Consider the following 144,179-nt stretch of genomic DNA (forward strand, 5'->3'; position numbering starts at 1 on the left):
GTCTCTCTATTTCGGTTTCTCAGCCATTAGCTGCCAGCCACTGTCTCATGGTAGTCTACTTCTTCCAGTTTATCAGCTTTGATGCTAATATTGCTCTAATTAATAATGTGATAGATGTATAAAGGGCATTGTCACCGTTCGGTGTCCTGGCGCTAGCTTAACTGATCGGTGCAGAGAGACAGATATCTTAACAGAGACCTGAGTTGCTGAAAAGCCACGTTTTCAACAACCCTCTGAATTCAAGCAGAGAAGTGGCTGATCAGATCGATAACGCAAGCTTATTCCAAATGGCTACAGTTCCTAGATAAAAACTTCTACTGCCCCAATTCGCTCTCTTAAATTTTGGTACCACCATGGTCCTGGAATTAGAGGATCTAAGTGGTCTGCTAGGCGAGTACCATCTAAATTTCTGGCCAAAATACGCAAAGCACAGAGCCTTAAATTGTATCCTTTCCTTTAATGGCAGCCAATGCAGCTGCTTGATGATTTTCCTCACCAAGACATGTTTGGGGGAGCGTGGGAGAGCTCTTGCTGCTGTGTTTTGTAGTACCTGAAGTCTTTTTAGGTGTTGTATCTGAAGATTCAGATATAAACCATTATAAAAGTCTAATCTGGCCACCACCAAGGCCGATATAGCCATCTTTTGGGAATTTGCTAGAATAAATGCTAAGAGCTTTTTAATTTTTCTTAGAATGAAGAATGTGGAGGATGTCAGGGCATTGATCTGATTGGCAAAGGAGAGCTTACTATCTATCTCGACCCAAAGGTTTTTTGCTTTTTCAACCTGCTTGGTAAGTCACCCAAGTTCGATGGCCACCAACTTGGGGGCTAATATGAACGATTGTCTGCCAAAAAGCACCACCTCTGTCTTATTAGAGTTCAACTTTAAGCAGGTAAAGGTCATCCATGAACTTACTGCTGTCATGCAATCATTGAATTGCATACTGATAGAATGAGGATGTTTCGTGACTGCTACGACAATCTGAGTGTCGTCCACATAAGATGTTAGGGCAAAGCCAAAGGATTTTATGACCGAGGCCCAGGCAGCAAGATAAATGTTGTAATAGAAGAGCCCTGTGCTACTCCACATGGGAGCCGAAAAGGATCAGACTTGACCGGATCCAAGGCAACAAATTGCGCCCTCTCTTCCAAGAACGATTTGAGCAGACTGAGTGACATTCCCTGCACTCCAATTAAAACTGGCCTTTCCACCAAGATGGTATGGTGGACAGTGTTAAAGACCACCGACAGGTCTAATAAGATGAGGGCTGCCTTTCCACCATTATACAGAGATTCCCTGATTTTTTCTACCGATTTAATCAGGGCTGACTCTGTGCTATGGCTAGCTCCAAAGCCGTGTTGTGTGAGTTTGAGTTTAAAATATTTGTAGAGCGCGCGTTCACCAAGCGGTTTCATGGCGCTATGGAGTACTGAACCCAAGAGGACAGGAAGATCGGGGGGAAAACAGAGAAGGCAGTTATGAAGAAAAGGCTTGCGAAAAAAGAAACGTTTTTAGCGCCTTACGGGAGAGTGTATATTGGGTGGAAGATCTGAGGTGAGCGGGGAGAGAGTTCCAGAAGGCAGGGGCAAGTGTAGAGAATTTCGTGCCTCCCCACTTTTTGCGTGTAAAACGGGGAACTATCAACAGTTGTTGGGAGGATGAGCGCAGTTCCCTGGCAGGGGCGTAGGCTTTGATTTCCGAAGAGATGAAGGCAGGAGCTGTGCCGGCCCGGGCCTGGAAAGTATTGCAGCCCATCTTGAACTGAGCTCGTTCTCAGATAGGGAGCCAGTGTAAGGACTTGAGAAGAGGAGTGGCGTGGTGGAATTTGGCCAAGTTGTAGACCAGGCGGGCAGCCTGGTTTTGGACCAGCTGTAATCGTCGCATACTATAAGCGGGCATGCCACAATAAAGGGCATTGCCATAGTCTAGGTGAGAGATTACCATCGCCAAGACTATAAGTTTGAGGGCAGAGACAGAAAAAAAACAAGAGACTTTGCGAATAGTGCGGAGTGAGAGGAACGAAGAGGACACCACTAGGCTGACTTGGGAGTGCAGAGTGAGTTGGTAATTCAACTTAACCCCAATAGTTTTTACAGAGGATGATGGAGAGGGGGGGGGACCTAGGGAGGGGGGCCAGAAGAGGGAGGTCCAGGGACTGGAGCAACCACCTGTCAGAACCAGCTTCGTTTTGTCTGGGTTTAACTTCAGGTGGTTGTAGTTCATCCAGTCCCGGATGAAGGTCATAACAGACTGGAAGTTGGACATGGACTCAGGGGATGGGGACAAGGCAAAAATAAGCTGAAGGTCGTCCGCATAGTTATAAACGGCGGCCTCCATTTGTTGAAGGGCAAAAATAAGAGAGGCGACGTACAAATTAAATAAAAGAGGGGAGAGGGAGGAGCCCTGGGGAACCCCGCATTGTACTTCGCGGAAGTCCGCCGAGAAGTCGCCCAAGCGCACGGCCTGGGTGCGGTCCCTCAGGAAGGAGGACATCCAGACCAAGGCCGAACCTCCAATCCCCGCCGCCCTGACATGGGAAAGTAAGATAGAGTGGTCAACCGTGTCAAAGGCGGCGGAGAGATCGAGGAAGACCAAGGCCTGGGGGTGGTTAGTGTCCATGCCCTCTCTGAGTTTGTCGAGGAACGATAGCACCACGGACTCCGTAGAGTGTGCGGGGCGGAAACCAGCCTGGCGGGGGGCTAACACCTTGTTCTTCTCCACAAAGGTACTGAGTGCTCTGGTCACATGACGCTTTAGTACCTTCCCCAGAAAGGGCAGTAATGAGATGGGGCGGTAATTAACAAGAGCGGAAGGGTCAGCGCCAGGTTTTTTAAGAATAAGGACAATGATGGCCGATTTGAGGGGTGGGAAAACAATGCCCTGGGACAGTGAGCTATTGAGAAATTCAAGAGGGGGCTGCACACAAGTCGAGTAGATCTGCTTCAGGATGTAGGCAGGGCAGGGATCCAAATGGGAGCCTGATTTGACCATAGGCAGGAGGGAAAGGAAGGACTCTTCTGTCAGAAGGGGAAAGGAGTTAAGGCGTGCTCCGACTGATGGACACTGGGGGTCGACAAACGAGGAAGGGGGGGGGGGATGTTTGCTTTGATGTTTGCGATGTTGTCCAGAAAAAAGGTGTTGAGGGAATCACATAAGTCCTGGGAAGGGGAGGGTTTGAGGGTAGCTCTGTCAGAATATGCGAGATCGTGCACGATGGAGAAGATTTCTTTAGGCTGATTTTCGGCAGCCAGAATTTTAGAAGAGAAGTGAGCATTCTTGGTCGCCAAGATAGATTTTTTGTACAGAGACAGGAGGGTGGTGTACTGATTTTTAAGATTGGGACAGTAATCTCGCCTCCAGGTCCGATCCGCACGGCGCACGGTGAGTTTTAAGGCCTTAAGTTCCTTATTGAACCAGCGGTTCGCGTCATTCGCGCGCCTGGAGGACACACCCCTGAGGGGGGCGACGGAGTCACAACCTGATCTGAGCCAAGAGTTGATAGAGTCGGCTTGTGCGGAAGACGACAAACCGTGGAGGTCCGGACAGGACGCGGAGAGTGTGACGGACAGAGAGACCACATCCACATGATTCCAGGAGCGTGCCCAGGTGTTTTTAGGAAGAGACGGCTTAGGAAGTAAGCTAAGGTGTAAGGAAAATGATATGAGGAAGTGGTCGGACCAAGTGCAGGGGAGGATAGACAGGGAGGCTACTGGACAATTAAGGGACCAAATCTGATCAAGGATGTGGCCCTGGGTGTGAGTAGGGGAGTGGACGTGTGAATCGAAGTTGAGGGAGCGAATGGTATCAGAGAATTCTTTCGAGGTGGGGCATTCAGCCGTGTCTCGTCTAGCCAGCTATGTTCGGTAACATAATCCGTGAGCTGTTTATTCATTGCCCTTTCTAGGAGTTTAGCAGTAAAAGGAAGGTGCGATATAGGGCGATAATTATTAACATTTTCTGGGTCTAAGCTGGGGCTCTTGAAAATAGGCAGAATTGGTGCAGTTTTCCACATATCAGGAAAACATCCTGTTTTAAAGATTATATTAAAAATGTTGACAGAGTGTCCGCTATAATCTCTTCTGCAAATTTTACCACAGCCACTGAGCAGGGCTCCATCGGTGAACCAGATTTGTTCTTAGTGATACAATCTACAACTAGTCCCTTGTACAGGTCAGCAAACTTATCAAAACTCGGTTCACCTAAAGGTCTACATGAGGCGGGACCATTGTCTTGAGTGGGCTCTACATCCTTAGTTCTGTATCTACCTACTTTAATAAAGATACTTTCAACTTTATGCACAAAGTGCTCAGCATTCTTGCCGCACTGAGATTGAGTTACCAAAGCTTTGGGAGTGTGTGGTGATGTTAGGAACATAACTGCATTAAAATGTTCCTTGGAGGAGTTTTTGGCGCTTTCTTTTTTATGGGAGAAATATTTCGTTTTTTCCATAGTTATCATTTCTTTATATTTGCTAAGACTTTGTTTATATTTTTGCCTCCTACAGGATTGTAGGCCAACCTCCAGAAACGTTCCTGTATTTCACATTCTAATTTGCACTCCTTCAGCCTATGTGAATACCAAGGGGCCATGGGATGACTTTACCTAGAACTTGATGAGGCAATCGGAGCTAGAAGTGAGACATTTGCTTCCAACCAATGGTTAAAATTACTGGTGCTTCTGTCTATATCCGCCACATAAAGGTGTTGGGAGCTAACTAAATGTGCATGCAATTTCTGTTGATTAATCCTGTTACAAGCTCTCCCTGATCTATTCTTGAGCACACCACCTGTTTGAGGGGTGCTACCTAAAAGATTTTTTTTTTTTAATGGCCTAATAATCGGACCAGGTAAGTGGCAGAATATCCTTTACTGAAAGGTGTGGGTTATTCGAAAAAATCCCATTGAGCGTATGGCCTGCCAGATGAATGGGTTCCTTCACCAGTTGTGATAGCCCGAGGCTCTCCATGAGGTCAAGGAGGACTGCTGTTTCGGCATCCAGAATGGCTTCCAGATGGAAGTTAAAGTCCCCCACAACTGTTAAATTGGAGGCGGCTAGACCGTCTTCCAAAAGATTGTTGATATTGTCTATAAAAGGGTCTGTTTGTCCTGGCCGTCGGTAGACTAAAACTGTTTTATGCTTTTAATTGGAAGCTAAAAGATAGAGATTTGCAGACAGGCAACAACGAGGAAGCAAAGGTAAAAGAAAGGGACTCCCGATAGAGTATAGCCAAGCCTCCGCCTTTTCTATCTTTCCTGTCCAGCATGAAAATCCCGTAGCCTGGCAGTGTGGCTTCCACCATGCTGGGACCAGACGCTGCATCAGTTCACTTCTCAGAGATAGATATTAAGTAACAACCTTGACTCTGAATAAATTCTGCACATTCGCAACTGTGTTTAACTAATGATCTGGCATTGAACAAAGCACAGCATAGATCCCTAGTCTCTTTTCTGTCCACTGATGCCTTGACTTTAGGTCCCACTAACTGCTTCACACCTTGTCCTTGAATGTGGGAAGGATGGTCTTACAGACCGGGCAAAAGCAGTTCTGTTTCTTATCTTCCAACCGCATAACTGGGCAAACCTTCACCTGCTTACCTCTGGGATTCAGCACCAGTAATTCCCCTCTCGAATACTGAGTCAGTTGCCCGGGAGTTGGTGAAAAATGGGCAGGACGGCTGGTGCTGTGCGCAGGCTGGGTGCTGACGGGCGCAGACGGTATGCCTTTGGCGTGCTGCTGGTGCGGACACACTGTAGCACTAATGAAATAATCTCCAATGTGGGAGGGGGCATGTCCCCCATCCAAAACGCATTTGGCCAAATCAAAATGGTGCAAGACCATGGGGTGGAGCTACCCCCTATGCGTTCAGCAGGCTACCCTGCTGTCGCTTAGTACTGTAAAAGGACATTTATTTAAAATAAACAGGGAGAAACAAAAAAGCATAAAAGTTTTAAAATACTGAAACAAGTTCAGTATGGCACCCACGTTGCGGGAGCTAGGTACCTCCCGAGTGCACTACGAGTGCAATAGAAGGACACAAAAACAAGGCAGATGTAGTACGTAAAACAACTGAACTACTGAGCCAGGCACTCCTGAGTGCACTACGAGTGCAATACAAGGAAACAAAATGAGGCAGATGCAATAAGTAAAATAGCTGAACTACTGAGACTAATTCAGCATGGTGCCCACATTGCGGGAGCCAGGCCCTTCCCAAAAGCACTACGAGCGCAATACAAGGAAACAAAATGAGGCAGCTATACTAGGTAAGACACCACAGTCTCATCGGGTCAGAAGCTGCGCGGACACGCCATAGGACTAATTAAATAATCTCCCATGTGAGAGGGGGCGTGTCCCCGGTCCAAAACGCTATTGGCCAAATCAAAATGGTGCAAGAAACTGGGGTGTAGCTATCCCCTACGCATTCAGCAGACTCCCCTGCAGTTGTGTAGTACTGTACGCGGAAATTTAATCAAAATAAACAGGGAGAAACAAAAAAACATAAAACTATTCAAATACTGATACCAGTTCAGTATTGCGCCCATGTTGCGGGAGCCAGGCACCTCCCGAGTGCACTACGAATGCAATACAAGGAAACAAAATGAGGGAGATGTAATAAGTAAAACAGCTGAACTACTGAGACTAATTCAGCATGGCGCCCATGTTGTGGGAGCCAGGCACCTCCTGAGTGCACTACGAGTGCAATACAAGGAAATAAAAAAACGAAGCAGATGTAATAGGTTTAACAACTGAACTACTGAAACTAATTCAGCATGGCGCCCACGTTGTGGGAGCCAGGCATCTCCCAAAAGCCCTACGAGTGCAGTATATGGAAACCAAAAGAGGCGAAAATACTAGGTAAGATACCAGAGTCTCCTCCGGTCAAAATGTTAAGACTTGCAGCAGTCTCTACATCTCAGAATCACAATTGGTTGCTCCTGCGTCCATATGCATAAGCACTCATTCATATGAAGGGACAGAAATTTTGAAACGGTTTGATAGGCTGTTTCAAAAGGGGATTTGGGGGGCAGCCGAGCACCGCAAGATCTGCCCCCCGGGCAGATTGTGAGGAGGAGAGGCTGGCCGGGTAGCGGTCATTTTGGGAGACTTTGGGCTACTTTGTGATTAGCCCAATTGGAGCCCAATTATAAATCATTGCCCAAAGGTATATAGGATTTTTTGCACTTTCCCAGCCACCATTTTAGGTTTGGTGACCTGGTGGCTGGGAGTGCTGCGCAGTGAGCTTTTTGTCCTCACCCTCCCTCCCTCGTTTTTCCGGTTTCTTGGGCTGTGTTTTTTATCCTGGTTAGGGTTTTTACAGTAGGCGGTATTGGAACAGGTCCATAGGGGTCTTGATATGTTGTGTATTTGTCACTTGGAACAGGTGCTGGTGGGGTTGTTGAAAATTGGCCAAGATTGGCTGTAGTTTTTAGTTAAGTGTTGTTAGTTTGCGAGGAGGGGCAGGGAAAGGGGTAACCAGGTAGGCTAAGTTTAGATTAGACATTTGTTAGTTACAGTTGCGCAAAGGCAGGTAGGGGTTTGGGTCATTGGAGGTTAGGATATGTAAATGCTATATTGTGTAAGATTGTGTAATATGAGTGTTATGTAATGTTATTTGATATTTGGCAGGGTGGGGGATTTGATGTGCGGATCGCAGGGGTGGGGGGAACAAGGGGTCAGGTAATTTATGTATAGTGAGGTTTTAGTTTTGTAAGGCAGTGGCCAGGGTTAATAAAGTGTTAGGTTTTTGTCCCCACCCTCCCTCCCTCATTTTTCGAGTTTCTTGGTCTGTGTTTTTTTATCCTGGTTAGGGTTTTTTTATCCTAGGACGTATTGGAACAGGTCCATAGCGGTCTTGATATGTTGTATATTTGTCGCTTGGAACAGGTGCTGGTGAGGTTGTTGAAAGTTGGCCAAGATTGGCTGTAGTTTTTAGTTAAGTGTTGGTAGTTTGTGAGGAGGGGCAGGGAAAGGGTAACCAGGTAGGCTAAGTTTAGATTAGAGGTTTGTTAGTTAGAGTTTCACAAAGGCAGGTAGGGCTTTGGGTCATTGGAGGTTAGGATTTGTAAATGCTATATTGTGTAAGATTGTGTAATATGATTGTTATGTAATGTTATTTGGTATTTGGCAGGGTGGGGGATTTTATGTGGGGATCTTAGGGGAGGGGGGAACAAGGGGTCAAGTAATTTATGTATAGTGAGGTTTTAGTTTTCTAAGGCAGTGACCAGGGTTAATAGGGTGTGATATGCACCTCTTTCAATAAAGCAGCCTTTTGCACACACACACAAATTGGTCCAGGTATGGCTTGCCCCACTCCCTCCCAATGGCTGTCGCTTGCAGTGCCCTCGTGGGATGCAGCACACTACAGGCAATCACAAGGGTCCTGTAGAGGTGTCTGGAATACTTCCAGACCCTTACAAAATAAAAAATAAAACAAACAAAACCCAGTATTTGGAGTAAATAAAAAGGTGCATTGGCCCAACAGTTCCTGGCACTGAAGATGATTCATTTTGAAGCTGGTGTCACAGTCCAAAGACCGTCACTCGCATTGAGGGATGTGAATGACTGATGTGGAGTAACTCAAAGTCCCATGCTTAATACTTCAGTTAGTGAAAGCAAAATATTAATGACACTACAACAGACCAATGGATAAAAATGTCTCAGTGAAAGCCTGTGTATGAATCAATTTATATGCATGTATTTTGTTTGGATTTTCTTTTTTTTAACTTAAAGAAAAGCTCTTGACCAAAATACTTCTTCCTTGAAGCTCCTTTTGAGTTGCAGTCTCGCTGGGCCATCCTTTTCAAAATGTGTACTCCTAGCTCATACTTCACAGCCCACTGTAATCTAAATAAAGAAGAATAAAAGCAAGAAGAAGTGATAGCAACAGAAGACAAGAAAAAAGGTGATTTTAGTAGACGGTGAGATGGATTCATGGAAGACGAGTATGCTTAGGCATTTTATAAGATATGGCCATTGAACGTGTCCTCTCCCACCGCATGCAAAAAAGCAACAAAAAAAAGTCGAGAACAAAGAGTCAGCTAGCAACCCAAATTATTCTGCACCTAAGTTTAATTTTATATTTTAGTCAAACTAATTGCAATTTGTAAGTTTAAATTACATCATGAGATCTTTTGGGGGTGCAATTGAAAAAACATAGGTCAATTAGTCATTTAAAAGTTAATTGGCTGAAAGGCATGTTTCTACATGCGGTTTCTAAAATGACACACAATTCACTTTAATGAGAATAATGTAGGCAATTTGCTAAGTAAGAATTTGGAAGTCAAGTTCAGGATTCTTTCAATGATCCGAGCAAAAGCGGAAATTGGATTATCAGAGCCGTTAAGTCACGTTTAATGAAAGAAGAGGTACATTTAAGACGGAAAGGACACACAATTGCACCGTGCCCCAAGGACAGCAGCAGGGTGCTAATGTAATCAGCCCTGCGGCCCTTTCCGAGTAAAAGAGTACTTACGTCACCTTACTGTAAATGCGCCACATTATAAACCGTCTGTCTTTCTTTCAGTTCCGCTATTTCGTGGTGTTAAATTAAGAGAAAACCTGCCTGGAAAACCTCAGACGGCGGAGATGGCTGTTGTGTCGTGGGGCCCTAGGCCCACATGGTGTAAAGGACGGTGACACAGACACCAGTAGTATGCTTGGTTAATGGGCCAAGAGCACGTGCGCTCCGCCCTATTTATTATCTGTGTAACGTGGTTCGTGACATCAGTGGTGGGTGGGTGTTAAGTGTAGCATTACACATTTAACAACTAGACTGTGTCTGCTAGGACACAACATTCCTCCCAAAATTTGATAAAAATTAAGGAAAGACAAAGTCCGACTCTGTGGGAGGAAATACACAAATATACAATAATTACAAATTTACATTGAGTCTCTTCAGCTGCTTGCTTGATGATGACGGTGGAATTTGCTGCTGAAACTTTATTTCTTCTTGGCTAGACGTCTTGGTTCTCGGCGGGCGTGCTCTTCTTTACTTGCGCCGTGGAAGTGTGTTGGTCAGTCCACTGAGATCTTGCTTTTGAGGATGACATCAAACAGGATGACCAGATGTTAGACTTGGATGATGTTGTCTTCTGCTAGTCCATCGGTTTCTTCACTCTAGGCAGCTTGGCTTTACTTTACAAAGGATGGAGTGTTCGAAGGACATTCTTCTCACTAGGACGTCCCTCTCTCGGGTGTTCTCCTGCCACGAGATGTCCCGGAGGCCCTTTTCATCAGGTTTCCACTGGGCCGGGTATTATTCCACAGCGTAGCTCCAACTCCACAGTCTGCGTGTGAATGCAGGAGACGATGGGGGTACTACCTCGCAAAGTCCGTAGCTCCACCTGAAGGGTAGTTGTTGACTCTTGCCTTTGCGCACAAGTTCCTCATCTTCCTGGGACGTGCAGGTTAGACGGCGATGGATTCATCACTCGTGTCGGGACCCTCTGCCACCGGTGTCCCTGAGGCCTTTGCCCCTTGGATCTCCACGGGCTGGTGTGGAATGGTCAGTTCTCCTTATTCAGGCCATCTGAGCTCCCTCCGTTTCCAGACTTCCGCTCGATCCCAAAGGTGGGTGTTACCAATGGTCCGGCCTGTGCTTTCCTGCAGTCCACGGGTCGTCGTGGTCTTGTGGATAGGTACCTGTACTGTTCTTGGTGTTATCAGTGTTATCCTAGACGTGCGGGTCCCTGTACACGATGTTGTGGTGTGTCACCTCTTCTCCTTCTTATAGGTGTGTGGACTTGTTACACCTCTCTTCACCTTTTCCAGATGTTGTTGATGATGGCGTCGTGCCACATGACTTCTTACTTCAGTTCTTTTCTTCATGCCATCGTGCCACTCTTCTCCCTTCTCCTATTCGCGACACAGTGCGGTCACCTTTCTTCCTTTGTCTTGCTGACCAGGCTTCTTCAAGCAGCGTGCACTCCGCCTGTTTCCGTCTGGTCTTGTCCTGTCTTTAGGACACTGCCTTCTCTCCACTCTTCGGTGACTGGACCGGTCATTACGATCTTCTTTCTTGCCTCCTATTACTTCCAGTTATTGTTGGTGTTGCGTCCGTCTCTCCAGGTCTTCTGATCGCTCAGTTCACGGACGTCTTCTGGCAGGACATATTCATCCTGACTTGGCAGAATTTCTTGGGCGCCCCTCTGGCTTGTCGGATCATCCTTTTCTTCTTGGGCGATCTTCTTTGCTACCAGATGGGGTGGACAGCTTCCTCTTCGTGAGTCTTCTCGCTATCCGTGATCATAGCGATCGCCATGTGCTTCTGCTGCAGTGCTTGTTGCATTGGCGCAGTTTCTCCTGCGGTCTTCGTGTGCTCTGCTTTATTTTTTTTTTTCGGAGGGTTAAATTCACCTCTCCATGGACCTTCTCCGGTGGGCGCACTTCACGTGCGCGCTTCCGGTGAGGCTCTTTAGCTTCTTGGGGCGTTGACCGAGCTTGGTTGCTTCGCCTCCTTTTGGCTGCGGGGTAACTTTGCGTTACTCTTCCGTTGCACGTCAGTGTGCATTGCAGTGGCAAGTTCTTGCTTCACTTGGTACCGTCATGATACATCTTCAGTGTAGCTTTGTTCCCTGCGGTTCATTTGATTCTTTGGCGTTGTCGCTCTTCCACTTGCGTGTCGCACTTTTCTTCTTCACACTTGGGTACTTGCCTTGCACGTCTTCTGATGCTTTGGGTGTGGCTTCCTCTCTGTTAGGCGCTGTCCTGTACTGTCCGCGTCCGGGGTACACTTGCGCTCTTTTCAGTCGGTAGCCTGTGAAACTTGCTGCTTGCGGTAGACGTCTTGACTCTCCCTCTTCGTCCAGCGTGAGGTTGTCTTCTTCTGCGATTGCGGTGAGCACCTGTGGCCACAGGCATCACTTCTGCAGTGTTGATGGGTCTCCGTCTTCTGCCGCGTCGCTGCAGGCTTGCTTTACCTCTGTAGGCTTTCCCTTGTTGTGTCTTGTGCTTGTTTTCTTCTTGTGGCTTCTTTTGGGTGCACTGCTCACCAAAGTCCACTAGATGGCAGTGTAGGTTGGGCTTTTCTTCAGCAGCAGCTTTTCTTCACTTGGTGACCTTCTTCCCTGAAATTTTCATTTGCTGCCCCAGCTTGCAGGACCTGCTTCTTGGCCATGCCAGAGGGAGGGGTGCTGGAGCCACTGCTGATCGCCAGGGACAGGACACCGCATGATTTACCGGTAAGTGCCATTTCCTTTCTTTCTGTGAGGCAGGAGGGCACAGTCATATTTTCTCTGTTTGCCTGACGGAAATGTGATTCCCTTTCTGTGCGCGTGTGGAGGGAAAACTTCTTTGCCCCTGCGGGGGTCCAGGCACATTAAAAAATGTGGCAGGGGGCCCTCCAGCAGCCGGTACTGCCGCGCACCACCTTCTGGTTTACTTCGGCGGCGCTGGCCGCTTGTCGGCATTGCAGTACTTATGGTGCGGGGGCTGGGGGTCATATCCGGTCGCTGAGGGCTTCTTGTCTGTTCTTTTCGCTCCCTGCCCGCGGCAGCCTCATTCCCTCCGCGCGCAGATAGGGGAGCTGGGGGCCATGGTCCGCCGTGCGGTGCTGGTGTGTAGGTGAGCTCCGCTTCGCTCCTTTCACTCTCCCCGCCCGCGTTACTTCACACTCGCAGAGCGGCGGGAGAGATGCTGCAGGCAGGCCGCGGGTGGGCTCCGCTGGCCTTGCTGAAATAATTGTTCATGGGGGGTCGCCTCTGGCAGGCCGCGGGTGGGCTCCGCTGGCGCTGCTGTGTTTAAAGTTCATTGTCGGGCACCATGGCCACGCGGGTAGGCTCCGCTGTCGGCCTACAGCGCCTCGCAGCACTTCACACGCTGCGGGCGTTTTTCTTCACCCCGCCGCTGCACTTCTCACACGCTGCGCGGCGGGGACGCAGCAAGCAGGCCGCGGGTGGGCTCCGCGGGTCTGCCTTTATTTAAAGTCTATTTTTCGGCCGCTTCACGCCCGGCGGGGCGCCTGACCATGCGGGTGAGCTCCGCCAACGTTCGATCACAGGGGGGATTGCTCCGGGCATACGCGATCCCCCAGGGGCATTCGCAGTCCCTGAGCTCACCTCCGGCCTACGGGCCTATCTTCTCCTGCGGCCGTGGCGAGTGGGCTCCGCCCGGTCAGCACTCCTCGCAGGTGCACAGTCGCGGCCGGTGCAGGTGGGCTCTGTCCGGTCCGCTTTTCGTCGGTGACTCGGCCCGGGGCACAGCGCTCGCCCCACGGGCCTCTCGGTGGCCGGCGCCGCTTCACCAGGGGGTGCCCTTCACACGGGCAGCATTCTCCCCCCTTTCAGCAGTGGCTGCGTCGCGTGGGTTTAGAACCACTCCTCGTCGCCAAATGTTGTGTTGTGGGGCCCTAGGCCCACATGGTGTAAAGGACGGCGACACAGACACCAGTAGTATGCTTGGTTAATGGGCCAAGAGCACGTGCGCTACGCCCTATTTATTATCTGTGTCACGTGGTTTGTGACATCAGTGGTGGGTGGGTGTTAAGTGTAGCATTACACATTTAACAACTAGACTGTGTCTGCTAGGACACAACAAATGCAGCATAGATAGCGAGGTGAGGCTGGACTTGAATAGTTTCTCCTCCTGAGGGGACCCGCCAGCACACAACAGGGATTCGAAGACTCGTGGTTTTCAGAAGCGAAGATTCACCCCAACATGGTAGGTGGACCCCCACCCACATTTTGTCCTTTTTTCGACACCGAGGTGTACATTCTGCAAATACTGTTTTAAACGCGCTTGGATTTTTTCAGAATACCACCAAGTATTCTATCGTCTGCAGGTGCACCATCCTTATGACAGTTCTGACAGTGGAGGTCTGGAGTACCCCGAATGTACGTTTGGGAACTTTGAGTTGTGTAAAGAAAATTAAATCGCTCAGTGATATCATTTTAACTTTCTTTTTTAATTAGAATAAAGTTTTAACAAGAAACTGGGGCCCACGGTCAATGCTCTACCTTAAAGGAAAGTGTAAGTAACCTATACTTTTTTTTATAATTCACTATGTTCGTACTAAGATGCTTTGCTGTGATTCATGACATTGTGTTTTAACAATAAGTGGCACAATGTCAAACGATGGTTGTGCCCTGTAAAACCAGACAGGAAATCGTTTCATTAACATGCCCTAACATTTAACTGTAAAACAGCCTTTCCGCATGAAGTTGAGACACACGTACTGAAAATGAGGTTTGTGCGTATTTTAGTCGATGGGCGTGTGTTATGTCGTGGGGCCCTAGGCCCACATGGTGGTAAATGACTGGACGCAGGACACTGAGAGTTAGCTGGGTTAGTGAGCAACGAGCACGAGCGCTCGGTTCTTTTTATTAACTGTGTCACGTGATGTCGTGACATCAGTGGTGGGTGGGTGTTGAGTGTAGGCTTACAGTTTTAACCCTAGCCTGTGTCTGCTAGGACACAACATTCCTCCCAAAATTTGATAAAAATTAAGGAAAGACAAAAGTCCGAATCTGTGGGAGGAAGTACATAAATATACACTAATTACAAATTTAAATTGAGTCTCTTCAGCTGCTTGCTTGATGACGACGGTGGAAATTGCTGCTGAAACTTTAGTTCTTCTTGGCTTGACGTCCTGGTTCTCGGTGGGCGTGCTCTTCTTTACTTGCGCCGTGGAAGTGTGTTGGTCAGTCCACTGAGATCTTGCTTTTGAGGGTGACGTCAAACAGGATGACCAGATGTTAGACTTGAAGGATGTTGTCTTCTACGGGTCCGTCGGTTTCTTCACTGTAGGCAGCTTGGCTTTACCTTACAAAGGATGGAGTGTTCGAAGGACATTCTTCTCACTAGGACGCCCCTCTCTCGGGTGTTCTCCTGCCACGAGATGTCCCGAAGGCCCTTTTCATCAGGTTTCCAATGGGCCGCGTATTATTCCACAGCGTTGCTCCAACTCCACAGTCTGCGTATGAATGGAGGAGACGATGGGGGTACTACCTCGCAAAGTCCGTAGCTCCACCTGAAGGGTAGTTGTTGACTCTTGCCTTTGCGCACAAGTTCCTCTTCTTCCTGGGACGTGCAGGTTAGACGGCGATGGATTCATCTCTCGTGTCGGGACCCTCTGCCACCGGGTCTCTGAGGCCTTTGCCCCTTGGATCTCCACTGGCTGGTGTGGAATGGTCAGTTCTCCTTCGGGGTCTTGTGAATAGGTCAATACAAAATTGGGAACCTCAAGTGGACTATATTTAACGGGGTCCAGTGTACATGTCCAGTCAACCATATATCACAAAGGTACAAAGTTCCCCGGGGTAATATAACAATGTGTGTGTCTAAGGGAGGAGAGCAAAGGCAGGGGACAGAAGTTCCCTTATTGGAACTAGAAGACCTCACACATCCAGTTAATTAGATGTCATGCTTCATCATTGGTCTACTGCTCCTCGTCAGACTGGTGCTGCAATGTCCGACGGGCGCCGAAGAGGCGCTCTTTGTTGGAGTTCTTTTGTTCCAGCCAATGGTTGAGTGCATGTGAGGGGTCTGGTGAAAGTGTAGTCGTGAAAGTGGGGTGGTTTAAAATTAGGTGCGTCAGTCCACAAAAACTTTTATTCGCGTGGCTGGCTCCCTAGGTTAAAAGGGTGGGAGGGGAGATAGGGACTGTAAGGGGCACAGTGGGCTACCTCAACCCTCTAAAGTGGTCGACATGTTTCTTGCCTAACTGGCAATTCTTCAGGACCTAAAAGTGCTCGGTACTACACAGTAAATAGAAAAGATAAACAAAGATAAAAAATAAAAAATACAACCTCTCGGGGTCAGTGGGGAGGCAGGCCAGAAGGTCCTGCTCTATCAGGGTAACCCCAGGTGTATCCCTAGTGGGCCCCGCAGTCTGTTCCCGTGGGGCTGCTTAGTGAGGTATGATGCCTCTAGCAGGAGCAGCCCGGGTCTTTAGACCTGCCCACACGTCTAGCACTCCCGCTAGACGTGTGGGCAGGTCTAAAGACCCGGGCTGCTCCTGCTAGAGGCATCATACCTCACTAAGCAGCCCCACGGGAACAGACTGCGGGGCCCACTAGGGATACACCTGGGGTTACCCTGATAGAGCAGGACCTTCGGGCCTGCCTCCCCACTGACCCAGAGAGGTTGTATTTTTATTTTTTATCTTTGTTTATCTTTTCTATTCACCGTGTAGTACCGAGCACTTTTAGGTCCTGAAGAATTGCCAGTTAGGCAAGAAACATGTCGAACACTTTAGAGGGTTGAGGTAGCCCACTGTGCCCCTTACAGTCCCTATCTCCCCTCCCACCCTTTTAACCTAGGGAGCCAGCCACGCGAATAAAAGTATTTGTGGACTGACGCACCTAATTTTAAACCACCCCACTTTCACGACTACACTTTCACCAGACCCCTCACATGCACTCAACCATTGGCTGGAACAAAAGAACTCCAACAAAGAGCGCATCTTCGGCGCCCGTCGGACATTGCAGCGCCAGTCTGACGAGGAGCAGTAGACCAATGATGAAGCATGCTCTTGTGAATAGGTGCCTGTTCTGTTCTTGGTGCTATCAGTGTTCTCCTGGACGTGCGGGTCACTGTACATGATGTTGTGGTGTGTCACCTCTTCTTCTTCTTGTAGGTGTGTGGACTTGTTACACCTCTCTTCACCTTTTCCAGATGTTCCTGATGGCATCGTGCCACATGACTTCAGTTCTTTTCTTCATGGCATCATGCCACACTTCTCCCTTCTCCTTTTCGCGACACGGTGCGGTCACCTTTCTTCCTTTGTCTTGCTGACCAGGCTTCTTCAAGCAGCGTGCACTCCACCTGTTTCCGTCTGGTCTTGTCCTGTCTTTAGGACACTGCCTTCTCTCCACTCTTCGGTGACTGGACTGGTCATTACGATCTTCTCTCTTGCCTCCTATTACTTCTAGTTCTTGTAGGTGTTGCGTCAGTCTCTCCAGGTTTTCTGATCTCTCAGTTTACGGACGTCTTCTGGCAGGACATCTTCATCCTGACTTCTTGGCAGAATTTCTTGGGCGCCCCTCTGGCTTGTCGGATCATCCTTTTCTTCTTGGGCGTTCTTTGCTACCAGATGGAGTGGACAGCTTCCTCTTCGTGAGTCTTCTCGCTATCCGCGATCATTGGGATCGCCATGTGCTTCTGCTGCAGTTCTGTTTGCGTTGGCACAGTTTTGCCTGCGCTCTTTGTGTGCTCTGCTGTTTCCGGAGGGTTAACTTCACCGCTCCATGGACCTTCTCCGGTGGGTGCACTTCCCGTGCGCGCTTCTGGTGAGGCTCTTTAGCTTCTTGGGGCGTTGACCGTGCTTGGTTACTTCGCCTCCTTTTGGCTGCGGGGTAACGTTGCGTTACTCTTCCGTTGCACGTCAGTGTGCATTGCAGTGGGAAGTTCTTGCTTCACTTGGTACCGTCGTGATACATCTTCAGTGTAGCTTTGTTCCTTGCGGTTCATTAGATTCTTTGGCGTCGTCACTCTTCCACGTACGTATCGCACTTTTCTTCTTCACACTTGGGTACTTGCCTCGCACGTCTTCTGGTGCTTTGGGGTGTGGCTTCCTTACTTTCAGGCGCTGTCCTTTACTGTCCGCGTCCGGGATACACTTGTGCTCTTCCATCGGTTGCCTTTGGATCTTTCTGCTTGCGGTAGACGGTTCTGACTCTCCCTCGACGTCCAGCGTGAGGTTGTTGTCTCTCCTGCTTTTGCGGTGAGCACCTGTGGCGCCCAGGCGTCACCTCAGCAGTGATGAGCGATCTAGTTCTTCGTCCGCGTCGCTGCTGGCTTGTTCTCCCTCGTAGGCTTTCCCTTGGCGTGTCTTGTGCTTGTTTGCTGATTTGCAGGTTTTTGCATCTCCCCCTTCACTTGTAGGCTGCAGCAGCTCTTCCTGTGCTCCACTGTGGACTCTCCAGCACACTGCTTCCTGCTAGCACATGTCACTTCTATGGCATGTAAGGTGCTGCCATTGACTTTCATTGTAGGTGCGCAGTAATGTACTTTGGCCAGTAGATGGCATTGTTGAATTCAACTTCAATCCCTCAGCAACCTTCTTTGCCGGTAGTCCTTATGCCGGAGTTTTTTTTCCTTTTGTACATGTGAGCTTCTCCCAGGCTGCACAGGGGGCTGGATCCACCGCTGATCGCCAGGAACAGGACACCACATTATCTACCGGTAAGTGCCTTTTTTTCTTTTGTTTCTGTGAGGCAGGAGGGCACAGTCATTTTTCCCCTGTTTGCCTGACGGAAAGGTGATGCGCTTTCTGTGCGCGTGTGTCTGTGCGCGTGTGGAGGGAATGCTTCTTTGCCCTTGCGGGGGTCCGGGCACATTCAAAAACGTGGCAGGGGGCCCTCCAGCAGCCAGTACTGCCGCGTACCGCCTTCTGGTTCACTTCGGCGCTTTGCAGACATTTCAGTACTTATGGTGCGAGGGGGGGCTGGGGGCCATGTCCGGTCGCTGAGGGCTCATTGTTCGTTCTTTTCGCTCCCTGCCCGCTGCAGCCTCATTCCCTCCGTGCGCGGGCAGGGGGGCTGGGGGCCATGTTCCGACGGGCGAGACAGCGTCTGCAGCGGGTGAGCTCCGCTTATTATGCACAGTCCAGAGGGGAGCTGCGCTGCACTTTTCTTTGCTCTCCCCGCCCGTGGCAGCTCCTCTTCTCTCACGCTGGGCGGGGGACAGGGGACACTCCTTCTGGCAGGCCGCAGGTGCGTTTCGCAGGCTCTGCTTTATGCAGTGTTCATAGGGGGCCATTTCCTCACCCCGCCGCTGCAGCCTCACTACACACACGCTGCGCGGCGGGGGACGCTGCTGGCAGGCCGCAGGTGGGCTCCGCTGGCCCTGCCTCACTGTATGTTCATTACCGGCCGCACTTCGTTCGGCAGAGCGCCATGGCCAATGCGGGTGTGCTCCGCTTATGTGCAGTCATAGGGGGGTCGCTCCTGGCATCCGCGACCCCCCGGGGCCATTCACAGCCCCCTGGCTCACCTCAGGCCTACGGGCCACGCTTCAGCTGCGGCCGTGGCAAGTGGGCTCCGCCCGGCCAGCACTCCGCTCCAGTGGGGTTCGCTGCCACTGCGGCCGACTCGGGTGGGCTCCGATCAGTCCGCTTGGGGCACAGTTGCGGCCGGTGCAGGTGGGCTCTGGCCGGTCGGCTTTTTGTCAACGCTAGGCCCGGGGCAAGGCACACACCCCACGGGCCTCTCGGCGTCCGGCACCACCTCTTCAGGGGGTGCCCTTCACACGGGCAGCATTCTCCCCCTTTGCAGTAGTGGCTGCGTCACGTGGGTTCGAATCCCACCCTCGTCGCCAAATGTTATGTCGTGGGGCCCTAGGCCCACATGGTGGTAAATGACTGGACGCAGGACACAGAGAGTTAGCTGGGTTAGTGAGCAACGAGCACGAGTGCTCGGCTCTTTTTATTAACTGTGTCACGTGATGTCGTGACATCAGTGGTGGGTGGGTGTTGAGTGTTGGCTTACAGTTTTAACCCTTGCCTGTGTCTGCTAGGACACAACAGGCGTGTAAAGGTCAAAGTTGAAATTGAAAACTTTACCGCAGGACTAAGGTAGTTCAATGCAGTTAATCGGAAGTCGTTTATATTTTGGTACATTTATGCATTTAGATGTTTTTATACATAGATATTATGTGTCAGTTGAGTTGTGCGATATGTTCAATAGCTATACCACGGAGCAACGTATTACTAATCCAGAAATAGTTCTTAGGGGAAGTAAATGTCTGCTATTTCTAAATGCCATTTATTGTACTGATGACATGGTGGTCATTTGGTTACACAGTTGTTTTCGTTCCACTTATAATAAACTGCTTATAAGAGATGGCATTATAGTATATGAATCTTTTCAATTTATTATTATGATCCGTGCTGTTTGAGAACGAATCACAAACCTTTTTGATGGTCAAGTAAACTTTCACTGATAACCGTGATTTACGCGTGTTCAACATCGCTGCACATTTTTAACTGTACATTTGTAAACGATGAACCTAAAGGCGTTGTAAAATGTATGTGGGTAGAAAGAAATAGGGGAGGAAACCTCTAAAAGTACACAACAATCATGCGTGGCATGGGACAACCTTTACAACGAGGTAACCACAGAAAATACATTTATCTGAGTGCAACAACTAACAAACATGACACACACATCCTAACTTGAAAACAAAAATAACTGACTCAGGATTAATTGAAGGCAATATAACTTTGGCTTTGCGTTTAAATGCCGCTGTCAATGTTTGAATATTTTTACAAATTGTCACTGTGAAAGACTCGTGGCAAGAGTTCTATAGCAAAGGGTCCGGAGACAGCAAATTAAGTAACACTCTGATTATTAAAGCACAGCCGAACGAGCGTCACTCCCTCCTGCCAGCCAAACACCAACTGTCTTGAATAGAATCCCGCTCCAACCAACCACCCTGACTAGAACCCCACGACTGAAAGGTTCTAGATACAGACTACCTATTGTGCTATTGTCTACAAAAGACACAAAGAAAGTACTACACAACACATCCCCTCCCATTGTATTGCAAACAATAAAACAAATAATAATGATGAAGAAACAAATAATGAACATAAAGAAAACACATAAAAAACAACTGACCAATGATAAAGACTATATTAACATTTGAGACATACCATACAAAAAGGTGATCTAAGAGGAAAACAAAGTAGTAGTTAACAACAATACCAGCAAATCTTGTACTGGAAGAGACTTCACCTACCCTGAACATAGTCTTCCAAGCAACGAGGCGGTCTACGACATCTCTAAATGCATGCCTCAACTTCTTTGTATTCTCTCTATGAATCCATTATTTCCCTCATCACCACTGCCACTTTCACCTCTCACCAACTCACCACAGGAGTTTCCTGAAAGTTCTGCATTCTTCATCAGTATGATACTTCTAAGTCCCTCGTGGTTGTTACACTAGTCCTTACTCCCACCATTTTTCTTATACAATGAAACCTTGCGATTATTCCTTTCCGCTCTGTTTTCTGACTCCACGTACTCCTCATAAACCTTTTTAGGTCTCGTCTACGCAGCGCGCATGCGCTGCTTAGGAAAGAGACCTCTTGAGATCGATTCAGCTTTCCAGGCAAAAACGTGCATGCGTTGCATTGCTTTCAATGCAAGGCATGCATGTTTGGCCATACCCTAGCGGGAGCAAGCGGCACCATATGTTGGCAATTATTGCACTCGCTCCCACAATGGAAACGCTGCCTGCTCTTGGCCGCACTCCCCCCTCCCCCCCGCAGCCCCACTTGCGCGAGGCGCGAGCACGCGCTTGTTACCTTGGTCTTCTGGTTCGCATTCAATTTCTGTCAGCCTACCAGAGGCGCCTCATCCCCACCAAACTCTACAGACCCCCTCCTCATGCCTTGTGCAGTTGCATAAACAATATACAACCAGTAGAGGGTTATAGTATACATAATAGTTCTTCGCAAAGGTTTTTACAACTCTGTATGGACTGCGTTATTGGAAATATAATTCACACATGCTGTTTCTTACTCAGAAGAAAATAGTGAACAGTATGTGGAAAACTTGGAGCCAAATCTGCCTTCTGGTGCAGGATCTGCGGACGGCAATGTAATTGCGAGCCAGTCCCAACCAGATAACTTTAGACATTTTTGCTGGGTGCTTCTGTAATCAGACCCCTTCGTTCGAGGCTACGCTACATGCCACAAATGAAGACTGCAGTGGAGTTGAATCAGACTTGTAAATGATAGATGGTTTGACAACATTATTCGCTGGTGTCCATAGGTGCCCTGCCTGGCATGACAGAAGACACTATAATCTAAGGTGAACAGACTAAAATCATGACCTAGTGAGGTGACTGTTGCAGTTCCCTCTAGTGACCCCTCCCTCGTGTGGTTGCTAGAGGTAATTGTTTTGTGTGTGGAGACAGCCACCAGTGATACATGCCTGCAGGAACAGTTGCTGCCTTTCTTACTTTGGAAGATCACTGTCACAAAGAGATGGGCAGCCACTAGTACTCCCACTATCCTGCTTGGATTTATAAGCGCACCATTCCATGCACACCACTGCTAACCTGTGCCTCTGTGCATTCGGTGGGTCTCAGCTGGAGGAGGAAATTCTGTGAGCTTGAAGTGGCAACCGTTTTAGCCTTCACCTCTTTAAATATGCATCTTAATCATGTGGAACAACAATTCCAGTATTTTTATGTAGGGAAGAACTTCATTTGTTAGAGGCGACTACCACTGCCAGCAGTCTCTTCAAATAAAAAAAAACACACATCAACCACAGAAGATGGCTCCTTGGAGAAGAGTTCTTACCTAGAGCCCGCTGTTTGTTGATGTCCTATTTTTAGAGACAGTTGCTTCAAGTCCTCTCTCGCTACATCTGATCACGCGATTTAGGGTGTGCATGTGCGGAGATGCCCAAAACAACCTCCCTCTGCTTTAAGACTAGCATTATCATTCGTAACATTAGGCATGACGGTCACATCCTTTCATCCCTCAATGACAATAAAACAGTGAAATTCCGCTTTTTGGAAGTGGATTAGAAAAGTGACTTGGCTGATTGCACCAGTACCACCTCATAATATGCTTTTATTTTACGGGAGTGATGGATGCTCGGCCTCTTACTGTGGAAAACCCCTTCCTAAGGCTATGTCTGTCTGAGCATCATTTTGTGAGTAACTAGATGGCCAGGAAATAGTTTACTCACTGAAAATGGAAACAAGCATTGGCATAGCCAATAGGTCTCGCCTTTGGGACTTTTTAAGTGTTTAGCCAAGCAACAGTTGTTGTTGCACCAAGAATATTGTGCTGCATAACTAAATACTTAGCTGGTCCCAAAAGCGAGACCTATTGGCTATGCCAGTGGTTCCCAAACTGTGCGCCGCAGCACCCTGGTGCGCCGTCATGAGCAGCCAGGGGTGCCGCGCTCACGTTGGGAAAATGAAGCTTGTTGAGCTGCAGCGCAAAATCCTTGCCGCCTGCATAATCCGGGAAAATGAATGGCCCAAGAGTGCACGTATGTAAGCGTCGTACGTGCTTTCACAGGCGTAGTAGTCGCCATTACTGGCATACGTAGCTCGCCTCTGACCGTTTGAGGGACGTTATTGCTGCCCGACCGTGGGATCGTCTTCGCAAGTAAGGTAAGGAACTGGCATGGGAGGGATTCCCGTTCAGTAGAACAGGAGTTCGGCAGTGATACGCAAGCCAAGAAGCCCGACTGTAAAAAAGCGGGCGCCACAGAGCTTTTTAAAGCAGCCAGAGAGAAGGCCTCGGCTTGGCTTCTGATGTCTAATTTCTTTAACAAGCTCCGTGGAGCCCGCCTTTTTACATTAAAACTAATGCAGGTGATACGGGTGTAAAACGGAGGTTGGGCAGAAGATCGGCATGGCATTTGATTATCATTAATTATTAATCAAATTACATGACGATCTTCTGCCCAACCTCCGTTTAACACCTGTATCACCTGCATTATTTTTAGTGTAAAAAGGCAGGCTCCACGGAGCTCGTTAAAGACTCAGAACGTGGGCATGATGTTCCCCCCAGATCCAAACAGCTTACAGATGCACATTTGGTTCCCCTAGCATTTATTGGAAATGACCTGGTAGAAGTAGTTTTGGATATTATGGTTGAGCAGCAGGTATTGGTAATATATTACTACGTGACTTAAACAGCACATTCAGGCCTAACATTGGTATTTCTTTAGTATTACCCCTCAGCAAAATAGTTGCAAACCTTTGGTAATGCTGGATGTGATGGATACGGTTTTCTCTCTGCAGACTCTTTATTGCCTTTCCTGACAGGCCTCAATTTAGGTTACTCTGCAAGATCATTTTAGGAACTAGAATAATTAGATTTTTGCTTTGCCTTTTAAACACTCGAAATCCTAGATGGCGGGTGTCGAAAGAGGTAACATGAGACAGAGCTCTGGAAATGCATGTTCTGCGATCCCAAGTTTTTTGACTGGTGAATTTTAAAGGTAAAGGAGTTGCAGATTGGGCAAAGTGTCAATCAGCACCAGTGTTACCAAAAGGATGCAACTATACTACTATGAATCAAATGCCATGCCGATCTTCTGCCCAACCTCCGTTTTTTACTTGAACTAGATTTTAAATACTGACAAGATTGTGTAAAACACGAGTGTAAAATGTAGTTCAAGTAAAAAACAGAGGTTGGGCAGAAGATCGGCATGGCATTTGATTGGGATTGCTTGGTGCCTAACTGCGTATCGCCAGTGGTATGCCTGGAAACTTTCCACCTCCGCAGCTTTGCATGCCCTCTACTTGGAATGTTGGTGAATATGAAATCAGCCTAAAAATACCTTCAGTCGGAGAAGTAAATCTCTGCCCATATTTTTATGTTTCCTTTCATGAATGGGACTCCATGTTTTCTTTCCATCAATAGCAGCCTCTCTACTCGCACTTGGTTTGTACATAGCCGTAGTTTCAAAGCATGTGTGCGCTATTAATCTTGTAATGTTTCTCACTTAACAAGTTTTTATTAAACAACTGTTATATTTTTATATTGTTATAAATATGATTATAATACCTTCATTCTTCGTAGCATCCCAATTAATTTACAGAACACAACAAGAAGGACTCCCGAGGTCGGGCTTACATCCAAATCCCCCCCCCCCACCCCCACCACCTCTGCACCGGTAAAAAAATGGTGGGTAGCCACGGCCAACTGCCAATTAGGTCAAGGGAGCCACAGGTCAAAAAAGTTTGGGAACCACTGGGCTATGCCAATGTCTGTTTGCCTTGAAAGGTCCACAAAACGTTGACAAACCTGCATTCACGCTTCCATGCTTCAACTTTCATCAAATCTCCTACATCAATGACTCGCATGGTTTCCACCCTAGAATTTAATTCCTCCACATTACCATTATGATTTAACCATCACGCAGGTGTCAATTTCGTGCTTGGTTTCCACCCTCTCATGCTTTCAAAATGTGACACCTCAGATGCTCCATGCTCTCTAGTGAGCTGAGCCAGATCATCTTGTTCACCATCTCTTCAACATTGCACTAGGATGTTCACTAAGTGCTATTTCCCAAAGGAATTGAAGTAGGCTTCCATTATTCCTCTTAAAAATGCAATGACCCAAACAATTACAGGTCTATCTCACGTCTACCCTTCCCTGCAATGATTATGGAGAAGGACAAAACTCCAAACTTTCTCTGCTCATAAATAGCAATGGTCAACTAGATGCCATCCAGTTAACCACAGCTTGCTTATCGAATGTCTATTCACTATTGGAATCAGGGCCAACTACCTCAAGCTCCTTAAATCTTTTCTCTTGGATAGAGAGCAGTTTGTCAGACTTGCTGATTTCAAGTCCTCTTCTTTCTCTTCACCTTGTGGGGTCCCTCAGCACTACTCACTGACCTCCACCCTTTTAACTTCTATGTAACCTCATTGACCAACTTGATAAAATCTTTTGGATTTGCAGTAGTGCCATGCGCCAACAACACCCAAATTGTGGTATTTGTATTGGTAACCAGCAACCCGGATGACACTGCTTCTAGATTTTAGAACTGAATGCTCCAAGACGGAAACTGGATGTCAAACAACTGCTAAAACTGAGCTTGGGTAAAACTGAGGTTCTGTTATTTGGCAGAATCTGTGGGTTTATTTTGATAACAAGTTCTCCTTTGAAGGAAACGTAAACTCCATCACCTCCTCCTATTTTTTCATTCTGAACACCCTCAGGACAAAATTCCTGTCATCCCACGTAATCTGCAGAAATCCATTATCTCAACACTCATTCTGTCTAAAATTGCCTACTGTAGCGCACTATTCTCTAATATCCAGAACATATTTTTATAAACAAACTGCAGATCCTCCAGACCGTGGATGCCCTGTTGCTTCTGGCCATTTCCAAACATCAATCACTATCGCATGTTCTCTCCCTGCTACACCGGCTTCCCATAAAAAAACTGATTGATTTTAAGACCCTTTGCATTCCATTTAAAGCAATGCATGACTCTGGACCTGACTACCTCAAACAACATGTTCAACGATATATTCTCAATAGATCCTTGCTTTCTTCCTCTACATCTAATTTTATGATACCCAAGATCAGGAGAGCCAACTGGGGAGGTAGAAATTTTCTATCCATCCAGACTGTGGCTTTCCAGGCAGCCGTATCTTAAGAATAAGTCAGATATGCTTTCATTCTGAAAAGCCCTAAAAACATGGCTTTTCAACCAGTAGTCTTTCTTCAGGACCATACCCCTTCTTCTCTATTTTTTAGGTTCTCCTTTTTCCTTCCAAGCAACAGCGCCTAAAATCCCTAGGGTGGTAGTGCACTATACAAATTTAAATTGAATTTCATCCACCTTGTATAGTCATCAAAATCACACCCTTGACCAAACGATTGGCCTTTCCACAAAACCATTTGCTTGGGGATTATAAAACAGTGTGCAGTCATGTTTAATCCTAAATTGTTCCAAGAGTGAGTTAATCCAAAGCAAAGTGAGTTAGGTACCATTGTCAGTTGTAATTGTCTAAGGAAAACTCTCCTCCATGAACACTCCCTCTACAGCAACAATGGTACTCCTGGTAGTTACATCCCTCATGAATTTGGCCACTAGCCATTCGGAGTGTACATCGACCAACACTATTGCATTTCTATGTTATACTTTTACACCAGACATTGGCCAGGTAAAATCTATACACACTATAGACCAGGGCATACCTGGATCCTCAATGTGCCCACTGGCAGCCTGCACACCTGTCTTAAGTCTCTTTTCACTTTTCGTGCAAGCTTGGCGCTTTTCAACCTGCTCGCTGACATGTTTTTCCATCCCTGGCCACCAGGAATTTTCCTTTACTCTCCTCTTGAGCAGAGTCTGCCGTAGATGTCTCTGATGCACTATTCCAATGATCTTGTTTTTAACACCGCCAGGAGTAACACATTTCTCATTGCGCATGATAATATTCTGGCCACACATCGCCAATTCATCCAGAATCTTTTCAGAGTTCACGGAAGGAGAGACAGTGCTCTCCCTACGCCAACCCTCAACTATCATCCATTCCACAGCCTCCAAGACCCCGTACGTTAGCATACCGTGGCACCATTATCTAGAGGTAAAATATTCTCCTCCACCTCCTGCAACTGTGCTACTGCTCTTTCTTCTTCTTTAGCTAGTACAGCCTGTTTATCAACCACAGCCCAGTCCAACGACAGACGTGAAAGACAGCCAGCCTGAGCATTACACCAACCAGGAATGTATTCAATCTTGTGTCTATATTCTTGTAAACTGAATGCCAACCTGGCTAATCTTGCTAATCCCTTTCCAGCTCCTCCCGGTGACAGTAATTTGATCAAAGGTTTGTGATTAGTATTAAAACAAAAACTCAACCTCCAGAGATAGTCCAGAAGTATTCAACACACCAGGCCACAGCTTTATGACTGAATAGTTGCATTCACTACTAGTAAAGAGGCGCAATGCAAATGCTACAGTCTTCTCTGCTCTGCCATACATTTGGGAAAAGGACTGCCCCCACACCACAAGCACTCGCATCTTCCGTTGAAACAGGAATTAACCAGATATTAAAAGTTCCTAATATACCTTCTTCACACACTTTTTTTCTAATTCCATTGACAGCTTACTATTGTTCTTTGGCTTACACAAACACATACCCTTTCCTCAAATAGATATCTTAATTTTTCAGTTTGTTCAGCAAATATGTCTACAAACTTAGAGTAGTAGTATTCAATGAGATCCAGGAAAGACTGCAATTGGTTCATTTCCTGGGGTATGGCAGATGATTTAATGACTCTCAGTAAAACCTTATTTGGTCCAACCTCCTCACCAGAAATAGTGTGACTCAAGTATTCTACAGCTTCTACTAGAAATTTCCCTTTTCTTTCCTCAAGATGAGCCCTGCATCATGTAACATTTTCAACCCAGAATTCAAAGCACAGTTGTGAGCTTCTGCAGTCTCACCAAACACTAGTATTTCATCCTGAAAGTAGATTTAATTTTTGAGCCCTTTGATCACCTCAGTCATCATTCGTTGGAACACACTTGCAGCTGACAATATCTTGAAGGACATTCTGGTGAACTGAAAAGTGACTTCCATCGTGATGAATGCTGTTAAAACTTTCCATTATTAATGTAGATATGTCTGGTGGTATGTACTCTTTAGATCAAATTTAGAGAAGAGCTTGCCACCCTTGAGCAACAAAATCATCTCATTGATGTTAGGTAGCGGTAAAGTATCTGTGACAAAATTCTGGTTGAGCCGTCTTAAATCTATGCAGAATATCAATCGCCTAACAGTTGTTTTCATTATTACAACCTGAGAAATCCAGTATTTTCTTCACTTCACTCCTAATCACCACAGGCACCCTTCTCAATCTGTGTTTCACTGGAACAGCTGCATCCACTACAATGTTTTTGTTGACATAACCCTTAAGATGACATAATATTTCCCTAAATACTTCACTTGCTTCCCCAATACTTCATCAATACCAATATCATCTACAACCATGATCTGACAGGGAGCAAGAGGAATGATTAGCTTATGTAGATCATATCGGTGCACCCAACCTAGGATTGGTGGCCCATCTTCCGCAGCATAAACCTTGCCATCAATATCTCACAACAAAAATGTAACTGATGCCTGGAAATAGTCAATATGTAAATTTCTCCCTGATATCCTCTGTGATCAATGTCTTTGGCTGTCAATTTAGTAAGTGGCCATTAATTTTCAAACATGCTTTTCGTGATGATGATAGACAAGGATCCTGAATCAACCATCAACTCAACTTCCCTGCCATTGACCCCAAATCTCACCTTAGGTCCTATTTTCCGTCCTTTACCATTTCCTTCCTCATACGTTCTTAGCACCTGGTCTAGTCTGTCTTCTATCACCTCTTCCATGACCGCTACTCCGGACTTGCCACTGTCCTTGCACATGCGGACAAAATGACCCTTATGTCCAAACGTCCTCTATTCATTACTGATTGCATAGCACGACTTGGAAACTCTGAAAGGAAACTTTCTACCACTGTGACAACCTGTCAAGTTCTTTGAATTATTGCTGCCTCCTTTCTAAATGTATCCTTATATCTCTGATTTCACCATATCTCCACTGGAGCAAATCTTGCATTCCTCCAATGCTTTCCAAATTGTGGAACACCCTCCGCACCTCTCTGAGAATTGCTGCAATTCACTCAAAACCATGCTGTTTCAGAAGAACCCCCTGTTGCGCGAAACGTCTTCTCACTAGCAGCGCTTGGCTGGCTATGGCTAGCTATGCATAATACAAGTGCTACATAGAATAGAATAAAATATAATGTTTGTTGCTAGAGACCATCCCTGCTATACTCCCACCTGTCCATCGCAGATATCTCATCACTTCCACTCGCCAAGTCTTTTTCTTTCCATCTCCTTCATGCACAATTCCGACTCCTCCACAATCTTGGCTGTACTGAGTGCATCTTTAAACGAAGGGTTCTTTGCTGCCCATAACCGTGTTTGCATTTTTTTGCTTCTACACTGAACTGTCAGTTGGTAGCAAATTAGTTCTTCTGTCACCTGGCCAAAGCAACACTTGACCAAAGGTTCATGTATACTGGATACAAAGTCATCAATTGACTCCCCCAACTTTTGTGGATATGTGTAGAATTTGTACCCGTATAAAACAATATTCTCCTCTTTTGCAAATCGGTGTTCCAATTTAGCATCCTTGTACACATAACGTACAGGCTGGTCATTAGTATCCCATATCTCTGGAAAAAACTTAAATGTATGATGTCCTTCTTTTCCCAAGGTACATAGCAATAGGGTTTTCTTGTGCTCAAGTCTAAAGTCTTGCCCATCTAGCGCAATTAAATAATTTTTAAATAAATCTACCTAGTCCTCCCACTGCTTAAAAGGTGTACAGTGGTGAGGTAAGAAGGGAGTGGCTGCTACAATTGCTGAGGGCTCCACTTGGTTGTGTAGAGAGACCTGTTAATGTTACTTTTTCCCCGCTAAATCTCCAAAGGAAAAAATGGTAAAATGCTTTTCTCTGCCAAGTGACGTGATGGGGTGACTCAGCACGTACACTCAATCCATGAGAAGGCTTTAAAAGAGAAGCTGATCAGAGATGAAGAAAGCTTTAACACAGGTACTGTCTTGTGTATTAAACTTGAACTTGCAAAGGAGAGCGGGCCATTGCGGTGAATGAGAGGCTACAAACGTTGAGCCAAGTAAGATTACTCAATTTAGGCGCAACGTTGAAGCGCTCGTGCGTTCATGTGTAGAATACAAGGTCTCGGGCATGGATGTATGACGTTACAACGCATACTTTTACCACGCCTACCATTACCACGCATTTTTTACAACGCAGGATCCATGACAACGCATACCATTACCACGCATGTATTTACAACGCATATACCTTTACAACGCATACAATTACAACGTAAGTATTGGTAAGTATATAATATTTTTTAATATTTAATTTAATTAAAATTAATATAATGTAATTTAATTTAATTTAATTAATTTAATTTAATTAATTTAATTTAATTTAATATAATTTAATTTAATTTAATTTAATTTAATCAATTTAATTTAATGTAATTTAAATTTAAACCCAAAACTGACCTTGAACCCAAAAAAATACCCCTTTACCCATAAACCCAAAACTGACCCTGAACCCAAAAAATACCCCTTTTACCCAAAAACCCAAAACTGACCCTGAACCCTAAAAATACCCTTTCACCCAAAAACCCAAAACTGACCCTGAACCCAAAAAATACCCCTTTTACCCAAAAACCCCAAACTGACCCTGAACCCTAAAAATACCCTTTTACCCAAAAACCCAAAACTGACCCTGAACCCTCAAAATACCCCTTTACCCAAAAACCCAAAACTGACCCTGAACCCTAAAAATACCCATTTACCCAAAAACCCAAAACTGACCCTGAACCCTAAAAATACCCCTTTACCCAAAAACTAAAAACTGACCCTGAACCCTAAAAATAACCCTTTACCCAAAAACTGAAAACTGACCCTGAACCCTAAAAATACCCCTTTACTCAAAAACTGAAAACTGACCCTGAACCCTAAAAAATACCCCTTTACCCAAAAACTGAAAACTGACCCTAAACCCTAAAAATACCCCTTTACCCAAAAACTGAAAACTGACGCTGAACCCTAAAAATACCCCTTTACCCAAAAACTGAAAACTGACCCTGAACCCTAAAAATACCCTTTTACCCAAAAACTGAAAACTGACCCTGAACCCTAAAAATACCCCTTTACCCAAAAACTGAAAACTGACCCTAAACCCTAAAAATACCCCTTTACCCAAAAACTGAAAACTGACCCTAAACCCTAAAAATACCCCTTTACCCAAAAACTGAAAACTGACCCTGAACCCTAAAAATACCCCTTTACCCAAAAACCCAAAACTGACCCTGAACCCAAAAAATACCCCTTTACAAAAAAAACCAAATAATATTTTTAATAAAATAATATACTTACCAATACTTACGTTGTAATGGTATGCGTTGTAAAAGTACCTGCGTTGTAAATACATGCGTGGTAATGGTATGCGTTGTCATGGATCCTGCGTTGTAAAAAATCTGTGGTAATGGTAGGTCGTGGTAAAAGTTGCGTTGTAAAGGTTGTATACCCTCGGGCATTGCACACTGCTCGAATTCTATGGGCCGTAGTACAGGCCGGAGTAGTGTTTAGGGGGGGGGGTAATGAGTGAAATGTACTTACAGCCAGAATCCTGGCAGTTGATGGGGAACGGACAGAGTCAGATTTACTCATTGGCAGACGCCTAGAATAAGATTACGATTTTGGCTTCAGTGTCGGTTATCTGCGGGTTCTTCAGAGCAGAATTGTGGGTTCCTCAGCGCAGAATGAGTTAGTCAATCACCTTTCAGGCTATGAGGCTGGCTGGTTGTCGGCAAAAATGTAGTAAGGTCTGGAGGCAGCAAATACAGTAACAATATGTTTAATAATTCACAGCCTGAACGAGCGTGAGTCTATCCTGTCAGCCATAAGCAAACTGTCATGAATACAATCCTGCTCCAATCAACCACCCTGACTAGAACCTCACAACTGTAAGATTCCCCATTGTTCCCACAAGAGACTCAAAGAAATGTCTTCACAAGAAGTTCCTATATGACTACTCCTGGCACCAAGCCCTATATCCGCCAAAAAGGTTATACTACAACCGTTAGCCCCCGCAGTTCCACCCTGCCCGTTTGTCTTCATTTAGACTTTACCTCTCCCCCAATGTCCTTCAGCCACAGTGACCTAAATCTAGTCGTCATGCCGACTGTACCAAAGAGGTTTCTGCTCTGTAATCTCTGAAATGTATTCTTCTATTTGTGTTACCTGCAAAACTCCACCTACAAGCCAGGTCAGTTTTTCCAACCTGGGAACTCGCTTGATACCTCTGTATCATATAAACTAGTTGACATGACAGAAATATTGTAGAAGACCAGCTCTCAATCTAAAAAGTGGCCAACAAATGAAGATTATCAGTGGGGCTTCTGTACTGCCTGCTGTTTTGGAAATGCCTTCTTGGCAGTTAGCAGACCCTATTATCCTGTAGCTTGATAATGCAATTGTGACTCCACTGTCCCCCATAAAAGGAGGGTGTCTGCAGCCCAGATGCACTCTACCTCATTCCCACATTCATGACCCTTGCTCAATCCCCACACTGTGAGGGTATTTTGCAAGGAAGAAGGCAGGCAGATGCTTAGCTCCCAGCCCTTTTTGTGTTCTGAGTCAACAAGTATCATAAACCACTCACAACCCAATCACTTGAGATGAACAAGCACTTGGCTTTGGAGACAATGAGGAAGCCACCATTGTGGCTTGGCTTGATAATGGATTTAACACGTTGCATAGTTTTACAAATTGTAATTGGGGAAAGACCCCTGACTCTTGTTTACCCGATTAGAGAAAGGCTGAGAGAGGTAGAGAATGAGGTAGTGAGAGAAGTCTAGAGAGATGCAAATTAGAAAGACCGTGGGGTGGTAGATAAGGGATCAAAATGAAAATAGAATTACAGAAACACAGGCGAGGGAAAGAGAGCAATGAGGCAAATATGAAGGTAAAGAGAGAGGTTGAAAGGCTGAAGATGTGTAGTGAGAAAGTAAGTGAAGAAGAGAGACAGGTGAGATGAAGAAACAGAGGTGAGATGATACAATGGTAGAGAGAGAGAGGGTGAGTTACATGTAAACGGGTAAGGTAGATTGTACGATAGAGGCAGATGAGGTAGATAGTTCCATAAAGGTAGGTAGGGAGGGAGGGTGAGTTGAAATAGAGAAACGGTACAGAGAGATAAGAGTGACAGAGCGACAGAGAGAGGGGTGGTCAAGATAAAGAATAAGAGGTAGCAATAAAGAAAAAGGTAGCAAAAAAGGAGTAAGGTAATGTTAGCAGTAAAGCAGAAGGCCAGAGCTAGAAAGAGAGAGTGAGGGTGGGTGGGGGATGGTAAAGTGAGGTAGTGAACAAGGAGTCTGGTAACTTGAGAGGATGGGTAGTGAAAGAGATAGGTTCAGTATCTAGAAACAAAGTAGTCGGAGAGATGTGAGGTAGGGTAGGCAATAGAGGAGAGACAGTGGCAAGGAAGGGGCTCCAGAGAGGTGAAGTGTAGTAGGCAGGAGAACAAGAGAGCGATGTGATAAAGAGAAATCCAGTTGAGCACATCAAAATGGATGTAGGATAGATAAAAGGGTAGAGATAAAACAGCAGTAAGGTACAGTTTGAGGAATGATTTTGAGAGAGCTGAGTTATAGCAAGGGCGTAGACAGGAAGGGATGCTGAGCTAGGCGCAAATAATGTCAGAGAGAGAGGTGAGATCATGAGTAATGTCTATAGAAAAGTGGGGTGAAGAGAGCTATATTGAAAGGGTCAGTAGGTAGTCAAAGAAGAGAAAGAGAGATGAGGATAGGTACACAGAGATGTATAGATTATTAGACAGTGAGTGGTAAGTATGCAGATATTTATAACACTGAAAAATAGGTGAGTCACAGAAAAAGAGGCCGAGTGTCATAGGGAGCAGTGGCACAGAGGCAGCCAGAGATTAGGGTTTTTAAAAATGAGATAGCGAGGAGGGCAGGAATTTAGTAATTGGGGAGGTAGAGAGCAATGGGAAGCAACAAGATGGAAAGGTAAGGAGAAATTGAGTAAGAGAAGTGAAGTGGAGTGGAGTAGAGAAACGCGAGGCAGAAAGAGGGAGGAAAAATAGGGAGAAGAAAGGTAGACTGAAGGAGATAAAAGTAAGTCAGTAAGAGGTAGTGAGATAGGCTGCTAGCTAAGGCGGGATGAGCAAGATAGGGTGAGAGATAATGCAGCATGAGATAGGTGTGGTAGTAAAAGAGAGGTGGATTGAAAGGGAGTGTGGTGAGGTGGTAATAGGTAGAGAAAGGGAGAGTCAGAGGTGGAAATAAAAAGTGAGATAGAGAAGTTGAGGTAAAGAAAGTGACCAAACTGAGAGAGAAAGGAAGCGAAAGAGAGTCTGATAACATTCCTTTACCCAGTGGAGCATTGAAAAGTGAGGGCCTTTTACCGTTAACCACTTAGTGCTTAATTTGAGCTGATGATTTCAGGTGCTTAGCACCGGCACTTAATCATCAACACCGGTGCTTTTCTTCAGCACCAGTTAAGCACACATTCATTTATGGTAGGCACGGGGAGATTAAGGGCCAGATGTATGACCATTCTGTTTTTTGGGTCACAAATTGCATTTTTTTTGCTTCTCGCAATTTGCGACTTGCAAAACGGAATGTACTAATGTATCTCAGACACATTTAGCGATTCCCAGTGGTGTCGCAAATGACCTGCCGCATCATTATTCATGAGGCAGGTCGCAATTTATGACCTATTGGGAATAGGGTACAATTACAGGAAAGGTGGCCTGCTTTGGACAGCAGACCACCATGTCTTTGTTTGCTTTTTAAATAAATCAACATTATTTTTGTTTTCCCCAAAGGAAAACGGGATGCGTTTTAAAAAGAAAAATGAAACTTTTCAGTTTTATCTTTTTTAAGAGCAGGCAGTGGTCCTATGGACCACTGCCTGCTCTTAAAAAACACTTGTGCAACCATTCAGAAAGGGGTCCAGTGGGGTCCCCTTCCTGTTTGCGACTGGCTTACCACCATTTTGAAATTGGTGGTAACTGCAACTGTTTTATGACCGCAAATCATACATACTGCTGTGACTTGCTATTAGGAAGGGACGCCCCTTCCTAATAGCAACTCACAAACCCTATTTTGCGAGTCGGCAATAGGTTACCGACTCGCCTAGTAGAGCACAGTAAAACAGCCCAAGGTCTCGGTGCCCCCTCACCCACACCTACATCACTGGACAGCTGGTTTCACATATATAGAACAAGCTTGTCTAGGAAAGCGTGTCACGCTACCCACTTGCTACCTTTACTCTCCTTTATGTCCCTTGCCCCAGCCAAAAATTTGATAATAACTGGGAGTGAAGCAGCTGTACTTTTATAGTTCACCTGGTCAAAAGCACAAGTGTGGAATTTCCCAGGAGGCTCCACAAGATGGCTAGAAAGTCCAAGGCTCCTATTGGTTTAATGCCTTCAACAAACTATGTGTTCCTTTATTGTACATTACTTTAGCGGTCACACATGTTGTTTGAAACAACTAGACGGCCAATGTCCCATCTTCCCGATGCCGTTGTGGGGCTCACCACCTGCCACTATCTTGAATGCTCTGTCTGTTCTGAGGTAATGGTCATCCAAACAATTTTCATCAGAACCACCTTGTACAAACATTTCTTGAAAGCTTCAAAGTAATATGTGGGTGGTGGAGTCACCTCCGTATGACTCAATAGCCCAACTGGAATTTAATTCTTGATTTCACGTATTGTTTTAAATCATCAGCCAGACAAACCCTCCTATCCTTTATAGCCCCATGTGTAGCCCATGCATTTCTACAGCCTTGATCTGTCTTTATTATGGGAATGGAAAATCTTATCCTGACTTTCTCTGCCCAGCATTTCTCCCTCTGTAACCACCCTTGCTGATTTCACATCCACCACATTTAGCTATTGCTAGCTTGCTTACTTTAATAGTTCCAGAGAAAGAAAACAGAAAGTGTGCTTCTGAACAATAAAACCTCAACTAAATCTTAGCCTCACTATGATTCTGTTCAACATTTACATTGTGATACCCTCTCTTCTGGCAACAGCTTTCTCTCTGATTCCGTTTCACTGAGAAAACATCTTCATTAATTTAAATCCATTAGAAGGTATTCTTTTTCTCTCAAATTCGCAAAAAATGGTAGGGTGGCTGGACTTTTGGATCTCGGATCCTTGTTTCACCATTCTTTCCTGCACACATTAGTAAATATTTTACAGCACTGCTAGACAGCCAGTGTGCTGTTCTTCGATTAGTGTGAGATCTCATGAAGCCTTTCACTTTTTGGGGTATATTCACAAGAACATGTGCTAAATATCACCCAAAAAAGCTAACACACCTTTACACATCGCGGGAAAATAACCCTGGGTTAACGTGAAATTCACAATACCGCGGTGGCATGCAATAGTTCACTGAAAATGCTGCCAACATCCGCGATACAACCACCGCGACAGAGATAAAAACTCAAGCCCCAACGTGAAAAAACGTGTGATTAAGCCAGGTATGATGAGGAAAGCAGGGATAAGCACAGCGACGCCCGCGACACACCACAGAAGTGAAAACCACACTGCCCGAAAGGGAGAAGGGCGAGCCAAATCAGAGCCAAAGGGACATCCCACACACAATGCAGCACACGCACATAGGAAGCAGAGCACCCCAACATCGATCACAATGTGGCACAAACATCAACATTTGTACAAATGAGCACAGGACACAAGTGCACCTGCCTGTGGCCGGTAAACGGCCATACGCACCTGGCAAAGCACGAAACAGGGACACGAGAATGCACAAGGAAAAACCCACAGTCCTGATGGGGTAGCAATGCATGTATGGCAGGGAGCCAGACAGTCCGTGACAAACACATTGGCATACAAATCAAGACACAACACAGTCGGAGACAAGTGAAAGTGCGCAAACTTTATAAACAAGAGAGTGCCAGTATGGCCCAAGAAAGTGCCACGATATCCAAACCAATGCAGCAGCATGCCTGAATGAGGAACCTAGCAACCTGCCGTGTCAACCTCGGTGGAGCCCATCACCAACACAAGTCTGTGCCAGGCCGCTTTGGTTGTCCGTGCCGGGATCATGTGTCCAGGACAATGCAGCCATGTTCACTGTCATCTTGGGATACGGAACACGTGCAATGGGTCACATTCAGTCGTGGCTGCAGGTACCTTGTCACTCGTCAATGAACGTGAGTGCACCAGTGTAGGCCAACAGATCCAATGAGCCATTGTCATCCCACACATCGGATATGTCATCAACGTAATCTATCAGCTGACCCGGACAGATGTGCTGACACCAACTACTCGACCCAATGTGCACCAAAGCCGAAATTGGATAGTGGCTCAATGTGCTCACTGCATACAATGACTTGTGCAATCTCCAAGGCCCAGATCCCAGCCTGCATGAGAAACATCCCTTCATGCCATAAACGGGCATCACAGTGACACTCCTCGTGGTGGGCCAACAGGGGGCGCACACACACGTTGAAGTCCAGGTCAGCCACCATTACTTTAGAGAGGCACTTGACCGCTTGAATATGCACAAGCGACAATGCAACACAGGCTGAAAGAAGGTGAAGTCCGCAAGGCTGAAGCTCAACCAGTAACTTATCTGCAGCACTGCCAAGGGCAGTGCCCCCAGGACATGCAACAGACATGCACGGGTCAGCTCCACATGACTGGAGTCGGGCATGTGTCCGGGATGGTCTGCCATTGCGTCAGCGGTTCTGCTGAGGCAGCACTTGGTTGCCCTGCGGCAGACCTGTTGATGGAATGGCACAACTCTGTGCAATTAGCAGTGTCTGCGTGCAACGGTTGCAGGGTTGCAGGTCTGGGGTGGGGTCGGTGTATGTGTGAAGTTCATTTCATGCACGCTAACTGCGACCAAGGACTCCTTCGTGTGGGAAGTGTACACATTGGTCCCACGTCAGGCAGTGAGTAGGGTGGGAGACACAGGTCAATGCAATCGTATCTGTCAGGGGGTGCTGGCCACATGCAAGTTCCTGCTCGGAGCTGCAGATGTGCTTCCGCCTAATAGTGCAGACAAAGAACCTTTCATCCCTACAGTAACTTCACCATTTGCATGCATGCAGGCGATGTACAGAGGCCTGTCGTGGGTGTGTTGGGATGTCTGCGACCCTGGGAATCTTGGATGGTATGCCCAGCACGTGGCACATGAGTGGCCCCACTTTGTGTTACATTGTCACACAGCTGCTCCTCCCTGCCACGAGCCCCTTCACTTGTGTGCGCTGCGCGCCTACATGTCTCCGTCTGTGCGGGCCCTCCCTCCTGGTGCATTCTTCTTTGCAACATCGACTACTGTGGCCCTGGTGGCGACAACACCCCAACACTGAGAAACACTTACGCACCTCTTGCACGAGGCCAGGTCAGAGCCATGGCCTGCTGCCCCTGCCGAATCAGCACACCCCTGCGGTGACCTAACGTATGCCGGACCAGCACATGCTGCTTGTGCATGCAGGGGAGTGCATGAGCCATGTCCATGGCTACTGCCAACGCTGAGGTGACATGGTAACGTCCAATGACGACAGCAAACTTTGACTTTGCAGGACCAGTGCGCATCATGCTGACACAATGACTACACGGGCACACTTGCTCAGATGGGGTAAATGGCTACGTGCACTTGTGCACCGCCACATTTATTAGCAGGCACACATACCGAGTGACACCTGTGTTGGATGTGTGTGGGGTGCACACCGGACGGTTCGGGCTGCCTGGTGCAGTCAGCTATCGACAACAGTGTACATTGTAAAGGTCATAACCATCAGATTGGCCATGCGGCCTGGGCGGGTCCTCATCAATGTCCGAGGTGCATGTGTCAGAGTTTTGCGGGGGACAGTGGAAGGTGTCCTCCAGGGCATGATGCAGAGGGTGGAAGCTATCCAGAAGCAGCAAATGGAGAAATGGATTGCCACTGCATCGTTTTCATCATGGAGTCAGTATCACTGACATGATGGCAACGACAACCCCAAGTCCATTGACTGAGTTGCCCCCAGAGTTCAACAAGAACGTATCGTAGGTCTCAGGAAACAGACCCAGTGGCACCGTGGCTGAAAGGGGATGCAGTCTGCGATGAGGCCTGTACAATGACATCAAGTTTGCCATAAATGAATCAACTAACAGAACAGGGGTGCCAATACTGATAAGAATAATTTTAATCAACCAATGTACATCCAAAACAAGAAAAGGAATTCAAGATTGAGTATTTGCTACTTAATAGCCTTTTATTGGAAACATTTTCTGATATATTTCAAAGTTCAATAGATAGTACAAAATGTGATTTTTTTTAAAAACAAACAGGTGGGACATAGGAATATTCAACGTGCATTCAATCATTCAATCAAAAAGACAGGCATATCACAAACGACCAATTGAGATTCATACACTCGAGAAAATAATTTTTATGAACAGTATTCAATATCAAAAAGCGAAAAAACAACCACGGTCTACATATGATTTCCAATGGCAGTGAAGTGGGCTAATTTATAAGGTACATTCCTATATATCAAACAAGCTGGTTCAAACTCATTATAAATTAGTGCTGAAAGGTAATGTACAAAAAAGAGAGCTCCGGGTTGAACTGATTGAATACCCAGATGCTCACGTAGACCAAATGTGGCGGGGCCTACGCGTTTCGAATCCCACTGGAATTGTTGGGGATTCTCTTCAGGGCCTACTGTAGAAATCTAAAACAATTGGAGACAAAGAGAAAAGAAAAAAGAAGGAAACATGTATGCTAATAGCCAATTGTTTTTTCAAATATTCCATTTTAGTATTGTTTGCCGTTCCGCTTCACGCATTAATTGATTCACTGTTTCCGGTCCCTCAAGTGCTTAAGACTGGTAAATATTTCTTAAACTCGTAACGTTAATTGATACGTTCATGACGCTTCGCGGTCACTTGTATACATAATTGTCCATTTTTTTCCATTTACAGTCAATACTTCACCTCCCTTCCATCTCCACCGTGAGTCCCATCCTTTGCCCCGAGATACAATCAAGTTCTGCTAGGGGTAAGAGATCTCTTAATCATGTTGTTCATCTTTCGGCTGTCGCCTTTCGATGAAACAACAGCCCTAATGAACTCTGTTCACTTCTAGGCAGGTATCGATACCTTAGTGTGGATGCACCCCTACTTCGGCATACAAGCTTCCTTTTCATTAGAACGCACTCCTCGAGTTGCGAATAGGTGAGTATAAATAAATAAATAAAATTCCTCAGAGTGGCGACTCTTGTTAGTGTTTTGTTACACTTAAGAACCCCTTATAAATAATATGGTCGAATTGTCATGCGGTATACTCTCCATCTTACAGGATAAGACCCCCCATGACTAGCCAGTCTTCTTAGCACACGTCTAGGACCCTTCAAAGAAATTGGTAAGCCTCTACAAAGACTGGTTGTAGCATTGCAAAGCTGTACTTCTGGGGTATCCTCAAGTCTACTCGCAAAACTATAAAAACTTTGCTTCACTCATGTTTCCTTCCTTTTTCTTTTCTCTTTGTCTCCAATTGTTTTACATTTCTACAGTAGGCCCTGAAGAGAATCCCCAACAATTCCAGTGGGATTCGAAACGCGTAGGCCCGCCACATTTGGTCTACGTGAGCATCTGGGTATTCAATCAGTTCAACCCGGAGCTCTCTTTTTTGTACATTACCTTTCAGTACTAATTTATAATGAGTTTGAACCAGCTTGTTTGATATATAGGAATGTACCTTATAAATTAGCCCACTTCACTGCCATTGGAAATCGTATGTAGACCGTGGTTGTTTTTGAGTTTTTTTGTTATTGAATACTGTTCATAAAAATTCTTTTCTCGAGTGTATGAATCTCAATTGGTCGTTTGTGATATGCCTGTCTTTTTGATTGAATGATTGAATGCACGTTGAATATTCCTATGTCCCACCTGTTTGTTTTTAAAAAAAAGCACATTTTGTACTATGTATTGAACTTTGAAATATATCAGAAAATGTTTCCAATAAAAAGCTATTAAGTAGCAAATACCCATTCTTGAATTCCTTTTCTTGTTTTGGATGTACATTGTTTGATTAAAATTATTCTTATGAGTATTGGCACCCCTGTTCTGTTAGTTCATTTCCCGGCTCAGCCTTACTGATTAGAGCCAGCCCTTAGTAGTTTTTTCGATAAATGAATCAAGGCTGAATTCAAAAGTGTGAGTGACCTACTCGACTGCAGTGTAGGCCCGAGGCAGCAGTCAGCACGGGCCATTCACCGAGTGTCACAGGCTTAGGTTTGAATGCCCCACCAGCCTGCGTAGTTCTTGTTTAGTGGCACCACGGGACACAGACGTGCGGTGGACAGGGTTGATGGCACCAGGTTATTTGCTGATAGTGTTCGATCACCTCCGTGACTCTGATCCGGCTGTCGTCCGGTCTGAACCGCATCTTCCTCTCGGTGCGTTCACTGGTGTGGACTCTGCCATTTATGATTCGCGAAAGATTGCTGGAAGTGCGACATACTGGTCCAAAGGGTAGGCCTGGGCCCTCAACCACATGTCGTCGGCTTGCGTTGAACAGGGTTAGTGGCATCACGTGTCACTGGCTTGCATTGAAGAGGGTTAGTGGCACCACATGTCACCGGCTTGCATTGAGCAGAGTTAGTGGCACCATGTGTCGTCGGCTTGTGTTGAAAAGGGTTAGTGGCACCACGTGTCGTTGGCTTGCATTGAACAGGGTTAGTTGCACCACATATTACCGGCTATCGTTGAACAGGGTTAGTGGCACCATGTGGAATTATGCCTCACTGATCGAAGGGGGTGTGGTTCTGTGGCCGCTGCCACGGACTTGGGGTCACTGCCATTCAGGACTCAGGACACAGTTCCACATGTGGGGCCTACTGGGCCGAAGAGGATGCCGGTAGTGTATGTAAATGAAAAAGGAGTGCTGTGGGCTAGCGTCGGGGGTCCAGCGATGGTCTGTGGAGGCTGCAGAGGTCGCGGGTCTGGTGCTTGGAGCTTGCACCGGCATGTGGTGGGCCCTGTTTGACACAGTCCGGTGTAGGCAGATGAGCGGAGCCTCGTTGGTGCGCTGGGGCAGGCATGAGGGGCCTGGGGACCAGCGTTCCGGGGTGCAGCAGGCACACAGGGACGCAGGCACCACCGCGCTCGGCACAGGACTCGTGGCGGGCTGGGAGGCGCCACTCTGGCAGATGTTGTCCATTCAAAATGAGAACCATCAAGCAGTGTGAGGGCTTTTTGTTCACACCCCTACACAGGCCTGGCGTACGCAGGTCTAACCCACTACCCATACGCATGCAGAGGGAGACGTACAGTGTGACATTTCCGCTTTCTGCCCCACAGCCTGTGGGGACATGGTAGAGTCCATAAGCCACGGCACTCCATGCACCAACAGTTGCTCACAACGGAATCAAGCATCCGAGGACCGGACCGGTTTCGAGGTAACACCTCTCTTCAGCCCGGCTAGCTTGACTCCAAGTGGTGTGAAGTGCCTGGGACCCACGTCTGGGCATCCCCAGCGCACTTAGGGCGGAAATTGCAAAAACAACAAGTGATGGACTGAATGTGGATCAATGTCACACACTCCCCCAGTCAAAAGATCTGGGCCCAAATCCATCGTTTTTTTGCACTCCACACCACCCTGGGTTAGACAATGGCGATATGCAAATCAGCTCTGACCCTGTTGCCCCATGGGAACAGTCCAGTCCGAACTACAAAAGCCATGTCCTTCCCAGAACGGAATCAAGCATCCGAGGACCGGACCGGTTTCGAGGTAACACCTCTCTTCAGCCCGGCTAGCTTGACTCCAAGTGGTGTGGAGTGCCTGGGACCCACGTCTGGGCATCCCCAGCGCACTTAGGGCGGAAATTGCAAAAACAACAAGTGATGGACTGAATGTGGATCAATGTCACACACTCCCCCAGTCAAAAGATCTGGGCCCAAATCCATCGTTTTTTTGCACTCCACACCACCCTGGGTTAGACAATGGCGATATGCAAATCAGCTCTGACCCTGTTGCCCCATGGGAACAGTCCAGTCCGAACTACAAAAGCCATGTCCTTCCCAGAACGGAATCAAGCATCCGAGGACCGGACCGGTTTCGAGGTAACACCTCTCTTCAGCCCGGCTAGCTTGACTCCAAGTGGTGTGGAGTGCCTGGGACACATTCAGTCCATCACTTGTTGTTTTTGCAATTGCCGCCCTAAGTGCGCTGGGGATGCCCAGACGTGGGTCCCAGGCACTCCACACCACTTGGAGTCAAGCTAGCCGGGCTGAAGAGAGGTGTTACCTCGAAACCGGTCCGGTCCTCGAATGCTTGATTCCGTTCTGGGAAGGACATGGCTTTTGTAGTTCGGACTGGACTGTTCCCATGGGGCAACAGGGTCAGAGCTGATTTGCATATCGCCATTGTCTAACCCAGGGTGGTGTGGAGTGCAAAAAAACGATGGATTTGGGCCCAGATCTTTTGACTGGGCGAGTGTGTGACATTGATCCACATTCAGTCCATCACTTGTTGTTTTTGCAATTGCCGCCCTAAGTGCGCTGGGGATGCCCAGACGTGGGTCCCAGGCACTCCACACCACTTGGAGTCAAGCTAGCCGGGCTGAAGAGAGGTGTTACCTCGAAACCGGTCCGGTCCTCGGATGCTTGATTCCGTTCTGGGAAGGACATGGCTTTTGTAGTTCGGACTGGACTGTTCCCATGGGGCAACAGGGTCAGAGCTGATTTGCATATCGCCATTGTCTAACCCAGGGTGGTGTGGAGTGCAAAAAAACGATGGATTTGGGCCCAGATCTTTTGACTGGGGGAGTGTGTGACATTGATCCACAATCAGTCCATCACTTGTTGTTTTTGCAATTGCCGCCCTAAGTGCGCTGGGGATGCCCAGACGTGGGTCCCAGGCACTCCACACCACTTGGAGTCAAGCTAGCCGGGCTGAAGAGAGGTGTTACCTCGAAACCGGTCCGGTCCTCGGATGCTTGATTCCGTTCTGGGAAGGACATGGCTTTTGTAGTTCGGACTGGACTGTTCCCATGGGGCAACAGGGTCAGAGCTGATTTGCATATCGCCATTGTCTAACCCAGGGTGGTGTGGAGTGCAAAAAAACAATGGATTTGGGCCCAGATCTTTTGACTGGGGGAGTGTGTGACATTGATCCACATTCAGTCCATCACTTGTTGTTTTTGTAAATACTCAAAGGGGCATCTGTACAAGGGGATTACACCACCAGCACGTCACTTTTACTGATGTTCTGGTGGGGAAATGCCAAGCTCCATATTTACAAAGTGGCGTTAAGCCACTTTTTGTGGCTTAACGCCGATTTGCAAATATGGTACTCTTTCACACAGGTATCTGCATGAAAGGGGGATGCAATGGTTATTGCTGGGAGCGTTCCACCACAACACCCATTTCTTTTGACGCTGCCCCAGATTTACAAGGATCTATAAATCTGAGGCAGGGCTAAAACATGCAAAAGCAGGTGTTCGGTTGGTGCAACGAGGATAAATACTTTTATTTGTCCTTGTTTTTTCATTTTCTGTGTGTGCTACATTCCGCAGCACACTTGAAGAAAATCGCCATTATTGATCGTTTATGTGCAGGAAGGAACACCTTCCTACACATAAACAATCATGCCTCCAATGCAGGCACCCTTGTACTATGGCACAAGGGTGTCTCTGTTGACGCTAGCGCTTGGGAAAACACAGGGGTGCACCATAATATTGTAAATACGGAGCATACCTGCTTTTTGGAAATGGCGCGGCGTGGCGCTACAAAATTTGCCGCAGCGCTGCACAATTTCTCTGTACATATGCCCCAAAGTATGTAATGTTGTGCAACCCATTGGCAAATATTTGTCTTAGAAAATGCCTTTCCACTAAAAAACCCAATAATGAGTAGCTTTTCAGGATGAACTGGCAACAAACTTTCGGCTATTTCCTCTGCGCAGTTAAAACACCATTCATGTGGCCACAGTCAAAACAGGATGGGCACTCACCAATCCCCTTCAGCTGTGGTTTTCAAGTGAAAGGCAACTCTGTCAGTCAAACAATCTTTATTTGGCTGTAAAACAGCCATAAAAGAACATAAACACAACAAGAACACATTCCAATAGATATACAGTAAAATGTGGACTATATACAAGACAGAATATAACTAATTCAGTACATTTTAAATCTCTCATTAAAACCCTTATAAGGTTCACAATCCTGATTCATATATTTTTCTAATAATTTTAGTCCTCTTTAAAAAGTTTAAAACAGCAAAACAAATGGCTGGTGTTTCTAATTTCTGGAGACATATCAGTGCAAAACTTATATGATCTGATATCAGTATGGTGGAGAATAGGAATCAGAAATGAATGGCGAGAGGTTGAGTATAGTATGCAAAATAGCATAAAGTGACATGTGGTTAGACTGGAAACACCATCGCAGGGGCAGGGAGGGAGTATTCTAAACAAGCATTTGCAATGCAATCGGTCTCGCCTTTGGGACCTTATATGTATTTAGCTATGCAGCACATTGGCCTGGGTGCTGAAATATCTACTGTTCTTTAACATGGAGGGAAAATAAGTACCAAACTGCGTGACACGGCAGGTATGGGAACACATGGAAATAAACATTGCCTTTCAGCTGGATTTGGTATTAGTCCAAAGCTCTGTTTTTATATAAAATCAGGGCCTTCTGTTGTCATATCACTGAAAATACAAGATTTGAAAAAAATATTACTGTCTACGGGTGCTCATGGAAGTCAATTTCTATGGACTGGAATCTAAAGAACGTTAAAGTGATTCTGATATTTTACTGACCTCTACTGGTTTTTTTCTTGAAGACAGTTAAATAGAGGCAGATTGCAGAAAAATAAAAAAAGCATTTCTGGCATTTTACTGAACTCTACAGGTCGTTTTCTATCAAGACAATTAAATAGAGGCAGTTACACGAGCAGAAAGCAATTCTTGTATTTTACTGACCTCTACTGGTCATTTTCTATCATGACAGTTAAAAAGAGGCAGTTGAACAGAAATAAAAGTCTCTAATCAAAAGCAGACATTTCCTGGGGCCGATCTCCAGAGCCCACAAAGTACATACACATATAAGTATATACTAAAGTATATACAAGAGGTCTCGAATGCGCGACCTTTAAAGGACCCATGAGTAGGGAAAGATGTAATAAAGTGCACTGTGTTCAGACTAACGTGGGTTAAGAGAAAACACTGACTGGGATTCATTCTAAGTGATTAATAAGGTTCTAGCCCTCTGGTGGCTACTTGACAAAGTTGTCACTCATTCCCTCCTTAACTCCATTCGAAATTATAAAAAGCACTATTTAGTTCCTTTGCAACTCATAAACAATCGCCCCAGGGTTATTATGCATTTCTGGCACTACAAGTTGATAAAACATTCTCTTCACATATGTAAAACCTGGAATGTAGTGCACATTATCTATTGCTAAACAATCTGCAAAAAAGGCTCTAACCAAGCCTGCTTCCTGCTTGGCCCATCAGTTTATCCATAAAATCAGCGGGACCAGACTAAGCGCATCTTCCATATTGGTTAGGTCTATTTCATCATGCCAATAATGGATGCAATGCTTGTTGGTACCAACAATAATCTGCAAAGTAAGCTATTTTGTGTGCGTTGAGAGGGTCTAGCTTCGAGTAGCCCCAGATGCCAGCCCAGAATGTCTCCACAGGTATGCACTTGCGCTTGTAAATAGTGATTCATTCTTTAACTGGGCTTTAGTGCAGTTTTTGTGCAAATGTGAACACTGCTTCATTAGTTTACTTGAAATGTTGATTTCTTAATGTTCAGGGAGGAATGAAATAATATTAATAAATAATTAGAAGTCTTAGGGGTCCAATAGGATGTAGGGCAGTTCGCCACCGCCCGCATGGAGGTGGCGATCCGCCCTGCATCCTTCCCTGCCCGACACCCATTTACCCCTGCCATATTAGTATGGTGGGGGATACCGCAGCAGAGGGGAAGACCGTCCGCCACTTTTCTGCCCAGTCAACAAGTCGATCCTGCGGAAAAGGGTTTAATATGGTGGCGGTGTCTGCTAGACACTGCCATCCATATTAGCATGATGGCGGAAACATGCCTTTCAGTGGCAGCAATGCCGCCATGGAAAGGCATGCAGATTTTGCTTTCGGGGGCCCGTTAAGTCCCCCGGGTATTGAGGGGGTGAGGGGTGCCCATGGGGGTACCTATGGTACCCCACAGCATTGTCATGGACATGGTGGCAGGCACCTCGTGGTGCCTGTCACCTTGTGCAGGGCAATGTACGCGGTGCATTCCCAGCATTGCCCGCCACAATGCTGAGAATGGAGGATGCCACAGTCACGGCAGCGGTGACATCCTAATCGCCGGTGCAGGACCGCCTCACCACTGGCGGCTGGTCCCAGCACCGCCGCCCACCATCCTAATGGGCCTCATAATGCTGTGCCACCTTGTCCCATCCAGCCAATAATTCTTAGTTTTTGTTTTAGCTGAGCCACAGGTTATTACAAATGATTTGGTAAAATTAACTTTTAAATCCAAACTTTTCATAAAAAACAAAAAGGAATTTAATAAAATTTGAAGACCATTCATTGTTTCTTGCGTAGAGCAACACATCATTGGTATGTAGTCAAACTGAGCTGAAACGATTTCCCATCCTCAGCATATTAGCGCCAAGAGACCTACCCGGTGATCATGCGCTCTATAAATAACCAATAACATAACATAACAATACCGATTTCATGTAAGTATTTGTTTTTTACAAAGGAAATATCAAGGTGTATAATTATACAGTAGGAGATGATGCAGCTGTCAACCACGGTATAGGACAGAGAAATAATACAATCCCAGGGAACAAAGGCAGTATTGAAAAACATATAGCAACAAGTAGGGCCCTAGGCAATCTGTCTAAGCCATTTCCCCAAAAAATGCCCATGTTTCAAGGGACATCCCTGGGCCTCATAGACAGGGTGCTCGCACTGTGTTCACCAATCCACCCCCACCACCATTGCGAGAGAGTGGGGGGGTAGAGTTCTACCATAGAGTTGCAATTTCTTGCTTGGCCACCATGAGGGCAGTGCCTAAGAATGTGTGATCAGCCCTTGAGCCTCTGAGTCCCACCATTAACCCTAATAGATAACAAAAGGGGAAAGTGCAGCTTCCCAAGTCAAGACTTCAGTCAGGTCAACCGCCACCAGGGTCAAGAACGCCTGCATTTTGGGGCATGAGCACATCATGTGGAAAAAATCAGCTGGGCCGTCCCCACAATGGGGGCGAGTCAGTTCAAGAAAAAGACCTGCTTGGTGCAACCTAGCCAGGGAAAGGTAGGCACAGTGTAAATAGTATGTCTGGATAAACCGCAGCCTCAAGGAAAAGGTAATGGTCCTTAGCCTCACCATCATGTCCCACCAGTCATCATCTCCAAGGGGTCCCAAGCATCCTTCCCAGCGAGACCTTAGATGGTCCAGGGTACCTGGGGCATTGACTATCAGTGAACGGTAGGTTTTGGAGACCCCACCCCCTGCCCAGTGGCCCCATCAGAACCTCGGACTCTTTTGGACTGAATTCTGGGAGAGAGTCAGCTTAAGGTACATAGATGAGGAGTGCATGCCGCAACTGGAAATATTTGTAAAATTGTGTGGAGTCAAGTGCATAAATGCGCAGGAGCACATAAAAGGATTCTAAGTGTGACCCCGACCATACATCACCCAGTTGTAAAATACCAATGAGATCCCACCTCCCAAAGTCTTGTAGCACTACCACTTTACTCAACCAGGTGCCGTGCCAGATGGGAATTTGCTGCATCAGGGTGGTAATCCAATGAGTATGACAGAGTGCATTCCTCGGCAGGAGGACCACACTGGTCACCGGGGGAATGGTGCAAGGGTTTGGGGATCCGTAGAGCAGGGCCAAAGTTTGGGGTAACCCAAAAGTGAGAGTTCCATTCTTTAGACAGGGTCTGACCGGACCCCATTAAACCAGTCGTGTATCACCAGAAGTTGGGAGGCCAGGTAATAAAGATATAAAATTTCCATTCCTAAGCCCCCATCATATGTGCCCCCGGGCAGTAGGCAGTAAGCAAATGTGAGGCAGGATCTGGAACCGTGCAGCAAAAAGGAGGTCATGACACTATCAAGGGCACGTAACCAGGTTAGAGGGATAGATAGCGAGAGATTCTGGAAAATGTAAAGAAACCTTAGCAGTATCATCATTTTATACAATGCAACGTGGCCCATCACGTTCAGCGGGAGGGATTGCCATTGGGCAAGGTCCTCTTTAGCTTTCCACGTCAGGGGTCCAAAGCTGAGGGACCAGGAAAGCTCAGGGTGGAGCATCACTCAGACACCTAGGTATTTAAAACTAAGATGGTGAAGAGGGATATTATCTTGCCAATCAAAGCAATTGTGGGACAGACCATTGGCACCAGCACTGATTTGGATGGATTAACATGGAGATCGCAGGCCTCTCAATAGCACTGAAGGAGATGGAGACAGCAAGGCCCACTGACCATGGGATCTGCAAGATAGAGAAGGACATCGTCCGGTATAGAGGGATATGTGGCCGTGTCCCTTGCCCCAATGCTATCTGTCTATCTGAGCATCACTGAGGAGTAGGCATGCATGTGTTTTAATCACTAGTAGAAAAGGAGAGGAGGCAGGGGGCATCCCTGCCTGCTTCCCCTACGGACGATAAAGACGTTGGATAGCAGGTCGTTGATTACAACCCACTCCGTGGGGTTAGATTTCAGTGCTCAGATGAAGCAGCGGAATCGGGGTTTGAACCTGGCTCGGGTCAGCACCCGCTCCACATAACCCCACTCCACAGTGTCAAAGGCCTTTTTTTTAATGGATGAGTATTAGGCTAGGCTAGAGGGAAGGAAATGACAGTGTGCCAGGGTGGCATGGAGGCATCAAAGGCAGTGTCTCATACTGAGGGTGGGCATAAAGCCCCTTTGATCTGGATGTATAAGGAGATGGAGGACTTGCCTAAGGTAGGTGTCAAAAACCGTGGAGAAGATTTTGGCCAGACCATTATGGGATGTTATGGGATGATAGTTGGCACCAACAATAGAAGGGGGCTGAGTCTTCAGGATCACTGTCCAGTTCTGAGGGGAAGGCACCCCCTGTCCAAATCATGGTAAAGGGCTAGGAGGTGTCATATATTATTCTGCGGGGATGGAGGTCTTCCCGGAGGACACTACAGAGATAGCTGCCCCAACCTCCTTGGCAGTGGAGGGTTCGTCTAGTATGCGAGCCTCAGCATAGGGCAGGCGAGGGAAAGGCATGGCTTCGAGAAACTGGACGACAGAATAGAGGTTCACCTGAGGGGGAACCGTATATATAAACGTTCGTAGTAGTGGGTGAATGAGCGATCTCTGGTAGTGTACGGCGAGTGCTGCCTTTGATATTCATAATTTTGGTTACAATTCTATTAGCCTGTGGATGAGAGGCCATCCAATACAGCAGCTTTCCGTTCTTGTCCCCTCACTTAAGGATCCTGGCTGTTAAAGTGCGCCAAAGGTGCTTGGGAGCCTCTAAAGATCAGAGACGTATCTCTTTATGCAAGAGGCTCAATTGCCGGAGGACCTCGCCATAGGGGTCTGTTGTGAGGCAGCCCTCCAGGTGAAGGGCACAGAGCTTCATTCAGGTGATAGCATGGGAGTGAGCCCATTCTTGTGTTAGATGTGTGCAACCTAATGGTCTCTTTGCTGGTGGGCCAGAGGGTACCGACAGAGTAAACGGAGCCTTCATTGCTTTGAATGTAGGATTGTAGTCTGGTTCTGAGAGCCTGAACATAAAGCTTATCCCAAAGGTACCACACGTAATGGCGCCACAGAGGACGTAGGCCATCTCTGGGGGTGCTGTGGGGAATGAAAAGAGGAGCATGAACCAATATGCCCCGAAAGAGGTTCTGAGAATGTGAGATGGAGAGGCAATCTAGGGCCAGCATGAAAACAAGATCTTTGAGTGAATAGGTATGGTGCGCCACAGATGTATGTGTAAATTGAGTAACCTGGGGGTTCCACACTTCACAGAGCCCAAGACTGGTTGCCCAGTCAGAAAGATGACGGGCCCGGTGCTTCGGGACACAGAAGGGGGACATGTAGCATCATTATCTGGAGCGAAGACTGTGTTGAAGTCACCACCTATGAACATGAGCCCCTGGGGGAGGTAGAGAAGTGTCTCAGACAGGTCCCGAAGGAAGACATCCAGAGTTGCTGGTGGAGCGTACATGCATATCAGGTTAATGGTTTGACCTTTAACTGCACCAGTACATTTGATGAAATAGCCTTGAGATCTCTGATATGGTTGTCGATAACTATTGTCGAAAGTACGATCTAAGCTCTAGAATCCCATTGTATTGCTCCTAGCTACTTTGATACTATTGAATAAAATTTGTTTACAAAAAAATGAAATAGCATTGGGAGATCACGTCGGGAGTGAGAGTAATGGGGAAGGAGTGACGATACAAGATTGCCAACCCCCAGGATCCTCAAGTAAAGCCAGAGTGAAAAACTCTGTCATAGCCTTTATGCGCCAGGAAGGGACAGCAGTTACGCAGCAGGTGAGTCTACTGGAGCATAAGGACCTCACAGAAGCATCTGTTGCCCTGAAAAGAAGAAAGAAAGAGAAAGCACAAAACAGCTTGAAAGTGGGAACAGAGTAGCTCACCCTCCATAATGGAGGATAAGCCATGAAATATGATGTTAAAATTCAAAGAGTAGGTACCTTGGTAGATCAGGACAAAGAGAGAGTACAAAGTCACAATGCAGGACTGTGCGATAAGTCCGTGTCTGCTGTTGTAACAGCGGGAGATGGGGGAGCTGCAACCAGAGGGCCGCATAGGCCAGCTTGTTCTCTGTCACATCGAACTGGAGGGAGTGCGTGGGTGATGGAGATTGGTCTCATGTCAGGGGAGATGGCAAGAAAGATTTGGATCATTGAGTGTTACGCCTCTTGCAAGAACAATTGTGATAGCACCGTGGTTTGGGCGCTGCAGTAATCTGGGCTAGTCCCATGGGCCCGGTCTCCTGGGGGAGACCCCGCCGGGCCTGTGGAGTGGCCACTCCTCTGTAAGCCATGTCCATGCAGATTCTGGATTGTTGAAAAAGTGAGACTTATTTACGTGGACCACTCGGAGTCCGGCAGGGAAGAGAAGGTGGTATTGAAGGCCAAGTGACCTGAGCTTCTGCTTGACCACCAAGCAAGAACAATGTTTTTGGGTGTAATCAGTGAAGAGGAGAACCTTGGCATCACCACAGCAGTTCAGGACAGGAGCGGATCTCTCTTAAGGGTGCTTCTTCATCTCTAAAGTTAAGGTTTTAGGTGATCAACGGCCTCAGGGATGCTCCCAGAGGTGTCTTAGCAATCAGCTATGCGCATGTTATTGCATGGGGAACAGTTCTCAGCATCTTCAGCACGATGATGGAGCTCCACTGTGTGTGTGAGAAGGATGATGACATGGGATTTGAGAGTAGTAACATTGTCTTCCACTATGAATAGGCAGGACTCAGCTTTGGTAATTATGGCTGTAGCGTTGGGCAGGTCCTGACGCAGCAGAGCAACATCCACCCGCATGCCACTGATTTTGGTTTCCACAGCAGCTAGGGAGGATTGAATAGAATCATGGCAAGATCACTCTCCGATCAGGACACTTTCTAAGTGCTAACACCTCCGTTCTGGCCTGCCCCAGGTCCTGTTGTGAATTGCTTCTTGCAAGTCTGGGACCTCATCAGATGGGTGGGTTTTTCTTTGCCAATATCTGGAGGAGAGTAGGGGGTCACACGATATTTCCAGACAAGTAACCCTTACCAGCATGAGGAGCTGGGATCCAGGAAACAATGCAACACCTCCTGACCTTGAAGAACGAAGCACCAATGTAGTAGAAGGCCAGTGGCCCTGCAAGAAGCGCAGGGTCCGTGCCAAGGCAAGGAAGGTACAGGTGGGTACAACACAGGCTGGGCCGTGTGGCTTCAGGGAGAGTGAGGACCCTGCTCAAGGAGAGGGGAAAACAGCTGATCGCCTAGACAAGATAGTGTGGTGGTGCACCAGAGGGGTACAGTCCATGCAGGGTGGATCAGTGAGTGCACCGATTAATTAAGTCCCACTCAAAGAGTCACACTCCGGTGCATGCCCCATAAAGTCCTGCAGGTTTTACAGTCAAACAGTGCAAGATCAGGCCAGCCCAGGCCGTTCAGCGCCACCAGCAAGGGGATGGGGGCACTGGCCTGGTGTAGTGGGGAAAACTCTAATCATCTACCTCACCAATGGGAAACAGTACACAGAAGAGGGGCAGAACTTCAGTGTAGGGAAACAGGAATGGCTGAATATGTCTTTACCACCTGTTTATATTGACCGAGTTGAGGGCCACAGGAAACACACACCTGCCCTCATGGTTAAATTGTCATAACGGGCACAACAAAAGAAGGACCAGGCAAATGTACGGTGCCACCATCAGAGGGTGGGGGGGCAGTGAGCAGTTATATAGGCCCCAAAAGCAGCAGAGCCCCCACAACAGCCCGGTCCATAAAGCCAGTGTCATCATACAGGGCCCAGTTCCAGGCGCGTTGGGCACTGCTGGAAAGGAGGGGAGCATCCATTGAGTCAGGAGGCTGCAGCAAAGGGGGATGGCAGAGCCTCTAGCGGTGGCAATGCTGCGCTCCAGGCGCGACACCCCAGGCTTCCCCATGGTCCGTGGCCTGAGTTCTCTGGTAGTCCAGCTGCATGGGCACTACCATGATGAGGAAGGCCGTCCGCAGGAAAATGTCATTTTCTCAGGGGTCCAGGGTCATCCAAGCACATCGAAATAGTCCATGGGAGTTGCAGGTTTTCAGGATGAGAGGAGAAGTCTCTGTTGGTGCGAAGACTCTTAGAGTGTGGCGGCAATATTAACGCTCCATGCCATGCTTCGTCAAGTAAGTATTTGTTAACCTTGTTTATATATAACAGAAAGAGCAAGGGTGCCATGGTACATCCTTGGCGGACATCTATATGTGTCCTTACGGATGAGATTAACTCGTCTGTGACTTCATATTGGATTGAAACTGATATTTCAGCATGCAGGCATCTTATTAATATTAAAAAAATATTCTATACCCAGTTTTTCCATTTGTGTCCCATAGCTTTTTTAAATTTACCAAATCTAATGATTTGAGTGATCCATGAATGCTAAATGGAGTGCCTTCTTCTTTGCAAACACATATTTGCCCTTCCACATGATACACATTTAGACACTGTTCGATAGTGCAAATCGCATGAAGGAAATCAAACTGAGCTTTGGATAAGATCTTATGTTCTCCTGCCAAGTTTCAAGTCATGACAAAATGACTTGGCCAAGGATCTTAGCTCTTGAATCTATTAAAGAGATTGGGCAATAGGGGGTAGGCAAACATGTATCTCCCCTCCTGAAGATTGGTCTGATGATAGCTTTATTCCAAGAATCAGGGAGCAGACCAATTATTGTGGCTTTGAATACATTTCTTAGAAGTGGACTTCAAAGCGATGTATGAGATTTATAAATATCATGAGGACTGGGGGCCTTCTCAGCAATACTCCTCGATAGAGCCTTGGCCTCTCCGCCACACTTATTGTATTACTAAGGGCTTGAAGGTCTGTCCCTAAAAGTAGTCCCCCATCCTTTGGATCAGGCTCTTTTTCTTTCATATAAATAAAACATTGGTATGGTGCAGCACCCAGGTATTAGGGACTCAAAGTCAAAGTCAAAATAACCTTTATTCGGATATTACATTATCCATAAAAGTGTGCTCGTAATTACATACATGGTCAAATGCAAGGATCACCATTAAACAAACAACAATATATACATAGGACATATATTTAGCAGCATATGTTAAACATGTATTTTCTGAAAAACATAGAGCGTACATCCTAGTTATTGAAATGTCTAGATATAGAGCATGGTCTAATAATAACCAGGGATCAGAGGGTGGATTATTATCTATGTCTCCATATTTCCTACAATGCTAACGCATGAAGAATGGTTCACATATTTACAAATAACAGCATAGGTTTTAAAGTGCCGATGTGCAAAAATGCAAAAATTCTAAATTGCCAGTGTGCAAAAACACAAAGAAACCTCCTTCCAGTCTTATTAAAATGGCATGGCAATGTATACATAAAGCTTATCTAGCAGCATTATATTGAACACCAATTTCCTAAAGTGCATAAGGCATACATCCTAGTTGTAGGACTATCTTAATAAAGTGCATGGTGTAGTAGCAGCCAGGGATCAAGAAATACATTATTATCTATATCTCCATATTACTACAGTACTGGCAAGAAAAAGGGTTTCATATATTTACAAATAGCAGCATCGGTTTATAATGTGCAAATATGCGAATGTGCAAGAAACATCCTTCCAATTTAGTATTAGGAGTATAAGGGACTCCAAAAAGGGGTACCAGAGTCTACGAAAAATCAACAATTCCCTACCTCCCAGAACATCATAGGGCCCCTCACCCTTCCTGCTTCTGATAGATCCTTCCAAGCTTTCTGTCTTATCTTGGTTTTATGCTTCTCCAATACATCTTTATAAATGTGACTGGATTGCTTAATCTCACATCTGGGATTAGAGTAAGGGGCAGACTTTAACTGTTTGTGTGCAGCTAAACAGGGTGGCATCAAACCACCTAAAAGGTTTAATCTCTGATCTAATTGGTTTCGATGTTAACAAATCCAAGGCAGAAGTACAGATTTTATTAAAACCTTGATGAATACTGTGTGTGTCTTGCCTGGCCGTCCGATGCACCAGTGCTCATGCTGGCACCAGAGGGATTTCTTTGGGCACTAAGCAGCCTCGGGAGCTGGCTTCCCAGCTCCTGAGGTTGTTCTGCTGGTTTGAGGAAAATGACGATCAGCGTGCTCGTCACGCTGACATAATTTCTCTGAAACCAAAACTGAAATGAGCCAATAGGCTCATTTCAGTTTCACTTTCTACGTGCTCAAGGGGCTATCTAAGCCCCCTGAGCAAGAGGAAAATATGTTTGTTTTACAAAGTTTGAGATTTGCAAGGGATTCTGGTAAATGAACCCGGTGAGAGCCACACAAGTCACCCTATCCTGGATTTTCCTGGATGTCTAGTTTTTAAAAAAGTATACATTTTCTAGGTTTTCCTAGGTGCCAGCGGAGCTAGGGTTCAAAATCGACAGCTAGGGGCTTTGCAAAAAAAGGTTCTGTTTTCACTGTGAAAATGTGGTTTGTCCATGTTGCGTTTTGGCCCATTTCCCATCGCAGGCACTTGGCCTACCCATACAAGTCAGGTAAAAATTTTATTGGGAGACTTTGGGGAATGCAGTTGGATAGAATTTTGTGGATCGACACTGATTCCAGAACGTTCCATCACAGAAATGTGAGGAAAATATGTTTTTGTTTTACAAAGTTTGAGGTTTGCAAGGGATTCTGGATAACAGATCCTGGTGAGAGTTATACACGTCACCCCATCCTGGATTCCCCTTGGTGTCTAACTTACAAAAATGGATACGTTTGCTAAGTTTCCGTAGGTGCCGTTAGAGGTAGGGTTCAAAATCCACAATTAGGCACTTTGCAAAAAATGGGTCCGTTTTCACGGTAAAAACGTGGTATGTACACTTTGCGTTTTGGCCCATTTCCTGTTGTGTGCACTAGGCCTACCCAAACAAGTGAGTTGCCATTTTTATTGGGAGACTTTGAGGAATGAGGGGTGAGTGGAAATGTGTGGATCCATGCAGATTCCAGTACTTTCCATCACACGAACGTGAGGAAAATCTGTTTTATTGACAAAGTTTGAAATCTGCTAGGGATTCTGGGTAACAGCACCTGCTGAGAGCCACATAAGTCTCCCCATCCTGGATTTCCCTGTGTGTCTAGTTTTCAAAAATGTATAGGTTTACTAGCTTTCTCTAGGAGACTTTGGGGAATGCAGGCTGGGTGGAATTTTGTGGATCAATGCTGATTCTGGACCTTTCAATCACAGAAATGTGAAGAAAATACTTTTTTTTGCAAAGCTTGAGATTTGCAAGGGATTCTGGGTAGCATAACCTGGTGAGAGCCACAGAAGTCATGCCATCCTGGATTTCCCCGGGTGTATAGTTTTCAAAAATGTATAGGGTTGCTAGGTGTCCCTAGATGCCAGCAGAGGTATTGCTCAAAATCGACAGCAAAGCACTTTGCAAAAAAGGGTCAATTTTCACTATAAAAATGTGTGTGTCCACGTTGCGTTTTGACCCATTTCCTCTAGTAGGCATTAGGACTACCCACACAAGTGAGTTACCATATTTATTGAAAGACTATGGGGAATGTGGGGTGGGTGGACATTTGTGGATCCACGCAAATTCCAGAACTCTCCATCACAGAAATGTGAGGAAAATGTGCTTTTTGGAAAAAGTTTGAGATTTGCAACAGATTCTGGGTAACAGAACCTACTGAGAGCCAGACAAGTCACACCCTCCTGAGTTTCCATGGGTGTCCAGTTTTAAAAAATTTATAGGTTTGCTAGGTTTCCCTGGGTGCCGGATGAGCAAGGGTTCAAAATCCACAGATAAGCACATTGCAGAAAAAGGGTCCGTTTTCACTGGAAGAATGTGATGTGTCCACGTTGCTTTTTGGGTCATTTCTTGTCAGACACTAGGTATAACAACACAACTGAGGTAGCATTTTTATTTGGAGACTTAGGGGAACACAAAATAGTAGAGTAAGTGTTATTAACAACTGAATTTTAAAATGTAAGACACTTTATAAAAAAGAAGTAATTTTGAAAAAATGGCCTCTAATTCACATGCTTGTACGGGTACCCACAATTGTGGAAATGTGCAAAAAAACACTGCTTATAAACTCTACATTTTGTTTCCATTTCGGAAATATATTGGTTTCCTTGGTACCTATTTTTCACTCTTTATATTTTATCAAATTGCTATATACCTTGTACACAATGGAAAACCATTGCAAGACGCAACTCAACAAGGTATTGGCTCTGGGGTCCTCGGTGTCTTGGTGAACCAACAAGTCCTATATATCTCCACAAACTGAAGGGTCCAGCGGATGTAACAGTATATTGCTTTAAAAAATCTGTCAGGTGAAAATGTTGGCGCAACTTGCTATTTTTTTCAACTCAATTTTAATATTTTATATTTTCAACTGTTAATTTCTAAAAATAAAAACCTTGAAGGATCTACAGAATGACCCCTTGCTAAATTCAGACTTATGTTTATGTCTCATAAATGTATAGCTTTCTGGGATCAATTATTTTTTTCAGACCCATTTCTTCCATTAACTGAAAGGAGGTTTAAAGCACAAAAAATAGGAAAAATAAGTTATATCCCAGTAAAATGTCAAAACTGTGTAGAAAATGATGTTTTTCTGACAAAAGTCTGCCTGTCCCTGAAAGGTAAAAAGACAGTGATTTCAGCACAGCAATCCCCTTGTTGATGCCATTTGCAGGTAAAAAAACGCTTTCTTCTTCAGCAATTTGTTCTCATTTAAAAAAAAAAATATATATAGCTGTGTTTTGGCTCATTTCTGGGTTCCCTCCAGGGGAATCCACAAACCCTGGGTACCTCAGGGTGTTGGAAAAAAGGGCGGAAATTTGACATGGATACCTTATGTGGACAAAAAGTACAGGGGCCTAAGCGTGAACTGCCCCAAATAGCCAAAAAAAAGGCTTAGCACTAACCCTGGGCTAAACACTGCTCTACGCTCGCGGAGTGTGCGTAGTTTGCGCAACTACACAAATTGCATATAGGATAGTGCAAAAACACGTAGCGTGTATTTTATGCTCGCTCGCGGTCCTCAATGTCAAGTTGGCGACCGCGAGCGAGCAAAACAACAACCCGGTGCAACTGTTTCCTCATTCGTGGTCAGCAACATCAAGTTGCTGATCGCAAGTGTGGAAAATAAACCTCCCAGCGAAATTCTTAATGCGGGGAGGTCAGGTTTCTCATTGCGAGTGGTCGCATGTGCTTGTGACCGCTTGCGATGAGAAACTACCTGTCCGCGTTAAGAAACCTGCCGCTCAAGTACAAATCTACTCGAGCGGCAGAGACCGACTGCTTGCACTGTGCAAGACGCCGTTTGCTATGATTGCACAGTGCGGACAAGCATCCAGCACTGTGCAATCAGTGCAAACAGCAGTTTCCCTACCACACCACGCAGTTTGCCTAGCTGGCGTAGTGCAAAGTGCACTTCGCGTAGCTATGCGCAGCGCTACTACGTGAACTATGCCCAGGGTTACTTAGCATGGGGGGAATAAGGCCTAGAGGCGAAAGGGTTAAAAAGCCTGCCTTATTTGTATTGCTCCTAGTTATATTCAAGGAGGTAGTGAGAGCGTTATAATTGCTACAACATTTAATTAAGATTTAAGATTCCTTAAAATGTGTTATAATTCAGGTGACACCATTATAAATGCAACTCAATAGCCCTCCTATTGGACTCTTGTGAATGTGGTGCATCTTTGCAATGTTGTAGTTTTTCTGAGAAGCAAAGCTTGATAAATATTTATTTCCTCCTATACTTCATTTTTCTAGCCACAGACACGTGTTTCACTCTTCACAAGGTCTTCGGTGGAACACACCACAGTCATAGCATGTATGCAACATCAAAAAAACCTTCTTGTCTAGGTAATGGTTTTCTGAATTCACCTCCCCATAAAGCATCAAATGGTACATCACTCCGAATTTGCCACTCTCTTTTTTCTGTATCAGACACAAAGAAAAGACCCTGATATTTAAACTGGTGGCGATGTAAACAACGTCCATCAGCTCGCATTCTTTCGTAATGTGATTTCAACAGCATACTGAGCATTTCCATGGCAAATTTAATATTGACTAATAGTATTCCCTAGGACTACCAAACAAAAGACAAAATACCTCAGTTAAGACATTATTTAAGGAACTGGCTCCTCCCACTTTGAAATCATACCAAAAGGCTCCACTCAGAGTTATAATTACCACCAGACCTTTGAATCCACTCAGTTGCCATGAGGCTATATAATTGTATGCATATATTGATAGTAGTTAAGGGGCACAAACTCAAAGTAGCGCCCTATTGCAGTAATGGGCCCCATTGAGAGATACAATCGTTCATATATGAATCTAGATATGGAAATGTTATATCATAACTTACTCAACCTGTTGTCTTTTTATGTACTACTGTCATGGACCTGGGCCCAAGGTATCTCCTGATTTAGACCTTTTTTTAAAGTGTCCAGGGTAAAAATCCAGTATACTACCCGTTTTTTTCTAATAAGTTCACTGCTTTGGTTGTGCTTCGCTACAATAGGTTCCAAGATAAACCATTTTATGTCATCTTCAGTATGGTTCAGTGCGACATAATGTTGTACCATAGGTGCGGGCATCTTTTAAGTTCGAATTGCAGAGCGATGCGCTGTGAGTCGTGTGTTAAAGTTATGCGATGTTTCACCAATATACCCTAATCCATACGGGCAGAGCAAAAGGTGTATAACATTTTTGGTTTTACAATTGGTCATGTGCTTAGCTTCAACAGTTTGGTCATTAATCTGTATACTATTTTGCTCAATTGCCAATGTAATATATACCTTGTGGTTAGCTTGTTGTCTTACCCAAACTGATAGTGTCCCATGCTAGTCCCATGCAGCCCAATGTTTCAGTTTTGCCTTAAGAGTTTTGTTAGCAGCTTTCGAGTGCCAAGTTTGTGTAAGTAGCAAATAGTCAACGGCCTAAAACTGTCTTAGCTGACCTTATGGCAGCCAGCAGTCCTGGAAGGGCCAGGACACTCTTTCACAAGGGCAAGCTTCTCCTTACGAAACTGCTGTTGAACAAAGTATGAAACACAAACTGTGATTTAGTGCCTGGCCTTTGAAAGTCGTGTTGTGGGTGTCAGCTGCTTTGAAGTGCTCTCTCCTCTGCACTGCCCTCTGTCCATGGGACAATCTACTACAACAGCACTGTCTCCAATTCTGAGTGACCCACAACAGAAGCCTCCAATGAAATATGCCTCAGAAAAGTTTAAAGACTAAGGGCTTGATTACGGTCTTTGACCACTAGACTCACGTTGGTGGTCCTGCGGCCGCCGTATTACAAGGCGGCCAATCAGACCACCACTGATGCGCAGGGCACCACCGTTCCCTGGCAGTGAAGCAGTAGACATGGGTATACAATATGCAAGGCAGGACCGCCGCGGTCCGCCAAGCATATTACCAGGTTTTCCACCTCCAGCCTTTTCATGGCGGTGAGCCTGCCATGAAAAGGCTGGCCGCGGGGAAACAAAAAGACATAAGAAAAGATGTAACACTTTGTTCAGCACATAGATCTTCACCACTGTTGCCAGATTGTTACAGCAATGGTACAGCCGACATGTGTTTCGTCGCTATTTGCGACTTTTTCAAGGCTTCAATATCTGTATCAAAAGGTTTTTCATAAAACCATGATCTTCCTATGTTCAAAAAACCAAAGCAGATATAGATGACAATCGTCCAGGTCCCTGTCACGATGTCAAATTGCAGCAAGTTATTTATAGTATTGAGAACGTCCAAAGTAGGATTGATTGAAGTAAAACGGCTGGGTTACACGCGGTCGGTATCAACAGTGGTGAAGATCTGTGTGCTGAGCAAAGTGTCACATCTTTTCTAATGTTCTGTATATTAAATCACTTTTTTGACTGCAATTAGTCAATTGTATACTTGCTTTAGCTGTGCTCTGTCATTGTTTTGTATAGTTGTATATATATATGGAGGATTCTGTATATAGTTTCTAGCACTGAGGATGGCACGGTGCAAAGGCATAGAGCATGCTTGAACTAGAACAAAATTTCCATATTTTTTGACACGGTAAAAAAATGTTTATGTGATATTAACTAGAACAGTTTTTGTTTTCTTCGTTGCATGCTATGAAATCAGCAACTACAATATGAAGTAGGACTGCCACAGTTTTGGCTCCATTGCGAAGTTTGTTCTATTTGGGCCCTTCCCCATATTTGTTTTCCAACGGACATTTAGTTTAATTTAACATCTGTTTTTCTTATTTTCAGATGGAAGAAGATATGATACAGAAAATGAAGAGGAGTTTTACAAGTTTGACTTGGCTGACTGGACAAACTATATTAAAAGTATGACAGTCAATATCACATTTACATAGTTTTATAACGCATGCTAATTTTCACTCTGGTCTCTTTCTAAATTAAATGTCAGTATTACGAAAGCAGCCATCATCAAAGGCACAATCTCATGTAAGTTCTTTTTTATCAGGTTGCTAGCTGCAGATGTGTAAACGAAGAGCCATGACGAGGGCTTTTCTTTTTTTGTCACAAAAGCGTATAATTATAAATAATAACTCCCTCATTTTCTCGACACATAACAAGCAAATAATGAGCTCCTTTTCTCTCTTTTAAAGCCAAGGATTCAATTCATAAAATCAAACACAATTTAGGCGGCATTATTGACTACTGAGTTACTAGGGCACTCTGTTGGTGACACTGTGTGTGGATGGGGGCAGGAGATTTGGGAGTGAATGCACATGCCAAGATTTGTGAGTAAGGATTACCTTCTTCATACATCAAGCATTCCACATATCGCGATAGCATGATATTAATATATCAGTCTATTTTTAATATTAATAACATCCCTTGTTGTCTTAATGTTACAGAAATAGGAGCCAATGGAGTAGGGAGACGTCAGTTTCAAACATACTTTGAAAGTTTAGGAACTTAGGGGGTCATTATGAGGGCGCAAGGATCACCATCTCCGGGCAGGCGGTGGCGGTCCTTCCGCCATCACATAGCGATTTACCCACAGCCAAATTGGGATGGCAGTGGGTACCGCGGCGGATGCAAATTTCGTCCGCTGCTTCACCGATTGCCTGGCGGACGGAGCAGGGACACTAATATGGTGAGGGTGCCTAGCAGGCACCGTCCACCACTTTAGGATGTGGGTCCAAAAAGGCGATGCCACCAAGGAAAGGCTGGCGGGAATTGGTTTTGGGTGCCTGTTGTGGCCTTCCTTGTGTGAAAGGGTATTGATGCACTTGTGGGTACCCATGGTACCTCCCTCATTTCCATGCACCAAGTGGCAGGCACCGTGTGGTGCCTGCCTCGTAGTGCAGGGAAATGCTGTGCACGCACTTTTGACACTGCATGCGGTACTGCAGCCAGCAGCACCGCCCGCAATGTGAAAAGCACGCACTTTTGACACTGCATGCGGTACTGCAGCCAGCAGCACCGCCCGCAATGTGAAAAGCCGTGGTGGGACGGCTGCATGTCTGGCAGGCGGTCCCAAACACCGCTACCATGGTGGGCAAATAACCCCCTAAGCTCCAACCCCTCAAGACTTACACTGGGGACGATGGGTGCTAAATTTATTAACTTCTCAACGTTGTAGCCTGTAGGCAAGCTTGTTTATTGTATACAGGTTTGACGAGTAAGAGTCGCTGGGGGTGGGGCATTAACATATATGTATACGAAATTAGCTCCTAAATCGAACATCAATCATTAATGTTCGTTTTAGTCAAGCGTCCGGATTGTTTCAGATGACTGTGTCATCAAACCTTTTGAATTATATAATCACATTCAACTTGGACCCTAATAATTCATTTTCATATTGTTTTCATTATTATTATGTAGGATCATGTCCAATCGCAAGAACAGAAATCATAATACTGTTCAATACATCAAAACGTACAAGTGTGCATTTTTTGAGTTGGAAATGTTCTATTGTCATTACCATTAAGCGTTGTAGGTGCTGACCATCTAAAGTCTTGAGGAATGCTATTTCATGCATCTAAACATCCCCTGTGGGTCTAGAGATCCGTAAATAATTTAAGCACTCCTCAGTCTTGCTGACGTGGTGGGCGCTTCGAAGCACCACAGCGATCCCACTGTGGCTGAAACTAGCCCGGTATCCACATCCGCTACTTAGGGGCACAGGCATCTCTACTCATCTCATGACGAACGAGGAGACCTGCTTGAGGAGCAGTGCAGGAGCCCAGGCCCTCCAGAGTGGGGGAGCCTGCTCCCAGCTACCAGAGGGTCTAATCATGGTGAAAGCTAGACTGCAGTGATAGACTGCAGACAGCCTGATGTATTGGGTGTAATGGCCCTGAATACTATGGGTGGAATAGTTACAGGGGTTGACATCTGATTAGCATTGTGAGAAAAGAACCAGGGAGGGACACAGCAGGAAGAATGCCAGAAATGCCACGGTGGACACAGTCAGAGTCCTAAATGCACAATGCCACACAAGCAGCAGAGCTACAGAGGCCCGAATCCTGGTGAGCAGCATATGGTGGGAAGAAGCACTGGGGTGAATTGGATGAGGAGCAAAGAGCTTCTAAGCCAGCATGCAGGTTCTGGGAACACTCTGGCCCTACAACAGAAGCTTGGGGGAGTATCGCTGACCCCGACACATCAGTGAAATCCCATTGGTCCGTGAAGTGGACTATATGTCATAAACCTGCAGGAATACAGTGCACAACTAGGCTGGTGTCAGCAGTCGATGCATAGGTGATAAAGAGATTAACGAGGGTAAGGGCAGCAGTATCTGGTCCTGCAGAAGGAGGCACTTGTACATCTGTCATGGTAGGTGACAGAACCAGAAGGGACCCCTCAGTCAAAGGAATGTGGGACAATCCTAGAGCACAAAAATGAACACAAGGAATGGAAGCGTACACTCGGCTGGACTGACGAGAGCACACAGCATAGTCCAGTATGGCCATGTCACACAGAGACACTTGGTTACATTTATGTCTCATATTATGACGTTAGTGGGCTTGATCAGGTCGGATCTCATGCCCACAAGAACTTGATGGGGAAGTTCCAGAACTCAAAGGTAGGTGGATGATGTTGAAAGTAGGTGGATGATCTTGAAGGTAGGTGGATGATCTTTAAGGTATGGCTGATGACAAGTCAGAAGAGCAACTGAAGCTAGGGGCGACAATGCAGACTTGGGAGGAATATAAGATTGAGTTGCTAAGTGAGTAGGAGCACCTTCAAAATCCCTCTCAGTGCAGAGAAGTACCAAAGGGTATGGGGAGAATGCATGAAGGAATATGTGATGGATCTGTTTCCCCCCTCCATGCCCCTCAAATTAGATTAGACTAAACCCATCGAGCGAATTACAGGGAACCTGAGGAGACAAACCACTGGACAGCATGATGGGATTTCACTTTTTCGAGGATTAGGTGGTAATTATGAAACAAATGTAACTCTGGGTTCATGGGCAACACATGCCAGATCTACCAAATACCTGTTGATGGTAACTTTGAGGAAATGCAGGAACTTCCACCTGATTGCAGCCATCCAACCAGCATAGCCAATGACAGATGGGGCTCCTGTTTAAGCTGCAATGTATACGGAAGGGAAAGGAAAGGTCCCTTGTTAGACCTGTCAGCGTTAGGATGGTTCTTCCCCCAAATATTTTGCCTTCTCCCCTCCTGTTTACTGAAATTAGTTTTTGTTGTTCATAAGACTGTGTGCATTTTACAGCTGATAACCAGTCCTAAAGTGCATCTGCTCCCTTCCCTAAACATGGTAAAATTGGCTTACACCCAATTGTCACAGTTAATTAATTTTAAGTCCCTAGTAGAGTAGTACTACATGTACCCATTGCCTGCAAATTAAATGCTACCATTGAGCCTGCATCTCTTATTGTGCCACACACTTACGTCTCCCTTCAAAACATTTTTCAGGCCTGCCGTTGCAGTCTGTGTGCAGGTTTAAACTGCCAATTCAATATGGAATAATAACCCTTTTGCTAGGCCTAAATCTTATTTTTAATACATATAAGTCACCACTAAGATAGGCCCTAGACCGCCCCTAGAGCATTGTGCAGTGTATTTAAAAATTGTGACATGAATTTTAAAGTTTTACATGTCCCGGTTTCCGGTTACGTTATTACATTTAATAAATGATAAAGGTTTTTGGGGAAAAGATACAAATGCTATGTTTGGTTTCAAAAGAATAGTAATTTAAAATCCTCTTAAATGGTAAAGTCAAATAATAAATCACAGTTCTTGCCCTTACCATTTGGTGCCTGTAGCCTGTGTCCTGGGTCACATGACTCTGATTAGAATGGCAGGTTGCCTATGTGTATTCCTCCTAGACAGCGTGGCAATCGGGGACTAGATGTTGGCAGGATGGTCTGTCTTGTCAGGATGGGAGGGGGGCGCTGATCCCTGCCACACCTGCATTTCAATGGAGCTGCGTCAGCACACACAAAAAGAACTTCACACCAGTCTTTGTCACTCTAGATACCTTGGAGCCTGGACAGGAAGGAAGTAAAATCCAGCACCCTTTGTGGTGGAATAACTCCTGAAGTTTCTACTTCAAAGCTTGCACCAAGTATGAAAATAGGACCCTGGCCCCAAACCCACTCTTCAGTTCACTCTGGGACCTGTGAGGACCCCCAGAAGTATTGCCTTGTACTTCAGGGGACTGCGATGCTACTTGCGGCCTGCTTTAACTTTAAAAACTGGCCTGATGCTACCAGAGGACTACCCTGTTGCATGAAGCCTGCCTTGTACCCTCAGAGGATTGCCCTTCTGATTGAGACCTGCATTGCTGTGTGATCCCAGGACTACCAAAGTGACTTAAAAGGCTGATTAGCTGGTCTCCTGTTCTGATCTACAAGGACATAAAAAGCTCCAACAACTTGAACCCTGCACCTGGACGCTGCATGAAGTCAGGCCTAACTTCCAAGGGATGCCCACCCAGTCCTGGACTCTTGGAAGTGCTGCTAAAGGTGCCCAAACAACCACAATTCAACACTTGGGATGTAAAAAAAAAATCAGCAAAAAATGCTCTGAGAATTGACAGGAGACTGGGACCTACCTGCTCGCAGATCTGCCCAGGGTGCATAGCCAGTCAGCCTGACTTTGCGGTAGCTCACACTACATTCTTCTCCACATCAGCAAACCCTGTTTAGCAGCACTCTTCCCTAAGCAAAAAAGGTGTCACGCTAGTGTGATATTAATCATATCTGTTGTACAGACTTGCAGTTTTAAGGTTGTTCAACACAAAACCGGTAATTTATCAATGTTGACCATAGTTATTGAAAACCGAACCTAAGTGATATGAGTAAATCCCTGGTTATTGGTTAATGTTTACCTCTATACCATTGCAATTGAGCAAAAAGCCAGGAGGTAAACTTATTTTTAGATGCATTGAAATAGGCGTAACCAACTTTATATCAATGCCCTATGGCTACATTTTTGAGATATTAACATAAATCTCCCAATTGACCCTTTGGCTAATGAGTCCAGCATTTGTAAAATTGTTACTATGGCATTCCTGATCAAGATCTGTTTACCCAAAGAAAGTAATCCCTTAATTCTATGTCAGGACCGGAGGCTTCAGATTATGCTTTTTACCTTCTTTGCTGATTTATTCACAAACTCACAGCAGCCAAAAAGCAATAACATCAGCCCTACACCTCAGAACAAAGGGTATGGGCGAAACAAAAATTATACGTGTCTATCAACTACAACTCCCATGAACAACATCAGGCAGTCCATAACGTAGTCCTTTCTTAGTGTCTACTGCAGCTAGGTAAGGCCTCCCTCTCATGACCACTACCTCTTTCTTCGCTGCTTCGCAGCCAGTTAAGTGGTTTTACCTCTCTCCTCAATTTCGTTAGTGGTTGGGGGATTTTGAGGTTAATTGTTGGTTTTTGATGTATGGTTACAAATGTGGGGGTTTATTTGGTGCTCCGTTTTTCTTTCAGAGCCCCATACACGCCGCGGGGACATTCTTTGCCCCTACGCGACTTTGCCCTGTGTGTCGGCCGCCTCCGGCCACTAGGGGAGCACGCGCGTCTCGTTCTCCTCGGCGGGGTTTTTCGTCAGGAGACCGCGCTGAGGAGAAAGTTTGTGCCAGTGCTTGCCCAGTCACCTCACCGAGAAGCTCAGCCTGTGAGTCTGTACCGGCCCCCACTTACCAGCAAACGAACGCCCCAGCTGGGGTCTGTACTGCGGCTTGACCGCGTTGCCGCCTGCGGGCATATAAGGACACTTTACTATACTTTTGGCTTCCTGCTAACACGTGTGTCTGGCATGCAGGGAGGTGACAGAGGCCCGGTCTGTTTAAGAGGGCCTGCACGCTAGTGGGTTGAGTGCCCCCCATTAACCCCGGTGCTACCGGGCATCAATTGTTGGCAGCCTCGCTCTGCTCCCTCAATTCTGTACAGGCTATAGCCTGCTACCCTGCTCCTTAAGCGATCCCTCTGGTTCTTTCCCCAGTTAGTGGTGCTGTGCTTGCCGCTAGATCTCCTGTAGCGATGGGGGGTGACTATTATGAAGAGGAAGAGTCGCAAGGCTACCTGAATGACGACGAGTTCTATCAGGCTGTAGATAGCTCTATTTATCGGTGTGTAACAGAGATTGTAGGGCCTATGGAGGAACGTCTCTCTGCGCGCATTATACAGGAGTGCGAGAGAGTGACTCAGGCACACCTGGGGGCTTCTGAGGTACCTACGGGCCCAGCTCCTAAGAGACCTTGCAAAGATGGGGTGTCGAGCGGAACGCATGGTGTGGACAAGGACGCCTTTGAGAGGTTACGCGACGCGTTCCTGGCTAAGGTGACCGATCCCGCCCCTGTGCCCTCACCGATCCCGGGCCCCTCGGGATCCACAGGGACAGCCCCTTTGTCTTCTGGTCCGGCCACCCCAGCGGACACCGATGATGAGGATGAGTCGGTGCGTTCTTGGCGGCCTTCGGGCTCCGCCGCCGAACTGCCACAGGATAGTTCGGGCATGCTCGACCCAGATGAAATCATGCATCCTCGGTCAGCGGCCTGGACCCCTGGGGAGCAGGTGACGAAGTTCGTCACTAGCCGCCTCCGCAAGCCCTTGGAGAAGGAGGCGAGGAGTTGTTTACGTGGGGAATGCCCCAGGCCTACGTTAGAGGGAAAGGTTGCCCTGACCCCAGAATTGGACCCCAAGATGGCCACTTTTTTAGCGAAGTTCGTTAAAGATCCTCGCAAGGGCATTGACCGCTCCTGGCGGTCTTGCCAGGATAAGCTCTTGGACGCCATAGGCCCGATAACGAAAATCCTGGACATGGCGGAAGAAGCGAAAGTGTCCGGGGCGGCCATTTCCCCTGAGGTCCTTTCCAACTGGGCGCAGAGAGTGGTCGTTTTCCTGGGGAACGCGAACTACGCTCTGTCTACAGAACGCAGAAGGTCCCTCTTGATCAAGTTAGACCCCAAGCTGGGGGATCTGGCCTCTTCTGAAGCTGGGGCAGTAGCCCAGGGTGGTCTCTTTGGAGATCCTTTCATAAAGGAATTGGGGAAATTTGTCAATACTTTCACGTCTTTAGATAGAGCCCAGTCAAGTATTAAAAAGGTCTTCCAGCTGCGTTTTTCCAGGGGGGCCGGTCGCGGAGGGGGCCGCGCGACCGGCCGTGGTGGTCAACAAGCGACCAACAGAAATCAAGGCTCCGGATGAGGGCAGTATAACTCCTCCCAGAATTACAACACCTTCTATCCTACCAGAGGACAACGCTTCCGTGGCCGTGGTGGATTCAAGAATGCTGCTGGGAACACCTCCAAGGGTGAGTGTTATCTTGGCGGACCAGGTCCGCGTGGTGGGGTGCTTGGCCTTATTCCCAGAAGCCTTGGCCGCGATCACGGCGGATGCCTGGGTCTTGCAAACTATACGTGGTTTCCACGTGGAGTTTTACGACCAGCCCCGCCAGGACAGGCCTCCTCCTCCTATCGTTTTATCTTGCGCGGACGCGCGACTGGTCGACGAAGAAGTTTCAAACTTGCTTCGCAAGGGCGCCATTTGTCATTCGACTCGACACCCGGCAGGGTTTTTGAGCAATCTGTCCCTGGTGGACAAAGCAGATGGTGGGAAGCGTCCGGTAATCAACCTAAAAGAGTTCAATGGTTGGTTGGTTTATCGGCACTTCAAGATGGAGGAGATCCATCTTTTGAGAGATGTGTTGCTTCCCAGCAATTGGATGGTCCGCCTAAATGTAAATGTAAATGTATTTGAGCTTGTAAAGCGCACTGCTACCCATCCGTAGGTTTCCTGGCGCTGTATAACTCTGGGGAACCCGTTCTGGCTTTCCCTGTGGGATGGTCCCTGCTGGGAGTACCCAAGGTGGAGCCAGGCATCCCCAGAATTGATGGGGCCGTTGTGGAGATTAGGCAAGCTAATGTTCAGAGTTGCCGAGTGGAATCCCTGATTAGAGTAAGCACCGAAGCGAGAATTATCGAGTCCGCTGACCCAAGTCCACGACCCTGCCGCGTCGGGAATTGAACCCTGGTCCCGGGCCGACTTCTGCTCCCGGGTCTGCCGCCTCTAACCAGTGAGCCACACTACTCCACAACCTAGACCTCAAGGATGCGTACTTGGTGGTTCCCATTCACCCTCCGCACCGGCATTTTCTGCAGTTCCGGTGGGGAGGTCAGGTGTTCAAGTTTACCGCCCTTCCATTCGGGCTTTCTTCAGCCCCTTGGTGTTTCACCAAGCTCCTCCACCCAGCGGTGGAATTTTTGCGGAGCCAGGGAATCCGGATGATAGTCTATTTGGACGATATCCTGTTACTGGCACAGTGCCCCGTGCAGTTGGACCTTCAGCTTCGGCAGACAGTTTCCTTGCTCCAGGGGCTGGGGTTTGTGATCAACCACGAAAAGTCAATTCTTGTTACGTCTCAGTCGGTGGTGTTCCTCGGTTTTACCGTGAACTCGGTGTAGTGCACCCTGAGCCTTCCCTCCAGGAAACTAGGGAAGATCCGCCACACCCTCCGTCAGACGATCTCACGATCCCACACTTCTCTCCGTCAGATCGCCCGGGTGGTAGGTCTACTGTCTTCCTCCATCCAGGCGATCTTCCCGGGACCCCTGCATTACCGGGCCCTTCAGCGCCTCAAGGCGCACCATCTCCGTCGGGGTTTGACATACGATCAGGTGGTTCCCCTCTCGGACGAGGTGAAGGAGGAAATTGCCTGGTGGCTTGCACATATGGAGGCCTGGAATGGCCGAGCAATTTTCGGTCCAGTCCCAGACTTGGTGATTGAGTCCGATGCCAGCCGCGCTGGCTGGGGCGCCCGCTGTGGGGAGTTTTCCACAGGCGGCGCCTGGTTGTCCGGGGAGCAGGAGCTCCACATCAATTGTCTGGAACTGTTGGCCGGGTCCTTCGCGGTTCGCTGCTGGACCAGGGACACAGTTCGCTCTTGCGTCTTGCTTCGCATGGACAATATCTCCGCTGTGCGCTATGTAAACCATTTGGGTGGCCCTCACTCCAAGGCTCTTTCAGACTTGGCGAAGGATTTTTGGAACTACTGCCAGGCGCACCATGTGTCGGTGACAGCGGAATACTTGCCGGGTCAGGACAACCAGGTAGCGGATTGGCATTCCCGGCATCTGCGGGACTCCAGTCAGTGGAAGCTGGACCCGCAAGTTTTCAGGTGGCTGAACAACCTCTGGGGCCCGTTCTCGGTGGACCTTTTTGCATCCCGTCTGGATTATCAGCTCCCGCGTTTCTTCAGCTGGAGGCCGGACCCCCTTGCGGAGGCCACGGACGCCTTCCTCCAGGACTGGAGCCGGGAGAAGTCTTATGCCTTTCCCCCATTTTCGATGGTGCTGAGGACGGCGGCCCATCTTCGCCGCCAACGGGCGGACGTGGTCATGGTGACCCCCTGGTGGAGATCTGAAGTTTGGTTTCCGGTTCTTCTGGTACTTTCTTGGGATTCTCCAATCCTACTCCCCCGGTTACCATGTCTTCTTCTCAGCGCGGACGGGGAACCCCATCACCTGATCACTCAGAGCTCTCTTCACCTCATGGCGTGGAGGCTTTCGGGCGACGTTGGTCGCTCCCGAGACTTTCGAGACCGGCTGAGAGTTTCCTCTCAAAGGCCTGGGCTAGCAGCACAACTAAGCGTTATCGCTCTGCCTGGAATAAGTGGTCCCGTTGGTGTCTTCGATGGAACCTGGATCCCTTGGTCACAGGCGTCGTTCCGATGTTGAATTACTTGGCAGAATCAGCTTCGGCTGGCTTGGCCTATCGTACTATCAATGCGATGCGATCAGCGATCTCGGCGGGCCACTAGCCGGTGGCAGGGGTGCTGATAGGAGAGCATCCTTTTGTTTGTCGGCTCCTGCGTGGAATTGGACTCTCTTTGCCTCCGGAACCGCGTTACTCGGTTCTTTGGGATGTTAACCTGGTCCTTAACCTCTATTTGTCATGGCAGCCAAACAAGTATCTGTCCTTGAAGGAACTTTCGGCGAAGTTGGCAATGCTTTTGTGTCTGATTTCATGCAGACGAGTGTCGGATGTACGCGCCTTGGATGTCTCGGCGAGGGTTTTTTTCCCCAGATGGGGTGGTCTTCACGTTGGGGCGTCGCACGAAGTGTGCTTCAAGGACGATTTCTTATCCATACTTCGTGGACGCCCCCAAGCTATACGTGGTTCAATGTTTGAAGGCTTATGAGGACTTAACCTTGGAACTTCGCCCTCCGGGCAAACGACAGCTTCTAATCGTACTGCGAAAGCCGCACAAGGCTGTCTCATCTCCCACCATCGCCAGATGGGTACGGTGGATCATGCAGGAAGCAGATATTGACACAAAACAGTTCGGTGCTCATTCAGCCCAAGGGGCCATGGCCTCCAAAGCATTTTCTTTAGGTGCTCGGTTGGATGATTTGATGCGTGCTGCGGGCTGGTCCTCTGATTCCACCTTTAAGCGGTTTTACTTCAAACCGGTGGTTGATATTGTGCATTTGATGGTGAGTAAGCTTTAAACTAGCATAATCTGAAGCCTCCGGTCCTGACATAGAATTGAAATTTGCCTAGCATTGTAACGGTAAGTTTCAATTCTATTAAGGACACGGAGGCGAGGATTATCCCTCCCTGGCTTCCTGAGGAGACGACCCGCCCGTAATACTGTAAGTACTCAGGTTTTCCAGTCCTATGGTTATGAAACTTGAACGTCATGCATTGTATGATCCTTGTGCACTGGTAGGTTTTCCCTTTCACTGCTGACGCTGTGGTATTTTTCTTATAGAAAATGATGGCGTCAAGCAAGATCAGTAACAGAATAGCGTGCCTCGCGCGAAGAAAGAGGAAGTGGTCGTGAGAGGGAGGCCTTACCTAGCTGCAGTAGACACTAAGAAAGGACTACGTTATGGACTGCCTGATGTTGTTCATGGGAGTTGTAGTTGATGGACACGTATAATTTTTGTTTCGCCCATACCCTTTGTTCTGAGGTGTAGGGCTGATGTTATTGCTTTTGGCTGCTGTGAGTTTGTGAATAAATCAGCGAAGAAGGTAAAAAGCATAATCCTCGCCTCCGTGTCCTTAATAGAATTGATACTTACCGTTACAATGCTAGGCAAATTTCGATTAATCGCTATAATCCATCCTTCGCACATTTATTACTCATGCATTGATTGATAAGTTTATTAAAGATAGCCCAGTATAATTTTCACGATTTGTTACTGGCAGATGGGAGTTGCTCGACTGTTCATTTCTTCGTTAGCAACATTTTGGATGTATAACAAAGGTTTAATATTTTAAAAATCCGCGAAAGTGATCACTTGCCCCAGAGATTCATAATTAATTAATACAAATATTACGCTCCATCCAGTTGTCACAGATGGGCAAATGACATAGTTTGCTCAATGTAGCAAATTCAATGGGGAAAGCTAACATTACAATACTTTGTCTGTATGTTTTCAAATACAAATCGAATTCGTAGTTGCAATATCACTCAAGAAACAGTTTCCATGAACATTTGAGAAGACGTGAAATAGCCTATTGACATTTCACTGCTAAAAAGAAACAATTTCCTCAACGATTTTTACTCTTTCTTCTAACAATTCATTCACAAAAGCCGTTGAGGAAAGAAAGAATGCCTTAACTTTAAAAAAAATTACTAGTCAGAAAAAGTTTGCTTAAGCAAGAGTATTAGCAAGTGGTATGGTCTGCTAAGTGATTCCAACAAGACAAAGATAAACCTTGAGTTGTATGCTGTTTAACTCAGTAAAGATCCAAGCAAATGTTAATATATTATTAATTAATTCATTCATTCAATAACTTTATTTTGGCCACTAAGGCCATAGAAAGTTCAGAATTAATAATCACAGCAACAGTGAAACACATGAAAAGAGTGAGCACTTGCAATTATAAATTCCATATATCAAAATTGCCTTCTTCAGACGGGATTCTCCCGCTACTACAAAGATGTTGCAATTAATAAACAAGCGCCCTCATATATTTTTACAATCCAATAAAAACACCCATGTGATAAAAACCCAAGTTGAAATATTTACAGGGTTAAGAGAATAAAAAAAGACAAAAGGGAGAAAAAAAATATTATCTATATATTTATATATATATATGTACATATATATATTTATATATATAACCTGAGACAGAGAGCCCTGATCGTATTTGCTCTGATGTGGACATTTGCAGTTCCTACACATAGATCTACCCAGGCTGATTCTTAATCAAACCCCGCCGTATGTGCCACATATGGTTTAAGAAACGTGACACAGCAAACACAATTGGAGGGTGCATGTCATATTTTCGAACTCTGTATGACTCTATGTAGCGCACGGAGCCTACATTTCTGCATATTAGGACTAAGCAGCGTTTGCGAGGCAATCGATATGCAGAGCAGAAAAACAGTACATGTACTTCAGACTCTAGCTTGTAGTTACAAGCAGGACACTCAGCAGTATTCTCTTTGGCCCATTTGCTTGTGTGTGCGAATAATGGAAGATTCCCTAGTCTAAACTGCACGTTCAGTTTCCTGGCCAGTGGGAGATAGATCACATCCAGGAAGGGTTTCTTTTACTTGTAGGAACTCTATTGTCATCTGACCGCAAGTGGGACTTTCCTGTATGGACAGTATGTTAGAATGCCTATAAAGCTGCACTAGTTCGAGCCTAGATATTGTTAGGCATGATGTCTCAGGGGTTTTACAGAGGTCCAACCTGCCCAACCTTACGGAGAGATCCTTTATGTGGCAAAGCTCACTCAAAGTGCTCTGCTAATGTAACACCCAAATACTCAGAAATCCTCACCCTTTCCAAAAGTGTACCTTTTAGGGAGGGATTTGGGCGGGTCGTCCTGGCGGGAGGTTGAAGACTATGGGCCCGATTCAGATGCGGTTAGGAAAGCAATCCCAACTAGGGCCTGATTCTGATGCGGTTAGGAAGGCCTCCGAACAGCATTTGCTCCTTCTAAATCGGATCGGGAACCTGTCTTCCCGACCGAGGGCCCAATTATGATGCTGTTAGGAACATATGTTCCCATTGAAGTCAATGGGAGTTCAACCAAATTGTATCGGGAAGCATCCGATGAATCGTACTCCATCGGTTGGACTCTCCAAATCCGATTGGGTTGGAAACCATTTCCAAACTGAACAAGTCGAGAAGCTTTCCAACCCGCATCAGAATCGGGCCCTATATGTTTGGTCTTTGTTAAGTTGATCTCCAAATCCCTTATATTACAGAAGTTCGCAAAACCATCAAAGATGCGCTGAATACCCGTTAGCGATTTTTACAGTAAGAGGGTATCATCTGTGAACATCAATGCAGGTACCTTCTGGGGGTAGGCGTCAAATTCCATTCCACTCGCGGAAATTGCAATAATTTGACATTTTCGTGAAATGCCAAAATTTCCACGATCCGCAGCGTACCGGAATTTTTTTCATGCTAGCGCTGTAAGAATACATTCTCGCGTGCGCGCTCGCCTTACCTGGATCCCCGCTTTTGCTTACAAGTTTTCCAGATCCGGTCGCGTGCTCCACGAGATGTTGCCATGTTGGTAGCCATTTGCTACGTCATTCGTCTCGCGGTCATGCACTGCGAGAGAATGAGATCTCGAACACGTCATTCTCCACCGCGAGCGAGTGCAAGAGCGTGAGGACGCGAAAACTTCATATTGAACGAGACAAGGAGAGAGAGAACCCAAACACGTCATTATCCACCATGAGCGAAAGCGTGAGGACGCGAACACTTCATATCCAACGCGACAGGGAGCGAGAGAACGCAAACACGTCATTTTGGACGCGCCATCGACATCCGGCGGAAGTAATGTGAAGCTTGAGAACTTTAACATGTAAAAAATTTCCATTTGGAGAAGAATATCAGCTCTAGCAGCATAACACCTTCTGCAAATGATGATTTGGATGAAAACAACTCCTCAGATTGACATTTGGCTTTCCTTTCTTGTGCACGGAGTCCTTTTTTTAAAATGGAGGGAGAGGGAGGAAGTGCCACAGCATCTCCAACTTCCTGTTCCTGTCCAGCAGGCTCCTCGAAGTGCTTTTTCCATCTCCTGCTCATTCTGCCTTTGGATTTTGAGCTGGAAAGATCACTCTTTTTGTCTGCTGCATCACTGCAATTGGATTTGAGGATTTTTGAATTGGATATTTCACAAGTAATTGGTTGTTGTGTCTGTTTGATTGGGGGCATTGCAGTTGTTGCAACTACAATTTAATTTTGGTAACTATCATTTTTTTTTTTTTTTATGTTGTGGGTAGTAGTAGTCAGTAGTAGGCCCACAGCTAATCATGGCCTTGTGGGTGTGCGCATGATGAAGCAACTGTTTTTTTAATGTATTTCATTTTCAAGCATCATTTAGGGCCTGGATGGCATTGGATTCTGTTTTTGGGCCTGGCCTTGTGGCTGGTGGCTTGTGGCCATGTAGATTTTAGAAGCCTAGGCCTTTGAGCTTGTCTGGCCTTGTCTGCCAACAGGCCTGCTTTCATCCAGTAGGCTTAGAGCAGGTAGCCACAGCTGCATTAAACAAGTGTTTCTGTGTTGTCTGTTGAATTTAGGCATCATTTAGGGCATGGATGGCATTGGATTGAGTTGGGAAATGTGTTTTTTGGGATGGGCTTTCTGATGTTGGGCCTGAACATGTGGCTGGTGGCCATTTTGAAGCCTAGGCCTGCAAGCTTGTCTGGCCTTATCTGCCAACAGGCCTGCTTTCACCCAGTAGGCTCAGAGCAGGTAGCCACATCTTTATTAACTAAGTGTGTATGTGAGGTTTGTTGAATTTAGGCATCATTTAAGGCATGGATGGCATTGGATTGAGTTGGGAAATGTGTTTTTTGGGTGGGCTTTCTGATGTTGGGCCTGGCCATGTGGCTGGTGGCCATTTTGAAGCCTAGGCCTGCAAACTTGTCTGGCCTTGTCTGCCAACAGGCCTGCTTTCATCCAGTAGGCTCAGAGGAGGTAGCCACAGCTTTATTAATCAAGTGTTTCTGTGTGGTGTGTTTAATTTAGCCATCATTTAGGGCATGTATGGCATTGGATTGAGTTGGGAAGTGTGTTTTTTTGGGTTGGGCTTTCTGATGTTGGGCCTGGCCATTTCTGAAGCCTAGGCCTGCAAGCTTGTCTGCCAACAGGCCTGCTTTCATCCAGTAGGCCCAGAGGAGGTAGCCATAGCTTTATTAATCAAGTGTTTCTGTGTGGTCTGTTGAATTTAGACATCATTTAGGGCTTGGATGGCATTGGATTGAGTTGGAAAGTGTTTTTTTTTGGGCTGGGCGCTCTGATATTGGGCCTGGCCATGTGGCTCAAGGCCATTTTGAAGCCTAGGCCTGCAAGCTTGTATGGCCTTGTCTGCCAACAGGCCTGCTTTCATCCAGTAGGCTCAGAGCAGGTAGCCACAGCTTTATTAATCAAGTGTTTCTGTGTGGTTTGTTGAATGTAGACATCATTTAGGGCATGGATGGCATTGGATTGAGTTGGGAAATGTGTTTTTTGGGGTGGGCTTCCTGATGTTGGGCCTGGCCATGTGGCTGGTGGCCATTTTGAACTTGGCCTAGAGCTGCACGCTTGTCTGGCCTTGTCTGCCAAAGGGCCTGCTTTCATCCAGTAGGCATAGAGCAGGTAGCCACAGCTTTATTAATCAAGTGTTTCTCTGTGGTCTGTTGAATTCAGGCATCATTTAGGGCATGGGTGGCATTGAATTGAGTTGGCAAAAGTGTTTTTTTGGGGTGGACTTTCTGATGTTGGGCCTGGCCATGTGGCTGGTGGCCATTTTGAAGCCTAGGCCTGCAAGCTTGTCTGGCCTTGTATGCCAACAGGCCTGCTTTCCTCCAGTAGGCTCAGAGCAGGTAGCCACAGCTTTATTAATCAATTATTTATGTGTGATCTGTTGAATTTAGGCATCATTTAGGGCATGGATGGCTATGGATTGAGTTGGGAAATGTGTTTTTTGGGGTGGGCTTTCTGATGTTGGGCCTGGCCATGTGGCTGGTGGCCATTTTGATGCCTAGGCCTGCAAGCTTGTCTGGCCTTGTCTGCCAATACGCCTGCTTTCAGCCAGCAGGCTCAGAGCAGGTAGCCACAGCTTTATTAATCAAGTGTTTCTGTGTGGTCTGTTGAATTTAGGCATCATTTAGTGCATGGATGGCATTGGATTGAGTTGAGAAATGTGTTTTTTGGGGTGGGCTTTCTGACGTTGGGCCTGGCCATGTGGCAGGTGGCCATTTTGAAGCCTAGGCCTGCAAGCTTGTCTGGCCATGTCTGCCAACAGGCCTGCTTTCATCCAGTAGGCTCAGAGCAGGTAGCCACAGATTTATTAATCAAGTGTTTATGTGTGGTATGTTGAATTTAGGCATCATTTAGAGCATGAATGGCATTGGATTGAGTTGGGAAATGTGTTTCTTTGGGGTGGGCTTTCTGATGTTGGACCTGGCCATGTGGCTGGTGGTCATTTTGAAGCCTAGGCCTGCAAGCTTGTCTGGCCTGGTCTGCCAACAGGCCTGCTTTCATCCAGTAGGCTCAGAGCAGGTAGCCACAGCTTTATTAATCAAGTGTTTCTGTGTGATCTGTTGAATTTAGGCATCATTTAGGGCATGGATGGCATTGGATTGAGTTGGGAAATGTGTTTTTTTGGGGTGGGCTTTCTGATGTTCGGCCTGGCCATGTGGCTGGTGGCCATTTTGAAGCCTAGGCCTGCAAGCTTGTCTGGTCTTGTCTGCCAACAGGCCTGCTTTCATCCAGTAGGCTCAGAGCAGGTAGCCACAGCTTTATTAATCAAGTGTTTATGTGTGGTCTGTTGAATTTAGGCATCATTTATGGCATGGATGGCATTGGAGTGAGTTGGGAAATGTGTTTCTTTGGGGTGGGCTTTCTGATGTTGGACCTGGCTATTTGGCTGGTGGCCATTTTGAAGCCTAGGCCTGCAAGCTTGCCTGGCCTTGTCTGCCAACAGGCCTGCTTTCATCCAGTAGGCTCAGAGCAGGTAGCCACAGCTTTATTAATCAAGTGTTTCTGTGTGGTCTGTTGAATGTAGACATCATTTAGGGCATGGATGGCATTGGATTGAGTTGGGAAATGTTTTTTTTTTGGGGTGGGCTTTCTGGTTTTGGGCCTGGCCACGTGACTGGTGGCCATTTTGAAGCCTAGGCCTGCAAGCTTGTCTGGTCTTGTCTGCCAATAGCCCTGCTTTCATCCAGTAGGCTTAGAGCAGGTAGCCACAGCTTTATTATTCAAGTGTTTCTGTATGGCCTGTTGAATTTAGCCATCATTTAGGGCATGGTTGGCATTGGATTGAGTTGGGAAGTGTGTTTTCTTGGGGTGGGCTTTCTGATATTGGGCCTGGCCATGTGGCATTTTGAAGCCTAGGCCTGCAAGCTTGTCTGGACTTGTCTGACAACAGGCCTGCTTTCATCCAGTAGGCTCAGAGCAGGTAGCCACAGCTTTATTAATCAAGTGTTTCTGTGTGGTCTGTTGAATTTAGCCTGTTTGGTCTGTTGAATTTAGGCATCATTTAGGGCATGGATGGCATTGGATTGAGTTGGGAAATGTGTTTTTTTGGGGTGGGCTTTCTGATGTTGGGCCTGGCCATGTGGCTGGTGGCCATTTTGAAGCCTAGCCCTACAAGCTTGTCTGGCCTTGTCTGACAACAGGCCTGCTTTCATCCAGTAGGCTCAGAGCAGGCAGCCACAGCTTTATTAATCAAGTGTTTCTGTGTGGTTTGTTGAATTTAGCCATCATTTAGGGCATGGATGACATTGGATTTAGTTGGGAAGTGTGTTTCTTTGGGGTGGGCTTTCTGATGTTGGGCCTGGCCATGTGGCTGGTGGCCATTTTGAAATCTAGGCCTTCATTCTTGTCTGGCCTTGTCTGCCAACAGGCTTGCTTTCATCTCGTAGGCTCAGAGCAGGTAGCCACAGCTTTATTAATCATGTGTTTCTGTGTGGTCTGTTGAATGTATACATCATTTAGGGCATGGATGGCATTGGATTGAGTTGGGAAATGTGTTGTTTTGGGGTGAGCTTTCTGATGTTGGGCCTGGCCATGTGGCTGGTGGCCATTTTGAAGCCTAGGCATGTAAGCTTGTCTGGCCTTGTCTGCCAACAGGCCTGCTTTCATCCATTAGGCTCAGAGCAGGTAGCAACAGCTTTATTAATCAAGTGTTTCTCTGTGGTCTGTTGAATTTAGACATAATTTAGGGCATGGATGGCATTGGATTGAGTTGGGAAGTGTGTTTTCTTGGGGTGGGCTTTCTGATATTGGGCCTGGCCATGTGGCATTTTGAAGCCTAGGCCTGCAAGCTTGTCTGGCCTTGTCTGACAACAGGCCTGCTTTCATCCAGTAGGCTCAGAGCAGGTAGCCACAGCTTTATTAATCAAGTGTTTCTGTGTGGTCTGTTGAATTTAGCCTGTTTGGTCTGTTGAATTTAGGCATTATTTAGGGCATGGATGGCATTGGATTGAGTTGGGAAATGTGTTTTTTTGGGGTGGGCTTTCTGATGTTGGGCCTGGCCATGTGGCTGGTGGCCATTTTGAAGCCTAGCCCTACAAGCTTGTCTGGCCTTGTCTGACAACAGGCCTGCTTTCATCCAGTAGGCTCAGAGCAGGCAGCCACAGCTTTATTAATCAACTGTGTCTGTGTGGTTTGTTGAATTTAGCCATCATTTAGGGCATGGATGACATTGGATTTAGTTGGGAAGTGTGTTTCTTTGGGGTGGGCCTTCTGATGTTGGGCCTGGCCATGTGGCTGGTGGCCATTTTGAAACCTAGGCCTTCATTCTTGTCTGGCCTTGTCTGCCAACAGGCTTGCTTTCATCTAGTAGGCTCAGAGCAGGTAGCCACAGCTTTATTAATCATGTGTTTCTGTGTGGTCTGTTGAATGTATACATCATTTAGGGCATGGATGGCATTGGATTGAGTTGGGAAATGTGTTGTTTTGGGGTGAGCTTTCTGATGTTGGGCCTGGCCATGTGGCTGGTGGCCATTTTGAAGCCTAGGCATGTAAGCTTGTCTGGCCTTGTCTGCCAACAGGCCTGCTTTCATCCATTAGGCTCAGAGCAGGTAGCAACAACTTTATTAATCAAGTGTTTCTCTGTGGTCTGTTGAATTTAGACATAGTTTAGGGCATGGATGGCATTGGATTGAGTTGGGAAATGTATTTTGTTGGGGTGGGCTTTCTGATGTTTGGCGTCTTAAAGACATGCCTTTGTTGTGTGTGTCTAGTGTGTGTTGGTGTGTAATGCATGCACCCTGCAAACCTTTTTGGGGCCTGTGAATTTTCGTATTTGCATTTTGTTGCATTAAAAAGGCAGAGCAGTGTGCTTTAGCATGCATCATTTGCCTGGCTTTTAAAGACCTTTTGTCAGCTCCTGGTGTTTCCCTGGCCCCTTGCTTGTTGCTTGTGATTTGTGAGTGTCCATGTGGCTGGTGGCCTTTTTTTGTGGTGGGAGTTATTAGTGTCCTGCTTTTGCCATATAGGCCTGCATGGTTTTCCTATTGGCTTACTTCTTCCATCCATCCACCCCCTTTGCCAGCAGCAGCAGCTCCATGAATGATGTGATGCTCAAATAATTTATTGGCAAATAGGGTCCACCCCACTTCCATTACATTTTTATTTTGGTGGTTCGTATTCTCTTATCTATCCTTCCTGAGAGTGTAGTGTGTGTACACAGTAGTATAACATAGCCATTGTTGACAAAGCCTCAGAAATGGCTAGACTATATCTTTTGTTTGCACTAGTACAGTAGTACCTGAACCACAACAACAAATGCAACATTTTACTGATGTTCTTCTCCTGGCTTATTTGCCTTTCGGTGCACAGAAAGCCAGAGGAGGAGGTGTCATCATCATCACCCGTTGTACTGCCAGCCAGCCAGAAGTCCTGCTGGGCATCACATCCACATATGACCACACCTTGTGGTGCATCTGCGTCCTGCCTGACATCTGAAGAAGATGGCCCCAAAGAAAGGTACCAGGTCCAGAACCAAGAAAGTTACCGGTGAAAGAAGGAACAGAAAAAGGAAGTGCCATTAACCACGACTGGTGTGCCGGCCAATGTGTTTTTTTGGGACCAAAAAAGTTACGCCTGCAGCAGCGTTGTCTGGGAACCAAGCTCTGATCAGCACCACCGCACCAGCGGTCCTTCCAACCCCACCAACCTAGGCCCAAGCCCTTGAGTGTCGCAGAGGTAGCCAGTCTACTAACGAGCAGCAATGTTGAAATGTCATTATCGGAAAGTAGTACACAATCAACGCAGGCGGAAACTTAGCAGATAAGCAAGAACAGCAGCAGCCACAAGAGCAGCAGCAGCCACAAGAACAGCCCACAACAGTAGTTGTTGCTCCTGAAGTAGAGGCATTTCAGGAAATCGAGCTTCCTGCAGACAAAGTGGAGCAAACCACTGTATCGGAAGATCTATTATCTTCCAGGCCACCAGCAAGGAAAAGGAGGCTTAATCCATCATCTTCTTCTTCAAGCGCCCCACTTCGGATGATCGTGATGCCACTTGGCAGCCACCAGCTCAGTCTGAGAGTGATGCACGCCACAAGACAATGCTTCTGAAAAGGAAGGTTCCAGAAAAAGGTAGAGTTATGGAGGTAGATGTAGAAGAGGGGGTGATGTTGATGAAGACGAGCCAGTCATCACGCACATCACTCCTGCCCCAAAGGGGATGGAGACAAACATTCTTACCCTATCCAGAAAGGCTGCTACTGAGTGGGATGTAGCACGGATACCACCAACACAGGTTACACCACCACGACCTTCAGCTGCCATATTTTCAAAGGCCCGGCAGAGACCTACATCCAGCTCAACCATCTCAATAGTTAGTGGTAGGAAAAGTCACAGTGTAGCTGCACAGAGCCACATTCCAAGCACACCCTCCAGTTCATCTGGTATTGAAAGTGGCACATCCAGCAGTGCCAGAAAGTTCTCATCCCCAGTTTGGGACTTCTTTTCTGTTAGCACCAAGGAGGATAACGTTGCTATATGCTCAATTTGTCGACAAGGTGTTCGGCAGGGTAAGCTTGGTACAAACTATGGTACCCGAGGCCAAGCAAGTCATATCAGAATACACTACACTATTGTGTGGGAGAATCACCTACTTCACTTAAAAAAAAGTAAAAAAACTCAACCCATTGAAGTTGGGCATGAAGAATCAGCGGACGATATTATTGTGGTCGAAGGTGAAGAAGAGGGAGGCATTTCTAGCGCTGTCCCCAGTGGTTTAGTGGTACCGCCCACATCCTCCTCAGTAAAATCTGAGTGGCTCCGCAGTAAGAGTCATACTCAGGGTCAGGCTGAGACACCAAGGCGACCGAGTACTGCAATGAGACAAACTGCGTCGTTGAGCCTAAGTGGATTAATGAAAACAAAAGCACCACAAAGGAAAGTAATCCAGCCTACCATTGAGAGCATGCTTAGGTTGGAGAGACAGTTCCAACGCAACCACCCAACGGCATGGTTGTACAATGCGAAGCTGGCTAAAATGTTAGCACTGGACCTTCTCCCTTTTTCATTTGTGGAAGGGGTGGGTTTCCTTGAATTTGTGTCAGCCATCTGCCCTAAGTGGAAGGTTCCCAGCCGGTCCTATTTCACAAGAATGGCTGTTCCGGCACTACATCATGATGTGCTGGAATTGGTTGGACACTGTTCACAATATCCTCCTCACAACAGACATGTGGACCAGTTGCCAAGCCACAATTTACATGTGCATCACTGCACACTGGGTCTCTTTTGTGGGGGTTAAAGATAAGCTATCTGAACAAGGTGCTGTTGACACAGCTGAGATTTTTAAAGCTACTCGGAAACATGCAACTGTAGCCATGTTCGCCATGGAGAAATCTCATACTGCTGTAAACATTTTGGAAGAGTTTCGCAGCAAGGTTTTTGAATGGCTGCGCCCAAGGGGGTTTAGTACTGGTTTTGTTGCCACAGATAATGGCAGTAATGTACTTAAGGCCATGGAGCTTGGTTCCTATTTCAGGGTTCCGTGTTTGGCACACTACATACACATTATAGTTCAAGACTTTCTGAAAAAAGAACCCATAGTCAGCAACTTACTGACCATCTGCTGAAGAATTTGCACTCATTTCAGCCATCCTTTTAAAGCTCGGAAGCAACTGAGGATCCTTTAACGTGAATATAGCATCCCAGTCAAAGCACTCATCCAGGAGGTGTCAACACGTTGGAGCTCAATGTATTACATGCTTGATCATCTGTTTGAGCAGTACAGGCCACTCAATGAATATGTCATGCAAAGACTGGATGCTACTGTGAAAGGCATGACCCTTCAGATGGACCAATGGTGCCTAAATAAATGCCTGACTGACATGCTTCCTCCTTTTGAGGACTTCAAGTCAGCAAGGAGGACTGTACAATGGGCCAAGCTATCCCATTATTGCAAATGCTAGAGCATCAGCTGAAGAAGATGTCTGAATCATACAAAGGTGTAGAGGAAAAAAAAGAAGCCTATGACTGGGTGGAGAGCTTAGCCCGTCGCTTAGCTGAAAATACGAGGGTGCAAAATAAGAATTTGTCAAAAGAACATTACATTTCTGCCACAATTCTGGATCCACAGGCAAAATTGCCACTGAAGACTTTAATTCCTTTTTCAGAGATGGATGTTGCCCTCTACAAAACTTGGATAGCTGAGGCAGCAAGTAAGTTGGAAAATGAACGGCTGCTAATTAAAAGCCCGCTAGATCAACCCACAAGAAGTACTGCAGCAGGGCATGCGGCATCAAGTGCAACTTTAGAGGCTGAGGGCACAGAGAAAAGAGCCCGAACAAAGGTTAGCAGCAGCACCCCTGAACATTGAGCGGATGGTCCAGGCCTATCTGGACGGCCCAGACCCAACAGAGGTGTACATTGATCAAAACCCATTGCAGAATTGGTATAGGAAAGGACTGAATGGCCACTGCTCAGCAGGGTGGCATAAGCTATCTGGCTTGCCCACTCACAAGTGTCTCTTCCGAACGTGCTTTCAGTGCTGCTAGTTCCATTGTAACAGTGAGAAGGACCAGTCTCTTGCCAAAAAATGTGGAGAGGTTATCAATGATCAAAATGATCAAAATGAATCAACACTTCATACCACTGAATTAGACAATACATGAAGCAAGGGAGGAAGATAAGGACAGCGGCTCGGGTGACGGAAGTAGTGTGTCACATGATTACCTAGTACTGGCTGAACCCCCAGAGTTTGAAGACGAGCTATACTTCCCTGACAATTAGGTTTGCACTTACTGTCTTCCTCCATTATTTTCCTTTATTTTTGTGTCTGTCTTCCCGGTTACAAACTTTGAATCACAACATATCCATCCCCACCATCTTCTACTCTTCTTATTTCAATATACAAGTTTCAGGTGTCTGCATTTTACAGTACAGTCCTCCGAATCCAGCTCCTCCACTCCATCCTCCTGAATCTCCCTAAATCCTTTGCCCTCAGGACAGATGATGATTGGATGATGCAAAATTGAAGAAAAAATGAAATCTTTCCTAGTCCCGCCAAAAGAAGTGGAACATGATGACTAATATAGCTCTCCTCCTTTCAGAGCCGAGAGAGACTGCCCATTAACCGAAAATGAGATGGAATAGGTAATGAAAGATTGATGCCATGCCTTGGACGCAGATTGAGTGATTTTGTTGTTGTTTGTTGTGCATGAAGTTATTTCATTGTGCACTAATCATCTTTCTACAGTACACACTTAATGTAACGCAAAGCAATTTCCCCCTTCTTGCAACTATTTTTAATAAGAAATTTTTACTTCTACTGCATCTTGATACATTGCTTTTGATTGAATACAGGAAGGGGACTCAATTTGCACACTGAGTATGACAACAGCACCGTCCATGCTGATGATGGCGAAAAAGACAGGCCGTTAACTTAAGATGAGAAGGAACAGGTAATGAAAATGAATGTCATGCATTGGACACCTGACTCTGAGCGATTGGTGTTTGTGTTTTTGTTGTTTGTTTGATGTGCATGAAGTAAAGTCAAAGTGTACTAGTAGTTTTACTGTACACACTAAAGAGTGACTCAAGTCAACAATATTTCTACTCTTGTTGTGTAACAACAAAATTGTACTTCTACTGCAGGCCGATCTTCACAGTCAGTACAAGTATCGGAGATGATTGATGGAATAATAACAAGTCAGGAGGATGTTTCATAAGTGGCATAAATGGTAAACACGTCAACAACAACAACAGCAGACCTAAATGTTTGTGTAGAAGAGGAGTCGAGTGTAGCAGTGGGATGACTGGGGTTCATTGATTTACTCACTTAAAATTGTAAAATGTTATGTTACTGGATATGTGCTTTGTCCAACTCTTTAAAAAGAGTACTCTAAAAATGGAGGATGTGCTAAGCAACGTACCGTCACTGTGGTCCTGCTCTGTCCTGTTGTTGTTGAAGGTCAATGCTGGAAACAGACTAGAGTAGAGATGATGCATACATGCCGCCTCGGAAAGTGTTCTTGTTGCACTACACCATAACTTGTGCATTTCTTTCAACTTTGTTTCTCTATATCCCTTTTGTTTTTCCATCTACAAATACAGGCCAGGCCTTACCCTGTGTGCTATACTTAGGAAACCAATCCACACTTACCTTACCAATAAATCTACATCTGCCAGGCAGGAAGTGGTGACACCCAAGATTGATGGACGAGAGGACCAAGAGGAATGCCGAGATGCAACTCCACATTTTTGACCAGGAAAACACAGTAACAGTATCAACTTTCATCATCTTTTAAATAATTTGATTAATTGTTTTGTCTACAGTGTTTACAACAGTGTGTTCTTCTTGTTGTTATTATTATCGTCATTAGGTTTGCTCTCTGTTTATGATTCATCCCTACAGGTATTTAAAAAATGTCTTTGCTATATGTAAAAGTAAGCCCTGAATAACTGAACACAAACTGTATGTAATCCGGGTCTCCTTATCAATTATCATCTTGCATGCATTTCCTTTTTCTCCCTTAACATATTGATATGGGTATGGTAGTCCACAGAGTTTGTTGTTTGGTGTTTGTCCATGCGTACTGTCTGTTTTTTATTTTCAAACCTTTGTCCAAACCCCCCCTTCCCATCCATTTAACAAACCTTAACCCTCTTCCCCCGGCCTGTGTGACTTATTGAAGTGTGACTAAATTAAATGTACACCAATAATTAATCACACACTTGCTGGGGCGGATGTGGCAAAAGCAACAGTACTTCAATTTCAAGGCAGAGCGATGATCTTCTTCTGTTTCCCACCCATGAGCAGTATATTTTTGAGGTGATTTTTAATTGACAAAGGAACATATACCTCCGCATTAATTGCCGGCATTGATTGGATTTGTTGTCATCCTCATACACAGCACTAACTGTTTCGCTGTAGGCCTAGTCAAGTGACTCGACACAACAATAGTTTGTAACTCTGTCTAGTAGGCTATCCCCACCACAGTTATGTTTTGTTGTAAAATATTGTTGCATATTATTGTTGCTCGGTAAGTTCTGTACTGTACTTCTTTCTACTACTCCTCGAACAGTCTGTCAAAGGCGACTGACTGTCTCATTTTCTTCTTTTGCAAATGCTGCTGCCCTGCCAGTGTCTACTACTACTACTACCACCACCACCACAATCATGGCATGTTGCAAAAAGGAAACCATCATCACCATGCAGCCATCGCTGTGCCTAAGTTAAACATCCAGCAAAGGTAAGAGAAGTTTGGGGGAGGCATAATTAATAATGGACATGTTTTCAATCAATTCACGCACCCCTTTGAGTCCAGTTAAAGAATGCATAGACTAGAAGAGAGAGACTGACAGTACTAGAAGGACAACTCAATCAATGAGGGTGTCGCATCTATCTGTTTGTGTCTTATACAGTCAGCCAATTATTTAAATGAAACACTGGCTATGGGCGCACCTGCACCAGCAAGGAAACAGTGTGATGTGAAACAGTAACCCCACCTACAAAACATTAACAACATTGAATGTAAAGTAGAACTATAGATTTAATATAACTCTAACAAAAATAAACTATGTAAAAAAAAACACAAAACCTGACCCACCCCTCTCCCTAACCCCAACCAATGTCCGTAACGAGAAAGTCCAAACAAATGTCCAAAACCCCAACGCCCAATTCCCACCCACCAAAACAAGAATTAAAAAAGGGGCAATAGACAGGGACTCTATGTCCGGTCGGATTGTCTATAGAGGACACATACTGCCTTCTCTAGTAGGGCGACGCGGTGCTTTAGAGCGCGGCAGTTGCAACCACAGTGGGGGGGGCACCAGAGAAGGAAATGCGGCGGTGGGCGGGTGCCAGACGGTGGTGCCGTATGGCTGGAGGGCGGTGGCTGTGGCCCGGGGCACTGGAGGAGGCTTCAGCTGCTGCCGCCTCCTCCTCCTCCTCTTCCAAGACCACTAGCCGCCGATATTCTAGTAGGATTGCCTCCAGCTTGCGGCGCCGTGCCTTGGCGGCCAACTCCTTCTGATCTGGTTTGGCAGGAGTAGCTGTATATCAAAAAGAAAAAACAAGACACTTGTAAAATATACTCTTAGAAAAACAGTAAGGCAAGTTAATTATACACATAGTGGCATGGTAGCACTATAAAGCACAGTACATAATCATTGTGGTATGTATCTATCCTCCCACATTCTTGGGCTTTAACATTTGCTAGATTATTTCAGGCATTCATCCAACCATGCATCAGTTTCTTTACTATCAGCCACCTTTGCAATTTGCATGCTTGCATCACACGTATCCTTCTCTCTGTCAGTCATAAATATTAAATCTCGCCCGTCCTTCTTCCTTCCACCTGTCTTTCTCTTTTTAGTTCAACACCAGGTGATCTGATCTGACTTTTAGTCTTCTACATAAAACTTTCAAAGTGGAGTTGAAATCACAGATAGATGAGGCCATTGGTTACTCAATACTCCCGCCCCTAATGCCTTTACTAATGCCAATTAAAGGGTGTCTTCACTCTTCAAATGTTCACAAAAAGGGACCGCACGCTTTAAGGGTGGGGGTCCCGTGGGAGCAATTAGGATGCGCCCGCCCGCATCCTGTATTTTTAACATTGCTGAAAGCACCGCCCGCCGCAATGCTAAAAATATATGTTGTGCTTTTCCAAGCACAACGCGACAGGCATCACACAGTGCCTGCCACATTGTGCTTTGAAAGGCATAGGTACCCCAAGCATACTCCGCATGCCTTTTCATGGCAGTAATGCAGCCACAGAAAGGCATTACAAAATGCACATTATATGGCTGGCGGTGTGTTTCAGACACCGCCACCATATTGATCCTTTTTCCGCCCGGTCAACATGTCGACCATGCAAAAATCGGCGGACGGTCTTTCCATCCGCCGCGGACCCCCAGCCATTTTAATATGGCGGGGGGTCTTTTCTACAGGGATGGCAGGCGGTTTGCCCCTGCCGGGCCGGCGGTGACTACTGCAGGCCCGGCGGGGGCAATCCGCCCGCCATCCTAATGGGGCCCTAAGTCTCAACAGTACAGTATACATACAGAACACCCTTGCAGTGAGTGTAATGTCAATAGTTAAGGATTATGAATGTAACTTACCACCGCTCGTCACTGGTGCTGGCTCACCCCCTACTGCTTCATCAGCAATTGCCGCATCCTCTCCATCCGCGTCACCTTCGCCGCTGGCCACGGCAATGGTGGTCGGTAGTGCGCCTAGAAAACATTACACATTTTTAGGCGTCATATACACCTCCCCCTATTGGTCAGTAGCAAGATTGAAAAATGAGTAAATAGTATACAACATACATCACTAGTATAAATCAGGTAGTAGTAGAATAGACACTAGTAGTTATATATGGTCCCTAGGGCCATTCTAGCTTTATAGCCTTTTAGCCTTTGCTTAGTTAGCCCGAGCCATGCAACTATTTTATTTTTGCACATGTGACGTTACCATGCAGCTTGTTGTATAAGACACCTTTGATCCCACATGACATCATACTGCTACTGTCTAAGTGCTGCGTACAAGGTCAACCAAAACATTAACAAACCACTTTTTTATGAAGTTCTGGTGTACTGTTAGTCCATATTCCTTATCCATAAATGCTACACTTTTTGGCACGGCTGAGAAATGCTTGCAATATACTAACGCGCACCATTTTTCTCATTCCAGCGGAAGGTTCCCTTCTACGAACCAGAGCTTTGCAGAGCTTATGATGCAACAACTACCAGTACTAGGTTCTTCTAAGGTGAGGGGTCCCCAGAATTCACGCAGAGATCTTCATTTATAAATTTATATAAACTATATTCTAACTTAGGGGATGGTGCTGCTTTTCACCACTGTTCAGTTATCATGATTTATTTCCCAACTGTAAGTAAGTGTAACAATATTTATTGTTTTATTATTATTGATTTTCTTGTTGGTGCTGCATTATAGAACAACGTACAGAGCTTATCAATTCAAAATAAAAATTTTGAACTTACACAGACTTGGTGGTATTTGGTGTGGACTTACACAAGTGAGCGAGCGAAAGGAAGGGTGTGCATGTGCATTGCTTCCACGACTGAGAGGTTGGGTGTGTTCTGTTCTGGGTTGTCTACTTGTTGGGTATTTTGGGAGGAGGGTTCGGAGAGCTAATAGTTATGACAAGACACTACTATAACTAGTTGGGCAGGGGATTGTGGTGGATTCTGAACTTCTGATTGAGGTGTGTGAGGAAGGTCCAACCTCCCATCACCAACATCCTATTTTCTTGTGCAAAGTTCTCTATGTTCAAAATCCCTACAACAGTAGTAGTATGTCCTATCCTATCAAAATAGTAACAAATCTAGTTGGGCATTTGTTGGTGGGAATGGTCGAAAAGCCTCAAGACTAACAAAGACTCAAGATCAATAAGACTAGAAGTAGTACAAGAGGACGACCCAAAGGACTGGACTCAATGGCTAGAGCTACTGGTAAATCTGAGTTTTATTGACAACCTTTTAAATAAAGAGTGGCCAACTGGTCAAGCTTAGCTACTACAGTACAGACAGACTAATAGTAGTAGTACAGAGAGTCTTCATAGCAGAGGCAGGGATAACAAGATTTTCAAAACAGTACAGATCGAAGAATAATTGCTGGTAAAAAATAGCATTAGGAAACGGAAACAATAGTTTGGGAAAAATATGGTGCAGTAAAAGGTATGGAATAAGAATTATTATTAAAAACAAGAAGACTTACTAGGGCCACCAGAAGAGCTTGTTTTGGTGTCCTCCTGTTGCTGGTGTTCTCCAGCTGACTGCGCCCCTGTCTGTATGCCCCTGGATGCTGAACAGGAAAGATATAAGAAAGAGACAAACATTGATGAATGGTGTCAAAAAAATAAAATATTTTTAAAGAACGGTCAAAAACACTTATGTAAATAACAATTGCATTAACTAAATTGACCGATCTCATCTGGTCAACAAGTATTATCGGAGGATTCGCGGATCGACTACTTACTATCTTACTTACTTATTTATCAACACTAATCCAGTCTTCCATTCTGATTCCAGAATGCTAACTAAGCCTAAGTATGACATACCACCTGACCTAGCCCACCTATTCCAGGCATGCCAATTGTACATTAAGTATGCATTTCCACTTCTTTTAGTCCTCAACAATGCATATGGTCAAATGGAGGACACGTGACTACATTTTTGTATACACCAAATTTTTGGTTGATTGATTGATGCTGATGTTCTGCTAGTGCTAAGCCTATTACCACTCATTGAACAAACTAGAAAAGGTTCTAATAAAGACTGGGGTAGTAGCAGCACATGACGTAACAGAAGGGGCATCACGCATACCACTAAAAAACTACAAACTCATACTAAGTAACTAAACCTAAGTATCAATCCGCCCCTATCTCTTAGTGACAGGACAAAGTAAGGACTAGAGTCACTATAGCATTACGTAACTTCATTTCTCTAAAATAAACTCTTACATATTCATGCTAAGCGAGCGCAAACGCAAAGTTGCAAGCAAGTAAGATTAATAGCACAGAAGAGCACCTGTGTCACAACAATCACAGTAGACTTGTAAACATAATTTACCTGTAATGTAAGCAGCAGCAATATAGCTGGTTGGAAAAAAAAAGATATTCGCAATATATAACACAGAGCAGAAGAACAGACACAAAGTAGTAATAATTAAGTAGTTACTCACCAAGACCCGGGACCTCCACTCCTAACAGGTCCAGTAGGTCCTGCTCCCGGTCCAGGATATCGGACCACCGGTACGCCAACTGTTTCTGGATGCGTCGGACCCCAGAGCAGCAAAACACTGTTGGCGCACCTTTTCCCACCACTGCCAACGCTCCCGGAGCCCGTACCTGGACCCAGGCCTGCCACCTGCTACCAGAGTTAAGTGGAGGTGGCGCTGCACAAAGAAAACGAGTGCAGCCAACTCCACCTTCCCAAATAAGACCCGTGCCTGCACCCCTTGTGGGGGTAGTGGCTCTGGCTCCTGCAGCAAGCCCTACCCTTCAACATGGTTCTGGGGTAGCGAGTGAAACGGGGCGGGAAAGAAAAGGTAATAAAATTAAAAAATTAAGTAAAAGAAATAAAAAGAGAAGGCAATGGAAAAAGAGTGAAAAGTAGCTAAAACACACAAAAAGTAAGCAAAAACCAAAAATATAGAAGCAGGAAAATAGTCAGAGAGATAATAAATAAAAGAGATCAAAAAAAGTGTCTTGAAACAACGGATTGGAAAGATAGAGGGAGGATTGAAAAGCAGGCCCCAGAACCATATCAATAGAGTGAAAAACAAGATGGCCGCGCCCATTGCGACCACGTGCGCAAGTTTTTGCGATATTTTCCCCCCCGAGCACGCAAAAAGCACCGGGAACACGTAAAAGCGTTCCCGAACAGGAAATACATACCACGAACAGGCGCGAGCATGCATTGCATGACCCGGAACAGGAAGTAAGCATCGTGAGCGGGCGGGACAAGTGAAAACAAGATGGCCGTGCCCATAAGCGACCGCATGGGTAACTTGGCGAGACATTTTCAATGCGATCACGCAGAAAATATCGCCAACGGACGGGAAAAAAATTCCGCATCTTCGCGATTTTTTTTACATTTTCGCGACAGTTTGCGAAAGTGAGTTTTGCAAATTCCACCCACCCCTAGTTCCTTCCCTGATAGTTGCTTGGGGCATCATTATCCTGGATGTATTTTGAGATGGTTGATAAGTACATTGATGCAAAGACAGAATAGAGTAGGAGCGAGAACACATCCCTGGCGTACCCCCTTTTGATGGGGAAACATGAGGAAAGTTCCCCGTGTTTTCCACAACTAACTTGGGCATAGTTTTTTGTGTGGAGCCTTACTATCACATTGAGGAGATATGGTAGAATCCCAAGATCATTGAGGACTTTCCAGAGTTTCTCCATGGATACAAGTTCGAAGGCCGACTACAGATCAACACATATTAGGTAGAGGCTGCCACCCTCTATGGTCACCGTTTTTCAGAAGATTTAATATTTAAAAAATCTGTGAAAGTGATCACTTGCCCCAGAGATCAATAATTAATTAATACAAATATTACGCTTCCTCCAGTTGTCACAGATGGGCAAATGACATCGTTTGCTAAATGTAAGCAAATTCAATGGGGAAAGCTAACAGTACAATACATTTTCATGTATGTTTTCAAATAAAAATTGAATTCGTAGTTGCAATAGCACTCAGGAAACAGTTTCCATGAACATTTGAGAAGACCTTGTGAAATAGCTTATTGAAATTTCACTGCTAAAATAAACCAATTTCTTCAACGATTTTTACTCTTTCTTTTAACAATTGATTCACAAAAGCCCTTGAGGAGAGAAAGAATGCGTGTACTTTAAAAAAATATTACTAGTCAGAAAAAGTTTGCTTAAGCAAGAGTATTAGCATGTGGTATGGTCTGCTAAGTGAGTCTAACAAGACAAAGATAAACCTTGAGTTCTATGCAGTTTGACTCAGTAAAGATCCAAGGAAATTGTAATATATTGTTAATAGTCTAGCTGACAGTTATGACCCACTTAGGGCTAATGGCATAACTCATTGGAATTGGGAATTGCACATTAGCGTGAGAGTTCGACCAGCAACCAAATTACATCAATGACATTACTGCCTGAATATAGTCACAATACGGCAACAGATTTTGATATGAAATCTATCTTGAACATAATGTAGAAGTGTTGAATAGATGCTTCTCATGGCCTAGCTCCTTCTGCTATGCATTTAAAGAATATCCCGGAGATTTGGGTGAGTATTTAGCACCCATTATGCTTGCACAAGGGAGTTTTTCGTGAGTCATGCAAGACTCAATGGTTTGCCCCCCACAAAACCTTCCACTTCGGAACCTACTAAATTAATTGCACTACTAGATATGGCGTTGACCAAGCCCTGATCTCTTTCCTGGCAGACATCCACATGGAAAAATCTGCCTCTATTAGATTCAGGGAGGATGTCACCTGCACCAGAAGATTCCCCATCACCAAACTGCTCGACAGGGTTGCACTTTGAACCCCTTTCTTTTCACCATTTATATCAATGGCCTAAAGGCTGCAATATTGGAAGCACAAGGAGACCCCCCTTGGGTGGGTTCTCAGGCATTACCAGTCCTCTTATAGGCAGATGATGCCATCCTTATGTCAAGGACGTCACAAGGCCTTTAACTGCTTATTGATTCTTACGCTGAGTTTTTTGGAGGGTTTGGACCTGTTCGTGAACACTTCAAAATGTTTTGTGATAGCTGCTGGGGTTAAGCCACACCAAAACTAAGAGTCATTTCTGATCACTCAAGTCCGTTCCTTCACCTTTCTGGTAATTTTGTTTGATGACAAGACTTCTTGGGGCCTTTCTTCTCAATCGAAATCGCTCGCTTTAGCCGGATTATGCAGTGAGGTCTTGGATTTCAGTTTAAGAGTGGGCAGGAAACCTGAAAAAGCATTTTTTCATATTTATATAGCCAAGTGTGTCTCTTCAGCCTGCTAAAGAGTGATATTTGGGGGTACCATGATTGCATCCCCTTTCAGTTAAAGGAAAAAACGCTTTTCAGGCAGGTATTGGGGTGCCACAAAGTTCACCAACATTTGCTGTGCATGAGGAACTTGGCATTAGATACATTTTAGACATTGTTAAACTTAGTCCTTTGCTAAGCTGGTTCTCAATTTGTTATAAGAGTGAGCCAATCCTTAATAGGCTGATAATCAGTGAGTGTCATTTCTTGGACAACTCTAAAGCAATTTCCTGGCTGAGCTACATCAAGTCTTAAATGACACCTCTGGGCTGCGCCAGCCTTTATCTGCAGCCTGAAGAAATTGTTAAGGCCCATTATCTGTGTGTCAAACTGAATTTTATTTTACACCTCTGCTCTCTAGAAGCACCACGAAATGTGTAAACCAGTTCTTCGGGCTTACTGTGTGACAAAAACAGTTGGTTCCATCGAACAGTACCTGACCTCTGTTAATAACATTTACCATTGCCAGCTGTTATCCAGGTTCAGGCTGAATTCTTTTCTCCCACTAACCAGTTTCCCTAAAGGCTGGCTGCAGGCGGGACTTTAGTCCAATGTGAGTATGATAAAACCTCAGCTCAGTCTATTTTGTAGTTTATACACTTTTCCTAGGAACACGTTTTTGGTTACCTTTTTGAGAGTGGCTCAGTTTCAACAAGTAAGGTCAGCAATGTTATAACTCTTTATGTTGGGAGAAATTCGTACATGTTCAAACAAGGGCCATTAATAAAAAAAATAGTATTGTTAAGATCCAAGAGGCTTGGCATTAAACATCGGCTATTTTATTGTCTGCCTTGAAACGATTAGCTCACTGAATCCATTTTATAACTGTATATGTAGCAAGTGCACATGCTTCACTATTTATGAATCAAGTATTGTGTACCATGTATTTTAACTGTAATGTGAATAGATTTGAATATATTCTGTGTTTTTACTTGTTTTTCTATATCTTTTATGGTTACTTACTTAACCAAATGAAGAGATAATCCACCTATCTATCTACTAGATATAGAAGCTAAATTGTTTTTGGGTATCCTTTTAAAAGAATTGAAGCATGGGCCTTAGAGAACAACTTTATCTCTTTAACCAAACTAGTCTTCATTGGAATGCAAGTGATGGTGACAGTAACTTAGCTCTATTGCTTTTAATGACAGGGGCAATTTCCAACAAAACGTACATTTACTCTTGTTTTATGGACTTCCCTTCAGCCTTTGATATAGTTGATAGAGGCTTATTCTGGTCAAAGCTCCTTGCCTGGGGGATCCCAGTAAATGTGCTAAGTGCAATACAACTCTTAAATCTAAATATTTGAGAAAACATAAACTTGGATCCCAGCTCTTATGTGTCACAAAAAAATTCCATCAACAAACTGTGTAAAACAGGGCCATGTTAATCCGTTTTTCCATGGCACAACCTCCCAACATCTAAAGCTCACCAATTCAAAATCTTCTCTGTAATATCCAGATGGTGTTGTACTGTTACTGTTAAGTAAAATGGGGGTAGCTTGCTAACAGCTTTAGCCAATTTCTGTGACACAAACAAAATGATAATTAATTTAGAGAAATCCTTTGGCAAGAGTACTCTTTTGTTAGGGAACTGGATTTTAAAATTGAAAAGGTGGCAAGAGTATTAAGTTATAAGTAGTTTGGTATTACATGAAAGCAATGAGGCAGGTGTCAGCCTCATCTAAGCTAAAAAGCGAAAGCCCACTTGCATGTTTTTGCAATGTGCATTCTGGCTCACAAGATGACCTTTTCATCTTTAAAATCATTATTGTCGGTTGTAAAAGTCAGATAATACTTTGCTGGCCAATGAATCAGAAACCTTCATGGGCAAGCTATCAAGTTCTTAAGCACAGACCAATCAAATGTTTACAGTGCAGTATTTACTTTAGCTAGAATGGTATCACCATATCACATAGGATTTGAAGTTAAACTGCTAAACCAGAGTGATGGAAGCCTCCTCCTCAAATATTGTTTTTATTTAAAAAATATCCAAATATGGCTTTGAAATCATTAGTTATAAAAGATGCCTTGGAGGAAAACAGTTGTTGAAGTAACCCCTGGAGGTCCTACATAGATTCAACACTTGAATTCCATGAAAACAGTTGTATCTGACCATCTTCCATTTCCACTTGGCCATAAAATATCGATGTAAGGCGATTTCTTTCTGGGAACATTTGGAAGCATTTAGTAACACCTATCACAGTTGGTTAGCCATTACAATATTTAGGACAAATCTGGCTCAGCTATATTTCAATGCTCCTTTTCTGACATATTTAAAATTTAGGTTTCTCAGCTTCATTTTGATTTTCTTCAAATGTGGTATTTAAGTCTTAAACGGAAAGCCTATCTATAAAAGTCAAAATACAGATTTTGTAAATATAGAAACTGAATCATTGGCTTAACTTAACCTTGCAGGATTTTTCTCAATATGTCTTATTTAAATGTATAACCATATACCAGTTTTCCACAAGATTTATTAAGAACAAGGGTTCTGGAGCAACTGAATACTCCAAATGTTATAGGCGTGTCTCTAAAATATTTAGAGGTAAAAAATCCTCTATGTAGGTTATGAGATGAAGTACTTGAAGAGTGCTGGAAGGTTGAATAAAAGAGTGTGGCAAGTTAGACTGTGGCTCAGTGCCTCATATTTTCACTGGCCTGAGTAAGAAAGCTGGAACTGCAGCCCAACAGTAGTTGAATATTTTATCAGATAGATCCAACAGAGAAACATTCAAATTAAGGAAACAGATTGAATGATTGTGCTTCATCTTTGTGCAATCCAATTGTTCTGAAAACAGTGAATCTAAATTATAGAAGTTACCTGAAATATATAAAGAATCAAACTAAACCTAATAACTGGAATTAATAAATTAGGGGATATTCGGAAAATGCAAAGCAGTTTTAGTATTTAACACTCTTTTAAAATGTAAGGTTTATCACATTGGTTGGTTGGTCACATTGTTTCAGAAAAATTGTAAGACAGTGTTCCTAGTGTTTACGACAAGGTGGGTGAAAGATATTATAGTGGTGGACAGACTTACAGGTCACATTAGTCAGTATAAGACAAAGAACTTCAAAAACTTTGCTGAAACGGACCCTGCGTGTTCCACCTGTGGACGCTCTCCCTGCCGGCCACGCCTCCTGACCCTGGACTTGGTTAAAGCTGCACCCTCCGCGTTTTCCTGCGGGAAACTTTGCTGAAACGGACCATGCCTGGAGGCACCCTTACCTTGCTGGTTGTCGTTGTTGGTGAAACCCACAGCTTGCCGGACCCGCTGCGCGGGTCCCGCTGCGTGTACAGCCTCCGTGGGGCATTGTGAGGCGGCCAGCTCACCCTCATATCCCTAGTGTACCGGCAGGGCTGCGAGCGCTCTAGCAGGGACTCCATTGCCCAGGAGTCCCTGCGTGTTCCACCTGTGGACGCTCTCCCTGCCGGCCACGCCTCCTGACCCTGGACTTGGTTAAAGCTGCACCCTCCGCGTTCTCCTGCGGGAAACTTTGCTGAAACGGACCCTGCCTGGAGGCACCCTTACCTTGCTGGTTGTCGTTGTTGGTGAAACCCACAGCTTGCCGGACCCGCTGCGCGGGTCCCGCTGCGTGTACAGCCTCCGTGGGGCATTGTGAGGCGGCCAGCTCACCCTCATATCCCTAGTGTACCGGCAGGGCTGCGAGCGCTCTAGCAGGGACTCCATTGCCCAGGAGTCCCTGCGTGTTCCACCTGTGGACGCTCTCCCTGCCGGCCACGCCTCCTGACCCTGGACTTGGTTAAAGCTGCACCCTCCGCGTTCTCCTGCGGGAAACTTTGCTGAAACGGACCCTGCCTGGAGGCACCCTTACCTTGCTGGTTGTTGTTGTTGGTGAAACGGCCGAAAATACCAATTTTCGGCTGTTACCGACCGACCTACATCGGGCCCTGAGTTACTTACTTGATGTTTTTGAAGAGGATTTGGCCAAGGTGTGCTATTTCATTTAGAGAACTTGCTGACTTTAGGGATATTGATTTCCTAATTGCGTTTTTCTGCAAATTGTATTTAGAAAGTCGCTATTCTTAATATATTAATATTTTATTTTTAAAATAGCGATTCCTACTGGTCCCAAATCTACTTACCTTGTGAATATTAATGAGATAGGTTGCAGTTTGTGACCCATTAGGACTGATAGCTATCAGAGGGATAGTGGCACCCTGCAGTTAGCAAACCACCATATATGTTATTGCTTTTAAATTACAGTCTTTTTTTCTTTGAAACACACCAGTTTTTTTCTAAAGGAAAATGGGATACGTTTCAAAAGAAAAAAATGTAGCGTTTCAGTTTGTAAGAGTAGACAATGTCCCGTGGGATCACTACGTGCTCTTCATTTTTTTTCATCATTCTCAAAGGTAAAGGGTCCCCAGCGGGACCTCTTTCCTTTTGCAAATTGTTTCCATTACCTTTCACTAGTTGGTTAAAAATATTTGTTTTGCACACATTAATACATGCTACGGCTAATCATTATTTGGAATGGATGCCCTAAACATGCCCTTTCCAAATACCGATTTGCAAACCCAAACTACAATTCTGTACCAGTGTATCCCAAAGAGCGTTTTTGTGGTCACAAATGACCCAATTCTACTAATCAAGCCATTTGTGACCTAAAAAAATCTTCATACATTGGGAACCGAAATTAAGTGGTTTCCTATAACTCCACCTATTAATCCGCAAAGGGTGTCTATTTGTACCAACTGCTATATTGTTGCACATGTGACTTTCAAAGATTCTCTCCCTAGATTAAACCGTTGGACTGTTTATCAATTACTTTTCGGCGTTCAATAAACTTGTACACTAAATACCAGGGGGCAGAAGTTCTAAACATTCTGCATGTGGAAAAAAGTGTTGGCCTCAAACTGTGAACTATGCATCCCATCATGTTTTACAGAAATATACTCATGTTCTATCCTGTCACCTGCTAAACAGAAAGTTGACAAGGACTAGCAAATGAGAAGAATTTTGATGGCACACATATTCCATGGGTATGATGTATCGTGTTTATGTACCCACATGCACAATGCTCCTGCGTCGTTTAATAACATCCAATGATGACTGACAGATCAATTATTTTAGAACTGTAATAGTATTTTTGTTCTTTGGCGAGATGTGCCTGACAGATGGGAGTTAACACATAGATGCATATTGAATCAGAGGCAATTTATTGCATTGTTTTTTTTTAAAACATTTTTATTGGCATTTTAATAGAACACAACAATACCGCATGTCATCATCATCGCACCTCTCCCCCTCCCACGTTCTACCCTCCCCCCACATATCTCCAACTCGTTCCACTTCAACATAGATCAATGTTCACTTGTGAAATTATACAGTAGTCCTTTGTAATCAACTTCCAGTGTCTCTCAGGGTGACGTAGCAATAGATTTGGGTCCTTTTAGAAAAGGGAGACATCACAGCCCAGTATCCATCCCATGATACTTTCTCCACCTGCCCCACACCTTACGGAACTTCTTCGGGCAACCCCTCGCCCTGTAAGTGACCCTTTCAGTGGCCATGTAAAGGTCCAACCCTCTCCTCCACTCCTCGGCACCTGGTGGCTCAGGCGCACACCAGTGCTTTGCAATGTCCCTCTTGGCCACCACCAACGCCAGCATCAAGAAGGTCAGGAGGGGATGCGCCAGGTCCACATCATTGGTCATGCCCAGAAGGGCCAATTTGGGGTCTAGGCCGATAGGGGTCTCCAGAATCTCTCCTAACTCCGTAAATATAATTCTCCAATACTCCTGGATTATGGGGCATGCCCATACAATGTGGTAGAAGTCTCCTCCCGCGTCTCTACACCGGAGGCACCTAGTGTCCTCCGTCCATCCCATCCTGCGGAGCCTGACTCTGTCATAGTATGTCCTGTGCAGGATATTAAACTGGATAAGACGCAGTCGGGATTTAATGGCCACTTCCCTGGGGTGCATCAGGGCCATCTCCCAATCTATCTCTTCCATGTCTCCCACTTCACTTTCCCACTGTCTCCTAAGTTTCTCTAGGTCTCCCAACATGTTGTTCGTCAGAGTTCTATACGTAAGCGATACCGCTTTGTCCTGAATCTGTTCCTGCAACAATCTACCCTCCAAAGGTGCGTATTCCTGTAGATCAGTCCGCTGTACCTTTTCCGCTCGCCAGGCATGTTTTAATTGAGCATATTTGAAGAACTGCGAGCGGTGGAGTCCGAACTCCGATCTCAGAACCGCAAACGGTTTCAGGTCCCCTCTTGCCACTATGTCTCCCAAGGTGGAGATACCAATATCGTCCCACCTCTGGAACCCTCTCAATTTGTTTATTTCTGGGAGCCAGCCGCAGTGCCATATCGGCGTTTGTCGTGTGGGTTTCTTTCCCCAGCCCGTACGGCTCATTGCTTTGTTCCACAGTTGTAAAGTAATACTCGTGGCGGGGAGAAGCTTCGGTCTTCGAGCGCCCCCGTATAAATAGGACAATAGTGGCCTAGGTGAGAGTTTATATTTCTCAAGAGCATAGGTGGGGTGGTCTGCTGGCGCATGCAGCCAGTCGTTAATCGGGACTATGTGTGTCACCCAGTAGTATGCTTCGAGATTCGGAAGTGAAATCCCACCACTATATTGGTGATGCTGAAGTGTAGTCAATGCCACCCTAGGGTGCTTACCCAGCCACAGGAAGGACCGAAGTTCCGCATGTATTTTCCTAAAAACGACGTCCGAAAGGGGAAAGTACTCATTCTGGAGAGCATACAGGAATTTGGGCAACGTGATCATTTTGAACATAGCCGCCCGGCCTAGGAGGGTGAGTGGGAGTTGCCTCCATTGGGCTGCATCTTCCACAAAGTTCAGAAGTATTTGTTCTACGTTGCGTTGGTAGGATTGTGTGCGATCCCGGGTGATGTAAACTCCGAGGTAGTTAAACCCCTCCGTCGTCGTCAGCAACCGTCCCGGGAGGTCCGGCCAGCTCCCCCCTCCCTTAGGGTCATAGAGGACTGACTTATGCCAGTTCACCTGGTAGCCTGCATATCTACCATAACGCTCCAGTTCCCGAAAGATCTCCAGGGTTGTGGTTTCCGGCCGTGTAATGTAAAGGAGGATATCATCCGCGTAAAGCAATATTTTCTCCTCCCTGGAGTCCAGCTCACTCCGCCCGAACCCCCTGATGGACTCATTCTGTCTTATCTTAGCTGCCAGAACCTCTATCGTAAGTGCAAAGAGGAGGGGGGACAACAGGCAACCCTGTCGGGTTCCCCTTTGGACTGGAAAGTCTCTTGACGTAGCCCCATTCACTCTCACCCTCGCTCTGGGTTCAGTATAAAGTAAGCGGACCCATTTACAGAAATTCGGGCCGAAGCCAAACTTCCACAGGACCCACTCAAGGAATGGCCAATGGACTGCATCGAAAGCTTTCTCTGCGTCAAGGGAAAGAAACCAGTGTGGGTCTTCCCTGCCGCTTACTTCTTGTAACCAATTATGGGTACGTCGGAGGTTTAATCTTGTGGCCCTACTCGGGAGGAACCCCGATTGATCCAGATGTATCAGGTCCGAAATCACCGTGCGGAGGCGCAATGCGAGGGTGATTGCCAGGAGCTTCGTCTCTATATTCAGAAGCGAAATGGGGTGGTACGACGCACAATCCTCGTGTGGTTTCCCTTCTTTATGAATTGGGACAATTATCGCCATACGGAGGTCTGGGGGGAGTTTCCCCTCTTGGAGTGCCTCTTCGAATAGAACCTTCAGATGACGGGTCAGGAGGTCCGCCGTACGTTTAAAGAATTCGGCCGGGAACCCGTTCGGACCCGGGGTCTTACCCGGCCTAAGCCGAGCAAGAGCTTCAGTGACGTCGTCCAGGGTAATGTCTGCCTCTAGGCCCTGTTGAGCTTCAGGAGGCAGGATCGGTAGATCGATCGCATCCATATATTTTAGCGCCTCCTCAGAGGTTCCTAAGTCCCTGGCCCGATAGAAGTCTTCATAATGCTTCGCAAATGCCTCAGCAATGTCAGCATCTGTTCTCGTCAGTGTCCCCGCAGGGTCTCTGACATGCTCCACCCATCGCGCAGCACGCTCCTTTTTACTAAGTCACGCCAGTAGTTTGCCCGACTTATCCCCCACATTGTACAGCCTGTGTAGTGTGGCTAGTGCCTGGGTTTTGGCCTCCCCCGTGACCAGTTCTCGATACCGTCTTTGTGTGTATGTCAGTCTCCGGAGAGTTCCCGGCTGCTTCAAAGCCAGATATTCCCTCTCCAGGTCCAGAATGTTGGTTTCCAGTGCCATTGTATCCGCTAGGAGTTTGCTGATGTCCTCCACTAGTCTATTTTGTATTCTGTCTCGCATTACCGTTTTGAGAGCCTCCCAGAACATAACTTTAGATCGGACCGTCCCTTCATTTTCAGCGACATAGACCTTCAGGTCCGCCCTTAAAGCCTTCACTACATTTACGTTTTGTAAATCCCACACCGTCAGTCTCCAGGATCCTGGGGTCCCCCTTCTTCCAAACCCCAGTCTCACAAGGAGCGGGGAATGATTGGAGATCCCCCTTGCCTTATAGTCCGCCGTATCATCTATGTCTAAGTGTTGCCTGGACAGAAAAATGTAATCCAGTCTCAAGTACACTTTATGGGAACCAGAGAAGAAGGAGTAGGCCTTCTGGACTTTGTGTAACGACCGCCATACATCCATGAGTCCCATAGTGGCAACCATTCGCGACAGGGGGGTTGGAGTCCGGTCTCTGGTTGTCGCCCCCGTCCGGTCCCGCCCTGGGTCCATCACATCATTAACGTTCCCGCCTAGGATCTGTATGGTGTCTGCTGTGTCGAGGAGTATTTCTGTCAACTTCTTATGTGTGGTGGCCTGCAGTTTCGGGGGGGCATAATGTGAGAGTATCGTGTACTCACGTCTATTCCAAGTCCCCCTCACCCCCACGTAGGTTCCCTGTATGTCCGTCCACGTGTGAGCTATGCAGAATGGCGTCGTCTTCTTCATAAGTATTGCTACTCCCCTTGATCCAGTGGTGTACCCCGCATGCGCCAGTACCCTGTACTGTCCTCTAGCTAGGAAGGCACATTTTGTCCCCTTAAGATGCGTTTCCTGGAGTAGTGTTATGTCAGGGCTCATTCTTTTGATGTAGGAATTGACCAACCCCCTTTTAATCTTGCTGCCCAACCCGTTCACATTCCATGTTAGGACACTAAGTCCCCTTTGGTCCCTGTGAGTACCTGTGTCTTCATCCGGCATCCCGGTGTGTGCATACAGTAGTGTGGTTGGATTACTGTGTGGAGGTGTCTCCTAAAGAACCTGGGCATGTGCTCAACAATGACATGCATCGTCCCCTCCCTCCCCCTGTCCCTCATCTGCCCCCCATCCCATCTACATTGACTCAAGAAACTGCCCCAACTTTTCCCAACTGCCCCCACCCTACCTTCCTCCCCCATCCGTCCCACCATCTTCCTCCCTCCTATGGCAGGACGTATTGGCTGGAAAAGGTCTTTCACCCTCCCTGAGTTCTCCCGTCTATGCCAAGCTACCCCAAGTTGGCACTCCCACAATGACCAAATAACAAAAAGATATGGTCCATAGAGTCCACAATAGAGTTCAGTAGGTCGGTACAAGAAAGGAGAAGAACTAGTACAAACAAAAAATTACTATATGACAATAAAATGAAATAGGAGGCGTGTAAGCCACTTGCGTGTCACCATGCGGCTTGGCCGATATCTCCTTCATCCAGCTTGTGTCCTTCACAGGTGTTCGAGTCCTAACCTTCCCCCTGAGTGGGGACTTTGTCAGCCGCGGATTCACTCTACATCTCCTGTATGGCTGCGACCAGCGGGTGGAGTGATTGGTCCTCCTCATCTTCCCCTCCAGTTGCGTCATCTCCCGTGTCATTCTCCCCATCAGTGCGGTTTCCGTCTGCTAAGGCCCGGTATCGAGATTCTGCCTGGGCGTCCCGATGTGGAGATCCGGGGTCTTGTTGCATCCTTAGGGACCCCTTCAACGAGGGGTACGGTGTCAGCTGTGTCTTCCTTGCACCTCGCTGACGTCTTCTCCGCTGTGGCTGCACCACCTCCCAAAGGCTACCAGTTAGAGGACCCTCCATTGTCACGCTACTCACAGCCTCCTCTCGACTCCGGAAGGGTGGGCATTCCTCCAGCCATTGCCATGCGTCGTCCGGGTGCGTAAAGAAGTACATTTTGTCCTTATAAATTACTTTCAATTTGGCTGGGAAGAGTAACATATATTGGATCTTTAAGTCCCAGAGTTTAGCCTTGACCGCGTCAAATGACCGTCTCATTTTCTGTACCTCCTGACTGCAATCAGGAAAGATCATTATTGAAGAGTTCTCGACCCTTATGTCTCCCATCTTCCTGGCTTCGCGAAGGATGAGATCTCTGTCGGCAAAGTTGAGGAACCTCGCGATGATCGGTCTCGGTCTTCCGCCCACCAGGGGCTTAGCAAGGAGTGCCCTATGCGCCCTCTCGATGATAAAGCAATTTGAGAATTTCGCCTGGGGGAACGTTTCAAGGAGCCAGGCGTGCAGGAAGTCCGCCACATTGGGTCCCTCAATCCCTTCTCTAAATCCTACGAAGCTGAGGTTATTATGTCTCGCTCTGTTTTCTGCGTCATCCACCTTCCACTGCAATTGCTTGTGGGAGTCCTTCAACTCCTTAACGTCTTTCCACAGGGTCTGTATGACATCCTCCGCCTCGCCCGTGTCTCCGCGGTGGTGACCCTCTCCATGAGATTGCGCAAGTCCTGTCGCAGTAGGTTGACCTCCACCCCCACCTCTCCTATCTTCACCTCCAGGGCCGCTCTGGATGCCTGGATGTCCGCCCTCGAAGCCTGTATTGCAGCCATTAGGAGGGCCGTGTCCGAGGTTGCTCCCGCTCCCTCCGCACCTCCCGTATGCGGCGCCACCTCAAACTTGTCTATGGGGCCCTGTTTCGGGGCTTTAGGAGCCGGATCCTTCTTGCCCATGGTGCACTGGATCTTCTGCTGCGAAGAAGGGGCAGGGCAGAATCCGCAGCCCCCTGAGCGGTCTTACGCCCACTACGGCTCTCCACCTTGGCGTCCCAGCTCTGGCTGCACCGGTATCTCCCCGTTTGATGCCTATCGGCAACAAATGTGGATCAATCGCCGGGACAACAGACTCCCACTGACGCCCTCGGGGAGGCAAAGCTCTTCGTCACCGCCAGGCCCCGAGGCCTGTCAGGCCGTGTCGCAATTCAGAATCGCAGTGCCGCGGGGAGACCCCATCAGGGCGGCGGTGTATCCCTTCACCTCCCAATCGCCTCAGGCAAGCCCATCGGCACAGGCGGCAGCGCGATTCACGGCCATCCGCCGCCAGGCCCAACGTCTCTCTCTCGGTGTTGCAGGATGTCTGAGCTGGCCCTTTTCGCTACCACCACTCCAAGTCCTGCAGGGTCGATCGCTGTTGGGGTCTGGGGTCGCGGGGAGCGTGTGGCGGCCAGAGGCGTCTTCCCCTGACCTTTCCGTCCCTCACTCTCCGTTTCGCGGCGGGCCTGTGATCACCCGGCCCAGCCGCCACTCACAGAGGACAGCTTATCGCAGCAACAACCGGCCCCCGGGTGCCCCCCACCTCTGGTCCACAACGGGGGAGTGCCACCTCTCACCTGCCATCCATCTCAGGGGCCGGCAAGCAACCGGCTCGGGTCATCTGTTGGCTCCAGGGGTCACCATCCGCCTCACAGCGCTCCAATTCCGCGCCGAAGGAGGAGGCGGGGGGGGGACAGCCCCCGACCCTCCGATCTGCCATTCACTCGGCGCCGCCCCCCGACCGGGCCCACCCGCCATTCCCCCCGGGCTCACTCAGGTCACAGATGGAGCCGGGGGCGGTGCTCTGGCAGTTGTGGGTGGGCCGCGGTGTACTTCTTCGGATCTCCGATCACTGTCCTACGGGCGCCGACATCTTGCCTCAGCCTTGGGCTCTGGGGTCTGCGATAGTTTCCACTGCAGCCCTACCACGCCGCCGCCCTCGGAGGGAGTCAAAAGCGGCCGCCAGGGTCCAGCGGGTATCGGGTGCCGTTTTTGGGGAGTTAGAAGGCACAGGATATCAGGAAAGCTTGTCGGATCATGTTGGCCTGCCAGAGCTGACACCGAGTACGTCCTACTCGGTCATGCTGCAAGCCACGCCCCCCAATTTATTGCATTGTTGCAAGTATTTAAAGGTAAGATACATATATATATATTTCTCAAACATAAGAAATCGGTAACTAGAGCTTTAGTCATAGCTAATACTTTTATGGAAAACCTCAATAGCTCCAGTTATTGATGAATGGATTATGGAAATGCTATATAAATATAAACTAGTTATTATATTACTGTCAGGAAGCAGGGTCTAACCTGTTACAGTCTGCAGTTTTACACTTATTATCTCTGCTGGAAGTCGCTCCAATATAAGTTATATGTTAAAATACATTTGAGCTGTATCCACTGGTACCTGAATTTTGCCCACCGTAGCGCAACTGGACTAAGATGCTCCATGCAGGTTTTGCATAAACACTTGTGGGCATTGTCAGAAAGCACTAGCCTTGTACTCTAGCTCCAATGGGAGCGATGTACTCTTCCACCCCCTTCACATCTACTACTGACAATATACAATGTAATAAGTTGGACCAATTGAAGAAGTATGGGAAAGAGAAAGGAATTGGGAGAAACCTGGGACTCTGGAGATAACCATTCTTCTTTGTCACTCTGCTAAGCAGGGATGTCTGCAGGACATAATGGGTATCCACAGGCTAAAACGAGATCTTCAATACTCTGGCATCAGTATTCTGCTTCTAACTTAAACAGTGAAAAAAAATACCTTAAAGAAATACCTGTGTTCTTGGTATAAAGATGACCTTCCTGAAACTGAAATATAATGAGATAGAAGTGACTACTAAAATGATCATCTTACAATTTCACTATTAGCAACATACTTTACCCTAGCTTCATGTGTATGCACCTCATGAGACTGGTTATCTTAGGCTCTGAGTTGTATTTCCAATACCTTCAAAATAATCAACAACCATAAACATCTGTTATTCCTATTCTTAAGCACACATTTCCCATCCTAAATAGCATCTGGACATAAAGTGCACACTATATATACATTCAATACCAAGTGATGCCTATTGCAGAATTTATTTGCGTTCTTTCACAAAATCCCAAGTTCAAAAGAATGACCTTATTCCCAAAGTCTTTAACTACTAAAGCCCATGTTCAAATACAGTTCAAAGATCATTTTCGAACTCGATCAAGACTATTTCTGTGAAACCAAATTGTTCTCCAACTAGCTCTCCAGGGTGAACATATTTATCTAACTTGAAACATGAATCCGCAATGCAAGAATCCCTGCTGCAGAAAGACTGTAGCATGATTGCCTAGCAAGAATGCTTTGAAACAAGAGAAAATTGGAGTATACTGCCTCACATCAATAACACCCAACTGTAAGTCCTGTTGCTACCTCTTCTTCCTATCAGAGATTCTCTGAAGGCACACAATTTGGAGACAGACCTCCTTGTTTGTTAGGATGTCTTACATAGAATTCTTGCAACAAATGTGGAGTATGAAGATCAGAAACTAGTTTTCATGAGAGTCCTTTAGGGCCAAACCCCTTCTATCTTCTTCTAAATATTGCATTTCTTTTCTGCCAATGTTTGCATCTTGAAGTTATGCCATTTTCAACATTCACCAGAACTGGCACAAGAATTGGATGTATGGCATACCTGATTCATTTTCATTCAGAAGTACTTTCAGATTTACAGTTACTGAATTCACAATTTGTTTAGTAGGAAATGCATCCACTAATTTGGGTTGCAACTTGCAGAATTTGTTCAGATGTAAGTTTTTTCTAAGTAACCATACTTTAGTAGCAACAACATATTGGGGTGCATGGCATGATCTCTGTGTTAATTCACTAATGTTTCCTTGCACCAAGGAAACTGATGTACAGACTGGCTGATTCAAAGGCAATATCCAAGCATTATGGTCGTCCATACAAAAGAAGAGAGACTTTCCATAAATGATTGTTCAGAATTAAAGTATGTTCGTTCTGCTGACTACACTGTTTTACTATAATCCTCATCTTGTTTAAAGGCGTAATATCTTATCCACGTTTTAACACATTGATTGAACCTCTCCATTTGTCTTTCTAATGGTGAAAACTGGTGAACAGACACACTTCCATATCTAATTCCTTACACCATGGAGACCAAAATAGTAATTTGATTCTGTCAATGAGCAGAACATGAGGAATACAGTTTTTTTAACATTTTGAATGCAAAAACCAAATGAAATTTCTAAGTAGTGGGCAGCCCCAAACAACATATACAATTATTTATTTTGATCAATATTTGTCTGATTATGTCTGGCATCTGTGCCCTTGTTGAACTGTCACAAATGAGACTCAGATTAAATTGGTTATGGCATGCTAAGGCCTTATAATACAATTATAATTCAAAAGAAAAATGTCTCCTTTCTTTAAAAAAAAGAGTAAATATGTTGTGCATAAAATGGTTTTCACTGTGGGTAAAGTTTGCCTAACTTTTGATCTGCATGAACTAGAAAGGGCATAGATGGTTATACTACCAATTATAGGTCATGAATTAGTTAATTGATGCACGCATCAAATTGTGCAGATTTCCCTGAGCCAGCCTTAGTGGAAATCAGCCACGAGCTGCCCTGCTCAGGAAGTTTAATACTGTGCTAATGAGGTGGCATTTTAAAGTGCTTCTGGTACAATTGGCTCTTCTTTGGACATTAGATTTATCTTCACAAGCCAAGAATACGGGGAGAGTGGTCTGTCCACAGATTATGTGGTGCTGATAGGACTACCTTAGGTTGAGAAATTAAGAGGCAACCAGAACTGGATAGGAGGGCAGATCCAGGCCACTACAACTTTGATGCTGCTGACGAGGAAAATAAAGCAGCAGTGCCAGTGGTTTTGGAAAAGCACCAACTAACCCATAAGTACATTCATGTGGGTTAGGGTATGCCTTACCTGCACATATGGTGGTTCAAGCAAACCAGCAAAAGCACCACGCACGATATCCCATCCTAACTTGGCCAACAGGCTGGAGATATTTACAAAAGTACCTGTCACTTATGGCAGAATTGTCATTCCTGCAGTGGGTGCCCTAAGAGTTGGGGGCACCTCTTGTAGTCAATGAATTCTTAGCAGGGTTGATTGTTTCCACCCGGTGAGCTTGTTGAAAGCTGGACTCATTTAATGAATTATCGCTTAGGTAGAAGTGGGACCCACCTTTTGGCCAATCTCTGGGCTGGGGAGCACTGGTCCTGACTAGTATGGCCCTAAGCGGCTGTGAGATTTCCAGGCACAGAGCACAGCCAGCTCACTCTCTACTCATTCTCCTGTGTGATGAAAAGTAAAGTGCTGGAGGAGCTGAAGGGAGTGGTCTTCTGCACCGGGCACCTTTCTGATGGGTGACTGATGGGTTCATGCAGTGGGTTGACCCACAGGACCATGCAGCCCTGGGACTGTTTCATGTTTCCTTGAAAAAGGATAGTGTGTGACCCACAATGACTGAGGCATCCTCGTGACCCAATGGGTACATCAAAAAGTGAAAAATGACCAGTCTGTGGTGGTTACATAAAAAAAACAAGCAGTTGGGGTGAAGGAACATCCTTTAGTGAATTTAGGAGTTTTGGTTTGTTGGTGCTCATACCATTATTTTTTTTAAGACATACTTCATTGATTTTATATTTTGTGGAGCCTTGTGCAAGCATTGGTACAGTTGGTACAGACATAAGTTATAAAAAGCATTTTGACATGAGTGATTGAATACCATCAAGTTACAGCCGATAGGTGGTTGTTATCTTTACATAAGTTGACAATTTTATGAGACTGCGTTTTTCTTCATTGGTGCTGGCTTAATATATCTAGAGATAAGATCAAAGTGCCAACAGAATGGACCCATCCGTCCCTCCCCATTGGTGCTCATTCCATTATAGGTGCCCCAGACTTATACCGTTTAGCCTGCTTCTAAGTGCTTAGCTAACAACTGACACCTTCCTGTAGCATATACCTCAGGTACTTTATGAGGCTGGTTTGTACATATTTGTGTATACTATTCAGTTGAGTGCATTGAAGTGCATTTCCTTTTAAAATAATAGAACACTGACTAGACTGGACATTATTTTGAGCGTTAATTGTTGAGTTGCTGATTATGAGTTTCCATGCCACATTATCTACCATGGACTGCCTTGGACTGCTCAGCTTTGACCATGAGAGTCAGGTTCTAAAAGGGTTTCTTAACTCCCAGTAAGACCACAGTTGACATATTTGTAGCGTAGAACCTACAATTTCCCTGGCATATCCTTACTCACAATTACTTTTTTTCTCCTATTACATGTAAAATGCAATTTAGCTTTGTTTATTTAAAAGAAAACACCCCAGTGATTGTACTATATTCAAACCATAAAAAATCAAAGTTGACGGTGTTTACAGCTACCCGACCTGTTCAACTTCACACTCTGTTTGCCCCTCTCTGCACAGAGAAACCTTTGTGTGAAGAGTAGCCACAGTATGGACCTGCATTCCATTTGATGCAGTAAACCAAGCTGTTTAAGGTATCTACAAGTTACCTCTCAGCATTGTAAAAAGTGCCCGTGCGGGAAAGAATGTCAGTACAACCAAATATTACTTGTGAAGCAACCTGTATGTGGCAGTACTATGACAATTAAAACAAGTACTTAGGAAAACTGAATAAACTAATGAAATCAGGCATACAAATGTTTAGTCATAGTTTCGAAAATTAAGCTAGGAATTACATTGTGACACTAACTTCATATAGATGCTCATTCCAGAGAACTTGTAAGGGTAAATAGCCTAGCATGGATTCATAGAATACAAGAGTCATGTGTGTCTCTTCCACTTAAGGGGGCTGTTTCACAAAGGGCCTCTGCACTCATTGTGGATCCTCCACAATGAGTAATTGCAGTACGGAGTTCCCGCCATGAGTGTGGGGTCCTCGCCACAACTGAGGGGCCTCTGCTATTAGTGCGAAGGCCCTTTGTGAAGTGGTCTCTTAGTGTCTGTAATCAGTTGGTTTCATAACCCCAATGTCTTGAGGATTGCAGCAAATGCATAGTAAAGAAAATTGCTTTCACCCATGAATGCATCAGGTCAAGCCTGAAATTCCACTTTCTCTGCATCACACATTATATGTCCTCCACCATCGAGCATTCTACAACAACTGATATTGAAATTACAAAGTTATTTCTTCTATTCCCATTTTAGGTTATGAAAGGTCAAGACCACTGGAACATATCAATTTAAGAAGACGATACCTGAAATGTAGATGCATTGCGGATGTTAATTTGCCGAGAAGAATAAACGAACCTCACTCTCATTTCTAACGATGCTGTCATTGTATGATAAACCACTGTTGCCCACCATTCCTACTTAGGCACCTATGTCAAGTCTCGTGGGGGCGTAACCCGAACAAAATAATGGGTTGGGCTTAAGAAGTAAGATATAGGTGACTACAGATTTCACATTTGATTTGAATATACTGAGCAGGTATTTTATAGCAACTATACTTAATAAAGACACAGTTTGCACAGCTGCCTCTACTGAAAAGGTATCAAGTTTAAATCTGTTGTCACTCATTAAAACATGTAATATGAAATAATACTACTTAAGGAGTCATGAAGTGACAACCTGTCCGCATGGTCTGAGCGGCCAGGCCCCCTATCCTTTTCTCATAAGGAGAGTATCTGTCAGGCCGAACAAAGGTCAGCCTGACAGACATTCTTCTTGTTTAGGTCAGGCAGCCAGTAGCTTGAAATGCGCTGTTTGCATAGTCTCCTGGCTGCCTGAGCTGAACTTTTCTAGGCTGTGTATTTCACAGCTCTGTGGGTGTGATCTCCTCATGCTTGCAAAAATGCTTTGAGTCCTTCCCCCTTGTGATGAGAGGAAGCGTCACTGACTGCCTTGGATCTGGGCGCTTCATGTTCAAGCCCCGAAGTGCCTAGGGACAAGTCTCAATATGTGACAACTCTTCACACAGTTTGGCTGACCCCATACCACTGTGTGACAAATTAAGGACTGCTGCCTTCTCTTATGAGGGAAGGCAGCAGTTCCAAACTTCCTGTTACCTCCGAGGTTTCCCTCCCCAAGAGCATGCACGTTTTGTATTTTTTAATGTTTGGTGTATGAGTGCATGTATCTATGAATGTATGTATTTATTTGTATTTGAGTGAGTGTTGTGAATGTGTATGTGTGTGTGACTGTATGGGTGTCAGTGAGTGTGTATGTGTGCATGGTGCACCCGCCACCTGCCCTGCTAAAATTATCTGCCACCACTGGAGTCATGAGCTCATATTAGGCACCATACTGCATACTTCCATGGAATCAAGATTTTCTCCATAACTGTTTGGCACGTGCTGGTCTAATAATATGTCCCTCTATTTCCAAGTATTTCCACTGTAACCTGTACTGAGGTTTCCACATTACAAAGTTTAGATTGATGCCAAAGGAACTCCATTCCATCACTACATGCAGATGAAGTGGTGGAACCCACATCTATCAAGTCAGCAGATAGGAGCAGCCCTGTCCCCTAATCATTGATAAAGCCAGTGGGCTTGACGAAGCTGATAGGTCTTTAGGGTCCAAATTGTCTTCACAGGCTGATCCTTCGTGCTCCTTAGAAAATCATAAGCAAGTGCAGCTACATCAGGTTAGGGGGAACTGTACCCAGAGTGATCCCAGCTGCACAACTATTAATCAGGAGTCCACACATCTAACACTAGCCTCATGGAATATAGCTTGCCTGTCTTCTAAGATTTCATCTCAGGATTGGATATCGTTTATAGAGGCCTATGATATACTGGCCTTCCAAGAAACCTGGGCGCTCAATCCAGTATACTATCAAGGATATCTTAACTTTTCTAAACTGGAAATTGGTAGGTGCATAGGTAGACCTTCTGGTGGCCTTACCATTTGGACTAGGCAATGTATTCGTTATAAAATTGAGGAGATTCCGATTGATCGTCCTAATATTTTGGCAGTCCTTCTAAACTGTTTATCTCCCCCTCACCTAATGGTGATTAACTGATATGCGATAGGCAATGTGGGTCGTAGAATGTCCATGACAATCTCCACACTTGATAGTTTTTTAGATAAAAACAGAGGCTCAAACAATTTGGTCATAGTAGGCGACTTCAATACCATGTTTGAGCCCCTTGATAGTGAGTATTGTAACATCAGTGCTGTAGAAGATGAGCAGTGGTGCATTCCTCCACTTGATCTCCCCCCAATTAGGAAATGGATGGAGGCTGCCTAAAGCACTGAGCTTGGAAAAGGGAATTAGGGCTGCAAACGGGAGAACACCCTCAGATCCCCAGGGTTCACAAACATATAGCAATGGCCTGAGAAGCAGCCCCATAGACTATGTCTTTTTAAACATTGAGAATTGGTCCTCCCTAATGGATATGGAGGTACGTGCCAGAAATGATAGCGATCATGATCCACTGCTGCTAACAATTATAATCCCAGGTTATGCTACTGACCTACCAGAAAACACAGAAACAACGACTGCCGATGTTATCATGTGTAATAATATGAGGAGGGTTAAATGGACAAGGGTTGTCGGGAACAAAGATTTACTTGCCCAGATGAAGGTTGTAGTAGAGAGTACACTAGTCGACCTTCAAAGATTTTCTACGCAGGCTAAACTGAATGTTAATATTACCCAAGCCCATGAGGATATGTTTGGTAAGAGCAAGAGCTTTTTTATTAAACCCTATAAAACTGATAATAGGACCTCCCCAAAGCATGACCATGGGTACAATAAGCCATGCAGAGAAGCATACAAGCGACAGTCCCTTGCTATTCGATCTAAAGATTTAGGAACCATCCAAGCCCAACGGAATAAGCATAAGCATACTTAACTGGTTGCGAAAAAGTCCTTGGATGAGCTAAGATGGTTGGATCTTCTGGAAGCTAGCAAGGAGAAGAATATGCAGAAGTTCTTGCAGCTAGTTAAATGGGGCAGAGCAGGAATGTGTCAACCACCCCGAAACAATGTTCCCCCTGATAAGTGGGTTTCATTCTTCGAGAAGCAATTTGCCATTGGGGATAGTGATGTTGGCGACAAACTGTTCCAACCAACTCAGCCAGGTACAGCATTGTATTTCACTAACAGTGAGGTGTAAACTGCCCTGAATGCAGCACCAAAAGGAAGGGCACCAGGCCTAGATGGCATTCCGGTGGACTTGTTCACTCATGATAAAGATAACTGGATATAGTATCTCCAGCTGCTTATGAACGTGATTGCTAATTGAGCAGGTATACCTGACTACTGGCGATGAGCAGAAATCCTACTAAGTTATAAAAAGAGGGATCGTTCTAGTCCTATTAATTACAGGCCCATTAGTTTAATCGATTCAACACAAAAAATGCTGGCCAGGCTGTTACTGAATATAATCCAGCTGTGGATTGATGAAAACAACATACTAACTCACTTTCAGGCAGGAATTAGGACCCTTGTAAGCACCATCAACCAGGTCTTTTACTTTATTTTATTTTACTGGCATGTTGTAATTCTAGCTGGCGGCACTCTATTTAAAATCATCATTTGACGCGGTCCCACGTAACAATCTTTGGCTAGTTCTGAAATACCTGGGAATGCCGATACATATAGGAGGGGACCCCTCTGACGTTAATTTGAGGTCAGGGAAAAGAGGGGGGGAAGAAGTAACCAGTACTACAGAAATTCCCACAAGACCTATATACTTTTCATAATATACATGTTTTACATAAGTTTACTTTGTTCATGCACAACAATCACAATAGAACCACTAAATTTCATTATTCATTTTATTATTTCATCATTCTCATATTTATCATTTGTATTTCTTATAACTTCATCCTTTTTTTTAAAATTATTAGTTTTTAATTTCTTAAAAATATTTTCATCTTTTTGGGGGGTATTTATAATTTTATGAAAATACAAAAGAGGAAAGAAACCCTGGAATTTACAAACACAAAAAATACAATACCAATCATTCATTCAAATCCTATTGCCATCCACACATTCCATACAAAAATGCCGTATCTGGACAAATCTTGACATAACCAGGCAGAGTTTGAATTTTTGCTGCCTGAATTGATAACCATAAGATGAAAAAAAGTGGGTTCCACGCAAGGTCGACACGCGTTTCGGTGGGTTCTGTACCACCTTCTTCAGGACCTATGCAGATACAAACATTTCTTAACACACCATAAGCCAGGGAATCTGAAATCACAAAAGAACATAGAAATTGTAGTGCAAATATTCCGAACATCATTCTCAAAAAGAACATTTCATACACCTTTACGTTTTTTGAGTTCAGAGATGGCAACACAACAGTGCATCAGTCTCCTAATTAAATAGAGTGTAAAGAGTAAAGCTGTGATACAAAATAGGTTGGAACAACAAGATTAGAGTAAACACCAACACCAAGTAGATTAGATTCATACCATAAAGCAAAGAGAGTGAAGCACTAGAAAGCGTCCTAGAATTCTATAAAATAGACTGAATGGGTGACCTTCTTCCACACAAAGAGATTTTGGTGAAAAGCAACTTACGAACTAGAGAAAAAAAGATATTTATAAACCATGAACACCAATGAACCCTGTGTCATGCCTGAATCCTAAGGTCAAAGACAAACGCACTTACTATTCTTTCGCAAGGCGTATGTCCTAAAGTCTTCTTAAAATTCTATTCACGATATTTCTACCTTCAATGGTTTCAGTATACAGCAAGGAGTAAAGTTCCTAAGAAGTGTAAGGGCAAAGTATTATAACAGCTCCATTTTGTATACAACCCAGTGATACTTGTACTAATAGAGGACATACCTCCTGTGTTTCTATTCATTGCCATGCAGGGGTATCCTTATTATGCTGATGTCCTTTCGTTATTTAAAAAGTGTGTCTATTCCTAGTAAGTACTAGTGGAGAAGCGTGTCACTGTTATCGTGCCTATAGATAATAATACATAAACCAAGAAAAGCCATCAGTTATAAAATGACGCACTGGTGTCGAGATGGGACTAACGCTATACCTAGTTATAACACACTGACCTTATTATTTTGGCGCAAATTCATGGAAACAGTTGTTTAGTCGCAGATTTGAACTTCCTCTGTTTTTACATGGAATAACATTATTCCTTCCGTCTGCAAATTTAAAGAAGAAATACACTGGTAATATAGCACCATACCTAGTTATATTAACATACTATTCTTGTTGAATGTATGTAACTAGTGCGTGTTTCTCTAGGGTCGCACATTCCAAAAATAGTTGCCCATTGAGGGCATATTTATACTCTTTATTTCTATCGACATACAAAGTTTTTAGGATTTATTTTTGGCAACCTAATCTTCCCAGTAGTATCTCACAGTCTATATATGCCACTGATTCAAATATACATGGGAATCCGTGCTTTTAAACGTAACCCACGTTTCAAACATCCAAGTAGTAGTAGCCATTACCCGCACAACAAACACCCGATATTTAAACACAAACACCTATCTTGCATAACCGGTATTCCGATGCAGTCAGGTAAAGCAACCCATTTATAGAACAAATAAAAGACACCGGTATAGTCATAGAGTGAAATTACATGATCTGACTTCCGAGGTGACTATAGACAAAGTCCAAACACTGACACATGCCAATGTTTACAGGTACAACGTAGCATTGTACGGCTCCTAAATGTGCAAATCCATAAGTCAAACACACCCAACTACTTTCGTAAGGGAAATACTTAGTCGGTCCCCGAAACAAGGTTATGCCCATTCACGTTACTTACTTTATAATATGGCCACTCGCTTCCACATGTCACTTCTAATCCCGAGTTACTGCATGACAAAGGAGGGATTAACGAAGTGCCAACGGTTTAAATACTGAGGTGAGGCGCCATTTACTTTGTTTGTGGTTTTACCAAAAATAAAGGACGGACTAAAACGATTATACGAAAATGTGAGCGCCATGTTTATAAGTGTCCAGCATTAATCAAGTCACCAAAGACTGACCAAAGGGTACAAAATACCTATAACCCATGAACCAACACAATTAAAAATTTGCAAACATTCGTGACAAGAATTTTCAATTCTATTAAGGACTAGGAGGCGAGGATTATGCTTATACTCAATTTCTTTACTGAAACACAGCAGCCAATCACAGAACAGTAAAGAAACAAAAAACTACAATACCCATAAACCCTGGGTAACCATAGAGTACACCAATGGTATATAAACAGTCATAGAGGTAACCACTTCCTCTTTCTTTGTCCAAAATCCATTAGGAAGAACAACTTGAACATCAGAAATCCAGTAAGGACATCATCCAGGAGAGCCAACATCCGGACGAGGGGGCGAAGGAACCTCCCAAAGCCACAGGAACAAAAGCAGGCCAACGAGGAGAAGAAAGTCGCAGCACACCTCCCACAAGGACGGAGCCGGAGGAGCGTCACTTGGGATCAGAGCCTGAAAAGAGACACAAAGCCGTAATACACATTCCGTGTAATCATGAGCAATTAAAGGGTGGGTAGAGAAAAACAAAGCAGTCATCACAGTACAGTAGGAATAAGATCCATGAATCAATGCACAGTAACAATATATGATGTAGCAAATGCATATACAATGGGTGGGATAATCCTCGCCTCCTAGTCCTTAATAGAATTGAAAATTCTTGTCACGAATGTTTGCAATTTTTTAATTCTATGTCAGGACAGGAGGCTCCGATTATGCTTGTTTAAAGCTCCTCCACCACAACAGAAGCAACAGTAGCAACAGGCTTAAAATAAAAGGTTTTAAATACAGAATCCGATGACCAGTCAGCAGCTTTCATAATGTCGCATAAAGTGACACCCAAAGAAAAAGCTTTAGAGGCCATGGCCCCTCGAGCTGAATGAGCGCCAAACACAGAAACATCAATGCCCGCTTCCCCCATGAGCCACCGTACCCAACGAGCCAACGTGGCTGGAGTAACGGGGCGAAAGGGCTTCTGCAATGCAATCAACAATTGACCTTGCAAATCAGAGCGATGAAGAGAAGTACTCACCTCATAATCCTTAAGGCATTGGACAACACAAAGGTTAGGCCGAGCGGGAAAAGAAGGGTAAGAAATGACCTCAGTATTAGTTTTAGTGCGCCTGGAAAGGCGAAAGGAAACTCCTTCAGGCGTGAAGCTACGCCCCGCAAGATCCAAAGCGCGGACATCCGATATTCGTTTGCAGGAAAGCAAACACAACAACATAGTAAGCTTGGCCGAAAGTTGTTTACGAGTCAATAAAGAATTAACCGGCCAAGCTTCCAGAAAACGTAAGACAACCGAAACGTCCCATAAAGAAACATATTTAGGACGAGGAGGAGTAGCCAGACGAATACCTTTTAGGATCTTAGCCACAAGTGGATGTTCACCAACAGGTTTCCCATCCACAGGAAGATGGGCCGCCGAAATAGCGGAACGGAAATTGTTGACTGTGCGATAAGCCAAACCAGAAGAAGAAGATAGAGAAGCCAAAAAATTAACTATCAAAGAGACATCAGCCGATGTGGGATCAACCTGCCGTTGATTACACCAATCACTCCAACGTTTCCAGGAGCTTCTGTAACGTTTGTGAGTATTCGGGGCCCAGGCGTGGCTGAGAAATCTGGTAGCGTCTGCCGAAAGGCCTGACATCGCCCAACGTTCCCCGAAATCCGCCACGCCAGGAGAAGGAGTGAGCCGGACTGAACCAGGGGATGCGGATTCTGCAGTGGATCGAGAAGGAGATTCCCCTTCCGAGGAAGAAGAAATGGCAAGTCGCACGTCATTTCTAGAAGAACAGGGAACCACGGCTGAGCCCTCCACAGAGGGGCGATCAGAATCAATTCCGCCCGAAAGCGTGTCACATAAGCCAGAACCCTGGGGAGCATCAGGAATGGGGGAAACGCATAGCAGAGGGACGACGGCCACGGCTGGAGGAAAGCATCGGTGGCCAGAGCTTCCGGATCCGGTCTCCAACTGAAAAACCGGGGAAGTTGGGTGTTGAGACGGGACGCAAAGAGGTCGATCAGACACGGGCCCCAACTGCGAAGAAGTTGGCGAAACACACGAGGATGGAGCCTCCAGTCGCTGAAGTCCTTCAGGTATCTGGAGTTCCAGTCCGCCACAAGATTGCGGGAACCGGGAAGGTACTCCGCAATAACTGTGATCTTGTGCTGAAGGCAATAGTGCCAAAACTCCTTGGCAATCTCTGCCAACAACCTCGATCGAGTCCCTCCCAGCTTGTTGATGTAACGTACTGCTGAGACATTGTCCATCCGGAGAAGGATACAGCAGTGGGACCGAAGAGGCGACAGGCATTTGATCGCAAACGAACCCGCCAGCAACTCCAAACAATTTATGTGGAGTGAAAGTTCCTGAGGAGACCACCGTCCCCCTGTCGAGATTGGACCGCAACGCGCTCCCCAGCCCCAACGACTGGCATCCGATTCGATCACAATCTCCGGAGAGGAGCCGAAAAGAGCCCGGCCGTTCCAGGCCTCCATATGGTCCAACCACCATTGCATTTCCGATTTGGCTTCCTCCGAGAGAGGAATCAGATCGGAATAACGAAGGCCCCGTTGAAGATGTTGAATCTTCAAACGCTGAAGGGCACGATAATGCAGCGGAGCTGGAAATATCGCTTGTAGGGAAGACGCTAAGAGACCGACAACTCGTGCTAACAACCTCAATGATACAGTCGGACTCGAGATAACGGAATTCAATTCCCGTTTGATGTATCGAATCTTCTGTTGGGGAAGCAGAAGCTGACAAGTGAGGGAGTTGACTTTGAACCCCAGGAAATCGATCACTTGAGTAGGTCGGAGCACGGACTTGGGAACATTTACCAGAAAACCGAGGGACTGAAGAAGGTCTATGGTCCAGTCCAGATGAGTCATCAGTTTGATAGGACAATCCGCCAGTAGGAGGATGTCGTCCAAATATATGATCAAGCGAACTCCGCGGCTGCGGAGAGATTCCACCACAGGACGTAACAGTTTCGTGAAGCACCAAGGTGCTGACGAAAGGCCGAAGGGCAGAACTTGAAACTGATACCAAGTCCCCAGCCACTGAAACTGCAGAAAGCGGCGATGGGGACGGAAGATCGGAACGGAGAGATAAGCATCTTTGAGGTCCAGACGAACCATCCAATCCCGTTCCCGCAGGAGATCCCGCAACAGATGGATGCCCTCCATCTTGAAGTGCCGATAAACTACTCCCGCATTGAACTCCTTCAGATTGAGGACCAACCTCGATCCCCCTCCCTTCTTCTCCACCAGGAAGACCAAACTGGCAAACCCATGAGGATGGCGCACTGTCGGCACAATGGCCCCTTTCAATACCAGAGACTTGAGTTCCTCTGTGATGAACTGTTGACTTTGCCTTGAGAAGTGAAGGGGAAAAGGAGGACGAGACTGGTGTAAGGGATGATAGAATTCTATTTTGAATCCCTGAACCGTTTCCAGCACCCAAGCATCGCCGGAGATTGCGCGCCAATTGGCTAGAAAATGGCGGATCCTGCCTCCCAGAACAACACTGCATGCAGGAAGAAGTCTCACCTGAAGTGGCGGAATCCTGATATCCACCGGAGTTGCCGCCTGATCGTCCTTTTTTGTATTGACCACGTCCTTTCCTGGAAGGGTAGAAGTTAGAACGTTGGGCATAGCCTGAATCCTGCTGGCCACCCCTATGGGACTGGTACCCACGTTGGTTGGGTTGGTATTGACCACGGCCGGACGAGCGCCCCCTGTTTCGTCCGGCCCTGTTGAAAACCGGACGCATGGCCCGTTTCAATGTTGCCTGTGCCTTGTCAATACTGCTGAAAGTAGTGACAAAATGCGTGAGTTCCTTTAAGAAAGGCTGGCCGAAAAGAAGACCTTGAGCCGCAGCCCCTGCCTCTGAAGAAGAAAGTTCAGATAATTTCGGGTCCAACTTAAGCAGAATAGAACGCCGACGTTCACTCGAGAGTGCACAGTTGGCGTTTCCAAACAGGCAAATGGCGCGTTGTGCCCATTCAATAAGCTCATCAGGATCCACCGTGGAGGAAACCTCCTTGGCTCGGAAACCCAGGTCCAGCATTTTAGTGAGAGGGCCTAGAAGGTCCAAGAGTTTGTCCTGGCAAGCCCGCCAGGAGCGATCCAGACCCTTTTTGGGGTCCTTAGAAAATTTTCTCATATATGTTAACATGGTAGGGTCGACTTCAGGCGTGTCCGCCAGGTTGTCTGCCAAATCAGGGCGCGGACACTCTGAGCGAAGACGTGCACGCACGTCCTTATCAAATGGATGGCGGATATGCTGTTGAACATACTCCCCCACAGCCGGGGAGGGGAGCCAGGCAGAGGAATGAGGATGTATAATATCCTCAGGTTCAAAAGTCAAGACAGAAGGCTGAGAAGGTGCGTCAACAAAATGTTCTTTACATTTACGCTTTTTAGGCGGAGGAGGCAGAACCTCCGAGGAGGATGAGGAAGCATCGTGGTCGTCACTCTCAACATCTACGGGAACAGACTTCAACTTGGAGGAGGACAATGACCGTGCCAGTTTACGAAAGTCAGAAGAATGGGGATTACCAGGAGCTGACTTTTTGGAAGGCACCCAACCTTGCTTTTGCGCATAATGCGTCAAATGGCGCTTCAGGGGCGTAATGGCGCGAACCATCGCCTTGTTCATGGAATGCTGAACCCCTTTGTCCAGCGCCTCAACAAGGTCCTGTTCAAATGCAGACCCGTCTTCCTCATAGTCACCTTCCTCCTCATAGTAGTAGGAATCACTCATGGTACACAGGGAAAGTGTAAATATATAGCCCACTAGGTGACTAGAAATCTGGTATGTCAGTGACACAGTCAGAGGGAGTGAAAAAACCTCACAGCAAGCCAGTACAAGCAGAAAAACTGCGTGGAAACAATTAGAGCGTGGAGGGAGGCTTGCTGACAAAAAAGATAGTCACTCTTGGCAAAGCCTATGCAATTATACAACCGGAACTTTATCTCCAAGCTCCGGTGTCAGAAGGGGCCAGCTGAAAGGCAGTGGGCGTATTCGTCCTTCCGACGAGTTCAGGAGCCGGCGCTGCAATGTAAACAACACAGCGTGAGGGGAAAGGCAGCGTGACAAAGGTCGCGCATGCGCAGAGAAGCCGGCTGGCCAGACAGCAACGGAAAACGCTCGCGCTAGACGCGCGCGAGGCAGCACCACCCCAAAACTCCCTCCAGTATGAAAAACGGGACACAGGCAGCAAGCGCCCGACCCAGGGAGGTGGCACACGCTCCCCAACCGCGAGCGCCGTTCGAGCGAGGACACAGAACGAACGGCAGCAAGAGCGCGAGAGAAGCGCTTATCAAAGCGGCACACAACGCAATTAAAGCGAGAACAACAGCATTAAAATGCACAATGTAACCAAGTAAGTAAGTAAGAATATCAATAATGCACTTAACTGGCTGCGGAGCAGCAAAGAAAGAGGGAGTGGTTACCTCTATGACTGTTTATATACCATTGGTGTACTCTATGGTTACCCAGGGTTTATGGGTATTGTAGTTTTTTGTTTCTTTACTGTTCTGTGATTGGCTGCTGTGTTTCAGTAAAGAAATTCAGTATAAGCATAATCGGAGCCTCCTGTCCTGACATAGAATTGGTGTAATGATATATCTAACGGTATCACTAGGGAGATGAGTTAGCCGGATGAGAATAGAAATAAAATAATCGAAGAACGCGATAAGTGCAAAAGGTACCGACCATATATAAATGCCTCGTTTAAAGACCGGCAAAACGGACATGATTACTTTCATCTTATAACTAGGGGTTTCCTTTGTTAACATTCCCAAGGTGAAAAAGAGAAAGGGAATTATGTATTTGTCTACAGATGCAAGCGCCATCTAGTGGTTATAAGCAAGGATGTCTAAGTTATCAGTAGGCATTCTATGTCTTCTCTAGCATTCATGAAATTGCCACCTAACTCATATATCCCATCACTTAAAAACGGAAATATATAAATTATTTCCGTGGAGTGCGCTCGAACATTGGCAGAGCACAATTATTCTAAGGATTTAAAATCAAATGCATTAAACAAGGATACTGTCATTCATATTTCAAAAAGACTAACTGTGGGTAGAGTCATCTATATCGTTTGAGGATAAGATTCCTTATATTAGGGATTTAAAGATCAGAACAGGGGGGGGATACATACGAGAATCAAACATAAAAGGCATGTGGATCATATGTTTTAGGTTTATGGGGTATAGAGACACAGTAACTTCCCATATAGAAATGGAGAAGGGGTTGGAGCCCCAGTCTGGCATGTGGCATATGCCATGACATATGCCACAGTATGCCACATTTTGTGGCTATGTTGTTTGAGGTATAATTGTGTTATAAACCCCCTTAAGTGCTAGAGGAATATTTTTAAGATATATCTTCCATCTGGATTAAATAAAAAAAAACATAATTTAAAAATCGATTTTCCCCAGCTGGGGTTTGAACCCTCGTCAAAAACACTCATAGAACCTGTGAACTGCCCCTGTACCAACTGTTCTGCATAGTTTTTCTCAGCCCAAAGCCTTTGTGTCTTTCAAAATGGGTGATGTCCCTTTTCTCTTTCCATGCTGGTTTTCTTAGAGCATGCCACAAATGTACACTTGATTTTCCTTCCTCCCATTCTGGCACTTGGCCCATGCATTTAGTTTTCTTACACAACCATTCCCAAAGTCTCATTCCACAAATTAAGGGATTTATTTCATAGCAAACCTGCACCCCCCCTTCTACGTGCCAGTGCATGTCACAAATCTCTGACATGCACTGGCTTGACTTAAAAGGACACAAATCTCACAGACACTGCTAGGGGTGATTTACAAAAGGTAATCTTTCATTTGTGGAATTTAGAAAAAAAATAAAAAAAATAAAATAAAAACTATTTTCCCCAGCTGGGGATGGAACCCTGGTCTAAAAACACTGACAGCTGGTGTGAACTGCCAGTGAGCCATCGACTTTACAGGAATTTTCCCCAGCCAAAAGCCTAATTGTCATGAAAAAATGATGTCAGTCCCTTCTCTATTTCTATGGTGTCTTGTTTAGAGGCTGGAAATGCACTATGACTAAGGAGGCCATAGCTCTCCCAGATACTGCTAGGGGGTGATTTACAAAGCCACAGCTTTCATTTGTGGAATTTAGAAAATAAATAAAAATAAAAATAAAAAAAACGATTTTCCCCAGCTGGGGATTGAACCCTGGTCTAAAAGCAGTCACAGCTGCTGTGAACTGTCAGTGAGCCATCTGTATTACTGGAATTTCTATCAGCCAAAGGCCTATTCATCATGAGAAAATTATGGTGGTCCCTCCTCTTCAGTTCAATGCTTTATAAACAAATAACCCTCCCTCTGTTTCACTCTGATACCAGCTCATAGATGTATGCTTCTCACACTTTCTTTATAAATTCTGCCAAAATTTTACTTGTATGTTTTTTTTTCGTTTTTTTGGTGTTCAAACTTCTTTATTGAATAAAATAGACAGTACAATGCTTCGTGTGCCTACAACCCGGAGGCTGGCAGCGTGATGAGCAAGCAATATGATGAAGTTATAACAGGTATGACACAGCTGTGGAACCGGCATCCCGGGGGCCCGGTAGCGTGACAGAGCAGCATACAGTGAGTGTCTAACATCCAGTGCAACGAGACATGAGTCTGAGAATGTGGTGCAGCAGAACAAGGTTTTTTTCCCTTTTCTAACAGTTTCCAACTTTAAACAACAATGTGAGGTCTCACGGACACACTCTGGAGTGGAATTCTGGAACAGCAGGGTAGCATTACATATCAAAAAGTCTTTCAATGCTATGCCTTGACACATTAATAATTACGGTGGAGTATAGTCATCTGGAGAAAAAGGGTGAAGTGTGGTGCCATTGTGTAATGATGAGTCTGATGTTAGGGGTGAGTGGATTTGTCAGAGCAGTAGGACGTACAGGACAAACGAGGGTCCGGCAGCAACATCTGCGTATGTAGTGTCAGTGGATAATATGCGAGGGAGGTGCCACGCAGGTATATGGCTGACAGGGCAACGTGTAGGGCAGCGTGGTAGAGCGATAAGTGGGGAGTGGTGTAAGCGTTAGTGGGCAGTGGTCTGTGGGAGTAAGTGCTCTAAATGAAGCTAGTCAATAGTAGTTCCCTCCTCTGGAGGTTCGTCGTCATCCAACTGGGCAAGCAAATAGCCTACAAATGGACTCCATATATCATTGGGTCGGCTAGGGATCGGTAACAGTTCAGCCAAAGTGGTGTGTTGTTCCTGACAATAAGTAATGTCTGCCAACCAATCCTTGAATTTAGGGGCTCTGCCTCTACCCCAGCGACAGGCTACCCGTCGTTTCGCCAAAAGCAGTGCAATATCTACGAATTTCCTGCAGGATTTAGGAATATGAGACGTGTGCCCGAGTAGTGCAAGAAGCGGCTCCGCAGCGATGGTTTCCCCAGTCATGGCTGTAAGAGCGTCTGTTACCTGCTGCCAGTATAAATGAATAGGGGGCATTCCCATGCCAGGTGTAGAAAACCCGCGCGTTCGACGTGGCAGCGCTCACACCTGTCGTTGTCGGCTAGGCGAAATCTGTGTTTTTTTACTGGGGTGTAATATAGTTGGTGCAAGAATTTGTAGTGTATTATTTTGAATCTACTACTGGCTGATATTTGAGCCGTTAAGGCGCAGCAGTATTGCCACTGGTCGTCGGTAAAGTCCGCAGCCAGATCAGCATTCCAACACGCCTGAGCTCTCGCATCCGGCAATGTGGCGACAGATCGGAGCCGGCGATAAAGGCCAGCAACTAGGTGAGCCCCGTCCTGTGAGCATAGCAGAAAGTGGAGTGGAAGAAAAATCTCGGGCTCCTCAGGGAACATAGGTAGGATGTCCCTCATCCCCTGGCGGAGGCGTAAGTAGTAAAAAGCATCCAGCGGGGTGCGATCCTGGGAGGCGAAGAACGTCTCTGCAGGTTTGAATTCTCCTTTCGCAAATAGATCGCCCCACGAGGTGATCCGTACTCGCTCACAGAGCATTCGGAACCCTCGCTCCTGTAGTAGCGCGAGGGAAGGGTGAAACGTCAACGGCATTCTGGGGGAGTATGGTAGGCAGCAGGACATCCTCTTGTCTATGCGGCGCCATGCATCCAGCGTGCAGGAGACCGAAGTGTTCGGTGTCTGTATTAGTGACTCTGGGCAAAAGAGCAGGCCATTAAGTGGAATGGGGTGCACGATCCAGTCCTCTACCGCCAGCTGCTGCATGAAGGGGGTCGGGACTAGCCAGTGATATGCATAATGCGCCTGTGCGCAGAGATAATAAGCTCCGAAGTCAGGGACATCGAAGCCGCCGATCTCGTAAGGCTGGATAAGCGTGGACCACTTCAACCGCGGGCTTTTTCCTCCCCAGAACAAGCGGCAAAGTTCCAATTTCAAGGTTTTGAAGAAGAACGCACCCGGGTAGTATGGGATGTTGAGAAAGAGATATAAAAACCGGGGCAGAACCACCATTGAGAGCGGCAGTGTGATCCAGCGATCTACGGTGGCTATAAGCTTCGTGATTGCCACTCCATAATTGGAGCGGAGAGTTTCATCCCTGTCACGCGAGACTTGTATACCGAGGTATCGGAGATCCGTCCGACACCACTCAAGCGGATAGTCAAGGGGAAAGTTAGGCACTGCATCAGTAAGGGGAAAGAATTGCGACTTGGACCAATTTATGTGTATCCCCGACATCCTGCCGAATACTCCAAATTCTCTTAATAAGGGATTAAGGTGGAGGTCAGGGTGTTTGACATAAAGGGTAATGTCATTGGCGTACAGAGAAACGTCGTTTTGGCGCTGAAGGCACTGTACCGCGTCCTCTCGATATAGTTGACGTAGTCTACAGGCCAAAGGTTCAACCGCAATTGCAAAAAGGAGGGGAAATAGGGGGCCCCCCTGACGCGTACCTCTGGTAATGGCGATGGTGTGTGAAAGGCGGCCGTTGATGAGGACCCTGGCGGTGGGTTGTGTATAAAGTAATTGGACCCAGGAAATAAAGAGTTTCGGGAAGCCCATATTCGCTAGGACCGAGAATAGGTAGGGCCATTCGACAGAGTCGAAGGCCTTGGTGGCGTCTAGGAAGACGGCAGCGACTGGTAGGTCAGGGTGAATAGTGCGGAGCAGGGCGAACAAGGAAGGTAGGTTATGAGAGGTAGACCGACCCGGAACAAATCCAGCCTGATCAGGCAAAACAATCCTGGTCATAAGGAGGGATAGCCGAGTGACCAAGATTTTCGCGCGAATCTTGACGTCGCAGTTCAATAGGGAAAGCGGGCGGTACGAACTGCATGAGCCGGGGTCTTTGCCAGGCTTCAAGAGCGAGGTAATGACTACCTCTCGCATGGAGCAAGGGAGGATGCCATCAGCCAGCAACTCCTCATAGACCTCACGGAGGATAGGGGCCATAATGTCTATGTAAGCTTTATAGAACTCAGCGGGAATGCCATCCAGGCCAGGTGCCTTACCATTCTGCAATGACATGGCTTCGCGGATCTCGTCTAGTTCGAAGGGGGCGGCCAGGAAGGCCCGGATCCATCACTAAGCCAACATAGCGCCACATCTCCCAGGAAGTCAGCATATGGTGCATCAGCTGTCGCATCAGTGGTGTAAAGTGTGAGGTAGTGAGACCTAAAGGTATCAAGCAATGCATCAGAGTCCCTAATTGTTTGGTCTTGGTCGTCAGTGAGTTCCAGGATAATGTTATGGTCCCGGGGGGCTCGCGTAAGCACTGCCAGTGCCCTCCCCGGTCTGTCCCCCTCGCAGTATGTTCTGGCCTGCCAATGTTTCCCCCGGAATTTTGCTTCCCTATTGGCCTCCTCCTCATATTTTGACAGCTTGTCCCTGAACTCTGCATGAATGTCGGGACTGTCGTCGTCTACCATGCGGAGTTCTAACTCTCCGAGGTCCCTGTGTAATGAACGAATAGTGTTCTGTATATCTCGCAGGACCCCGAAGCTTTTAGATATGCAGAACCCCCTTATAGTGACCTTGAATGCCTCCCAGATGCATTCGACTGAGTCCACCAACCCCTTGTTCCTGGGAAAGAAAGCGGCGATTTCCTCTTCTAGCTCGGTTCGGAACAGGTTGTCCAGTAGCGCCGTTGGTTGCAATCTCCATCGTGGCCTAGGGTTGTCCCACCCAGGGATGCGTGTGTGTAGTAGGACAGGGCTGTGGTCAGAACATGTCCTTGGCAAGTGTGTAACCCCCAGGACCTCCGAAGTAACCTCTTTGATGACAAGAAAATAGTCTAACCGTGCCCACGTGCGATGTGAAGTGTGTGTCCTCCCTGCGAGCGGGTGTAGATGTCGCCATATGTCTACGAGGTTGCCCTCGACGATGACACCCTCCAGAGCCTCCATGGCCCTTGGTTTGTAATGGTGTGCTCCGTCTGATCTATCCAAATGTGGTATCAGTGCCAGATTAAAGTCCCCTCCCCAGATAACGTGGCAGGATCCCACATTCATGACCTTGCCCCAGAGCGTGGTAAAGAAGGAGGGCTCGTCTAAGTTGGGAGCATAGCAATTAACGAATGTTATTGTGTTGTGACCCATTCGCCCCCACAATAATGCATAGTGCCCCTCGCTGTCTAGTAAGTCTCCATATTTGCGGAAGGGCACTGTGCGTTAAAGAAGGATAGTCAGGCCTCTAGCGTATGTGGAGTAAGAGGAGAATATAAGGAGACCAGCCCACTTGCCTGCAAAGGTAGCCCTGACCAATGAATGAAATGAAAATAGATTTATAACGCGCTGAGCTCAGCCCAATGGGCATCAAGGCGCCTAACATAATATATTGAATGACCAGGAGATGCTTAATAATAGGATTTCCTAAAATACCAGGTCTTAAGAGCTCTCTTAAAGAGGGGCAGATATGAAAGGGCCTTGAGCTCACAGGGGAGGGCATTCCAGAGTCGAGGGGCCACTGATGCAAAGGCTCTTCCTCCCCATTTTGTCTTTTTAGTGCGAGGGGTTACAAGGAGGTTCTGTTGTGAGGATCTGAGGCATCTGCTGGGTACATAGTTGGAAAGCAGAGATCCCAGGCCGTCGGCCGGTCCTGCCCTAAGAGCCTTATGAACTAAGCAAGTGATTTTAAAAGAAATTGGTTGCTCAATGGGTAGCCAGTGAAGGTTTTTTCTGGCTAGTGTAGCGGAAGCAGAGCAAGGAAGGTCCAACACAAATCTCGCCGCTGCATTCTGTGTTACTTGCAGGCGCTGTACCAGTCCCTTGTTAATCTCGGTGTACAGCGCATTGCAGTAATCCAATCGCGTTCCTACCAGTGCTACTACTGTTTGTTTTCTTGCCTGCGGGGATAAATAGTGAGCGATTCGGCGGAGGATTTTTAAGACTCCCCAGCAGGTAGCTCAGTTCTGTTGATCTGTAGGGTCATTGCCAGCTCGGTGTCAAAAATGACCCCCAGGTTCCTTGCCGACTGTGAAGGAGTCGGACAGGTTCCCAGTGATGGCGGCCACCATTCACTCGACCTGGCATCCCTGTCCTTTCCGAAGATCAGCACCTCGGTCTTGTCGCCATTCAGCCTCAGGGAATTAAGCGTCATCCAATCGGCGACCGATTGCATGCAACTCCTGAAACTGAACGCTGAGGTGGTGACCGACCGGGACAGGGACACCATGATCTGAGTGTCGTCTGCATACGACACTACCTCCATCCCCTGAGCTCTTACTAGTCTAGCAAGTGGGGCCACGTAGATGTTGAATAGGGTCGGACTTAAGGCCGACCCTTGTGGCACCCCACATTTCAAGGACTTTACAGCAATGGGGACAAATGAGTTTCTTGCAACATGGCAATATGAACATTGTCTGTTAAGATAAGCGATCACATTACGACAATTTCTAGCATTGTTGAGCCCCCTAACATTCCATGACATGCAATTTAATTGTGTGTCAGACCCTAAAGTCGCCATAGGTGGCCGTGCATCAGTTCACACCACCCTAGGAGTGGTAAGACAGCTGGTAGTGTTCCATCCAGATGAGACATTTGACCATAGCATTTTGCAACTCGATTATCCATCCCATGTGTGATCGATGGCTCCCCGAACCAGCCCACCCCCCTCCCACTACTGCATCCCAATCATGCCAGCAGCCACCTCCGCCCCCCCTCCCACTACTGCATCCCAATCATGCCAGCAGCCACCTGCCCCCACCCTCTTCCCCCCATCCGGCCCCCCTTCCCGCAACTTTAGCATCCCAACATCCTGCATGGGGAACACCCGAAAGGGAAACAACTACAAGGGCGCACAGCCACTTCTCCCGCCTAACAACCTCCCAATCTGTACCGCCCTCGGTGGAAGTCGGGGCATGGAGAGTGGTCCTTGGAATACATTACCTTTGGTGAGTTTAAGTAGTCCAGTTCAGTAGTGCAGGGTCTACGTCTCCCACCCTTCCGAAGCAAGGGTCGACGGTGCTGCCCAGTTCAATAAACAGTCAGAGCACACCGTGATCGTACATTCATTGCTCCTCCGCTGCTGAGGATGAGTCGCCTACCTCCGGATCTGCCTCATCGTCACGGCCACTCCGCCGAGCTTTGCTGATTGATTTCAGAAAGTCCTCAACTTTCTGAGGGTTTGTAAAGAAGCAATGTTTCCCTCGGTGGGTGACTCGCAGTCTCGCTGGGTAGAGGAGGGCCTATTCCAGCTGAGATTCACGCAATTTCTTTTTGACAGAAGGAACTTTCGTCTCTCCTCTTGGACTAAGGGGGTGAAGTCGGGATATATGGAGAAAGCCACACCTTTATATTGCAAGGTCTGATGAGTCCGGGCTGCCCGCAGCGCGACATCACGGTCGCGATAGTTCAGCAATTTGGCAATGATCGGCCTAGGTGGCAATCCGGGCTTGGGAGCAGGCGCCAATGATCGGTGCGCCCTCAACTATAAACTGCGGCGAGAAGGCTTCTTCCCCTATCGAGCTTTTGAGGAGCTTTTCGATATATATTTCCATCCTGCCCGTGTCTGTGGACTCCGGAATGCCCGTGACGCGTATGTTGTTGCGTCTGCTACGGGCTTCCAAGTCCTCGTTCTTGGCCGCTATAAGTCGGAGCAAGTTGTCCATGCGGGCTAATTGTGTGGTATGGGACGAAGTGATATCGTCGTTGTCTGAAATCCGCTGTTCCGTGGCCGTAATTCGTTCTTCGTGCCGATCAACCTTATGGACTAGGGCATCCAGTCTAGAAGTCACGCCGTCCACCTTCTCCACCACCGTGGCGAACCCCTGTCTCATCTCCTGGAACAGGCGGGGCAGATCAATGTCTTTGGCGGGGGAGGCATTAGTCGATGAAGTAGCGTCACTGAGCCCCGATTCAGAGGGTGCTGACTTTGTGCCCTTCTTGGCGCCATCAAAGCTGATTTTGGTTTGGCGATTTTCAGGGCGTACCATTTTGGCCACTGATCGTGTCCTCGCCGCCATCCCGCGTATCACCGCACCCGCCTCCTGTAAGCCTGAGGCCACGGAGTGAGTCGTCAACCAGAGGCAGGTAGTCTCAGGAGCAGGTCTCCTAGCGCCAACTCACCCAGCACCGGCATGGGGCTATGCCAAATGGGGAATGATCCCCCAGCTCCGATCTGCGCCACCGAGGCAAAGAAAGAGTCGTGCAGAGGCAAGGCAATGGTGTCCCGCGGTGGAGAACGTGGTCCACAATCGCTCCGTGTGTGGGTAGGCTTATGGTTGGCAGGAAATCACGCTGTTGCAAATCATCGATCCAGGAATATGGCCGCCACAGGTATCAGACAGAGCCTCCCAACTTATGTGACAGCCAATTAACCTATCAAAATGCTGTAGCAGTGGGCCTCCGTATGCGCGTCAGCGTCTCGATGTCCGTAGTATCACCTGTGTTGCAGGGCGATCGCCAACGTGCAGGAGCAGTATGTGTCTAGGCTCAGGGCCCCTGTAATGCGCTCTGCTATCTGACCCAAAGTTGCCCCCAGCAGCACGCCTATCAGTGGAGTGTGCACAGCCAGTTCAATTATAGAGGCTCCTCACCCGGCATGTGGTGACGGTGGGTGCGATGGCCGTCCGGCACCCCCCCGGCGCTCGCGGGAGCCGCAGCAGCGGCCACGGCGTACCTCCGCAGGCCTCCTTGGCTCACGGGCCACACAGAGAGAGCGGCAGCGCCCGCCAGCCGCAACGACCGCGAGCAGCAGAGCAGGCACTCGGGGTCAAGCCGGTGGGGCGGGCAGTTCACAGCTGGCAGTATCCGCTAATCTAAGTGTCCCTGCAGGCCAGGATTAGTCGCATCTCAGGTGCCCATCCGAGAGCACCGATCAGGCCCTCCGCCTCGTGGCAGGCCCCGGCCTTGCGTAGTCTCCTGTGGCCGGCCACCTCGAGGAGTACGCTCCGAGGTCTCCACCGGCTAATTTTCTGACGCCGATCACGGCGGTCCCGCTACCTCAAGAGGGCTGAGCTTCGGGTCGAGTGCCAGGGACTGTCCACTGCATCTGATGGTAGCTTGTTTCGCGAGTTTACTTGCCTTTGGCAGCAAATAATTTCAGCATAATAAACCAAGGAACGGGAGCTGCTTAGCTAGGCAGCCATTCCGTTTGCGCGCCCTCTAGCGCCCCCCTTGTATGTTAAATGCCTAAAGGACAATTGCCTTTCCTGTCCTTCTTTTCACTGTGCCACCAGTCCCCACCTTTTCAGTCTTAATATGTTTTTGTTTTTACTTTTCAAGTCTCTTAACTTGTGGTATATAAATAAATAATACCGGATCTATTTTTGAATGAATGAATGAATAACAGATAGCTCAATAAAATAAGAGTCAGGATTCGAGGTAGTAGGAGTTTCTGCAGGTTTATTACAGCATAAGGACAGGATCAGGACAACCTGCATAGAACAGGGGTAACAGGGCCCAGCAGGACAACTGGGGCCCAGCAGCTGCCGGGGCTTGATCTGGGATGAGCGCGCTAACTTTTAATAACAATACATCAACTTTATATACATAGCGCAAACACATAGCATTACATTGCAGTAGGCGTAACAGTGGGTGGAGCAGGAGGCGTGACGCGTAGCAGTCGCGAGAGATAACAGTAAAAGTAGGTGTAACTGGGAGTATACATGGACATGTGATGCAAACGTAACAGAATATGTCATGAATGGGCGGAAACTTTGGAGGGGGCTACCTAAGGAGCCGGGACCTCTAACCTGATGGTGCGCGCAAACCGGCAATGACGTATTACTAGGAGAAGCTGGGGGCTATGAACTCTGTGCTAGGAGCAGAGACTAGAGTCTGGAGGGTCGGAGCGACATGTACCTAAACCCTATCTGGTATCTGATGTTTAGGGAACATGTTGATATAAACTAGAAATCATGAGGGGAAAAGCTAACTTGATTCTAAGACTGGACCATGCATTATTCTACATGTAGTGCGTGATGAAGAATATTAAATGACCATTAATACAGTATTTCTCTAACGTGGAGCCGAATAGGCTAGACAATGACGGAAACTATTGATGCAGTTCAGTAGCTTAGGAATGCAGAGAAGGAGGACTGAACTGATAACTGGAACTATAACATACTCTTGGCAGACTCAGAGGCAGAGCCAAGCTGCACCGGGCACTGCGAGGCAGGAAGTAAGTGAAGGGTCGAGGATACAGGTGGGGGCTGTATCGTTCCTCAGCGAGGCTTTCAGGAGACAGGAGCTGAATCTGTTGTCCGGGCCCTTTTTGAGGCCTGGAAACGGGGACTTTATAATGAAATAACGTGCACACTGAGAAACGTGGCAACGTAGCTTTACATAGGCCTGATATTCGTAGTATTCACGAGGACTGGAAACTGACATACCAGAGGTGGACACAACTGTAATTGCGTCATTAATCAGACATGGGGAATAACATATGCATATTGGTCATGCACACATAACCTATGATGGATGAGGCGTAGGGACACAGAACATGGCAAAATTTACTTTTCCACATTCCCTCCTTGTCACTACGTTTCCATCAGGAAACATCAATATTCATGATACCATCTATCATTTCATACAGTACCATTTGCTCGTCTCGAATTGTCTTGGAACGGGATTTAGAACGGGGCTTGGGACTAGGAATACAAGAGGTAGCACACATGCTGCAAATCGCAGGGCCACATTGTATACAGAGGCAGCAGCTGAATATGATCGCTACTGCAATACCTAGAAAGGACAGGACTTTCCATCCCCATGCGGAAATTATATTCCAGAACCAACCGGACCATGTCCAGGTGCCTGGATCTTGGTGTAACAGATGGGCAATTTTATGGAGTCTGGTTATAGCTGAATAAACAGACGGCGCGTTATTTGGAATGAAAATGCAGCAACTAGATCCGATGACTCTACAGGCCCCGCCCCTATCGGCCAGTATGACGTCAAGGACGAGACGATTTTGCAAAACGACAAATCTCATAGCAGATTGTTCTTCGGTTAGGTTACCTAGAGCAGAGGCAGTCTCATTTACTACAGCTTCAAGGGTTCTTGTTAACCTACGGATCAGTTTACTATTCTGGACAGGTCCTACAAAGAAGAAGAAACCTTTATTGAAATCTGTATACTGTTCTAGAGTAGTTTCAGTATAATCGACAATTGGGGACTCCCTTCTATGTCTAATGTGTACTAGATGTGTGTTTCTGTGATAATCAGATGGGGCTAGGAAAACAGGTGGCAGTAGGAAAGCAATGTAACAGGTTCCCTCCCAATCGAGGGGCAGACGGACATATGCGGTCTGACCACAAATAAAATAAGAATGACGTGAAGCTTTGAAAACAGATTTCCCACTGTCACTATACTGGATAACAGTAGTACATTCACTATGTCCTACATGTACAGAACCATAACTACGGACACATAATTCGCCTTTGACAGGTAGTACTGAAATAGCAGGTAAGTCTGGAGTAGTATCAGACTGAACATTCAGGACCATAAAATTCGACGAATAATTACCTAAATTATATACTTCATTTTCTAGATCTAAACCTGTTCTGTGGGGGAAACCTTGCTTGTCTGAAAAACATGTACTGTTAAGAAAAGACATATCTGTTGAGGATGACGTTAGCGTGGACCATGCTCCACACGAACCATTATATGAGAATGGATAAGGAAAAAGTGGCAGAACTCCCTTCGGTGTCTGGAAAGGGGGGAGTCGACCACACACCCAACAATTAGTGGCATTGCTGGTCTGGTGTGAGTAATGTAACATACGGATAAATGTGTTGTTGCGCATAGCGAGGCGGTATGAATATTCGTGAGGAGGCAGATCACTAAACGTGTGCTCTACTGTAGCATTAGCAGACATATTTACATGAGGAACTGGAAAATACAGATAGAACGCATAACTGGTGCAGGAAATCAAGATGCTGATGAATAATACGAAACTCAGAAAAACGATACATTGAATTGAACTTCGACTGACTCTCTCACTATGGGGGTCTATTTTATACATGTCAGAAACAGTCTAACCGTTTCACCTAGGGGAGGACTTATACAATCAAACTGACTGACTTATTTTACTAGACCTGAGCTTTAACTTATACTCCTGCTGCGGAGTTTTCTCTAACCAGGGAGGGGTTGTAATAATGTCTTTTGCGGGACAGTCCTTTAAAACAATGTTTTGACAGTTTTTAAAATCCTGGGAATCCTGGGAAATGTTTTTAGAAACGGGTTTCAATCCATTGAAAAGTTTAATATGAGAAAGATGGACCCATCCTTTTCTGCCTTCCAACTTGACGGCAGTACGGGTGGTCAAGAGGACCTGACGTGGCTCCTTCCAACGTGGTTCCAGCGGACTTGATCTGTCAAAATTTCTGATCATCACCAAGGAGCCTGGAACGATTTCATGCGGGGCCACCTCGGTATTGTCTGGAAATGCGGCAGCAACCTGTGAACGACATGAGTTGAGGGCAGACATCAAGGAAGCTAGGTAATCTGTCAGCATATTACATGAAACATCGGTAATACTTCGGGGTCTAGGAGTACCCCACATATTAGGGGGGCGGCCGAATACGACCTCATACGGGGACAGACCTGATCTAGAATGTGCGACCATGCGCATATAAAACAAAGCGACTGGCAGAGCTACTAGCCAGTCCACACCTTTTTCTTTACAAACTTTGGCAATACGGATTTTCAGGGTCTGATTATGTCTCTCAACTAGACCAGCTGCTTCAGGATGGCGTACACAATGGAACTTCCACTGGTACCCTAACAACAGGGAAACGTGCTTCATGAGTTCGGATGAGAATGGCTGACCGTTATCAGAATATACGACTCTAGGGAGTCCGTATCTAGGGAAGAATTCACGAACCAACTGCTTGGCAGTGGTCGCGGCTGTGTAATCTGGGACTGGATATGCTTCTGTCCACCTGGACAAAGCGCATACGACTACAAGGACATACTTGAAACCTCGACATCGCTCCATCTGAATATAATCCATCTGGAGGACCTCAAAAGGGTGGTCAGGGGGCTGGAAACCACCTTGTTCCACCGGGACACTTTTACCTGGATTAAACTGACAACATATCATACAGGTACGGACTTTCTGTTTGGCTGCAGCTCGTAAATGCTTATTGAACCAAATATTCTGGATACTGTCTAACATAGCTTTTTCTCCTAAATGTGCTGGACTATGTGCGGTATTGATAATGACTTGAACCATAGAATCGGGGAGAAACCATGTGGCTCTACCCTTCGTTAACCATCCTTGATCTGTCTGGACCCCTCCTTGTTCAGACCATTTCTTGATTTCATCGGTAGTAGCATGTAACTGGATATCTATGACATCTTGAGTAGGGTCCTTAACTGTCATGCATGTAATCGGATCTGGAGTATGTGTCATGTTAACTGGAATGTCTGGAGTCTGTGCTGTAAGCTTGGCTGTGCGGTCTGCTAGATCATTACCTTGGGAAATAATGTCAGTAACTTTCGTATGTGCTTTGCATTTCATGATGGCAATAGATGTCGGTAAATGTATGGCATCTAACAGGGCTTGAATAAGGAGACCATGCTGAATCTTGGTTCCATGAGAAGTCATGAAACCTCTCTCCTGCCAGAGCACTCCGAAGTCGTGTACAACTCCGAATGCGTAACGTGAATCTGTGTAAACATTAACTTTCAGGTTCTTGGCATGTATACAGGCTTGTGTCAGAGCGACTAGCTCTGCTGCTTGAGCGGACAGGGTATCAATACGGTGTGTTTCAATAACTTCGGTGTCGGTAGTCACTGCATACGCGGCGACTAGTTCTCCTGTACTAGTTCTCATACATGAACCATCCACATAAAGTGTCAGGTCGGGGTCTGGTAACGGAATGTCTGTCAGGTCTTGTCTTGGCTTTGTCGTAATGTTAACTACTTCCACACAGTCATGTGGGTCTGGATTTGAACTAACTGATGGTAACAGTGTAGCAGGATTCAGGACGTTGCAGCGTCTAATTTCTATGTGTGGCTGGAACAGTGTCAATTCCTAACCTGTTAAACGTGCAATTGTCAAGTGCTGAGTTTGTGTTCGGTTTAAAAGAACTTCTACTGAATGTGGAACTTGTACTGTCAGGGAATGTCCTAAAACTATGGAATCACTTTGTCTGATAGCTAGTGCTGTGGCTGCAACTGACTTGAGGCACGCAGGCAACGCCTGGGCGACTGGATCTAATGTGCTCGAAAAATAAGCACAGGGCTTGTATTGTCCTGCTTGATCTTGTGTGAGAACAGATAATGCTGTACCTTCGCGTTCAGTAACAAAAAGTGTAAAAGGCTTACTGTAGTTCGGTGTAGCTAGAACTGGAGCTTGACATAAAGCTTTCTTTAACTCGTTGAAACTAAGTGTATGGTCAGATGTCCAAGGGAGGACAGTCGATACGGCTGCCTCCTGTGTCGTTAACTGTATCAGTGACTTGGCTAGAAATGCATACTGGGGAATCCATTGTCTGCAATAAGAAGTAAGGCCGATAAAGGCACGTACCTCCTTCTGGGTTCTGGGCTGGGGAAGACTCGCTATTAACTGGATACGGTCTCGTGTCAACTGCCTACCCCTCTTGGACAGCAAGTGTCCTAAGTATACCACTTGCTGGACACAGAATTGAAGCTTCGAAGGTGACACCTTGTGCCCCATCTCGGCTAGAAAATACAAAACTGTAAGTGATGCTCGCTCGCAGTCACGTTCAGAACGGGCTGTGATCAGTAGATCATCGACATACTGGAGTAGGGCAGTGTCAGTTGGCATGTGAATGTTGTCTAGTTGTCTCTTGAGTGCTTGACTGTAAATACTAGGGCTTTCTGTGAAACCTTGAGGAGCGCGTGTGAACATATAGCTCCTTCCATTTAAACAAAATCCGAAAAGAAACTGGCTGTCTGGATGAATTGGAACACTGAAAAATGCATTCTTGAGGTCTATGACAGTGAAAAACGTGGCTTCGGAATCAATGGCTGTTAATAGGGAAGAGATATCTGGGACAACTGGGTACTGAGGAATAATACATTTGTTAAGCTCTCGTAGGTCGATCACTAATCGATATACTGGAGGTGCATTTGGATCAGTACGTTTCATGACTGGAATGATCGGAGAATTGCATACATTGGAGTCAGTTTCTACAACTACTCCTTGAGCCATGAGCTCGTCAATAATTTTGGATAAGGCTGCTACAGCCTCAGGTGGCAATCTGTACTGTCTGATTCGGGGTAACACTACACCTGGTTTGAGAGTCACACGATGGGGTGTGATTTGCATGTAACCTACATCAGTTGGACCTTGCGCCCATAAATGCTGCGGAACTTTAGACAATCTTGAATCAAAATCTCGTAATACATAGTGACCCTTAAAGTCACGTAGGAACAATCGTATTCCCTCTGGGGAACAGCAAATAACTGCACCTAATTCTTTCAGTGTCTTAATGCCTAATAGATTTTCTGGACATGACTTAGTAAGTAACAGATCAGTAGTACGGGACAATGGACCTACTTCTAGAGTGACTGGCTTTGAAATCTCATTAACTATTGGTTTTCCTGAAAATCCAAGGGAAACATTTCTTGAGCCTGAGAGCGGAGCCCCTGGAACTTCGGCGTGACTAATTGTGGTCCTACTTGCCCCTGTATCGATCAAAAACTTTCTGTCTTTCCCTAATACTTGACTGTGAACATAGGGACCCTCTTGATCTACAGGTATCTCGATGAGAGGCAAGCCTACCTCCCTCTCTAGGCTGTTTCATGAATATGGCTGGTACTCTGGATACTCTGTCTGAGCATACTGGTACATCTGCGATGTAACGTGCTGTGTTGCAGCAATAGGCTGCGGTGCTGTAACTGTCTGTTGTGCATTCTGTGGTTGAGGAGTCTGTGAAACTTGTTCTTGTCTAGGCGGACGTGGTCTTTCTTTAGTCTTACCAGTAGCTATATTATGTTTCAGAACTGCACACTCGTTTATAAAATGACCTGGCTGTTTACAATAATTGCAGTTCCCTTTAACGGGAGCTGCAGGATGACTGACTTGATTCGGACCCCTCTTCTGACTGTCTTGAGGAATAGATTGTGCAACTAGCACTTTCATTTTCGTGTCTTTCATACGTTTTCTTTCGTGTTCTTGCTCTTCCCTGATTCTATTCTGGTGATACTGGAGCATCTGGAGCATCTGGGACGGAGGGTTAGCTTGCCAGGTGCTTTCGACTTTCAGAACTCGATTTTTAATTTGTGGACTTGAATTCTCGACTAATTTAGTAACGAAAAGGTGAGGGTATGACTCACTACTTGTCTTGAGACCACTGTTAATACTGAAACATTTCTCAAATCTAGAATAAAAATCACTAATATCTTCATCTTGTTTCTGTTTACAGGCTGAGATTGCATCCCAGTCTTCTTTTCTCGTTGTCAATAATCTAGGTAAAACTTGAATCAATAATTCTGGTAATTCTTTACATTTATCTCCAAGACCGGTACCTGGTACTCGTGCCTTGTCTTCAGCTTCTAGAGCTGCCCAATCTATCTTTTTCTCTCCCACCTCCCATTCTTTTTCCTTTAGCTTTTCATACACCCCTGCGGGCAACAGGACTTTTAACATTTTAACGATATCTGGGTAAGTGTATTCTCCCATACGGAGCATGTCTTTTAATTCTCTATGGAACCCTGCTGGATCTTTGTCATGACAGGGGATTAATTTCTTCATTTCAAGAAGTTCCATCTTTGTGATTGGAGTGTATACAAACACTCGTTGCATTTCGCCACCCGCCCCTTGGACTGGGTGGACTTCTCGTAACGGATTCTGTCTGTCTATGTAGAATGATTTGCTTTCTGGGGGTAAAACATGAACAAAATGCGGATTCAGAAACGTTCTATACTTGTGACGCTGTTCTAGAATGACACTAACTAAATCGGTACCTAGACCTCTCCATCTATACTGGAGTAACTCGTTCAGGATATCGTGCAACGGACCTGGATCAGAGTGCTGACCCTCATACAAAGTAATGAGGTGCTGGATCATATACGTACCCACCAGTCGCTGCTCGGCTGGGGGCAATTTCAGAAACATTTGTGCCACTATTTCGTCTGGAAAAGTGGTAGAATCAGTAATCCATCGGACTGCTGATCGGGCTAGTTCTTGTTCGTGCATAGTACTTAATTCACTGTAACCGACTCGTGATTTCAGAATGTGATCGGTAGCTTGAAATACTTGTTCTAGAGAACCTTGTTCTGGTGCTGGATGATGAAAAGTAGACTTGCGTTCTAGACGTAAATGGCGATCTGGAAATCTAGATTTTCCTACATACGCTATTCTGGCGGGATTCTCGTTCTCTTCCTCTTCAGGATCAGAGATACTTTCTTTCTCGCTTACTTGTGCTGCTTTACGCTGGTCGTGTAACCTTATTATTTCTTTACGAATTTTCTTGTACATACTCTCCATGGCACCGACGGTCTTGTGCTTACCCTCGGCTATATTATCACTCCACCTTGTCAGGATTCTCATTTCGGCAGAATCTTTAGACGGGTAATCTTGTTCTCTTATTAGACAATTGATCAGGAACTTTAATATCATGAGCTGGATCTCGGCTTTCCTTTGAGACATAATCTCGCCAATACTTTCTGGATCATCCCCTGTACGGATGAAACGATATATTCTGTCTAGATCTTCTTTCATATTCGGTAAGGTGACTAGATACTCGGTCACTCTCCTTACACGTAAGGAATATAAAACCATATTATATTCGCCTGGAACTGGATCATAGACACATTCGTTAAGGGTTTGCCTGATTTCTGTAACAGACTGATGTTTAGGCGTGCGCTGTAACGCTTGAGCATGTAATTCGAGTAATGTTAAACGCTTGTATGGCGGCGGGGTTTGAGGAAGACCTCCTCCTGCGGCCCCTAAACTGTAATCGTCGATTGACATTCTTCGTGCTGACGGGGTCGGTAGTTGTAACGTGGGCTGGACTTGTATGGCGGACTGGACCGGGGGAGCTGTTAAGGGCACCCCGGTGTCTGGAGGAGCATGAACTACCTGGTTTACAGGGACTGGCGGAGCGCGAACAGGATTTGCATATTCGGGGACTGTGTCGTCCAGATAGGACGAAATAAAAATATCAGCTGCGGTCGGTTTGTGACGTAGCTTGGTCGGAACTAATGGTGGCGGGAAATTACTAGATGCCTCTGGGGTCGCTTTTGGCAAGCCCTCGGCAAGAAGAGGATACATACCCTTAATGAGGGCATGCCTCTGTCTGTCTGACTGTTCGGCTTTGACTTGTTCACCTATCTCGATTACTTCTCTTTCTTGGGCTCGTTCCTGGGATTCTCTACTTAACTCTGACTTTCTGACTTCCTTCTCGGTCCTTCTATGGGCTTCCTTACGCCATAACTCGATGGCATCTTTCTGTGACTGTCTGGCTTTCTTTTTCCATAATGCTTCTTCTACTCGCATGATACATTCGGCATCCCATGTACCCGATACGGGCCATCTATACTTTTCGTCTAACTGTTTGGTATACTCTACCCATAAATCTAGATACAATATGGCGCTTATGCCATGTTTCTGATACATAAAATGACCTGGACTGTCCCTGGGCGGAACAGGAACTGCTTCCTCTAATAAACCCTTTCTAGTTTTTAACTGACGTAACTTGGAAAAGAGCGGCATTGTAAACTTGAATCGGAACACAATACAATACACGAAAAACAATAACAATTGGGAAAACAATTCAGGCATACCACGACATTGGAAATACATTGAACAACATTATAAATGACAGGTCAAACAGAATATTACCTGGAATACTGAGAACAGAAACAGAACAGAATTTCTCGAGAACGGAACAGACTAGAGTTACTGGATGCACTGCTATAACAGTACGGAACATACCGGTCCCATAAAGGGACGCATCAAGACCCGTATCCACCTAGGTGAACACTTCGTTTGTGAGTCTGGGCACCACCAACCCACGGACCAGGAGTCAATTTAGATTGGTCCTGTCTAGATACTACCCCAGCAATGGTACTCACCGGGCAGCAAGAACGGAAAGGCCTCGGACTGGACTGGACGACGGACGACGAACTTCGGACTTCAGTTACGGGTGGGCCTCCGGATACCTCGGACCTTGGACTCTTGGCTTGGGCTCTGGTCGGGACTCGCCGCGTTCCTCCACCGTCTCGTTCGGATGCTGGACCGCCTCCTCCGTCTCCTCCGTGGGCCTGAGGGATACTTGAGGCAGAAATATCTGCACGTGGCCGGTATGGTTCCGTCACGGCTGCAGAGGGTCAGGGGGTCGGCGTGGCTTCACCGACGCGTGGGGAAAGGGCAAGTCCCTGTTCGGGCGCCATTATGTGGTATATAAATAAATAATACCGGATCTATTTTTGAATGAATGAATGAATAACAGATAGCTCAATAAAATAAGAGTCAGGATTCGAGGTAGTAGGAGTTTCTGCAGGTTTATTACAGCATAAGGACAGGATCAGGACAACCT

The 144,179-nt window shown here is 46.1% G+C and overlaps 2 long non-coding RNA genes across 3 annotated transcripts; one reads left to right on the plus strand and one right to left on the minus strand.

The window, feature by feature from the left end:
• Positions 1–6,755: 6,755 nt before the first annotated feature.
• On the plus strand, positions 6,756–112,761 carry LOC144825198 (uncharacterized). 2 transcript variants are annotated; one of them, XR_013609329.1, is made up of 3 exons: positions 6,756–6,853; positions 62,045–62,122; positions 112,470–112,761. It is a non-coding gene; the product is annotated as an uncharacterized LOC144825198 (long non-coding RNA). The 2 variants fall into 2 exon arrangements; XR_013609330.1 differs by lacking the exon at positions 6,756–6,853 and adding an exon at positions 23,017–23,071.
• A 3,279-nt stretch (positions 112,762–116,040) lies between these two features.
• Positions 116,041–118,112, minus strand: LOC144825199 (uncharacterized). The gene is made up of 5 exons (XR_013609331.1): positions 118,024–118,112; positions 117,296–117,388; positions 117,072–117,194; positions 116,893–116,990; positions 116,041–116,469 (listed from the first exon to the last, which is right to left on the minus strand). It is a non-coding gene; the product is annotated as an uncharacterized LOC144825199 (long non-coding RNA).
• Between the last annotated feature and the right edge of the window lie 26,067 nt (positions 118,113–144,179).

Source organism: Lissotriton helveticus, chromosome 3_1 (genome assembly GCF_964261635.1).
Source record: "Lissotriton helveticus chromosome 3_1, aLisHel1.1, whole genome shotgun sequence".
Lineage (NCBI taxonomy): Eukaryota > Metazoa > Chordata > Amphibia > Caudata > Salamandridae > Lissotriton > Lissotriton helveticus.